At 43.5% G+C, this 144,179-nt stretch overlaps 1 protein-coding gene and 1 pseudogene across 3 annotated transcripts; one reads left to right on the forward strand and one right to left on the reverse strand.

Moving 5' to 3' along the window:
- Positions 1 to 9,998: 9,998 nt before the first annotated feature.
- NPC1L1 (NPC1 like intracellular cholesterol transporter 1) lies at positions 9,999 to 104,050 on the forward strand. Of its 3 annotated transcripts, none has more exons than XM_033950311.1 (19): positions 9,999 to 10,223; positions 19,775 to 21,315; positions 30,050 to 30,150; positions 45,726 to 45,898; positions 47,608 to 47,736; positions 49,734 to 49,916; positions 52,547 to 52,661; positions 57,260 to 57,387; positions 59,228 to 59,365; positions 63,600 to 63,689; positions 70,945 to 71,135; positions 74,158 to 74,285; positions 76,427 to 76,553; positions 79,425 to 79,480; positions 82,733 to 82,883; positions 84,017 to 84,248; positions 90,787 to 90,900; positions 92,509 to 92,671; positions 102,205 to 104,050. In XM_033950311.1, the coding sequence occupies exons 1-19, from the start codon at positions 10,155 to 10,157 to the stop codon at positions 102,327 to 102,329; spliced, it is 3,954 nt and encodes a 1,317-aa protein (XP_033806202.1). In that variant the 5' UTR covers positions 9,999 to 10,154; the 3' UTR covers positions 102,330 to 104,050. The 3 variants fall into 3 exon arrangements, 2 of the variants coding, with proteins under 2 accessions (XP_033806202.1, XP_033806203.1); XM_033950312.1 differs by lacking the exon at positions 9,999 to 10,223 and adding an exon at positions 19,057 to 19,150 and having other exon boundaries at positions 102,205 to 104,049; XR_004539968.1 differs by lacking the exons at positions 59,228 to 59,365; positions 63,600 to 63,689; positions 70,945 to 71,135; ... (6 more) ...; positions 92,509 to 92,671; positions 102,205 to 104,050 and having other exon boundaries at positions 52,528 to 52,661; positions 57,260 to 57,293.
- Positions 104,051 to 109,434: 5,384 nt separating this feature from the next.
- On the reverse strand, positions 109,435 to 109,548 carry LOC117363226 (annotated as a pseudogene).
- Positions 109,549 to 144,179: the final 34,631 nt, after the last annotated feature.

Consider the following 144,179-nt stretch of genomic DNA (forward strand, 5'->3'; position numbering starts at 1 on the left):
TTCACTCTCTGAGTCCCGCCTATTTTGTTTCAACTTCCTGTTTCCGAACAGGCGAGGAGAGGAAGGCCCCGACGTCGGCAGCCTATCTTAATCGCCTGAGGCTGGGAGGAACATTAATGAGCAGGAACCGCAGTTGGCAGGAAATTTAACTGCCGACTTGATCTCGCCGGCCCTGCGCGGACCGGCAGAAATTTTCTGCGGACCGACACCGGTCCCCGGACCGGCGGTTGAAGAACTGTGTTGTATAGCATCTGAATGGAATTCCTGCTCATATAGAAAAATGATGACAGATAAAGGCCAAATGACCCCATCCAGTCTGCCCATCCACAGCATTCACTATCTCCACCTCTCCCTAAGAGATCCCACGTGCCTGTACCACACTTTCTTGAATTCAGTTACAGTCTTTGTCTCCATCACCTCTACCAGGAGAGTACTTCACACATCTACTACCCTTTTTTTAAAGAAGTATTTCCTTAGATTACTCCTGAGCCTATCACCTCTTAACTTCATCCTCTGCCCTTTCCTTCATTTGAAAAAGACTCATCTCCCATACATTAATGCCATGGAGATATTTAAATGTCTCTATCAAATCCCCTTTCTCCTGTCTTTCTTCCAGAAACATATTCAGGTCTCTAAGTCTGTCTCCATATACTTTAAGACAAAGATCACTAACCAATTTTGTAGCAGTCCTCTGGACCAACTCCATCCTGTTTATATCTTTTTGAAGGTTTGGTCTCCAAAATTACACACAATATTCCAAATGGGGCCTCACCAGACTTATACAACAGCACTATTACCTCCCTTTTCCTTCTTGCCATTCCTCTCCCTATGTATCTGAGCATCCTCCTGACTTTGATTTGTCACTTTTCTACCTGTTTTGCCACCTTGAGATCATTAGACACTATCACCCCCGAGTCCTGCTCTTCTTTTGTGCACAGTAGTACTTCTCTTCCTATACTACCCTGTTCTGGATTTTTGCAGTCCAAGTGTATAACCCTGCATTTTTTAGCATTAAATCTTAGTTGCAAATTGCCAGACCATTCTTCAAGCTTTGCTAGATCCTACCTCATGTTATCCACACCCTCCAGGGTTTCTACCCTATTACAGAGCTTGGTATCATCTGCAAAAAGACAAACATTGCCAGAAAGTCCTTCCACAATATCACTCACAAAGGTGCTAAAAAGAGCTGGCCAAGGACAGATCCCTGCAACACTCCACTAACAACATTCTTTTCCTCTGAGCAAACTCCATTTACCACTACCCTTTGTTTCCTTCCGCTTAATTAGCTTTTAATCCAGTCCGTCACTTTAGGATCCATACCAAAGACACTCAGGGCTCATTTTATGAAGGAGGCGGTAGTGGCTAACGCGCTCAGGAATTTAATGCACGCTATTGCGTGCGTTAAGGCCCTAGCGCACCTTTGTAAAAGGAGCCCTCAGTTTATTTATCAACCGCCTATGCAGCACCATGTCAAAGGCATTGCCAAAGTCTAAGTACACCATATCTAGCACCCCTCCCGTGTCCAACTTTTTGATCACTCAGTCAAAGAAATCAATCAGATTTGGCTGACAAGACCTAACACTTTTAAAACCATGCTGCCTTTGGTCCTGCAGTCCAGTCTAGAAATTTCACTATCCTCTGCTTAAAAGAAGCATTTCCATTAGTTTACTCACTACTGAGGTCAGACTAACAGGACTGTAGTTCTCAACCTCCTCCTTACTTCTTTCTTTTGTGCAGAGGAATCACATACACCCTTCTCCAGTCCTTCAGGACTACTCCAGACTCTAAAGAAGCATTGAAAAAAATGAGCAATGGAGCTACCAAAGCCTCTTTAGTCCCTTGAGTACCCTTGGATGTATCCCATCAGGCCCCATTGTCTTGTCTATTTTTAATTTAGCTAGCTCCTCAGAAACACAGTCTTCTAAGAATCTATCCTAGTCTACCACACATCCATTCCCATTTGCATTCATTTTCTGTGGTCCTATCCTTAGTCTTTTATCCATGAACACAGAGCAGAAATAATTGTTAAGCAGTTGAACCTTATGCTTATCATATTTGTCCCCTTCACCATTGAACCTCACTATGCCATTTTGACACTTCTTCCTATCACATATCTACAAAAAGCACTTTTTCACCCAATTTTACCCTATTGACTATCTTTTCTTCCATTTGCATCGTTGCCTTTCTGACAGCTTTTCCACGTTCTTGTAGCTTTTCCACATATATTTGCCTGTCTTCCTCTTTCTGCAATGTCTTTAATTTATGAAGGCTATCCTTTTTTCTCTTACCCTTTTAGCTACTACATTTGAGAATCAAAGCAGCCTTGTTTTCCTTTTACCTTTATGCACTTTTCTAACATAAAGGTTTGATCACCTTTAAAATAGCTCCATTCAGTTTTACCCATTGCTGTTCTACTTTGTTCAGCTGTTTCCATCCAACTAGCTCCTCCTTGAGGTATTCTCCAATCATGACAAAGTTAGTTCTTTTGAAGTCTAGAACCTTCAAACTTGAGTAAGTCCTCTTCTTCCGCATATTTCAGTGATCATTAGATGCCAAATGATCACCCACCGTAACATCAGAAACACTTCCCCATTTGTAAACAATAAGTCCAGAATAATTCTATCCTGCATGGGTTCCGTTACTAATTGGTGGAACAATTTTTCCTGTAGCTAATCCAAGATCTCCTTGCTTCTAGATGACCCTGCAGCAGGAGTGGCCCAATCGAGGTCCAGCATATTAAAATAACCTGTCAGTAGTACTTCCCTTTCCTAGCTATCTTGTGAACATCTTCAATTAAATCTTTGTCTACTTCTGATTGTGAAGGAGGCCTGTATAGCACAACAATGTCAATACGTGGATTTTGGTAATAAAGCAGCCAAGATAGAAAGACAGCTATGTGAAGTTTTTCAGAAGGAGTTCAACAAGGTTCTACAAGAATGACTATTTGGAAAATTGTAAGCCATGGAATAGAGGGTGAAATACTCAAGTGGATTAAAAACTGGCTGGCGAATAGGAAACAGAAAGTGGGGGTAAATGGACAATATTTGGACTGGAAGAACGTCACCAGCGGGGTGCCGCAGGGCTCGGTGCTTGGACCCGTGCTCTTCAACATATTCATAAATGATCTGGAAATGGGTATAACGAGTGAGGTGATTAAATTTGCAGACAATACGAAGTTATTCAGAGTAGTGAAGACGCAGGGGGATTGTGAAGATCTGCAACGCGATATAACCATGCTTGAGAAATGGGCAGCAACATGGCAAATGAGGTTCAACGTGGATGTGTAAGATGATGCAGGTTGGTAACAAAAATCTCACACATGAATACAAGATGTCCGGGGTGGTACTTGGAGAGACCCCCCCAAGAAAGAGACTTGGGAGTACTAGTCGACAAGTCAATGAAGTCATCTGCACAATGTGTGGTGGTGGCGAAAAGGGTGAACAGAATGCTAGTAATGATTAAGAAGGGGATCACGAACAGATCAGAGAAGGTTATCATGCCACTGTACCGGGCCATGGTACACCTTCACCTGGAATACTGCATCCAGCACTGGTCGCCGTACATGAAGAAAGACACAGTACTACTCAAAAGGGTCCAGAGAAGAGCGACTAAAATGGTTAAGGGGCCGTACAATGAGAGATTAGAGAAACTGGGCCTCTTCTCCCTTGAAAAGAGGAGATTGAGAGGGGACATGATCGAGACATTCAAGATAATGAACGGAATAGACTCGGTAGATAAGGACAGGTTGTTCACCCTCTTCAAGGTGGGGAGAACGAAAGGGCACTCTCTAAAGTTAAAAGGGGATAGATTCCGTACAAACGTAAGGAAGTTCTTCTTCTCCCAGAGAGTGGTGGAGAACTGGAATGCTCTTCCAGAGTCTGTTACAGGGGAAAACACCCTCCAGAGATTCAAGACAAGGCTAGACAAGTTTCTGCTGAACTGGAATGTACGCAGGTGAGGTTGGTCTCGGTTAGGGCATTGGTCTTTGACCTGGGGGCTGCCATGTGAGCAGACTGTTGAGCGCAATGGACCACTGGTCTGACCAGCAGCGGCAATTCTTATGTTCTAAGGATTGCTCATCAATTTGTCAACAAATGGTGTGATTTGTAATGGTATATATTGTGCAATCTGCGTAGTTTGGCTTATTGTTATTCTATTGATATAAGCATTTGATCCTAGAAAGCTCTGCTGTCAGGTGTCTGCTTTCTCCGAGCAACTACCAAAACCCATATCCATTACTGCAACTCGATACTGTCAGGTCTTCCATGCAGTCATCTTTCTCCCCTTCAATCTGTCCAGAATTCAACTGCACGACTCTTATTCCATGAGAGTCGCTATACTCACATTAACTCTCTCCTAAAGTCACTTCATTGGCTTCCTATCCATTTCTGAATACAATTCAAACTCCTTACTAATCTACAAATGCATTCACATGGCTGCCCTTCACAACCCCTCTTCTCTTATCGCCCCCCTATGTCCCCCCCCCTCTCAACTGGTAAGTCCCTCCTATCTGTGCCCTTCTCCTCGACTGCCAACTCCAGACTCTGTCCCTTCTATTTTGCTGTGCCTTATGCCTGGAACACACTGCCCAAATCCCTATGGTGGGCTCTATCTCTGGCAGTGTTCAAGTCCAAGTTAAAAGCCCACTTCTTTGAGACTGCTTTTAACTCTTAACTCCTCTCGCCTTGGATTCTGTATCCCCAACCCTATATGTCATGTCTGCCCAAGTTAGCTTGTAAACTTGTCCGAGCAGGGACTGTCTATTAAATGGCAAAATGTACAGCACTGTTTATGCCTTTCAGCACTATAGAAGTGATAAATAGTAGTAGTAGGTGGTGGTGGTTTGTACATCACCTTGTTCAGTTGTTCCATAAAAACAATGTATAGATTTTTATAAAAGCAAATTAAAATTAAATGTTCTTAACCTTACCGATCAAGTGCTCTACTAAGCAAAGAATTTGTTTCCAGCTGAAGTCTGAATTCCAGGAATTTCACCAGCAGCTGTCTTTGACATTGCACTTATCCCTCAAGGTTTACTGCCCAGACCTTGGGGAAGGCATTTAGCCCCTGATAAGAGATGCAGCCTCTGATTGTCTTGCAATGCAGCACCTGCAAATAGAATGTGGCAGCTCTAAGAATGATAAGAGGCTCCTTACTGAAGTGCCTTCTTTGCTGTGTCAGGGACTTTGATATCTTGAAGTGACAACTGCGGCCTTCAACTCTGCCTCTCTAAATGGAACAGAGATCATAAAAATGATAGCATCAGTAATAATTGCTTAGATGACTGTGGCATTGATGACATGGACAGCTGTGTTCTTTTTATTCACATTTGAGATAGCTACTGATAATTTGTCTTTTCATGTGGAATTGTAGGGAGGACCCCTATGATGATCCTTTTTATGCTTGATATTTTTATGTTGTTTATGCTTTTGATGTTTATTTTTTAATCATGTTTTTGGTATCTATGATAAGTTTTATATTGATAATTTATGCTAAAGAAAGCTTCTTTCAAGAGTTCACAGGGTGTAATATATACAGGCAACATATCAAAGTATGCTTGGAAGTACTTTTTAATAAGACTGGGACTTTTCTGTAGCTTTCTGATTTCATTGCTTGGTTCTTGGCTATCTCTTTACCGTTTACAGAGAGAATAGATAAACAGTTCTGTGAAGCTGGATCTATACACTTCCTCTAATGACAATGGACTCTAATGCCTCACATGTTTGAGCCCTTCCTTCTAAGGGACATGATGCTGGACAGACTATCTGATGATAACATAAACAGGTAGAGCTTTCTTTGTTACTGACATCATACTGAGCAAACTGCTGGCAACTGTCTGAATGACATCAAAAAGTAGCAACACAACTTCACATGTTTCACTCAGTCAAAGAGGAAATAAGCAAGGCCAACTTTCAATGCTTTCTCATTCTGTGCCAAGTAAGACTGAATTAGTAGAAGATGTCAACAGAAAAGAACTGCATGGTCCTCATATCCCACCTGAAGTCCATCCTTTGTAACTGCCTATTGTGCTGTTACAGGGCTTACTCAATCTGTGGATTTTCTCTCTTTTGTCACTTTTGTTGGATGGCCACTAACTTATCCCCAGAACGTACAAATATTGCAATATTTCCAAAAGTGACCATTCAAGGAATGGATAGATTTTTTTCTGTCTCTTACAATATCATTTGAAGATTGGATGGTGCACAATATAACATTATAACGTCAACTTTAAAAAAGGTTTCTAAAGGTGATCTGGCTCATTATAGACCAGCAAGCCTGACATTGATGCCAGGCAAAATGGTAGAGACTTCTCCTTTCCCTTTCCTTTATAAAGAACAAAATTACAGAGTATATATATATATATATATATATATATAGGCATGGATTCATGAGAAAAAAACCAAGGATTTAGTCAAGGGAAATCTTGCTTCGCCAATCTACTACATTTTTATGAAGGGGTAAATAAGCATGAGGAAAACATAGTAACATAGTAGATGACGGCAGATAAAGACCTGAATGATCCATCCATCTGCCCAACCTGATTCAATTTAGTTTTTTCTTCTTCTTCTTCTTAGCTAAAAGAATCCAAAGCTCTGCTTGGCACTGTGCTTAGGTTCCAACTACTGAAGTCTCCATCAAAGCTCACTCCAGCCCATCCCCAACCAAGTGGCCATATACAGACACAGACCGTGCAAGCCTGCCCAGTTCTTCAATATTTACTATTATTTTCTAATTCTAGATCCTCTGTGTTCATCCCACACTTTTTTGAACTCTGTCACCATTTTCCTCTCCACCACCTCTCTCGGAAACACATTCAAGGCATCCACCACCCTCTCCGAAAAGAAGAATTTCCTTACATTGTCAGTTGATGCTTTGTTTCTGGATTTTCAAAAGGCATTTGACAAAGTACCTCATGAAAGACTCCTGAGGAAATTAGAAAATCATGGAATAGGAGATTTAAAAAAGGTTTGGATAATTTCCTAATAGAGAAGTCCATAGGCCATTATTGATAAAAGGTTTGTATGTCATACTACTAAGTGTTTCTAACTTTGAGGTGAATTTGTACACATTGCAAAAACAAAAGGCTTATATCTTGTAGAGTAAATTTTTTTCTTTCAGACAGTGTTGCTTATAGGGGTCCTTTTACAAAGGCGTGGTAGCGGTTTAATGTGCGGAATACCTCGCGTTAAACCACCTACCGAGCTAGTACCTAACGCCTCCATTGACGAGGCGTTAGGATTTTAGGCTGCCACGAGAGTTAGCGTGTGATGAAATGTCTGATGCGCTAACCCACGTAGCGCCTTGATAAAAGGAGGCCATAGGCAGACTCTTTCTTTTATAATTGGTCCTGAAAATTGACAAATTTCAGCCCTTGTGTCAAAGATGCCAAATTTGAGAGGATAATCTATGATAAAAAAAAATCAGAAGTCTACACTTGCTGTGGTCAAAATCGGTTGCCACAAACTGTGACAAAATTTGGGCCCACTTTGAGCAGACTTTTCAGGGGGGCTTTTGAATTCATAATGCTCATACTAGCATTGTTGCAACTAGCACAAAAAGTTATGCTGGACTGCCACAAATTAGCGCTCTTGCCCAATTGCTCTCAATTTTACAAGCAGCTAAAAATGACACTTTATTCATGACTGTGCACAATGCTGCCAACACCCAGCCAGACAAGTGGGTCTAGCCCAGTGACTATTGCAGTTAGGAATCTAAAATCTTAGGAAAATTCTTTTAGCACTTTGCCTGTTCTAGGTGCAAATTTTGAACAAAATCTGAAACATAATGGTGAGCACCATTAGCCCACTTGACATGGAATGACCCTATGACATCTTTGTTTTAAAGAAGCAGCTTTGTTGTTTAGATAGTCACCTGCCATTCATAGTCCCCTTTTTTGTTCTAATTTTGATTTGTTATTGTTAATGTTTAGAGTTTTGAAGTCTCCTCTGTGAAGTAGATTGTGCTATGCTGGTCCTCGTCAGATTTTACAACCTTGGTTGTATCACTTAAGACTCCACTTGGCAAAATCAAAGCCCTCCAACGACAGGGAAATACCTACTATACCTGAATATAACTTACCTAGTGAAAAAAGGCATCAGCTAAATCCAAAATGTCTTCCCTCTGCCCCCACCACTCCTCCCATGCAGGCATTGTAGTGACACTCATATAGCAGGAAAACAACACAGACTTAAGGACTTTTCTGGCAACAAGAAGTATGGCACACCTTTTATTAATAAAAAAGAATGGACAAAACAGCAGAAGATCTTTGTTGACACTGTTTGAAGTCACAAGACACGCTCTCTCATATGCTCTTCTCATGCCCCTGATTCAACCTTTCTGGTTGCAGAGATGGGCTTCATATGCTCCATTTCCAATTGTACTGCAGACTTATCATTTGATATTATTATAATGTGTTCTTTACACCCGCTTTAACCCAGGGATAGGGAACTCTGGTCCTCGAGAGCTGTATTCCAGTTGGGATTTCAGGATTTCCCCAATGAATATGCATTGAAACCAGTGCATGCACATAGATCTCATGCATATTCATTGGGGAAATCCTGAAAACCCGACTGGAATACGGCTCTCGAGGACCGGAGTTCTCTACCCCTGCTTAACCCTTGCTCATGTGAGCCAAAATTGATTGATATCATGATATCCATTGGCATTAAACAAATTCTCCAACATTGGAAATCAGCATCTTTATTGAACTTTACCTTTTGGTGGAATTCTCTATGTCTATATAAGCCAGGGGTCTCAAAGTCCCTCCTCGAGGGCCGCAATCCAGTCGGGTTTTCAAGATTTCCCCAATGAATATGCATGAGATCTATGTGCATGCACTGCTTTCAATGCATATTCATTGGGGAAATCCTGAAAACCCGACTGGATTCCGGCCCTCGAGGACCGGAGTTGCCCACCCCTGGATTACAACATCAACAGATTCATAATCAACATCATAATATTTGGAATCCCAGTAACATTTATTTACACTCCAGAGTCCTCTTTAAATGTGCCTGTTTAGCTTTCAAGATCCTACATGGCATCCTCCCTCCCGTTATCCCACTCATCTGGAACTCCTCTAACCCTAATTCCACTAGATCCTCCCAAAAACTGAAACTATCATTCCCCTCTGCAAAAGGTATATCCCGCGTAGGAAATCTAGGAACATCCCTCCCCTTTAGAACCACAGAAACTCTGGAACTAACCTCACATCCCCGCTCAGAATTTCAAGCTCCCTCCAATCCTTCCGCAAACACCTGAAAACTTGGCTCTTTTCAAAATCTAACACCTCCCGCTCTTTGGTACCCGGTCCCTCTTTATCTTCCTAGCTCCTTTCCTATAACCCTTCATTGTAGCTCCTTTTCAACCTAACCCTGTAAACCGTGCCGAGCTCTACGCTTGTGGAGATGGTGCGGTATACAAACCTAAGGTTTAGTTTAGTTTAGTTTCTGTCTAAGCAATTGTATATAAGTTGAACTACACAACAATTTCCCTGATATGTGTATATCCTAATACTGACTTTTGTGAACTGTAAAAGTTGCATGATGTTAACTTTTTTGTTATTCTTCAATAAAAAGATAGAACTAAAAAAAAAAAAGAATGACAAAACAGAAGCTACTACATTAGGACACCAAAGAAGACCTAGTAATAGGACCCAAAAGAAAGCAACAGAGCTAAGAAACAGGCAAATTACTTGAGAAATCTCATAGTTATATTAAAAAAATTCCCACCACAAGAAGGGAAGATTTGAAATCCAGTAGGAATTATCTGAGTTCCTATGGAGAGAACTGGGATGAACCGCTGTCACTACTAAACTCTTATCAGTATCAGGAACTGAAAATATATCCTAGCAGTTAATGATAAAACAGTGTTTGCAGTCTTCCCTGGCCTCCATTGGTTATCGACCCCCCCCCCCTCTTCGTCATGGAAGCGGGGAAAGGAGAGAATGAAATGAAGCTCGAGCACCTCCCAGTTATTATCTGAGCAGTGCCAGAATTCAGCGCACAGTTCGATCCCCTGGTGACTGGGCACCAGGAGAAACACCGCACCCACCTGCCTGCTGCCCTGCAATTCTTTTCAGGCTGGAAGCTTACATGTCATTCATGGGGCTTGCTTACTAAACCACAAAGGAAGGTTCTGCTGTCACTGCTTTCCTCATGAAAGCCAGAAGAATGGCACAAACACCACTCCAGCTTCTGCTGTTGGTAGGGACTCTTCTTCAGCTGGTAAGTTTTCTGAGAATAAGGACAGAATATCCGGAGAGAAATCTGATGGTTGCTCACAGTGCTGAGGTCTCAAGGTGGTTTCTCACTCGCAGGCCAGATCTCACAAGCCAGGCTGGTTACTCACAGATAAGGTCAATTGTTTAGGAATGTAAGAAATGCCGTGCTGGATCAGACCAAAGGTTCATCAGGGCCAGTATCCTGGTTAATCCATGGCGCTAGGATGCATCTTGCAGATCCCAAAGAATAGATTTGATCATGTCTCTCCACTTTTGCAAAAACTTCATTGGCTTTCAATTCTTTCCAGGGTTTATTTTAAATGCGCCTGCTTAACATTTAAGATCTTGCATGGCATCTCCCCTCCTTTCCCCTGTCTTGGAATTCTGCAAGATCTGACATTACCAGATCCACTCAGAAATTCAAATTGTCTTTTCCTATGTCGAAAGGCATTATCTATATTGGCAAATTAGGGAGGTCTCTACTTTTCAAAATGACTGAGTTTTGGACTAATCTTCCTGTTCAACTGCGCAATCTGGTCTCTTTCCAACTATTTCGAAAACATCTGAAAACTTGGCTATTTTCAAAGTTGTAAATTCCGCTTCTCCCCTTACTATTCCAAAATCATATTGTATCTGTTCTCTTTACTAATTATGAGCTCTATTGCTTATAGAGAAGATGTGGTATATAAGCCTAAGGTTTAGTTTAGTTAGTTTAATAGATCGATTTCTTGCATTTCCCACCCAGGGATGGAAGGTACCTTTTGAAGGTCTACTTGACTAATAATTATTTATGGACTTACCATCTAGGAATTAGTCCAAACCCAGCTCTGGCAACAAATTCCACAGCTTGACTGTTTGGAGAAAGTATTTTTTCAGTCATTTGTCACATCGCTAATCAATTGTCTTTTCTCCAAGCTGAAGAGTCCTAACCTGTTTAGTCTTTATTTATAGGGAATTGTTCCATCCCCTTTATCTTTTTTTGTCACCCTTTCAACCTTTCCTAATTCCGCAATATCTTTTTTGAGATGTGACAGAATTGTGCTCTATATTTAAGATGCAATTACACCAGGGAGCGATATAAAGATATTATAACATCCTCTGCTTTATTCTCCATTCCTTTCTGAAGAGTTCCTAATATTCTATTTGCTTTTTTTTGACTACCATCATCCACTGAGCTGACTCCATGATCCTAATGCTGAACCTAGCAATGAATGTGTACAGTTAAGATTGGTTTTCCCTATGTGCATTGCTTTGCACTTGTCCACATTAAATTTCTTCTGCCATTTTGATGCCCAGCTCTTCAGTCTGATAAGGTCATTCTGCAGTTCCTCATAGACTGCTTTGTTGCTGTTCTAGTTGTTAATAACTTTGAATGTTTGTGTCGTCTGCATATTCGACAGATTCACTAGTTACTACACAAAACTATTCAAAGTTGTGAAAACACACGAGGGCTGTGAAAATTTCAGGAAAACTTTAGGAAATTGGAAGACTGGACATCAAAACGACAGATGAAATTTAATGTGGACAAATGCAAATTTATGCACATTGGGAAGAATAATCCAAATCATACACTAGGTTTTACTAAACCATGGAAGACCTTCTTACACGGGCCAACGAAGTAAATGCTCCAACACACAAGAACATAAAAGTAACCTTATTGGGTCAGACCAATGGTCCGTCAAGCCCAGTAGTTCCCTCTCACAGTGGCCAATCCAGGCCACTAGTAACTGGTCAAAACCCAAAGAGTAGCAACATTCCATGCTACCGATCCAGGGCAAGCAGAGGCTTTCCCCATGTCTTAATAACAGACTATGGACTTTTCCTCCAGGAATTTCTCCAAACCTTTCTTAAAACCAGCTACACTATCTGCTTATACCACAACTGCTGGCAACGCGTTCCAGAGCTTAACTATTCTCTGAGTGAAAAAATATTTCCTCCTATTAGTTTTAAAAGTATTTTCCTGCAGTTTCATCAAGTGTCCCCCCTACTTTGTAATTTTTGACGGAGTGAAAAATCAGTCCATTTGTACTCATTCTACTCCACTCAATCATATCTCCCCTCAGCCTTCTCTTTTCCAAGCTGAAGAGCCCTAACCTTTTTAGTCTTTCCCCATATAAGAGGAGTTCCATCCCCTTTATCATCTTGGTTGTTCTTCTTTTAACCTTTTCTAATGCTGCTATATCTTTCTTGAGATAAGGAGACCAGAACTGAATGCAATGATGACCCGATGTGGCCACATTTTGAAACCACATCTGGATTTCGATAAAACCAATTTGTTTGGAGTATCTGCGGCATCAGCATCCTTCTTGTTCTCATCACGGTATTGGCTAGTCTGTTAGGGCAATGGTCTTTGACCTAAGGGCTGCTGTGGGAGCAGACTGCTGGGTACGATGGACCACTGGTCCGACCCAGCAGCTGCAATTCTTATGTTTATTCTGATTTTCTGTTAAGACATTTCCCTTTCTGTTTGTTCCTAAGAACATAAGGCCATAGTAGATCAGACTAAAGCAGTGGCATATCTGGTGTGACGGGATCTCCACCCCTCCACTGAGCAATGGGAGGGTGTGTGGAGTGGCCACGGGGCTGCAGCCTGACTACACACACACACGGCCATTAGCTCTGCCAGACCCCACGCCAGAATAGGAAATTGATGTCAGAGGGGCAGGGGCTGGTGGAGCCAACAGTTGTTAACTAGCAGTCCCATGACCACTCCCATCACTCCCCAACTTCCTGCATCTGACCCACCCTGCCCTTGGTACCCTACTATATTGAAGAAACATCTAACCCAGTATCCTGCTTCTGACAGTAGCCAATACAGGTCAAAAATATCCGACAGAATCTAAAAAAGTAGCGAGTCCATGCTACCAATCCCAAGGACAAGTAATGTATTTCCCCATGTCTACCTTAATAACAGTTTATGGACTTTTCCTCCAGAAACTTGTCTAAACCTTTTTTAAAACCCAGATATTAACTGCTTTTATCACATTCTCTGGCAACAAGTTCCAGAGTTTAACAATTCATTAAGGGAAATAATATTTTCTCTTATTTGTTTTAAAGGTATTGCCATGTAACTTCATGGAGTGTTCCCCAGTCTTTGTACTTTTTGAAAGAGTAAACAATTTATTCACATTTACGCATTCTACTCTACTCAGGATTTTGTACATCTCCCCCTTAGCTGTCTGTTTTCCAAGCTAAAAAGCCCTAATCTCTTAAACCTTTCCTCATATGAGAGGAGCTCCATCCCCTTAATCATTCTGGTCACTCTTCTTTGAACCTTTTCTAATTCCACTATGTATTTTTTGAGATATTAATTGTACACATTAACCAAGGTGAGGTTGCACCATTAGTGATACAGGGGCATAATATTCTTTGTCTTATTTTCTTAACATTGGTTACTACTATATTTGGCCACTGCTGCACAATGAGCAGAATATTTCAATGTATGGTCCCCAATGATACTTAGATATTTTTCTTGGTTGCTAACTCCAAATGTGGAACCTAGCATCAAGTAACTATGATTTGCATTATTCTTCCACAATGATGTGTCTACTATCTTACCTGGCACTGATGTCAGGCTCACTGGTCTCTAGTTATGTGGATCACTCCTGTAGTTGATATCATTGCAAACCAACACCGGCAAAGTGGAGTTGATGAGCTGGAAACTCCCAGGTTTATTAATCACATTAGATGATAAAAAAATAATAAAAGTCTATAAAAACAGTTGCAACTGGCAAAGGTGCAATAAAAGCAACAAATAGTCCATCTGCATGTTCTGTTTTCCATGCGCTGTAGGGCACCGGTTGGAGTGCGCATGCGTGTGAATCTCTCTCTCTGACCGGCAGAGAATCTGTACACGGGACTCCCTGCTCTTCAGCTCCTCCAGGCAGCGGCAGACCAAACAGGACCCGATCGCGGAACCCAAGGTAATGTTCTGACCGAAGTTAGTTTTAAGTTCTAAGCCGCCGCCGCGGCTCTTCTCACAAGCGCACCTGCATCGGAGAAGGCTTCTGACGCAGGCAGGGATTGTGAGAGAAGCCGCTGCTGCGACTTACAACTTAAAAACTAACTTCGGTCAGAACTAAAGGTCGTTGGCGTTGTCTTCGCTCCTCTCCTCGGCACACCCGAACCCCCGTTCAGCCTCCCATCTGACCCTACCTTCGGCTCCCTTAGTCCCTTGCCGCCACTCCTCTTCTCTTCCCGCCCCACGGTCCCGACAAACGTCCTTACTCCAGCAGGGGCCGCAGCACTCTAAACACGCTACTTCGCGGCCTGCTACTGCCCTGATTTGCTCTGCCTGACACGGCAAGGGACTAAGGGAGCGGGGGAGGGGGCGGCAAGGGACTAAGGGAGCCTGCCACACCAAGGAATGGGAGAGAAAGGGGGCTGCTTTGGGGGAGGGGTGTGCTGCAAGGCAGACAGCTTTGCTTGGGGGGGGCGGGAAGACAGAAGGGGGGCCAAGGAGACACAGTCAGGGAGGAACTGGAGGGGGAGGGGGAGAGGGAAAGGGGGCTGAGGGGACAGGGAAAGGGGGCTGCTTTGGGGGATGGGTGTACTGGGAGGCAGACAGCTTTGATTGGTGGGGGAAGACAGAAGGGAGGACACGGAGAGACAGTCAGGGAGGAACTGGAGGGGGAGAGGGAAAGGGGGCTGCTTTGGGGGAGGGGTGTGCTGGGAGGCAGACAGCTTTGCTTGGGGGGAAGACAGAAGGGGGGGCCACAGAGAGACAGTCAGGGAGGAACTGGAGGCCGAGAGGGAAAGGAGGCTGCTTTGGGGGGAGGGATGTGTTGGGAGGCAGACAGCTTTGCTTGGGGGAGGGGAGACAGAAGGGGGCCACAGAGAGACAGTCAGGGAGGAAATGGAGGGGGAGAGGGAAAGGGGGCTGCTTTGGGGGAGGGGTGTGCTGGGAGGCAGACAGCTTTGCTTGGGGGGAAGACAGAAGGGGGGGCCACAGAGAGACAGTCAGGGAGGAACTGGAGGCCGAGAGGGAAAGGAGGCTGCTTTGGGGGGAGGGATGTGTTGGGAGGCAGACAGCTTTGCTTGGGGGAGGGGAGACAGAAGGGGGCCACAGAGAGACAGTCAGGGAGGAAATGGAGGGGGAGAGGGAAAGGGGGCTGCTTTCTAGCACCCGTTAATGTAACGGGCTTTAACACTAGTATTCTTAATAAAGGAGTAAACCAGCTATAATACAATGTAATCCTGAATAATTTACCCCTTCTATATTTTCTCTGCACTATCCCGATCTGATAACTTCTTGTAAACCAAGATGGCTGCGACGTTTTTTTGTTCTGTATTATATCCTCCCACTTCCCTGACATCATACTGTTCACCATTTTTGTCCTACTTTACCCCATATTTACCATACTCTGTTTGCCATGCTACAATCTCTCATGTTGGTCACACAATGTTTGCCGCTGCATGTCTTCTACGCTATGTTGCGTCATGCCCAATTGCCTTACCATTTTTGCCAAATTGTATCATTCTATGCTAACCATGCTTTGTAATACTATGTTTGCCGTGCTATGTTTTGCCGTACTATGCTCCCCATGCAATGTTTCACCGTACCATGTTTTGTCGTATTACGTTTTACCATGTTGTGTTAACTATGTTTTGCCATCTCTGTCAGACAATATTTGCCATGCTATCTTCTACCATACTATGTCAGCGTTTAGCGCTACAGCCTCAGCACCCTGTGGTTTGGGGTTCAAACCACACTGGGCATGTCACTTGGTCCCCCATTGCCCCAGGTATATTAGAAAGATTGTGAGCCTGCTGGGTCATACAGGGAAAAATGCTTGAGTACCTGAATAAATCCATTTAAACCGTTCTGAGCTCCCCTGGGAGAACAGTATAGAAAATTGAATTTAAAAATATAATAATTCCACAATTACAAGCCTAATTTTAGGCACAAGCATTTACACTAGCATTTATGCCTAACTGTAGGCAGTTAGGCCTGTAACTGCAAGTATTCTATAAGATGTGTGCAGTTGGGTGACCCGTCAAAAGTGTGAGGGACATTGCCGCGCCGACAATCCCGCCCCGACATTTGTTTGCAGGACAAATGTGCGCTGCCTTATTTCCTCCCCTATTGCCTTTCCGTTTGCGCTCTGAGGGGACTTGAGGGGGAACCCTTTAATACACTCCCACTCTCATTGAAGGGGGGTGGGGGGGACCCCCCACTACACTTAGAACTCGTGCAAACTCCAAACTTTCCGTTTTCTGATCTGAGGGGGGACATGGGGGGGAACCCCCCAATGCAATCAGGGGGATGCCGGCGCGAAACATTGCTGCAAACAACCCCCCCAATCCACTTACCATTTCACCCTGAACGGAAAGAAATAGGGCGGCACGCATTTGTTCTGGGTGCAAATGTTAGAGCGCCAATGTCCCTCACGCTTTTGACGGCATACCATGCAGATGTGCCAGGCATGCCCCATAGTCTAGGCATGCCCCTCCCAGGTCCGCATTCCCTTACAGTTGTGTGCTATGGAAATTGCACACAATTTTGTACAATACTGACTAAAGGCAGTTATGCATGTAACTGCTAATTAGTACCAAATTAATACCAAATATTATAAGCATAAGAACATAAGCATTGCCTCTGCCGGGTCAGACTACGGGTCCATCAGTCTGCTCCCGCGGCGGCCCCCCAGGTCCATGACCTGTAAGTGATTCTTTACCTAAACCTTTTATTCCCTAATCATTTAATATTCTGTATAGTAACCCTATATCTATACCCTTCAATCTCCTTCTCCTTCAGGAAATCATCCAAACCCTTTTTGAAATCCAATATCATACTCTGCCCTATTGGTTGTTAATATCAATTAGCCTTTAATTCAAAGGTGCTCACACTTTTTGGGCTTGCGAGCTACTTTTAAAATGACCAAGTCAAAATGATCTACCAACAATAATTTTTTAAAAAAACACAAAGCACACTGTACACAGAGAAAATGTTAATTATCATTTATATTCCGGGTTTTTTTTCAAAGAGGTCAAGGCAGATGACTTTAAAATATGCAATGTCACCTCAGTAACAACTATACAAAAATAGACAAATATACCCCCTCCCTTTTTACTAAACCGCGATAGCAGTTTTTAGCGCAGGGAGCTGCGCTGAATGCCCCGCGCTGCTCTCGACGCTCATAGGCTCCCTGCGCTAAAAAAACGCTATTGTGGAGTGGTATAATATAATATAGTATAATATTGTGCAAAATATAGACAGTAGATATAAATTCTCAAAACTGACAATTTGATCACTAAATTGAAAATAAAATCATTTTTCCTAACTTTGATGTCTGTTGATTTCATGAGTCTCTGGTTGCACTTTCTTCTTCTGACTGTAAATTCAATATTTCTTCCCTTCTTTCAGCCTCCTGTATGCTTCCTCTCCTCCATACCTCATTCCCTCCCCCAACTTTTTCTTCCTTTCTCCCTGCCCCCCTCCTCTCTCTTTCTTTCTCCCTGCCCCCTTCTTTTATTCTGTCTGTCTTTCTGTCTCCCTGCCCCCCTTTCTTTCTTTCTTTTTATCTTTTTCTCTCCATGCTCCCTTTCTTTCTTTCTTTCTCCCTGCCCTCCCCAAGCCACTGCTGCTGCCATCAGGGAACAGGCCTCCAAGCCACCGCCGCCCCAAACTCTCCATGCTTCCTGACGCAGAAGCACTGGGCCAATCAGCCTTCCTCTCCCCAACATCAATTCTGACATTGGAGAGGAAGTTCCAGGCCAACCAGGCAGTGATTGGCTGGCCCAGAACTTCTTCTCCAACATCAGAATTGACATTGGAGAGAGGAAGGCTGGTCGGCCAGGAGCTTCTGCATCCTGTTTACGGCATCGGGATGCAGGTAGAATGTAAAGACAACACAAACTGGTGGCCACAGCTCAAGGGCATCCGGAAGTGCGTGGACGTCGATGTGATGATGTCATGCACATACATGATGTAATCATGTAGATGTTTGCGCACTTTCAAAGGGCCTCCAGATGGGGCCCAGTGGGGGGTGCTGGAATGAGGCACAGAGAGGTGCCGTCAGAGCCCAGATTTTGCAGCATATCCCATGCTCTTGGTTTCATGTTGATTCTCAACATCCACATTTACGTTTTTTAAATCCAATTACACATATTAGGACCCCTGAGGAAGACATGCTCATCAAAACACCAACCATGTTGGGTCCTTCTCAACATATACATATATGGATTGTTTCTGAATTTGCAAAAATAGACTGAATAAAAGCCTGCATCAAGAACATCTCTACCACAGTTTCTTTTTTTTAATGTTATGGCTAAATCATTATAGCAGGGCTACCATATGGCTCCCATCATCAGGGACAGTCTGATCTGGTTGTGATTTTATACCCCATTAAACGATGGATATGTAGTTCTAATTTTTTTTAAAAAACCATAAGCAGAAACTACAGGTCTACAATGGGGTGAAACCAGACTTGGCTCAGCCTCTGCCAAAAGGACCTGGGGGTCATCTGACCATCTTATTTGAAGTACCGGTGGGAGTCTGCAGCTTCTGCTAGTGAAGATGGAACTGGACTCATGGTGGCACATCTTGAAGTGTCGCAGATAACAGGGGAAACAAAATCCACAAAAGTACAAAGTAGCAAAACTGGGTGGAATTGTCCAATCAGAAAGGTGCACAAATAAAAGTGTCTTTCAACTCATCTGATTGATCTTTATTCATCCAAAGTAACTCGAGTTACTTTGGATGAATAAAGATCAATCAGATGAGTTGAAAGACACTTTTATTTGTGCACCTTTCTGATTGGACAATTCCACCCAGTTTTGCTACATCTTGAAGTGTCAGCAGGAGTCCCTAGCTTACACTAATGAAGAATGACCTAAACCTGTGGTGATGTAACTTAGAATGGTGTTGGGAGTCTTCAATCCCTATTGACAAAACCTGACCTAGATTGAGAGAAGTGGGGATGGGAAGAGGTAAGGAGTGAACAGAGGGGGTGTGAAGCAGAAGGGAAGGGGGTGTGAAGAGCAAAGAGAGGAAAATGAGAGAACCAAATAAGAGGTAAAGAAAAGGAAGGGACTGAAAAAAAAAAAGAGGAAGGATATAGCCAATTTACACTCACAGTCTCTCTCTCTCTGCACATGTTTATATCCCTTGAATCTACATCTTTCTGCACCTATAAGCATATCCCCTACATGCACAAGCACCACCTATAGGCACACCACATACTCTCATGTACTCACAGCCATACTCTCTTGCATTCACACACAAAACCCTACCCCCCCTTCCCCACATTCATACACAAGCCATAGTCCCTGTCATCACACCCACATCCCCCACACTTACAGCTGTCACACACACACACTTGGATTTTTCTTCTGTAGTTTGGTGGCTCCGAGATTTGCCAACTGAAAATGATGGCCAAATTTATCTAAGTGGTCACCACTAACCACTGAATGTCTGCCATAATGGCTGTAATGATTATGGGTCAGTTTGATTTTGTACCATAAAAATGGAATCCCAGATGATTTTGTTTGAAATATGATTCTGTGAGGAGAACTGACTTTTTAATTTTCATTTTTTACTGTGTCTTGTCAAAGGTTTCAGCCACCCAGATCCACCAGAAAGGCTACTGTGCCTTCTATGATGAATGTGGCCTCAACCCTGAAGTCTCAGGAAGTCTGATTCCAGCCATTGTGCCCTGTGTCTCCAATGCCCCTGCGAGAAAACTGAGTGGAGTCCACCTGGCTGCTTTGAAGACTATCTGTCCCATGTTGTACAATGGAGACAATGATACGTATAGCTGCTGCTCTTCCAAACAACTGGATAGCCTCAAGAAAAGCATGAGCCTCTCTAGGGCCATCCTCAGCCGCTGCCCGTCATGTGCTGAAAACTTTGCCAATAGCTACTGCCAAAATATCTGCAGCCCAGACCAAAGTGAATTCATCAATGTCACCAGGACATTCCGTACCAACATTACAGGACAAAGTGTAGATGGTGTGCTGCATTACCAGTGCTACTACAACAAGAAATTTGCAGATGATACCTTTAACTCATGCCAAAATGTCCGTATGCCAGCTACAGGAGGGTACGCCATTGAAGCCATGTGCGGGAAGTATGGAGCACACCTCTGTAACACCCAGCGGTGGCTGGACTACCAAGGGGACAGCGGTAATGGGGTGGCGCCACTTGATATCACTTTTAAATTGATAGACAATGGTACCACCTTTGAGGATGGTATTGTGCCATTGTCTAGCAAGGTGTGGAAGTGCAGTGAAGCCCTTGGCTCAGATGGTGAACCTTGTTCATGCCTTGACTGCTCCGAAAGCTGCCCTAAAATTCCAACCCCATCGCCAGAACCTTCACCTTTTAAAATCGGCACACTGGATGGAAGCCTGGTGATCTGCATTTTGCTCTTCTTCATCCTAGCTCTCGCATTCCTAGGATTCCTAATCTCACGTTTCTGCACCAGCTCTAAAAATAAGGTTAAGTTGGATGAGAAACAGCATGTAGTTGGCAAGAAGGGTATCACATGCTCAGAGAAACTTAGCCTGAGCACTCAGAACTTCCTAAGCAAGACATTTAAGAGGTGGGGGTTTTTTGTAGCTTCTTACCCTATCAGTACCATCTCTATATCCCTCATCATTGTGGCTGTGCTCTCAGTTGGGAATGTCTTCATTCAGCTGACCACAGACCCTGTAGAGCTTTGGTCATCACCCAAAAGCCAGGCCCGTCGAGAGAAGGACTTTTATGATGCCAACTTTGGCCCTTTCTTAAGGACTAATCAGGTTATCATTACTGTGGCCAATCAGACCAGCTACATGTACAACTCACTCTTCTTTGGGCCACAGAATTTCAGCGGGATCCTGTATGATGACATCCTGCTGGAGCTGCTGGAGCTCCAGACACGACTCCAAAACATCAAGGTCTGGTCAAATGAACATAAAATGAACATTACACTGAAGGATGTATGCTATGCCCCGCTCAATCCTACCAATGCATCAAGTGATGACTGCTGTGTGAACAGTCTCATGCAATATTTCCAGAACAACAGAACCAGGTTTGAGCTCCAGGTGTCACAAACGGTCTCAGGACAACAAGGGAATGTCACCTGGAGAGACCACTTCCTTTACTGTGTTAAGTAAGTTCATATTTTACAATTATAGGGTTTTTCTATAGAAATTAGATTGATTTAATTGTTCATTAAGAAGACAGTGAACTACCTAATTGGGTACAGAATGGTCGGAAGTTATGACAGAAGTTCTGCTTTTATAGTACTGAGAATTCCCACTACCATCATAAGAACATGAGAATAGCCTTACTGGGTCAGACCAATGGTCCATCAAGCCCAGTAACTCGTTCTCACAGTAGCCAATCCAGGTCACTAGTACCTGGCCAAAACCCAAGGAGTAGCAACATTCCATGCTACTAATCCAGGGCAAGCAGAGGCTTCCCCAAAGTCTTAATAACAGACTATGGACTTTTCCTCCAGGAATTTGTCCAAACCTTTCTTAAAACCAGCTACGCTATCCGCTTTTACCACAACCTCTGGCAATGCGTTCCAGATCTTAACTATTCTCTGAGTGAAAAATACTTCCTCCTATTGGTTTTAAAAGTATTTCCCAGGCATTTCATCGAGTGTCCCCTAGTCTTTGTAATCTTTGATGGACTGAAAAATCATGCACAACTTTGTCAACGCACCTCAGTCCTGCAGTGCAGCACACCCTGCTGTTCCAGTACTGAGACCCAAATGCAACACTGCCAATGAACATAACAGCTCTATACTGCAAGACCGTAAAGTTACATGCAATTCACAAAAGAGGGAATAATAATCAAAATAAGAATTAATTACCTAGGAATTCGGCATATAAATAGTGTTTAAATGTTTCCTAAATTGCTGATATGTATTAGCGGTCAACAATAACAATTTTAGGTCCTTGTCCTAGGAAGATGCTTGATAAGATAGAAAGATGATGGGGATTTTTTAAAATCTACATCCTTTGGCAGATGAAAAATAGAAAATTGTATCTAAGTGCCTAGCACATTTTACATTAACAAATGTGAAAGCATTCACTAAATAACCAAGTGCAAATCCAGACAATACCTTAAAGCAAAAACAACCAAACTTGAATTTCACACTTGTCTCTATCGGCAACCATTGTAGTTCGCACAAAAAAAGGAGTAAAACAGTTGTACTTTTTCAGATCAATCAGATTGCTGCCCCATGCTGTTCAGTACAGAGAACTCCACATAGCAGTGTAAATGACCCTCAGTTCTGACTGGGATTGATAGCAGAGAAAAAATGAATCTGTGACAGTTGTAATCACACTAACTTAAACTAATTATAGCAGAGAGAAAATAAATCCGTGCAATATAATAAATTAAAAATCAATCAGATGTAAAGAGCAGTCCAGTACATCAACAAATTTTATCCCAGTGTTTTCAGTTCTGAGTGAAAAAAATTATTAATAAATAAATCTTTTAGAGAATATCATAAAAAATGGAAATAATATTGAAAAATTTGATATAAATGTTAGCAGAAGTTTAGGTGGGAACATGCTGGAAAAAGGTTTCTAACTTTTCACAGATTAAGATAATCTGTCATTTTTCCCCCTTTTCCTTCCTCCCTTTCTTTCTTTTTGGTGGACTAGTTATGGAAATGATACATTTCACTTTCCCTTGTCTGCTTTTTTCTCTTTTTAGACTATGTACTGTATATATTTTCATTAGTTTGCAGAATCAAGTGACATCATGGTTCTTATTGTAAAGTATCTTAAGATAATTAAAAAACAAACAAACAAACAAGCAAACCCCAATAAATGTTGGTAGAAGCCAAGGCAGTACTACCTCCTTTTGCTCACCTTTCCAGATCCAAAGAGTGACCAGTCTGGTAATTCAGTACTGGTGATTCTCAGGTCCTCCTCTCCTCTGGAGGAAGGAAAATCCCTGTTATTATGCAACGGTGACATCTAGTGTTAGAATAACTCCCAAGAATGGTCAGTTCTGGGGAAAAAAATACCCCTCCATATCTGAAGTGTGACCAGGCCAGTAATTCTGTCCTGGTGATTCTCAGGTTAAGTTTTCCACTTCCCCAGGGAGGGAACATCCCTGTTATTGTACAACAGTGACATCTAGTGTTGTCTTTGGTGCCAGGAATGGCCAGGTCCTTAAAGGCCCCTCCAGATCCGAAGTGTGACCATTAATTCTATAATGGAGATCCCCGTATTATGTCTTCTGCTTCCCAGGGGAGGGAAAATCCCTGTTATTGTGAAACACTGGTTTCTGTTGGTTGGATGTAGTGCCAGGAATGATTAGATTCTGGAAGAAGTCTTATGCATGGCCCACACTGAGGATCACCACTGCAGTGAGTGGGCTACATGAGTTGGGAGAGGACGTAAAATGAGTGATCAAAAACAGGCAGCATTGCCTTGACTTCTACCAACATATATTATTCTCTTTAGCGTATTTGATAATGATAACCAAGGAACTACTCAACTATGCAAATGAATGAAAACAAGAAAGAAAAAAAAAAAACCCCAGCAAAAAAGGAAAATGGGGTATATCCTGGTTAAGTGGGGAGGAAGCTAAAAGAAAATTCAGACAGATTAATTGCACGCCTTTCCCAAGTCAAACCCACACGGTATTGCACAGCACTGCTACTGGGTCAATGAGCCAGTCAGAAAAGAATATTTTTCAAGAATACCCTATCCCCTTGCAGGGCTATGGATAAATGTACTGGGGCCCAGGGCAGAAACCAGTAGCCCAATATTTAGTCATCACAGTTGGTGTTTGTTTTATGTTCAGATTTCTTTGTTAAATTTTCCAGATGTAACAGAGAAGTCAATTCAACATAGAAAATTACAGAACATTCCTCGTCTCCTTCCCTCCTCCCATCTCCTTCCTAATGTCTATAACATTTATTTAGATAGCCGATATACAGAGTGTAATCAGAATGAAAGAACCTATAATGTTCCACTTGGTTTATCACACTCCAGAGAGTTTAAAAGTATACTGTGCCTGAAAGGTTGCAATGAGTCCAAAAATGGAATCCAAATGTTGACAAATCTACTAATTTTCTTTTCTCCCTTTGAACTGACATTCTTTTCATTCATATTTGAGCGCGTCGGATGTCTCCATAAAGTTAATGTAGGTGGATCTTTTCTCCTCTAGCAGGGTCCATAGGAATAAAACAGCTCCTGTGACAAATAACCTGGTAATCGTAGTAAAAATCCCCTACAACTCTAGGTACCTGGGTTTTTGGTTGTTTTTTTTTAAATACTGGACCCTATGACCCTTATTGTAGAAGCACTATTAGCAAATTATATAATGTAAATGCTGGCATTTACAGGTATAGATCACTTACACATGTAGAAACTGATTTTAAGAAGTGTAACATACTGGGGGGGGGGGCAGTTCTGTAAGTGGACAGTTCTATTTAGATGCCTATTCTGTTGTAACAGCTGGACATACAGATGGCATCATAAAATTCTAGTGTAACTAAGTCATTTACATGTCTAGAGTTACCCCAGTCATACAGCTGTGAGGCCCCTAAACGCAGCAACAGCGCAAGTAACTTGCACTGTTCTGTAAGAGGTGCCCCATCTATGTCCCTTCTACTCTGTCCATGTGAGCGTCCCCTTGAATTTATGGGCTGTGCCACTTATGTGCACCATTACAGACTAGCGCTCTTTCACATTGCTGCCACTTGTGCACGTAAGTGCCATTTTTCTGTACATTTGCATATGCATGGGGTGTGTGATGTAAGCACCTAGTGACAGAATTGCCCTTCACGTGTAGATTGCAAGGGGGCAGGGCTTGGGGTGGAGCCAATATCTACATTTCAAAAAGAGAATGAATGTACATGGCCTAGTGTTCCCTCTAAGCTGTGTGCATGTGCACCTGGGTCAGAAAGGGAGCCCGCACAGCTAGCAACTGTGTGCACAAAATTTTCGCTGGCTTCCTTTATTGGGAACATAGACCAGTGTCTCGCAAACGTTGCGAAGGCACGGCATGCTAAATGTTGTGGCTGCGGCTCGAGGGCATCTGTAAGCGCATGGACTTCGACACAATGACATCATGCGCACGCGTGACATCATCACGCTGATGTCTACGCATGCACGAAGGCCCTCCGGTTGGGGCCCTGAGCCGCCAGTGTATGTGTGTGTGTAGAGGGGGGGGGGGTGCTGGGAGGGAAGATGCACAGAGAGAAGGAGAGACACTGGCGCCGGCTGACTGCCTACAAAATGTGCTTCTCGCCACGAGAGGCATGTCCTGTAGGCAGTCAGTCGGCGCCGGCACTTCTTCTCCTCCTCAGTGTCTTGCGGCATACCTGGAATCTCAGGCGGCACACTAGTGTGCCAGGGCACATAGTTTGCGATACACCGACATAGGCTGTACTGTGCACAAACCCCCTAGTTCTAGAAAAAGCACCATAAATTGTCATACGCATTGCTACTTGATACTGCGCGTACAACAAACTTTTAATAAACTTGAAATTTGAAACATGCAATTTAATTAAATAATCTATCACCAATAATTGGCATTTTAGCAAGCAATTATTGGTGCTAATTAGAATCAATGCTGTTACTATTTGGTTTTTTTGCCAGGTACTTGGCCACCGTGAAGACAGGTTACTAGGCTAATGGACAATTGGTCTGACCCAATAAGGCTATGCTTATTCTTATTCAATCATAAGTTTGAGTCAAAAGAGGGGCGTGTGGAAATGGGTGGTGATAGGCGGATTAGGCGTGTTACTTTAAGATGCATGCATAATTATACAATAAGGGCAACCACAGCTAAATTTAGGCTCAGACATTTGTGCCATGTTTTCATTGATGGCCATACCTAACTTTAATCAATCAAGTCGTATGCACAAACTATAACTTCAATTAAAGAGGGGTACGCTCTTTATCACATACACCTATAAATTCTGAATCTTCATGTGCCATAGCGTCAATCAATCAAGGACATAGTGGTCACAGCTACTGGTGATAAATGAGTTAGGGGTTAAGCCTTGAAAAAGCCACTAGGCGAAACATGTTGGCGTTTGTAATCCCTAGCCAGAGACCACGACATTTAAGCTAAGTATAACTGAATTAAAAAAAGCTAACTGAATCAAAAAGTTGAATATTTAGTAAACATAAGCACCGGTAAAAATTAAAACTAAATAAGAAAAATAAAAAATATGAATGTGGATCCAATGACGATTAGACACGCCAAGCTTAGAGCAATGAGACATTTTGAGCTTCGGTTAAGTTGATACTATACGAGGGTGTTGACAAGTGGTTACTAGTATAATAGCTACTTGGTTGCATGTCATACCTAACTTTAAGCATGGCTTATAGAATAGGGCTTTGTTCAGGGCCAGTTTTTTGGGCACAATATATAGAATTCAGTCCAAAATGTTTTTCATATGCACGTGGGCCAGGAAAAAGGGGCGAGAACATCAGTCCCATTATACAGGGGGTCCCCTGTATCCACAGATTGTGTATCTGTGACTTCACTTATCCGCAGTTTACTAGGGACCCTCCTATACTCTACCCCACCATCCCCATAGCCCCCCCCCCCCCCACAATGTATATCCTCAAATCTTCACTAGCAGTGAGCGGCATCTCCTGCCTGCTGCTCACGCCAGCCTGAGCTCCCTCCTTCTGAGGTCACATCCGACTCGTGACCTGTGGATACAGAGGGGCCCTCTGTACCAGCGTCAGGGTCCACCTCTGCTCCCTTGCACATATAGGTTTGTAAACGGTGCTTGCTTAGACCAGCCCTTTCCAGGAGGGAATAAGGAAGTTCTCCCCTTAATCCTCCATTGCTTATTTCCCCTCCAAAATGAAAATTAATAAGGATTGCAGCCTCCGTTGTCAATTAGCAGAACATGTATGTGTAGGTTTGCAAAGGCGAACATACATTTCTTTGGATTTATTTATCACCTTTTGAAGGAATTCACTCAAGGCAGTGTATAGCAAGCATAAGTCAATCATAGACAATAGACAATTACAGCAGTAAAAATATTCTAATAACAATATAAAACATGGTAAAGTATGCTACTTACAATGTACTATTTCTATAGTGCTACCCATAGCGCTACCAGAAGCACGCAGCACTGTACATTAAACACACAAGAGACGGTCCCTGTTCGAAAGAGCTTACAATCTAATTATGACAGCTAAACAGGACAAAAGGGTGAATCTATATTTGCTGCTCAGGTAGGGAATTACAAAGGGAATGATGAGATAGATAGGGTAGGGGACAATGGAGGGAATGACAAACATATATGGGTGCTTTACAAGTGGGTTGGGGGTTAGGACTTAAATGCAGCTTCCAAAAAGTGGGCTTTCACCATGGATTTGAATATGGCTAGAGACAGAGCCTGACAAACTGAGTCAGACAGTGTATTTCAGGCAAACGATGCAGCAAAGTAGAAGGGATGGAGTTGAGAGCAGGCAGTAGAGGAGAAGGGTGGAGATAAGAGAGACTTACCCAATGAACAGAGTTCCTGGGGCGGAGTATAGGAAGAGATGAGAGGTACTGAGGAGTTGCAGAATGAATGCACTTGTAGGTCAATAAGAGGAGTTTGAACTGTATGTGGAAATGGACAGGGAGCCAGTGGAGTGATTTGAGGAGAGGGGTAATGTGAACTCCACTGTGAATGTTTGCTTGTAGGCCGTTCTGAGCTACTGGGAGGACGGGATATAAATCTAAATAGGAAGCGCCTAAAAACATACCTGTTCCTGAAATATCTAAACAACTGACCCGCTGTCCCCTCTCTCTCCCCAATAATGGTCCCCCTACCTCCTACCCATCCCCTCTCCCCCCTCCTTAGTCCACTTGAATTTCACGGTACTGTGATACATATAAATTGTTATCTTTATCATATCACAATTTTTTGCTGTATTTCCTGAAACATGCGGCTTATTCCAAACAGGTCTTCTCGGACATTACCTACCAAACTGTATATATTATACTCTTACTCAGCAAATTGTATTTCTACATTCTTGTTTTCTTGAAGTCTCTGTTCTCTGTATTTTCTCTGAATATCTGCACACTGTAATTCGCTGAATGTCCAGCTGTCTTGATTGTAAACCGCCTAGAAGTCACAAGATTGTGGCGGTATAGAAGAATAAAGTTATTATTATTATTATAAATAAATAAATAAATAAACATAACGACACTAGAGGAATATGAGGCATACAGCAGTATTCCGAACAGTGTCAACACAATACCCAACAAAACATCGTAATAGCTAAGCAAAGATGGAACATGTAGATAGATTAGATCAGGGGTCTCAAAGTCCCTCCTTGAGGGCTGCAATCCAGTTGGGTTTTCAGGATTTCCCCAATGAATATGCATGAGATCTATGTGCATGCACTGCTTTCAATGCATATTCATTGGGGAAATCCTGAAAACCCGGCTGGATTGCGGCCCTCAAGGAGGGACTTTGAGATCCCTGGATTAGATAGTGTAACTGAGTAAGAAAATAAGGAGACTAAAGAAAGTTACACTTGAGGTCTGAAAGTTGCTTGAATATTGTGTTAGCTAGGGTTGGGGGGGTTTGTGTGTAAACTTAAATTTGCTAATTAGGAAGCAATCAACCTGCCTGGGTAACTTGCGAGTGTTAAGTTACAAATGCAGGGAAGCATTGTACAACATTCTTGATTACATTACATTTGTATGTTGGTGTTTCCCAAGTTATATGTGTAAGTTGCTGAGTTCCTCTATCCAGTTTTTGTAACGTGTCTCTGTAAAAGGGGTGCTCCTAATACACATGTGCACCTACTGCGTAGACATTAAAAAGAGCTCTATGTCGACAGATCCTTTTCTAAAATAGTAACAGAACCATAAAGATACCAGACAGAATATTGTCTCTAAAATGAGGCTGCACATGTTTAGTGGTAGAATTCAATAACTAGGTATGTAAGCCACATGTTTAAGTGCCGATACATAAACAGGGTATAACTTTATGTGAGGAAGGGGATTCTTGTGTTCCCTGAATGTAAGTGCAGAGATTCAGCAGGCAGGCCTCTGATGTCATGGCAACAGTGACGCTATCATGCACACTGAGTGGACTCCTCCCACTGCCAGGGCAAAGAGCTACTATTGGCTCTTTTGAAAGAGTCAGAGGTGTTTTTTTTCTGCCTAATAAACAGTGTAGAGAAATGCACAGAAAGGCAGTTTGAATCTGAAGTGGAAAGGAGTAGGGCAAAACAGTTTGTCTCTCTCTGTTTAAAAACTTTGAGGGAGCTGGCAGAGCAGCTGGCTACTTCTGTGCATATAGCTCAGGGGATCAGTGTCCCAGAACCTTGAATATACTGGTCAAAGGGGAATTTCTATTTGTCCTTTTTACTCTCCTTTACCTGATAGTGTTCTCCTAGCTTGCCTCCTATGCACCTAACCAGCCACAAGGTAGGAGGCCAGGGGCTACACAAATGGCACCCGGACTACAGGGACCTCTCCCAAAGAGCTTACCTTAATTATGGTGTATTTGCTGCACTCCACTCTAGCCACTTTGGAGCACATTGGCTGCTGGGTCAGAGTGGCAGGGATTTGAAAATAAAATAAACACAAGAAAAGGTCTGAAATAGAAACTGGTTCTTTGTTGCTTTCCATGCTGTCTAAACCTGGATCATTTCTCTGGGCCTTCAGCAGGTCAAATTTACTTAAAGAAGATAAATCATTTCCACTTAGGCTGATCATATTAATATAAGCCACAAGTCAAACAGCTCCAGTACCAAACCACGTGAACTTTCACCAGTGACTTTTACGTTTTGCTACTGGAAATATTTATCACTTTCAATGAATTTTTCATGTGTTTACAGCTACAGTCACTGAACCTGACCCCTTGGATTAATTTCTTTTTCAATACCCTCCTTCAGCTCTCCCCTATCCTTCAAAGACATCACAGACCTGAAGTTGAGCTGTATGGCAGATTACGGAGCCCCTGTCTTCCCCTTTCTTGCTGTGGGAGGCTACGAAGGTAAGAGACACCCTAAACAGCACCACACTCCTATGGCCTACAGTATGTGGTGGGAGGTGGGTAATGAGGCAGGATCTACAAAAAAATGTTAAATGGGCAGGGATTTAAAAAAAAAATTGTGGTTATTCTGAAAACAGGTTTTTCATACAATAACAGAATAGAGCGGTCCCCATTTTAACAGTAACAGAGAGCTGTGTGGTGTACTCAGAGCCAAGTAGGGCTCCTAATTTATTGAAAGAGAAAAATTTGCCAATGGCCTCCCTGCCTTTGTCTCTCCCTCACCCTGCACTCTGCATTAGAAACATAGAAACATGATGGCAGATAAAGGCCAAATGGCCCATCTAGTCTGCTCATCCGCAGTAACCATTATCTTTTCCTCTTCCTATTGGCTAAGGCTCTTTACACCTGCATTGTGATATCATAGAACTTTAGTAAGATTGAAACATAGAAACATGATGGTAGATAAAGGCCAAATGGCCTATCTAGTCTGCTCATCCGCAGTAACCATTATCTCTTCCTCTTCTTATTGGCTAAGGCTCTTTACACTTGCATTGTGATGTCATAGAACTTTAGTAAGATTGAAACATAGAAACATGATGGCAGATAAAGGCCAAATGGCCCATCTAGTCTGCTCATCCGCAGTAACCATTATCTCTTCCTCTTCTTATTGGCTAAGGTTCTTTACACTTGCATTGTGATGTCATAGAACTTTAGTAAGATTGAAACATAGAAACATGATGGCAGATAAAGGCCAAATGGCCCATCTAGTCTGCCCATCCGGAGTAACCATTATCTCTTTCTCCGAGAGATCCCACGTGCCTGCATTGACGACATTATGGATACTATTATACCTGCACACAGGATGGACTATAATGAAAGCCATGATTTCTGCTGCTATTTTACTGGTGAAAAGGGTGAAAAGAGTTCCAGTTATTGCCCTCGACATGTTTATTCTACAAACACAAATAAGGTTATATGTCACTATTTTCAGTTAACTATTTCACAGCTCCCCCTCCCCCCCAATTTAGCCCAATTCCAGACCTTCCCAGATAAATGAGGCATCCTCCAGATCCCTTCCTTCATACATATTTCGATTATTCAATTTATGAAAACCTATCCAATATGAATACACAAATTATGTAAAAACAAACAAAATACCTCCAAATGCAACACTTATGAATACAAACTATAGAATACTAATGGAAATCTGCGTTTAGATGCCCAGCTTCAGGCGCAAACACATATGTCAGCTCACTGATTGGCGAAAATGGCCGTGCCTAATTGTAGGCAGTTAGGCACGTAAATGCTAGTATTTGACAGTATAACCTGCACATCTAAGTGCTAGGCATGTCCCTGACTCACCCATGCCCCTCCCAGGTCCATGCCCATTTGCAGTTGCACCTGATGGATTTCACGCTTGCAACTTATAGAATAACTAGTATTTTAGCCTGTGCTAGAAGTCTGTCCAGCTCCCTTAGTCCCTTCCTGCAGTCCCGACAAACCTGCCGACTCTAGTAGCGTCTGCAGCACTCTACACACGCTGCTTCGTGGCCTTCTACTGTCCTGATTTACTCTGGCATGTTCCTGATGACATCATCAGAGACGCGGCAGAGCAAATCAGGGCAATAGAAGGCCCCAAAGCAGCGTGTGTAGAGTGCTGCAGACAGGTTTGGAGTCTAGACCGCGGGAAGGGAAGGGGGGGGCAGTCAGACGTCGGGAAGGGATGGGAGGGTCAGACCGCAAAAAACTTAGTTTTTTTGCCGCGAGAGAGCAGGAAGTCCAGCGCTGGTGTCCAGTCCTGCCACAAGTGTAGTTAGGTGCTGTAAGGCTGGAGACTCGCGCATGCGCACTCCTGCCGCCACAGACTTACATCTCATGGATCAGGGAAAACGGAACACGCAGGTAGGAGTGCGCATGCGTGGCTAGGGTTTTATTATATAGGATGACTCATGATTCTACTCTACTCCTAAGTCTGTCTGAGTCCACCAGAACATACTTAGGCTGTCTGCATTTGCTTGTGAGGCTTACATTAATTCTCCTTGCAAAATAGATGATGCACAGGTCGCTTAAGAATGCACAAAGAGTAAGTTATTCAGACACCAATCCTAATTACAGTATCTGGAAAACTGAGCTTCACTCGAGAAAGTGTGTGAATGGTTACGATGGGGTTGTTGTTTGGGTTATCTTGAATAGGTATTGGGGTGCACATGCCCACCCAGTGATTCCTGTCCTAAATTTGAAAATGAAAATATTCTCACTTCCCATCTACCTTGTTTTCCTGATCCCTTGGTATTTCTTCAAGCGGATTCTTTATTCTGAGAACCCTCTATCAGCCCCTTACTGTTTGAATACTTTAGGGATGGCTCACCAATGGGCTGCAGGGGAGGGGGATGTGGGAGCAATAGCTACAGAGACAGTGCCTTAGCAACCTTGTGTGTTGGGGTTTTCCTGCAGCCTATTGTTTCAAATTTCAGCTGTGTTCTCCTTTTTTACATTCCATATCTCTTCCCTCCAGTGGCGTACCAAGGGGGGGGGGGCAGGGGGCAGTCCACCCCAGGTGCTCGCCTTGGAGGGAGGTGCACAGCTGGTCAGGTCCGGGTCCTCCTACCCTTCCTTTCCCCCGGCCTGCGCCGCTGCAATCTTACCTCCCCCTGCCGATAAGAAGTCTTTCTGACGTCAGAGAGGACGTTCCGGGCCAGTCAGGCAGTGATTGGCTGGCCCGGAATGTCCTCTCCAATGTCAGAATTGACGTTGGAAAGACTTCTTGTCAGCTGGGGGAGGTAAGATTGCAGCGGCGCGGACCGGGGGAAAGGAAGGGGAGAGGCGCTTTTTTTTTCTTTCTGCGGCAGGGAGGGAAGGATGTAGGCAGGCAAGCTGGCTGGCTTTAGTGCAGCAGAGAGGGAGGGAGATAGGTAGGCAGGCAGGCAGACTGGCTTTGGGGGTGGATAAAATCTGGAAGGTAGTGGGGGGACATAAGGAGGCACTGGGGGCACTAAGGATACGGGAAGGGGGCACTGGGGGCATTATGGACACAGGAAGGAGGCACTGGGGGCACTATGGACACGGGAAGGAGGCACTAGGGGCACTAAGGACACAGGACGAGGGCACTGGGGGCACTAAGGACACAGGACGGGGGTACTGGGATACAAGATGGAGGCACTGGGGGCACTATGGACACAGGACGGAGGCACTAAGGACATGAGAAGGAGGCACTGGGGGCACTAAGGACACGGGAAGGAGGCACTAGGGGCACTAAGGACATTGGAAGGAAGGAGGGAGGGAATAGAAAGGGACAATTGTTGGGCCTGAGTGCAGAAAGAAAGAAATGAAAGAAAGGATACACAGTCAATTAATAGATATCCCCTTTTGATGAAAAAAATAAATGGTCACATTACCTCTGACTTACTTTCTCTGCAGCAGAGTCAGCAGTCGCGCTGAGGTGCAGGAAGGTCCCGCGATGACTCGTCTGCCGTCTCTGCTCTGGAAGAAGTAAGTTACGTCGGAGGGGGTGGACCTGGCAGACGCAGTCATTGCGAGACTTTGCCACAACTCCTTGCGTCTGCCGGGTCCACCCCCTCCGACGTAACTTACTTCTTCCGGAGCAGAGCCAGCAGACGAGTCATCGTGGGACCTTGCAGCATGCGGCTGCTGAGTCCGCTCCAGAACAAGTACGTCGGAGTGGGGTGGACTGGCAGCCGGCACCTACAGTCATTGTGGGACCTTGCTGCATGAAGGGAGAGAAAGGAACAGGATTGCTGGAATGGAAGAGTGGTGGAGGGAAAGAAAGGGAGCAGGGTGGTATGGAAGGATGGTGCTGATAGAATTGATGTACAAAGGGGAGAAACATAAGGGGGAAGGATATTAGAGGGAAAGAAAGGGGGCAGATGCTGATTGAAGAGGGGTGGATGGCGTGAGAAAGGGCAACCATTGGATGGTAGTGGGGAGCCTATGCTGGATGGAAGTGCAGATGGGAGAGATAAGGGAGCAAATGCAGGAAGAAAATGGGAGGAGAGAAAGAGGGGAGCAGACGCTGGATGGAAGTGGACAGAGAGAGGAGAAGGTAATAGATGGAAGGGTTGAAAAAAGAGGGTACATGATGGAAGGAGGGGATAAATAAAAGGAGGGCACATGATGGGGAGAAAAGGATTGAGTTAGGGAAACACTGGAAGGGTGAGGGAAAGAGGTGGCAAGCTTTAGGTAGACAGTAAAAAAGGACATTGATGAGAGGGTAGTAAGAACGTAATCTAGACAGATTAAGAAAATAAATTGAAAAGGAAAATGAGGGAAAAAAGGGAAAGGGATTGCAGAGGAAAGGTGTGGGAGAGGGAAGGAGAGGAGAGAGATGCCAGACCAATGGGGGTGAAAGGAGAGATGGAAGGGGGAGGCATACAGTTTCTGGAAGGGGCATAGAAGGAGAGAAGATGCCATGTAGGGCAAGAGAGACGGCAGACAGTGGATGGAAGGAAGAGAGTTACAAGAAGATGAGGAAAGCAGAAACCAGAGAAGACAAAGGTAGAACAAAAATTTTCTATTTATTTATTGCTTTAGGGGACATGTGTCACTGTTTCTGTGGTGTTGCATTGTATGCAGAGTCCAGCTTCGTGCTGGTTCAATTTAACCTTTGTCTATGTATTTCTATTTTATCCCCCCTTTTACAAAACTGTGGAGCGTTTTTTTAGCGCCAGCCGTGGTGGTAGCTGCCCTGATGCGCATAATTCTATGAGCATAAGAACATAAGCAAGGCCTCCGCTGGGTCAGACCTGAGGTCCATCGTGCCCAGCAGCCCGCTCACGCGGCGGCCCAACAGGTTCAGGACCTGTACAGTAATCTTCTAGCTATACCCTTCTATCCCCTTTTCCAGCAGGAAATTGTCCAATCCTTTCTTGAACCCCAGTACCGTACTCTGCCCTATTACGTCCTTTGGAAGCGCATTCCAGGTGTCCACCACACGTTGGGTAAAGAAGAACTTCCTAGCATTTGTTTTGAATCTGTCCCCTTTCAGCTTTTCCAAATGCCCTCTTGTTCTTTTATTATTTGAAAGTTTGAAGAATCTGTCCCTCTCCACTCTCTCTATGCCCTTCATGATCTTGTAAGTCTCTCTCATATCCCCTCTAAGTCTCCTCTTCTCCAGGGAAAAGAGTCCCAGTTTCTCCAATCTCTCAGCGTATGAAAGGTTTTCCATCCCTTTTATCAGAAGTGTCGCTCTCCTCTGAACCCTCTCAAGTAACGCCATGTCTTTCTTGAGGTACGGAGACCAATATTGAACGCAGTACTCCAGATGCGGTCGCACCATTGCCCGATACAATGGCAGGATAACTTCTTTCGTTCTGGTAGTAATACCCTTCTTGATTATACCTAGCATTCTATTCATCAGAGCTGTTGCCACCATGGCTAAAATCCACACTACAGTTTTGTAAAAGAGGGAGGGGTTAGTTTGTAATGACATATTCCATACTAGGCGAAGGTGTTTTCTGTGTTCTGTGTGTTCGAAAGACGTGGTTTTTTTGTTAGGATTGATTTGTACTAGTCTGGCTTGTTTAGTTTTACAATGGGTGTATTGATGTACTGCTAACTGCAGTATGTAAGATGCTGCCTTTTCTTAGGTACTCATGTGTGACATGTGGCTTGTTACTAAAAATCATGTTTTTTGTACAGATGGGGGGGGGGGTGTCAAAAAATGATGGGCCCCGGGTGTCACATATGCTAGGTACGCCACTGCTTCCCTCAGCCCCTATTTCCCTTAGAACCCTTTAGCTACAGAGAGAGTGCCTTAGCAACTTGCTTTAGCAATCTTCTGTTCTGGTTTTCCTGCAGCCTATTTGTTGCCCAAACTTCTACAGTATATCTCTTTCCTCAGTTTAAATTTCAGCTGCTTTACCTGTTCCCTTAGTCTCTCCCTCATAATCCCATGATTGGCTAAGCTTCTGTAGCAACGTATGACCAAGGGACAAGGGGAGGTGGGGGCATTACCTACAGACACAGTGCCTTAGCAACCTTCTTAGAAACCTTCAGTCCTGTTTTCCCCTGGAATATATTGACTGGCTAAGCTTCCTTAGGAATGTCTGACCAATGACCTTCAGGGGGGGGCATGGTAACATTGTAAAAATCCCCCTTTTGACCCCCTAAATGAATTTTGTCAAACTCCAGACCTGGCTAATTTGCTTTTTTTGCACCGAAAACCATAGATTTGACCCAGTTTCATAAAAATCCTTAGAGCCTTTTTCCAGACCACAGTCACAGCTTCCTCATTGTATAATGTAGGATACTTTATGTATACATTGTATTGTTTGAAGTACAATGGAAAATGCTTTCCAGGAAATAGCTGAATGGAGAGCCTCAGGCATACACTGATACTGTACTAGAAATACAAACTTGTTCAGGGTGAGTTTCTTTAATGACAAACTAATTGGCTGAAAGCCCCCCCCACCCTCCCATGCACATTTGTACTCTCCAATTCATAAAGCATGGTGGCACAACCTGTTTTTGATTTGTAAGCTAAATGTATTAGGAAATACAATCGTATATGATCAAAATGTATGTGAAACGTATTGTAAATGGTATTTAGTAGCAGGGAATCATTCATACCACATTTACAAAAATTCTTGACATCACACCATCGATATGGAAAATTATAGAACAACGGAGAAAAATAAACCTCAATTGTGAGGGGCCGGGACTACACAAGTACCCTAGCCAACTCACATCATCACTGATTTATGAAAAAACTCTGTGTACATTTAAATAAATAGTTTCCATTCATACAAGGTTAATGTTTTTCTAAGATTTTTTCAGTGTGAGCAATGTAAGCAAAGTCCAATATACTGGAACATATCAAAAGGATGAACAGAATCCCAAACTGACTAAAATATTAGCGAGGGCTACAGCTCAACTTTACTGATATAAGCGGTTGTTAAGGCGTGAGGTCTAGAACAATAATAAGAGAGAAAACATCCACTCATCTGAAGGTGTGAAGTGACTCAAAAAATTCTCAATTCCTTGTCCCGACAGAAAAGTCTTTCTGTTTCGCCTAGAAGGCTACTTCAGGGGATAAATCCAATGTCCAAATATCACCCCGCTTCTTCCAACACGATAGTAGTAAAGCTGGCTCCTCTCAAAATGGTTCTGAACCTGACCAGAACCACTTTGATTTGTAAGCATCAGTAGTAAAGCATTGCATATTTCCATAGTTTAAGGATCTTTCAGAGACCCCCATCTCTCGCTCTCACATAAGGACTGATACCTGAAGTAGCTGCAAGGATTAAAGTAAAGACCCCTCCTTCTGTGTAATACATTTAACTGGGACAGCAATTAGATGATAGCAAACCAATTGGAAAATCTTGACCTCCTTCCCCCAGTAGACTGCTGAAGGAAGATAGAAGCAATTCATTACTGATTACAAAAGCAAGCCCAGTTCAAATCCCACTGAGAGGAAGATTCTCAAAACTTACTGTGCCCTTAACGATGATCGCTAAACCTGTTCCAGCTGTTTTAGTGTGCATGTATTTTAGCAGCCGATTATCAAAATGGCTCACTGTGGTATTATCCGAGCTTTCTAGAAGTCTCCAACTCTGCCATGCAAATGTAGTACAACGAGGTCATTAATATTAAAATGGTAGTAAAATGGGCCCATCAATATTTGGCCTTTACCTGCTGTCATTTTTCTATTTAATTCAAGAGGGCCTGGGATAGGCACGTGGGATCTCTCAGAGAGAGAAAGAGATAATGGTTACTGCGGATGGGCAGACTAGTTGAGCCATTTGGCCTTTATCTGCCATCATATTTCTATGTTTCACTCCGGCTGATTCTCTATCATCATTGTGTGATTCCCCAAGCATGGGTGCCAGTTTTTGGCGACTAAAAATCATGGACTGCTCCGGAGATGCTAGTACTATGAAAATCATATCTCAGGCATGTGTTTCTGGCTGTGGCTCATGATAAAATTTGACATTAAAACAAAAATATTACAAGATTCACATGAATTATAGTTGTTGTTTTTTTTTTTGAGCGTGTGAATTATAGGCGTGTCTCATGTGTTTCTGGCTGTAGCTCATGATAAAATTTGACACAAAAAAATTGCAATAATCAAAAGCCCGTGAATTATAGGCGTTTTTGAGCCGCACGTGTTTTGTGCTATAGTAGCGGATGGTGGTTCTTATCCTCGCACTTTTCATGTTGTCCTGATGAGAAGATATGCGATGAGACCTGAAGATGAAGATGACGGTATTGCTTTTCTTGGCACATGCACACATTTAAGCCTCTTTTCGTGGTGTATTCTGCGCATGTGCCGATCGCTATCACCAGCGACTCATCACACGTAAATTAAGCGATCCTTCGCAAAACTCCGCAAACCTCATTTGCATGTGTGTTCTTTTGAGAATGACTCATCTTTTTGAAAAAAAGGTAGTGGGATGGGACAAAGGACCTTCCATCAATCAAGCAAGCAAAGCCAGCAGGATGCTATAAAAACTGTTTATTAATGTTCAAGTCGAACAGTCAGAACCCAACAAAGTGCTGTGTTTTGGCGTGGAAAACACACCTGCATCTGGGGTACTGCATAATGGAGTCTCCTAAGAGCAAGACCCTGGGCCAAGCGATCATCCTTCCACCTCCGTTCACACACCACACCAGGTGACTTCTTGTGGAGCAGTCTGCTAGTCTATTTAAAAGCTGCACATGTGTGGAATATAAGAACATAAGAATTTGCCGCTGCTGGGTCAGACCAGTGGTCCATTGTGCCCAGCAGTCTGCTCACACGGCGGCCCCCAGGTCAAAGACCAGTGCTCTAAATCAGTGTTCTTCAACCTTTTTACACCCGTGGACCGGCAGAAAAAAAAGAATTATTTTGTGGACCGGCAAACTACTAGGACTAAAATTTAAAAACCCCGTTTCCGCCCCATCTCCGCGAGTCGGTCCCCACAAATCATCTGATCCCATCCACACAAGCCTCAGTTATGATTTTATATTGAATGTATTTTATTAAAGTATAAAAAGAAGCAATATTCTGTACAATTGTCATTTTACAAATACAAATAATTCAGAGCAGGATCAACAAAACCCCTGTCTCCCCTCCCCTTCACATATATCCCCTCTACTATCAAGAAAACTGAACAAGCCAAATTATTACAGAATGCTACACAGAAATATCATGCTAATAGAATACTGCAGTCACACATGACAGGAATAGTTTTAGGGGAGTGCAACTAGGGCAACTGCCCCCTGGTCAGAGAGCGCCATAAGCCAGCTGGAAGCTAAAGAAGCACTGCCTGGGCTTTGCAGTCCCCAGTTATGTCTAACACCAGCTCTAGCAGGATATATATTTCAAATCTGATATATTCTAATCACAAAATAGAAATAAAATTATTTTTTTCTACCTTTTGTCATCTCTAGTTTCTGCTTTCAATCTTCTTTTCACTCTCTTCCTTCCAGCGTCTGCCCTCTCTGTCTCTTTCTTATGTCCCCCCCACTGTCTTCCAGATTTTGCCCACCCCCAAAGCCAGCCAGCTCTGCCACCTCTCCATTTTTTTCTCTGTCACCACCCCATCCCCTATGCTCTGGCATCTCTCTCTTCTCCTTTCTTTCCTTTGCACCCCATAGTCTGGTATCTTCCCTTCCCTGATTCTCTGGCCTTTCCTTTTCTTCCATCTTTCGCTCCCCCTCCATGCTCTCACATCTCCCCCTTCCTTTTCCCTTAGTCTGGCATACCTTCCTCCTTCCCTCCAAGCCCTGGCATCTCCTTTCATTCCCTCCCTCATCTTCCTTCTCCCTCCAGCTGGGTACCGCAACACTCTCCCCTGCAGCTCTGGACTTCCCCACACCTGCTCTCCCAAAATTGCCATGCTTCGGTTCCTCTTTTTCCTTCCTCCCTCCCCCCGCGGGACCCTGCGGCACCATCAGCTCTTACTCCCTCTAACGCCGGCCCTGCAGCTCCGGACTCCCCCCCCCCTTCCGGATCGCTATTATTTTAAATGTTATAGCGGCGGCGCTGTATCCATCAGTGGAGACGTCTAACCTCGGCCTGCCCCGGAACTCTTACTGCAGCAGCCGCCCGTCTAGGCAGGAACAGGAAGTCACTGTTGCAGTAAGAGTTCCGGGGCAGGCCGAGGTTAGACGTCGCGCCGCCGCTATAACATTTAAAATAATAGCGATCCGAAGGGGGGGCAGGTGTGGGGAAGTCCGGAGCTGCAGGGCCGGCGTTACACCAATGAGAACAAGGGGCGGACCGCCCCCCACTTAATACGCCACTGATTACGGGGATCATGAAAGGAGCCGCCGCTGCTGCATCTTAGGCGATCAGGGCAGACCGCCACCGCCGCTGCTTCCTCTCACCTCCGCTCGAGTGAGCGACACCAGAAGAAGCATGAGCGACGCCACTGAAAATAGTGAGCGATCGCTCATGCGCTCACCTTAGAGGGAACACTTTTCTCCCCTCCCAGCAGCTCTTCTTACTTCCCAGTGCAGCGATTCACGAAGGCAGCCTCGGATCCTTTGTTGGGTCGCGCCGCCTCTGAGGAAAGAGGAAGTTGCATCATCAGAGGCAGCCGCGACTCAGCAAAAGCCCCGAGGCTGCCATCGTGAATCGCTGCGCTGGGAAGTAAAGGAGAGCTGCAGAGAGGGGAGAAAGCCACTGTCGGAGGCTCCCCAAGATCTCTCCGGCCCAGCGCACGCTTCACATGTTGATCTTGCCGGCCCTGCGCGGACCGGCAGGAAGTTGAAGTGAGTCAATCTTGCCGGCCCTGCGCGGACCGGCAAAAATTTCCTGCGGACCGACACCGGTCCGCGGACCGGCGGTTGAAGAACTGTGCTCTAAATGAGTCCACCCTCACCTGTTACTATGTTAATGTTTTGTATGCGCGTTTGTTCTGCACATAACAGCTGAGTCTAAAATAATTAGTTAGCAGTCCGCTGGTCAAATTTTTATTTCCATTGTTTAATTTTATGACTATTGTTTTCCCTACCTTTTGTTTTACTCCCTGATTGTCTTACTTTTCTTTAATGATTTTGTATTTCATTCTCCTTTTCCCACGTGTCCATGGTTTGTAATGTCTATCTTTTAGTCCGCTCGGATGTAAAATATTGTAAAGTGTTGTATTGTCCCCCAAATATTGTAATTTTAAAAATGTTCATCGCTTAGAAATATGATTAAGCGATTAATCAAAAATTTTATTAAACTTGAAACTTGTATGCGCGTTTGTCCTGCACATAACAGCTGAGTCTAAAATCACCGTGGAACTCCACCCCCCTCAAAAAAACAAACCTTCCAAACTGCTGCCATAGCAAGAGGCTTCAGCTGCAGTTCTGATGGAGGGGTGGGGGGGGGTGTTTGTGTTGTTGCTGCTGCTTCTGCCTTGTTGGAGCTCTGGTGATCACAGTTGTACACTCTACTGGGCCTGCGTACAAGAGCTGCACCTACAGCTCACCTGAGGTTACCAGATTTTAGTTAAATAAATTCCGGACCCAAAGCCCCGCCCCAAGGTCCACCCCCTCAACCTGTTCTTGTCGGTCGGGCCCAAAGAAGAAGCTTTTCAAAAAGAGGACATGTCCGAGAATATCACTTCTTGTGTGCAGGTGCCAGGCACAATCTTCCCTCTTTTACCGCTGATGCTCCACATGCTCAATACAACGTGCATGTAATTTGCATGCTCTCAGTGTTGAGCATTGCCCAGTTCTTATTGCAATGCCAAAGCTCAGTGCATCTGGCCCTCGGCCATCTCTTTTCTAAGCTGAGAGCCTTAACCTAATTAGCCTTCTATCATTTTTGCTGCCCTTCCCTGTTCCTTGATTAATTCTGCACTATCTTTTTGACTGCCTACAATAACAATCTGATAAGAACCAGCTGAGAGAGAAGAGGGGAGAAACAGCCTAAGGGCCGCCGTGTGAGCGGCCAGCTGATCACAATGGACCACTGGTCTGACCCAGCAGCGGCAATTCTTATGACCCATTTTGTATAGGACCTCAAGGCAGGAATTGAGACATCCAGGTGAGGATAGGATGTACACAATTCCCCCTGTATTTTAGAAAAAAACTTCTCTGAATGTAGAGTCCTATGTAAAACCGTAAGATTTGCAGGAATGCATAGTCATTTCCTAGCACTTCTATTGTAAAATGTAAATATCACTGTGTCCTGCTACCTGAAAATATACATTGCTGAAGCATGGAACAATGTGGGATCCTAGATGTGGCAATGAGATAACAGGCCCCAAGAAAAGATTCCCAGAACAATACAACAACCTACTGGCCACCAGAGCAGCAAAGCTGGACAGACAACTCACAAATCTGCTAGCTTCGACCACAAACTACAAAACCTTCAAAAAAGAAACAAAAACCCTACTCTTCAAAAAAATACACTAAACCTTTATAACAGAACCAGACCTGCCCCAAGCTTCACCCACAACACTATCTACTACTTGGCAAATCAAAAATGTTCAAACCACTCATTAGGCATTTCCTAATATTATGACAATTCTCATGTAATCCACCTAATGTATTTCGTAGCATCATGAGAATTCTTGTGTAATCCGCCTTGAACCGTATGGTAACGACGAAATATAAATCACTAATGTAATGTAATGTAATTATGATGGTAGGGACCATATGTCCTCCCTCACCTGCCAACAAAACTATTGTCCCCCTTTAACTCTATCACACCCCCAACACAAGTTAGCCCCAGAGTTCCATCCTTACCCCAATACAAATCAAGCAACCTCTAGCACCATCTGCAAATAACCCCTGACTCCCCTTTCTCCCCTCAATGCCCCAGCGATTTATTTGGTGATCCAGAAGTGTCGGCACCTCTCAACCACTAGGAGTAGCCCTTATTTGGCAGCTTGACCCCTTGCGGTAGTACTGCAAGACTACCATTAGGAGTTGTGAATCGCCATTTTCAACTTGGACCGTAGACAGAATAAGAACATCTGGGTTTTGCTCCTACTCTTCACTGGATTATAAGGGAAATCCTCAGTAAGATCTGAGGGGGGTCATTGGCACTGCTCCCTCTAAGCTGTGGAGTCCTCTACCTACAACTCTGCCAGTGGGGGGTGCTGACTCACTGTCACATTTTCAATAGTGAGGTATAGACAAGCTCTGTAGGACTCCAGGTAACCTGTCTGTCTCTAGTGATTGAAAACACAACACTGAAGCACCCCTCCCCCCCCCCACACACACACTGGTAGCAATGCAGTTAGAGGACTCACGCACGGCTTATAGGGAACAGTGGTCATTAGGATTATAGGGTCCAAGCACTGGCATAGTAAGGGGGATGCACCGGCACCTCTCCTCCTCTTTGCCCCCGGCTCCTTCCCACTCCTCCCCCGCTGCATGTGCACCTTCATTTCCCCACCACTGTACCTCTAGCTCTTGCTGGCACAAGCAGCATCTCCAACCTGCTGTTTGCACCGGCCTCAGCACTCCCCTCTGATGCTACTTCTGGGTCCCGCAACTAGGAAATGACATCAGAGGAAGAGCTAATGCTGGTAAAGGCAGCAAGTTAGAGATGCTGCTCGCACCAGGGAACTAACAGGTACTGGGGAAGAGAAGGGGGACTATGCACAGCAGGAGGGGGGGGAAAGAAGTGGAGGGGGCACCTCCGTCCCGGGCGCTTCGCATCCTCGCTGCGCCACTGGGTCTAGGGGCTATTTTATTTCTATCAGGGGGTGGAGGAGGGTTGTTGATGCTTTTTGGGGAGGTTTGGGGAGGAGAAATGGTTGATGCTGCTGTTAGAGAGGTTCAGGGAGAGAGGATGATTGCTGACATTGTGAGAAGGGGGTTCTGTGGCCTGTGTGTCTGCCCCGTCAAGCTGGCACTTAAGTGAAACATAGAAACATGACAGCAGATAAAGGCCAAATGGCCCATCTAGTCTGCCCATCCATAGTAACCATTATCTCTTGATGTCTTGATGCAGGTGTAAAGCCTGGTGTGGAGACATTTTAGTCTCCACCTTTATTTCCATTGGAAATAAACATGTAGATTATCAACCCATCCAAACCTTGCCTTATACATGCCTACACCATGACCTCTTAAAATCTGTTAACATTTATATCCCACGTTATCTAAAAAAAAAAATGTGTTTGGTTCATTGTGGCTCACCATACATTTACTATGCAATAAGATAAAATCCACATTAAAAAAAACATAATCTTATGAACAATATAGTATCTTTCGAAATTCACTATTTGGATGTGTGGTCGATTTACCTATGTAAAAGCCGCTACTGGCATGAAGATGCTTTTAAAAAAACCCTGGAGCTTCACATGATGCTCTATGAGTCTGGTGTATAAATTTACAGAGAAAATCGAAAAAAACAAACTTTCTGCTGAGCTTGGTAGGAAAGGTTAGCACCTGGCTATTGGTCATTGAGGGCTTTCACACTGCTGTTTGTCAAATGACTTTTCTCAGGAGTCCCACATGTGTTGTAAACACACACAAAAAGATTTTAAAGTGCATCACTGAGCTCAGGAGCAATAAGAATTTGGACACTATCCAATATTAAATTATCAGAGATATACTGGTCTTCATAACAGTTGACTAATTATTTTATTGTATCTCCCAGGCTTCCAGTGCAATCAAAACTTGTCCCTACCAGGGCTATGTTATCACGAGCCTTCTTTGGCAGCTACTTAGGACTGAACCCCTTTTATAACTCCCTTGCCATATTACCCAGCTGTCACACATTGATAGTCTATGGAATCCAGTACTTGTAAATGGCCGCTTTGTGTCACCATTGTAAAATGCTGAAAACTCCTGCCCTTCCCTTTAGACCTGTGAATGATCCCCTTAACAGGTAGCAGGCCTTCCTTGCGGCCTGTTATCTCATTGCTATATCCAGGTTCCCACACTGTTCCTGGCTTCAGCAATGCATACTTTCAGGCATTGGGACACAATGATATTTATGTTTAGAAAAACCACTGCTTCCAATGGATGTGCTACTTCCATGAGTTCTGTAGGTATTTTATAAAGGCTCTACATTCAACAGAGCTTTGTGTAAAATAAAGAAGGAACTGTGCATGTCTTGAACTGGATGTCTCAATTCCTCCCTTGAGAACAGGCTATTACACAATTTGTCACCATCCTTGTCCCTGCGGATCACCAGAGGAAACCATCCCTATTTCATTCTTTAAGAAGAGAGGGAAGAATCAGAGTATGAATGGGCACAGCCACTGACCCTCAAGCCTTGCATTAAAAAAAACTGGTGTAGAAGGACTGAGGTTGAGAGAGACACTAAAGAATGACAGTCTCTGGTATCCAGAGCAGATATTGTGATATCATAATGTCTCATTCCACCAATGCCTAGGAGCGAACCTCATCAGTGATGTCACAATGGGTTCATTATCCTATACTTGGCTCACATATGAATCAAGAATATGAATGGGTCCAGCCACTGACCCTCAAGCCATGCACTGAAGAATGCTGCTATAGAAGGACTGAGGTAACTTGAGATAGACACTAAAGAATGACACAGGATGGTTTCCCATGGTTATCAGTGACAAATTCTGTCATAATGTCATTCTCTAAGTATGCACACTCAAAAAAGCATCCTCAGCTCCACCCAGTTTGGTCTCATTGTTGTTTTCCCCCTACAGATTTAAAGTACTCCGAAGCCAATGCTCTCATCCTTACTTTCTCCCTGAACAACTATCCCCGCTCTGACCCACGCTTTGAGTATGTCTTGCTTTGGGAGGAGAAATTCATTGAAATCTTGAAAGAATACCAGCACAATCCATCCAGCAACTTAACCTATGCCTTCATGTCTGAGGTACTAGGGAGGGGCATGGGGTGCAGGGAAAGGGGTATCTAAACCATAAAAGGGGGGGGGGCAGGAAAAGGGGCACAGAAAGGAGCAGTTTGATACAAAGGTGTGGGGGAGGGGAAGAGAGAACAAAAGATTCCCAGAACAATAGATTGTGAGAAACCCTGAAGAGCTTGAAATGGAGAAATAGAAAGACTGAGAAAAAAATGGAGAACAGTGAGAAAAATAGGGAACTGGGCAGAGAGAGAAGAGGGAAGGGAAAGAAAATTTGCATGAAGCTGTAGATGTGTTGTACAGTTTTCTGGTTGTTCTGTTAGTGCACTTGGATAAGTGAAAATATAGGTGAACAAACAAGTTGTAGTTGAGAAGTTCTTATTGGCTTGATTCATAGTAAAGTGATTACCATATGCTGAATGCTAAGATGCCCCTAGGAAATAACGGGCATCGTAGCATTTAGCGTATGCTAATCATTAGCATGTGCTAAATCAGTTAGCACATCTTAATAAGAGGACCCCTTAGTGTCCCCTTAGTAACCTTATTACTGGAATAAGTTACCAGTAGAACTGAAGAAAATGCCATCCTTAACTTCTAACAGGAAGAGTTAAAAAATATTTTCTTCCAAAACTTGTACGATAAAGTAGATTATATTAGACTCATATTGTGTCACCAGAAACAGGCTGACCCAGTTTGGATCTTATCCCATTGCATCTATGATCTTGTAGTTACCGCCTTTCTCAGAGAAACAAGAACTGCAGTTTCATCGATGCCGTGAACATATTGGAAACATTATTTGAGCTAAAACAATTTCTAGATATACCACCTGGTTCTAAGGTTAAGCCATGACCACCCAACCCCCCAAAATGCTTGTCGTTTCCTGCTTCCCACCAAAATGTTGCAATGCCTCTGTATCATTTCTAATATTATGTAAGCCGCAATGATTCCTAGCTGACATTTGTGGGATACAAGAATCAATATGGTATGGTATTGAAATTAAAGAAAGTTAAAAGATAATCCATTTTGAACTGCTGTGTGCCATGCAGTATAGTATCTGAGACTGCTCAATATTTTCTATGTACAAATAATTTTGAAAAACTTTGACCCCTCCCTCCCCAATGCAATTTGCCTGTAGCATTTAGGGATCTTTTTACTAAGCTGCAGTATACAGTGGCCTTAATATGCCAGGTTTTTCGCACGTGCTAAGGCCATTTTTACAGCAATCCATAAAAATGTATTTTTTGTATTAATAGCCATGCGTTAATGTTGCCATTAGCATGCAGACATTTTGAAAAATTACTATGTGAGCACGTACGAGTACTACCACCCATTTTGTAAATGGTAAGGGCTCACACGCTATCCATGTGCTATCCAGTTAGTGTGCCATAATGTACTGTAACTTTGATTAATGCAGGAATGCCCACACTCCGCCCGATCACACCCCTCAAAAAAAATGATTTTTTTAGCACACGGTTCGCATGTATAGATAGGATGCCAGAGTGCGTCCTGCGGTATGCTTAATGCCGTTTATTAAAAGAGCCCCTTCATTTTCACCCTAACATTTGAACCATACTTTTGAAAAATGAAAATCTCTAGGTGTGGTATGTTTTGCTGTGAGGAAATTGTTCTGGGCAGGTGCAGTGAGAGGGCTGCCCCAGACACTTGTCAGGCAGTGGTAGAGTTATCTAACCTTGTACCCTTCCTCCCTCTTTCCTCCTCAGAGGTCATTAGAAGATGAAATTAATCGTACAACTTTGGAAGATATTCCCATCTTTATGATCAGCTATCTTCTTACCTTCCTCTACATTGCGCTGGCTCTAGGGGATTATTCTAGCTGGAAGCGAGTGCTGGTAAGGAGTGTTTCTTCACCATTTGGATGGGATGGACTGGGAGGAAATCTATTTTTTGCCTGGCTTCTAGCACCACTGGGCACTGCCCCAACTAGGGCTACTGTGTCAAGAGCTTTCATTCATATTCACTGAAGGATTTTGCCCACTAGTAACCCTCATCCTTTTGTAATTCATTGCAGTGTGAGTGCTCAGTATACATAGGGTTACCAATGTCCGAATTTCCCCGGATATGTCTTTCTTTTGAGGACATTTCCGGGGGTCTGGATGGCTTTTCAAAACTCAGCACTTTGTCCGGGTTTTGAAAAGCTTTCCTTCGTGCGAGAGGGCAGCCGCGCATGCACGGATATGTTGCCCGATGAGAACAGACAGCGGGAGCCGGGGGGGGGGGGGGGCGGGTGGCGTGATGGGGCAGAACCGGGGCATGATGGGGCTGGCCTGGGAGCAGGTATAGGGGGTCTGGATTTTCCAGATGGAAAATCTGGTAACCCTAAGTATAGGTGCACATATGGTACCCCCTCCAGACACCAGTATGCATACAACCTTTCAACCCCTTCTGTAGGGTTTTGTGGCTGTGTAATGCCAGAGATTTTCTCCCCCAGGGGGTTGTAAACACTACATAGAAACATAGAAGATGACGGCACATGCCTGGTGTCCCAAGCCTTTGCTGCCAGAAAGGGCCCCTGTATCTCAAGCATGGCAGCAGGCACTGAAATTAAGCTGCGGCCTTAGGATTTCTTCCTAGGGGTTGGGAATTGTGTTTGACAGCATGCAACAGCAAACATATTAAAGCTAGTCAGGTGTAGGCTAATTGAGCTTATTGTAAAATCCAAAGTAGCACAGATTGGTAAAGAATGGGGGTGTTGACAAATGTTTTCAGAATGCAAAGCTAAAAGTATAATTTAGGAGTTAAAACCGCCAGGTCCATTACTCATCTCTCATGCACTATATGCTCTCAAGAAAGTCTTGAACTAAATCCAAGGCTACAAAAGCTCCTTTAACAGGGCCAGTGCAAGGCTATTAGCAATCCTAGCTGAAATTTCAGTCATGTGCCGTTCCCCCCCTCCCGCCCCCACCAATGAGCTTTTAGCCCCCAAGCACCCCTTCAGAGATTCCAACAGTTGGGATCACCTCAACACCATCCTTTCCAGAACAAACTAATAGCAAGGCATCATGGATCATCATACTTCTATACATTAAATTTTGCCGTGTATATGTATTAATTTCACTATCATAGGCATTTTAGATTAATGAAAACGTATTTATTTAGTAAATTTGGAAAATGATTTTGTATGGTTTTAATCGATTGTAAATTCAACAGTTAATGTGCTGATTTTATCTTTTGTAAATCACATAGAACTGTGAGATATCTGCGATTCATAAATAAAGTTTTATGTAATGCTATGCTATATGCTTTGGTTTCAAGCAGTGTTCTCCTTACGACTCTCCACATATTAGTTTTTCCACATATCTCCACCAAAGGACTTTCATGGACCCCTGAAGAAGACTATTGTGTCGAAATGCGGACTGTGTTGGGTCCTATGCTTTCAGCGGACTAGGTCCTTTAGGTTTTTATGTGGATGATTTTATTTTCATGTGGATTGTTTTATTGTATTTTTGGAACTTTTATATTTTTAATAAAGTCCATTTCAGGAACATCATCACTCCACTGTGGGGTTTTTTATTTTTGTTTTTGGGGGGTTTGTTTTGTTTTCCATGTTATATGCAAAACAATTTCCTAAAGCCATTTACATGGGTAAATGAACTGTTTGAAAATTGCCTGTGGGTGACATTACATACTGTTGGTTCTTTTGAGTTTGTGTATCTGATAAGGTCTATTGCTTTGCTTTGACCTCCTGATCTTGCCTTTTGGTTAAGCCAGTTCTGTCCTTGAAGCAGCTGGACTAATAACCCTGTGAGTTATCTTGTATATACTGATGCTGTGGTAAAAAAAAAAAAAAAGAATATATACAGAATAACTTCTCATTTTCATACTCTAGTTGGACTCCAAGATTACACTGGGCCTCGGAGGAATTCTGGTAGTCTTAGGATCGGTGTTATCCTCCATGGGCTTCTACTCCTACCTTGGCATTCCTTCTTCGCTTATTATTTTGGAGGTGATCCCATTCCTGGTGCTGGCTGTGGGTGCAGATAACATTTTCATATTTGTCCTGGAGTACCAGGTGAGTGACTGGGCCCCCTCTGATATGCAACACTGGGTAGACGGTATGAGAGCGAGGCATCAATCAGTGACTCGTGCATTATGAGGCATCAGATGTATTGAACTCATGTCCTCTGATTACTAATAGATGTACTTATCCCCTGAGGTTTCTTGAAGGCTGTGATGCCTTTTCTTGAACCAACAGAGGAACTGTCCAGAAATAAAGATGTACAGCAGCCACTGAGACTACAAATGGATATCCAAAACAGAGACCTCTCTGTACCGTGTCAGGGCCATGATTCTTCTGTTGATCTCATAAAAATTATCACTTTGCAAAGAATTCAACTTTTTCTGTTTCTGTCTTTACTGTAGAAGACGCTGGGTAACAAAGTAATTTTAGACCTTTTTACCAAAGAAAAACAAAAGAATGCCTTATGGGAAGTCAGTCTATCCATCCATCTGTCTCTGACCTAATATCAGTGTACAAACAAGCACATGGATTTATATTAAATTGGAGGCATAAACGTTAAGCAGAAATAAGAGTGAAAAATTGTACTTTGTGAATATGATTTTCAGTTCTGAGTTTGGTATAAGTCTTGGTTTTCCAATATGCTCTATATCTGGTTCCCAGTTTCTCCACTAGCTTAGTGTGTACAATGTAGCCATGTTACTGGCAGGCAGAGAGAGAGTGGAGAGGCAACTATGAACATTTTATTGCCAGAGAAGCGAATAAATGTAGTAAGAAAAGTATTTGCCTTGATCTCCTGTGTTAGCAAGGAGTGCTTTTGGAATTTTTGTGCTAGGCTGACCCCGAGGCCTAGTCTATTATTTATTATTTGGTTTTGACTCACACCTTCTCTAGTAGTAGTTCAAGGCAAGTTACATTCAGGTACAGTAGGCATTTTCCTATTCCTGGAGGTGTTAACAGTCTCAGGGGTCCTTTTTCTAAGCTGTGGTAACAAATGACCTTAGCATGTCCATTTGTGGGTCATTCCCATCCTCTGTGGCCACTTTTACCATGGTCATAAAAAAACTCTGATTTCCTATTTATTTCATTCATGGCCATATGCTAATATTGCCATTAGCGCACAACCAATTAAAAAAATTTACCAGAAGAGCAGTTGGTGCCACTTATTTTGTAGGCAGCAAGGGCGCTCACGTTATCCACGTGCTAACCAGTTCACATGCAGTAATGAACATATGCTAATTGGTTACTGCAGGAATGCCCACTCACTGTCCCTAACACACCCTCTCAATAAATATACTGTAATTATTTTTTATTTTAAAAATTTCTATACTGTTTATGGTCTAAATGGTTTACATAATCTTATATACATAAGTTTTAAGACAGTATAAAAAACAAATAAACATAAATAGTGAGATCCTCAGAAATTCAGCAATCAGGAGAAATCAATGCCTAAAAAAGGCTTTAACATATGGATCTGGAATGGCCAAGTTGTCGCCCCTCACACCCCTCGTCACAAATCCCTTTGCTATACTTGCTTACCCGAGTTCATATAATCAGAGCAATAATGTGGCCAATAAATAAACAACAGACACTTTATTGATGGTAAAAACAGGATGCAGCTTTGTTTATTGGGGGACAACCGATAAGCAATCAACAATTGCTTCATCTCCCGAGCTACAAAACATTGCAATTTGATAAGCACTCAAAATTATATACCCCTGACTCCGCCATATCAGCAAGAGCCTAGGGGGTGGCATGGACCTCCATACCCCATTCCGTGCCATCAAATTGTATACCCCTGACTCCGCCACCTCAGCAAGAGCCTAGGAGGTGGCCTGGACCTCCATGCTCTATTCAATGCCATCTGCATCCATGCAGATTCACTCACCTGAGCTCATTTTCCCTTAACTGCTCATCCCCTGATGAGTCTAGGGGGTAGGCATGGACTTCCATGCCCCCCTTTTCATGGTCACCTGACCCTCATCATCGCCACTCGACTGAGCTGACTACCAAATACCCGCTCATCTTTCGATGAGCCAAACCTTGTAGCTCGGGATTACCGCCGTTGCGACAACCCTAAAACTCCTAATCTCCCCAGCAAACCCGATAAACACAAGGGGAGGGTGGAAGGGAAAGTTGCCTCCGAGGAACCGGGAAGCACACTGTTCCTCGGAGGCATGAAGACTATATCCACCACCCATCATGCCCTGCTTCCCTTCTTGCAGCCAATTACCTCCTGCCATCCGGCGGGAAATCCTCTTCCTCCTCCCTACCTCCTCTCCCCCACTTTTTCCCTATTACCTCCCTCCAAGCCTTTTAGCAATCTCACCACGGGTGACCAACTTGGGGCTATCCAGCCCACTGTTATAGTCGCCTGTCGAGACTAGCTCTCGGGCTCTTTTTTTACAAACAATTGCGTACATTCCAAAACTAATATACAACACAGTACATCCCGCATTGGTTTTTTTTCCCCTGCATTAGGTGGGCATTAGCGCCTAACACAGCTTAGTAAAAGGACTCCCTTCCTAGTTCTCAGCCTGCTGCTCTAATCATTAGGCTCCTCCTTCACTCCTGTGGGTATCATGAGGCTGCTGGGTTGAGTGGGGTTTTGTAGCTACTGGTATGGACAATGGAGAAAGAGCTAAAACTGGGAGCTGTCTAACAGGTCTTTATCTGGACTCCAGAGAAGTGAGAGGAAAGCTGGGGAGCGGAGAGAAGAGCATATTGGTCGAATCCTGGGGAATGTGGCTCCAAGCATGCTTCTCTGCAGTACCTCTGAGTCCATCTGCTTCTTTTTGGGTAAGTCCCTTTCTTTGAGTTTTCTTCTGTAAAAGGATGTGTGTATAAACGCTTCTTAGTAAGATCATAGCGTATCAGGCAGCATTACCCATAAACAATTTACACTTCTCCCTCCGTATTCGCGGTTTCGTCAATCGCAGTTTCAATTATTCGTGATTTTTTGTATACTGGCTCCTCCCCCCCATTACTTCACTGAACTCACCGATTCACAACTTTTACAAAGAAAATCGCTGATTCCAAATTGCACAGAGAATATCACTGATTACCAACGATTATACAATACAGAGAAAATTGTTGATTCCCAGTAATGCACAGAGAAAATCGCAGATCCCTAGCATTTAAAGATAAAATCGCTGATTCCAAGCACTGCACAGAGCAATCTCTGTTTCCCAGCACTGCACAGAGAAATCGCTGATTCCCAGCAATGCACAGAGAAAATCGTTGATTCCCAGCAATGCACAGAGAAAATCGCTGATTCCCAGCAATGCACAGAGAAAATCGTTGATTCCCAGCAATGCACAGAGAAAATCGCTGATGTCAAGTTTCACAGAGAAATTCACTGATCCCCAGCATTTAAAGATAAAATCACTGATCCCCAGCAGTTGCAATAAATGTTTTCAACTTAAATCGCAAATCTCGTATTTTTTGTTATTCGCGATTTCTCCTTATTCCCTATGGTTTATAATAAAAAAACACGAATAACATATGAAAAGTTATTCACGGTTTTTCGGTATTTGCGCTCTTGATATTCCCCTATCACCGCGAATACGGAGGGAGAAGTGTAGTATGTATTTTTCTTTCCCTACTTCTTACCTGGCATTTAGAAAATCTATGAAGACTGTTTTCTTCGGGAAACATTTTGATTAATTAACTGTGTTTATACAGACATAGAAAAACACACACCCCATTCACACACCCCTCGATCAAAGAAGTAAAACGAAAAAAACTATACGATGGCCTCCTGGCCACTCAAGCAGCTAAACTAGATAACCAAATCTCCAATCTACTGATAACGACACCAGACTACAAGACGTTCAGAAAAGAAATAAAAACTACACCCCTCAAGAAATTCCTGAAACAGCCCTAACTTCAAACTTACCGTCCTTCCTCCCCCCCCCTCTTCCCGCCACACAGAAATTACATAACCTACTCTTTACCTCTCTAGAAAGAACAAATGTTCTTCCATTGTAACCCAACATTTTTCATCTCTTTTGTAATCCACCTTGAACCGCAAAGTAATGGCGGAATAGAAATCTCTAATGGAATGGAATGTAATACCATGTACACCTGCATTTTAACTTTTGTTAACCACACAGAACCACATGGTAGCTGCGATATATAAGAAATTTTGTTGTTATGTTATGTTGTTATCATAACTCATCATGGGAACAAAAATTTAAATTACCACAACTATTCCAGAGAGCTTCAAAGGGAACCATGTTCTTTTTTTTTTTTTTAACCGAGCAGGGCTGAAAACAGCAGCCAAACACAGGCATCCTTTAAATATTTCAGATTTCAACCAAAGGGCAGACCCCATAGGCTCTCTAAAAGCCACTGTTCCAGCTGTGAAGCTAAGAGCAGGCAGCTGAGGCACCTCTAAAAGATTGGGGAGGTGGGGAGGGACCTGGCTACCTGAATGTAATGTAATTTATTTCTTATATACCGCTACATCCGTTAGGTTCTAAGCGGTTTACAGAAAATATACATTAAAATTATAAGTAAGAAAGGTACTTAGAAATTCCCTTACTGTCCCGAAGGCTCACAATCTAACTAAAGTACCTAGAGAGTAATAAAGAAGTGAAAAGTAGAGATAGAGGAAAAAATAAGAAAATAAACATTCTAACAAGACTGTATTAAATGTAGCACTCCCAAAGCTAAAAGAGACCTCTGCAGGCCCTTGCCTCCTTCCAGACAAAACACAAAATTAGTCAGTGACAGAAGTCAATTCTCTAATCTCTACATATGGTAATCTTTTTCTCAAACAGGCTAACATAGACTGGGACTGAACAGACTTACCACCTCCATCTGCTGGAGACTGAGAAGAGACTGACTTTATGGGGACTGCACAGCCCACTAATACTTGTCACTGAAGTAATTTGTTCTCAGTCTCTACCTGCTGGAAGAGCATACACCCATTAGTCTGTGCAGTTTTGAGGAGCACTATAGAAGTTCTGATTCTCAGAGTGTACCAGAATTCACAGTCTTCCCTTTCTAAGCTACAGTGTTAAGAGAACTTATTAGGGCAAAAGGTTAAAAATCAGTTCCAGCAACAAATGCTTTTCATCATCCTGGATTTATCAGAGTGCCTCAATGTTGTCATTCTTCTGACACTGATTCCAAATCGACGGTTGTAGTGGGGTTCTAAGGAATCCAACTCCACTTGTTATAATAAGCCTATTGGAGACTCTAGTGTTATTTCTATACTGATTTATTGTTCTTTTCCAATAAAACCAGACTTGACATAACACATAGCGTGAGTTTTAGTGCCGGCAGTGGCGTTAACTGCTCCAACGCTCATAGAATTCCTATGAGCGTCGGAGCAGTAACCGTTCATAAAAGAGGGGGAAAATGTCTTTTTATTAATGTATCATCACTAAGGGCTCCTTTTATGAAAACTACCACCTGCTCAAGAGGAGGCGGTAGTGGCTAGCGCGTGGCATTTTAGCACGCACTATTCCACACATTAAGGCCCTAACGCGCCTTTGCAAAAGGAGCCCTAAGTGTGAAAACATAAAAGAAATTTGCTCCATTAAGCAAAAATTAATAGCAAATTTTAAAAATTATTTTCTGATCAAGCACAATAAAATTCGTAGGAAAAACTTCAGTTCACAGTTTTTCCAACTTTAGGTTTTTCTGACAACCCTATTGGGACAGGTATCTTTCATCAACATTATCTTTCCTGCCTGGTTAAATCGCTTGGAATATTGACCTCTAAGAGGTGTTTTTCTTTCAGCTCCTAAATTGTCCCTTCTTAACATTCAATTTAATGAAATCTGCCACATAAACATCTAGGTGCTGCATTTCCATATGCAGCACCCTGAGTGGGGATGCTTCCTTTATTTGGGACATGTTTCTTTGTAAGATAGCTGCTCGTGCTAGGTGTGTCGCCAAATATACATGTATTTCCCACACCTTTGTAGTTATTTTATCCAAATCTCCAAATTCCGCAAACCTTTTCTAAATGTAAATGTCTTGACTTGGCCATCCCTTTTTTTCTACTTACATGTCCTGTGTACAATCAGGTTTCACATGTGCTAAAATGAAAACATATTATAAAAAAAAAAAATATATATATATATATATATATATAATAAAACCCTAAGCCGCGCATGCGCACTTCCACTTGTGTGTTCCGTATAACCGTGGCCTGAATAAGTGCGCATGCGCAACTACAGCTGCCCCACACTCACGGCCCTGTGGGGCAGTGGCAGCAACTGAGTGGTGGAGAGCAGCCCCGCTCCACCCGTTGACCCTCCACAAACCTCCCGGCTCCAGCGGCGTAGGCAGCACTATAAACACGCTGCTTCGTGCCCTTCTACTGCCGATTTCCTCTGCCGTGTCTCTGATGACATCATTGGAGACAGACGCGGGAGAGGAAATCGGCAGTAGAAGGCCACGAAGCAGCGTGTTTAAAGTGCTACCTACGCGGCTGGAGCCCGGAGGTTTGTCGGCGGTGGGAGGGTCAGGAGCAGGCCAGATCAGCAGAACAACGGCAGTAAAAGAAGGGGGAAGGGCCAAACGGAGCAGACCAGATCGCGGTAAGAGAAGAGAAAGGGGGGTGGGGAAAAATGCTGCTACTGCTATACAGGGACTTGGAGGGGAAGGGAAATACCGCTGCTGCTTCTGCACAGGAAAGGGGGGGGGGATAGGAGGGAAATGCTGTTGCTGCTGCATAGGGAAGTGGGATGGAAATGCTGCTGCACAGGGAAATGCGGAAAAATGACAGACAGACAGCGGGAGGGAGGGAGACAGAAAGAAAGAAAGACACAGGGGCAGGGAGAGGGACAGAAAAACAGACAGAGAAAGGGGGCCAGGGAGAGAGAGAGAATCAGTGGGAGGAAGACAGACAGATATATATTCTAGCACTCGTTAATGTAGCGGGCTTAATGATAATAAAACCCTAAGCGGCGCATGCGCACTCCTACCTGCATGTTCCGTATGTCCATGGCCGGAAGGAGTGCGCTTGCGCGCCTACAACTGCCCCACACTCGCAAAGGGAGAAGATACAGAAACAAAGAAAGACTGACAGACAGCCAGGGAGAGAGACAGTAGGACAGATGGCCAGGAAAGAGACAGAGACACACAGGGGGACAGAGACAGAAAGAAAGGGGGGCAGGGAGAGAGATAAAAAAACATAAAGTAAGAAAGAAAGAAACGCCTCAGCGACCCATTGTGCTAAAAGTCTACACATCTATTCTAGCACCCGTTAATGTAACGGGCTTAAATACTAGTATATATATATATATATATATATATATATATATATATAAAACATGAAATAAAATAAAACACCTTGTGTATGGTGTAGTGACTGTCACCTTCCGCCTCAGCCTTCCATCAGTGACTAAAGTTCCTTATGTTCCTCTCTAATCCTGCAGGAGCTCTTTCACAGATGCCAGCAGTCAGGACCTTTGCCCTGACCGCTGCCCTGGCTGTGCTACTGGATTTTCTACTGCAGATGTCCTTGTTCATTGCCCTGGTTTCCTTGGATGCACGCAGGCAAGAGGTAGGAGACCAGCACTTTCAGTTGCCTTCCTCTTTTCAGGTGGGCACAGGTCTTCCCCAGACTCAAACGTGATTCAGATACCCAGATATTAGAACTGAATTGACTATGGGATAAAGACCCTTAGCTGTAAGAAGTGAGAGTGAAACTGGACGTCAAGAAAGTTCTGTGGTATAACAATAGAAGTCAAAAATACACAGATGACACCAGCCTTGCACTGTAATCTTTTCCAGCTGCTGTCATGTTTGGGGGGGTCAGGGGGGTCTTTGCTGCTCTCCTTACCAGCCAATCAGGTGAGCTAGCAGGGGATGCCCCAAAGTTGCCGTCAGCTTTGGGGAGTCCTATAGCTCAGTTGTTTGGGGCAGTGAGAGCAACATGAGCCTGACAGGAAGAAGGACTTGGGCCTAGCAATTACTATTCTGAGCAAGCACCAGGCACAGTTCCTCCCCCCCACCCCCCCACTGACACACTTTTACCAGCAATTCTCCACACGAATAGCATACACATAATTTGCATACTATTGTGCTGAGCATCACCAGTAAAAAAATAATAATAATTGCTTCCACAATGGTATTTTTTTTACTATGGTGTCAGAGCTTTGTGTATCCTGCCCTTACACAGAAATATATTGGGGTGCTAAGGGACCCACAGAGCTAGTGCCCATGCTTATGCTATTTTCTGTATTCATTATACACTCATACTCTACCTTAAGCACTGGGAAAACTTATTAATCTGAAAAATAATAAAAACTGAGAGTTTCATATTTTACATTGCCAACACTAATGTTGGCATAAAATTACTGTACAATAGCATGCTGTGGTGTGCTACAGAGTATTTCTCCCCCCCCCAAAAAAAAAAAAAATCCAACTCTAACACAACTAAGTTGCCATACAACAGATTACAAATAATTGGAAAAATTGGGGTAGACTGAATTATAGTTTCTGGTGGAACTCTTTATGTCACCTATGTAAAATGGAATAGCCACACAGCAGGGGAATTTAAAAAATTTCAGGATATTTGGGAGCCATTAACAAATTAATGAATGAATATTATTTTTCCCCGTAATTATGCATGTCCAAGGTGGGGGGAGGAGGGGTAGATTTTGCTCTTTGTATAAATGTAAGGAATGTGGGGATGGGGATTATTATATGTTTTTGGTGTTTAAAGATTGTTATTGATTAGAGAGGAGGGGGAAGATAAATTCTGAACTGGATTTTTACAGAATATTAATAATAATAATAATAATAATAATAACTTTATTCTTCTATACCGCCACAATCCTGCGACTTCTAGGCGGTTTACAATCAAGAGTGCTGGACATTCAGCGAAATATAATAAGTAGATATTCAGAGGAAATACAGAAATCAGAGACCTCAGGAGGCAATAGTATAGAAATACAATTTGCTGAGCGAAAATGTAATATGTACATTTTAGTAGGTAATGTCCGACAGGACCTGTTGGGGATAAATAGCAACGTAAAGTTACGATAAGATGAAGATAGCAGATTATATTTATAACAGTTCTGTAAGTTCAGGTGGAATAGGGAGGGGGGGAGGGAGAGGGAGAGCGGGTCAATTGTTTAGGTATTAAGTGTTGTATCTGAGTTTAAAATGTTTTTATATGCTTATACACTTATTGTAAGTTTCTAAAAATGAATAAAGAATTAAAAAACCCCAAACAAACACAACTAATCCGCCCCATTACTCTAAATCTAGGAAATGCCACATTATAGCATCTACCGAAAAACATAATACTCTGGTGTCAGTCACCAGTTTAAAATATCTTAAAAAACAAGGAAAGAATCTAAACTAGTGGCTGCTGTTGCTCCTTGTTCTTGCCGTAGGATTCTCGGCTTGATATCTGCTGCTGTGTCCAGCTGAAGAAAAAGAAAGTGAAGAAAGCATCGCAAGGCCTTCTGCTTCCATTCATGGAGAAGTTCTATGCCCCTTTGCTCTTAAACAGCTATATGAGGGTATCAGTGGTGGGTACAGACTTCAGTTTGTTTCTTATCTCTATGCCCATTTGTTTCATCATTTGAGCCAGGGAGAACATTTTAGACTTACAGTAGATTCTGTAGGACCTTCGAAGTTAAAGAGAATTGGACTTGGTCAATACTTGGTTGGGAGACCTCCAAGGCAGGGCCGCCCATGACTTATGATTTCAAATGGATGATCCTTCCAGTCATCTCTCCACTGCTGACTGAGATTGGCTGGAGCTTAGCTGGGTAGATGAGAGTGATTATCTCCTGGAGTTCTTGCTGGCTTACATCTGGAAAAGTTGGTGCTACTGCAGGGCCAACCCACATAATGCATATAAGGCATTCAAATGGAGTTATCCCTGTGAAGAGCATGAAGCCATAACAGGAGGGGGAGTGATAGGGAGGAGATGTAAGGGTTGGCTTGAGGTACAGTGGGAGGAGTATAGAGTATTAGTACTGAGGAACACAATTGCCAAGGTTTAGGGTTACCAGCAGTGGTGTAGCGAGGGAAGAAGGTGCCCAGGATGGTGGCACTCCACCCCTACTCCTTCCCTGTCCCCAACACCACACTCGTGCCCTCCCTCCCCCCTCCTCCCAGCTTCACTGGGCTGCTACTCAGGTCGGTGTTGACTTTCCCTTTGATGTCACTTCCTGGTCCCGCAACCAGGAAGTAATTTCAGAGGGGAGCCAGGCCGACACGAGCTGCAGGCCAGAGAAGCTGCTTGCGCTGGTGAAGATTTAAAAAGGTACGAGGGAATGAGGGTGACAAGGGGTGGCAGAGAGAGACCGGCACTACCACCATGACGGCACTCTTGGTGGTCTGTCCCCCCTGCCTCCCCTTACTATACCACTGGTTACCAGACATCCAAGAAAACCTGGACATGTCCTCTTTTTAGAGGACTGTCTGGGTGCCCGGAGAGATTTCCAAAACCAGGCAGTTTGTCTGGCTTTGGAAGTCCCAAGCTTGGGGGCCACAACTGGATGCCCTCTGCACATGTGCAAACATTGACACAATGATGTCATAGCACACGTGCATGCGCATAATATCATTGTATCGATGTCTGCGCATGCACAGAACCCCTCCAGACGCAGTCCTGAGCTCGGGGAAGGAGATTGGAGGTTCGTGTGGGGGCAAGGCTAGAGGCAGAATGGGATGGAGCTAAAGGCAGAACAGGGCGGGGCTGGGTGTCCTTTTTTTTTTTTTAAAGAGGAAATCTGGCAAACCTACCAAGAGTTAGGAGGAGACAGAGGTAAATGGAGATGAAAAAGAAAAAAGAAGGTTTTACTTTTGGTTAGTGGCCAGTTGTAAAGTTGACTAAGTTAAGTGCGCAGAGCTAGCATTAGATAAGCAGGGGCCCAGGTCACAAACTGGGAAGGGGGTCCCAGAGGTCACCTGCAAGCTATGGCTCCTTCAGCTTCAGACTGGCTTGGAACACCCTGTGGCATTGGGACCCAGAGCAATTGCTGTTTGCTACCCCCTAATGCTGGCCCTGAGTGGGGCCCCTAGGAGTGCAGGGCCTGTGCGGCCATCCCTGCTGCCTCTGTTTAAGCCCTGCTCCAAGGAACACCAAGTACAGAAGGTGGCACTTTGCTTTACAACCTGAAATCCCAGCATGATGTTGAAAGCACATTTCTCTCTGAGCCAGTACTGACCCGAAACTGTATACCATTCTAATAGAAGACAACATAATATTGAAGGTGCCCTCATGTGGATTAAACATTAAAGCATAATATTATAAAGCTGTGAAAAACAGAGTTTATAAAACTATATGGTATCTATCATGCATGCATATACAGGCCAGTCTTAGACATAGTCAAACTAGGCATGTGCCTAACGCCCAGATATTTAGGAGGCACATGTAATTCATTGGCTCTCGGGAAGCTGTAGTGGTGTAGTAAGAGTGGGCAGACTGCCCTGGGCACTGTGTCAGTGGGGGCACCGGCACCTCTCCGCCCTGCCCCACCACATCATGCCACACTCGCGCCATCCATCCCCCCCACCCCATACCGCTGTAGATCTTCGCTAGCGTGATAACTTCTCCTGCCTATTGCTCATGCCAGCCTGGTTCCCCTCTGAATCACTTCCAGGTCATAGGGCCAGGAAGTGACATCAGAAGGAAATCAACACTGGCGCAAGGAGCAGGCTGGAGAAGCCACTAGCGCTGGCAAAGATTTAGAGGTATGGGGGCGGGGGGGGGAGGGAGAGTATAAGTGTGGAGTTGGGGACATGGAAGGAGCAGAGGAATGCCACTGGGATGGTGTTTGGTAAATCAGCTGCTCAGAAAGAAGGAGGGGACTGGACTGTAGTCAGTGCTGACCGCAGAGGCCTACCCATTCTGCCCCTTCCTCTGAGCAATGTCCTCCAGTTGACAGGAGGGACCGGTGAACAGTGCTTCTTAATTTGCTACTGCTTCCTCTGCTGTCCTCTGCATTCAGAACCATGCAGGGAGATTTAAAATATGTTACAATGGACAGCCTAATGCACTTGTTTGTCTAGGCCTCCCAACGAGTTAATCCTGTTTTGTGCATATAAAGTAGGTAAATTAAGAGATTACACTGATGCTTATGCATTCTGTACGGAGGGGTCCAGGGAGTACTTTAAGTGGAGCAGGAGCAGCAGAATTGCAATCTACATGTGTATTTTGTAAAATTCATATATTCTAATCCAAGCTAAAAGACCACTTTTTTAAAACTGCTTTCAACTCTTAACTCCCACTCACCAAGTTTATTTATCATTTGATATACCGTCTATCATAGCTAAATGGTTTACAAAGAAAATTGTTTAAAATTCAGCTAAAAATATTAAAGTAATAAAGGCAAAAATGGGCTACAAAAAAAAAGAAAGAAAGAAAAATATTCCCATTCTGAACGTTCCCTAATAGACCCTCCTCCTACCCTACAACTCATCAAGGAGTTCCCTGGTAATCTAGTGGAATGGGATGAGAGTGGTCCCTCTCCTACCCCTTAACCCAGAACTTACTACACAAGTAGGTCTCTAGCAGAACTGTGCACTTGACTTGGCATTGATTCTAGACTCAGACTCACTGCTGTCAGATACCTTTACCCATTGTATCATTTCCTCTACCAGAATCTCCCCAGCCCTGAGGTGTCCTGTCTGTTTGTCCAAATTAGATTGTAAGCTCTTCTGAGCAGGGACTGTCTATTGTATGTTAAATGTACAGTGCTGCGTACGCCTTTCAGCGTACGTCTATAGAAATTATAAATAATAGTGACAGCACTGTATATACGCCTAGAGTACATGCAGCTGTAAATTTGTGGGTGAAAATTTGTGAACTACTAGGGGTTATCGTAGAAGCCTATTTTATAAAGGCACTTTTGTTGACATTTTTTAGGCACCACGGAAGTAATTTTCTAACTACCCACATTTGTGAAAAGTACTTTTCATTCGATAGAGCCAAATTTTTCAAACATGTACATTTGCCTTTAAACTTGCCCTGGGAAAATTTTGTCCACACATTGCTGTCAATTGCTTCCTGTTTGAGGCGCGTAGTATTGTTCCCTGAAAATGGCATGCACATGTTTTGAATTTTCAAAAGTATGCATTGAACTGCAAATGCCTCCCCTACCCTGTGCCCAGGCAAGCGTCTGCTAGTAAATGTTACATGAACCCTGGGTTCAGGAACATTCCTTTTATTCGCATATTGAGTGGGCTGTGGTATAAAAGATCATTCTACAGATAAAGCATTGCTTCGCCCACAAACATGGTTTTGGACTTTGCTCTCTGGTCCTAGTTGTGGACCCATACCAGCCCTGTGATGCTTATTTTTTTTTAACATTAGGGAGATGTTTCTTAACCTCATCCTGGAGGCAAACTTCTTGACCAGTCTGATTTTCAGGATAACCACAATGACCATGCATGAAATAGACCTGTGCACACCGCCGGGCTTCTAGTGTATTTAATTATATGTCACACATATTCATTGCAGAAATCTTGAAAACTTGATTGGTGAGGCATGCCTTCAGGACTAGATTGAGAAATACTGGTCAAGGGACCAGGGACATTAAAAATGTGCTATCTTTTTTTGTGTCCTATAGGATAAGTGCTTAATGCATGTCACCCTGGGATATGAATTCTGGGGCCAAAGTTAGATTCAAAGCTGCCCACAGGTCCCAACTTCTGAAATTCCTCATTTTGGCACAAAGCATGTTTGTATTCCACAGTAAGAGGTACTGTAGATATGTAGTGAAAACCGTCTCCTTTTTCTTTTTAACTCAGATGCTGGTATTCATTTTCATGTTCTGTGCTGGGATATTCCTCACACTGCACATCCGAGTAGGTTTGGATCAGGAGCTGGCAATGCCCGAGGTATGTTCCTATGAGACCACATGTATATTATGTTATGTGCTGACTTTATTGTTGTTAGGTGCCATTGACTCATGCTCGAGTCCTAGCGATTTGATGAATTCCAGATCTAAAAAAAACCCCGTTTTGTGCTTGTCCGGCAAGGTCCTCCAGCATCATCCCCACGGTTGTTTTCAACGTGTCCAGCCATCTGATTGCAGGTCGCCCTCTTTGTCTGATTCCTTTGATCTTCCCAAACATGATGTACTTCTCCATTGATCTCTTTCTTCTGATGGTGTGACCAAAATAAGACAGTTGTAACTTCATCATTTGGCCTTCGAGTGACATAGCTGGTTTGATCTCTTCCAGAATTAATTTGACAGTTCTTCTGGAGGTCCATGGCACGCCTAAAATCCTTCTCCAGCACCAAAGCTCAAATGAGTCAATCTTCTTTCTGTCTTGTTTCTGTAGTGTCCAGCTTTTGCATCTGTAGCTGACCACTGAGAAAATGAGTGCATGGACAAGTCTAATCTTTGTTTGGAGTGTTACCTCCTTGCCTTTGAATACTTTGTCGAGAGCCTTCATTGAAGAATGACCAAGTGCTATTCTACAGAGTATTTCCTCCCTGCTAGTTGCTTCTTTGTTTACAAAAGAGCCCAGGAGATTGAAATCCTGTACAACTTCTATTCTATCACCCTCAAGCTCAAAATGTTCATAATTTTCCATGTTCATGATCTTCGTCTTATGTTCAGTTCTAATCCCATGTTATGACTTTCGGCTTTGACTTTTCTCAGTAGATACAGCATGTCTTCTTTGCTGCTAGTGATGAGCATTGTATCATCTGCATAGACATAGGCAGCAGAACGCTTTTTTGTTTTGGGGGGCCCGCAAGCTCTGCCCCAGACCCCGCCTAATCTCTACCCCTATACAAATACAGGACCACAAACTAAAAGTACTAATATATATAAATAAAACCCTAAGATGCAAGATTGTGCATAGAGTACAACCCGTAGAGAAATAGAAACAAATGCATATCTTCCTGAACAGTGCTAAATATAGACAGCAGATGTAATTTCTCAAATCTGACACAATTCAATCACTAAATTGAAAATAAAATAATTTCCCCTACCTTTGTTGCCTGGTGATTTTGGTTTTCAAACCATCTTTCCCAGTCTCTGGCTGCATGTCCTTCTGTCTGTGCTCTTAACTGTGTATTCAGGGCCACCTTATCCATTTATTGTTTTTCTCTCCTTCACTGTCTGCCATACATCCATATTTAGCATTAACTTTTAACATTCAACTTTCTTCCATTTTCTGCTTTCTCCTTAAAATCTACTTTTCCATACCTTCCCTTCCCTTCTATCCATGTGTACCATCTCCTCCCTCTTTATTCTCCCCCTTATTCTCATTTATCCATAAGAAGCATTTCATCTTATCTCTTCCCTACTGCACCCATTGCTGTGCACCATCTCCTCCCTCTGTCTCCCCTTCCCCTCCATCCCTATGCACCATCTTATCCCTCTCCCATGGTCAGACATCTCTGTCTTCCCCCTTCCTCCCTCATATGTTCTGGCATCTTTCTCCTCCCATTGCCTGGAATCTCTCTCCTCTCCTTCCCTTCCTCTTCCTGAGGTCTAACATCTTTCTTCTCTCCTTTCTGCGCTATGGCATCTCTCTCTCTCCTCCTTCCCTTCCATTCTGTGGTCTGGCATCTCTCTCTCTCCTTCCCATTCCAGTGGTCTGACATCTCTCCCTTCTTTGGGTCATCTCTCCTCCCTCCCAGTGTAACATTTCTCCCTCCCTCCTCTCCACCACTATCACATCCAATAATTCTCTCTCTTTCTCCCTTTCCACATATACATTATCTCTTTCCCTCTCACACCACACACCTATGTCCAACAATTCTCCATTCCTTTTCCCTCCCCCACCGGCAGCATTTCTTTCTCTCTCTTCCCACTACTCCACCTATGCAGCATCTCTCTTTTCCTACCCTCCTAGCCCCTGCATTTGTCCTTCCCAACCCTCTCCTAGTATGTGCAGTATCTGCCTTCTCAGCCCCCTGAGCATCTGTCCACACTGCCTTCCCAACTCCCTGTCCCCTGCACTCAGCCTCTTCCTGTCAGGATCTGCACCCAGCCTCCTTCCCTCCCCCTTCAGGCTCTGCACCCAGCCCTTCCCTCCCCTCCCCCCTGATAGTCACTGCACTCAGCCCCCTTCCCTCCCCCCATCAGGTACTGCACCCAGCCCTTTTTCATCCCTCTCTCACCTATCAGGTTCTTCACCCATGGAATCAGGTTTTTCAACAAGCACTGCCCCAGCCCCCTTCCCTCCCAATCCCTGTCAGGCTTTGTCTTCAGTCTCGGAAAAGCATTTCTTCTGCCGCTGAGCTGCAAAGAGCAGAGCGTGCGCCTGCTCAGTGCTGAGCAGCTTCCTGATTGGCTCCCGTGAATTCTCATGAGAATTCACGGGAGCCAATCAGGAAGCCACTCAGCGCCGAGCAGGAGCACCAAAGTGCATGCCTGCTCTTTGCAGCTCAGCGGCAGAAGAAACGCTTTTCCCGCGAATGAAGACAGAGCCTGAGAGGGGCTGGGAGGGAAGGGGGCTGGGGCAGTGCTTGTTGAAAAACCCAATTCCGTGGATGAACAGACTGACAGGGGAGGGAGGGAGGGAGGAAAGGAAGGGGGCTGGGTCAGTGCTAATTTTGGGGAAGGGCATGGCCCCTGTGGCCTCCCCTATTCCAATGCCTATGTGCATAGCGCAGGTTGTTTATATTTCAGCCACCAACTTTGAAACCGACACTCTCTTCTTCCAAATTTGGTTTTCTGAAGATGGTTTTACTGTACAGGTTAAACAGATAAGGTGACAAAATGCATCCTTTCCTGATGCCAAGTTTTATTGGAAACCAATCATAGTTGCCATATTCAATTCTCACTGCAGCTTCTTGATTTTCATATAGGCTCTCTATCAGCTGAGTTATGTGTTTGGGTATTCCCATTTGCACTAAAGTTCTCTATAGTTTATTGTGATTCACACAGTCAAAAGCTTTGCTGTAGTCTGAGCAGCTAGCCTTGCTCTTAGGTGTGTAAAATGTACAGGAATGATGGCAAATGAGGCAAAATGTATTTAAAAAATTTATTGCACTTATTTATTTCCATAACAACTATCAAAAGATTATTTGCGTCATCGAGGGGGTCTTTACAGACACCAAAAGCTGGCATTTCTAGCAAAGAATCCCGACCTATACTTCGTTGTTCACCAATACATCTCTTCTATCCAGTATGACATCATTACTTGTTAATCAATCAGCCAACAGAGGCTGTCCTTAAGTTTGAACAAAGAAATTCCTTTTGACATAGAGAAAAAGTTTCACAAATCATATTTTTGTTTACATTAATTTCTAAATATGCATAAAACATTATAACACCCAATATAATGTTTGTCATTCTCAAAAAGCTTAAATCAGACAGCTTGTCTGTGTTAAAGCCAGCCTGCATTTCTGTTTTCAGCATCTGCTGATAAGTTTGTGTCCCTGTCAGCACAGAAGAAGGAGGAGGGGCTATTCCCCCCACAGAGTAGAGAGAGTTGCTTAGCTTAAAGGTCAGAGAGGTTAAATTACAGATGTGATACTTTTCAAAATTTCCTCAGGTTTAAAATATGTTTTTCAAAACCAATTCTCATGTTTAATATACATTCACACACATAATCACTCATGGGATCCCATTCACTAATACCAACACACATATTTCATTCATATTTAATACAAGAAAGCTTTCCTTTTATACCCCACATTGGGATATGAAATTAAATATGCTCCAAATATGCTCCAAACAATTAAAATGATGATATTGCCTGTGGTTTGCTACCAAATGAGTATGATACCAATATTTTTTCAGGGGTCATTTTATAAAAAATTAAACAATCTTCTTACAAAATTTGTTTGGTTTGGGAAAAGACCCAGAATTGCTTTAGTATCATTACAAAGACCAATTGTGGAGGGAGGGGTAAATTTTCCAAATTTTTATAGGTACCATCAAGCCTATATTCTAAGACAGGGTATGTATTGGATCCTCCCAGATCTCATGGAGAATGTACCAGATTGGTTATATTTAGAATGGCGGCTCCTGTTCCCATTACATTTAGAACATTTAATTAGTATAGCAATGCCTAGAAGATACAAAGATAACAGAATTTTATTAGATACTTGGAAAACATTAAGATATATCAGTAATCTATCACCAGAACCAATAGCTAAATCACTAAATCAATCTATTTGGGTAAACTCCAGGATCAAGATTGGCGGATTTAAGATCGTCTGGAAACAATGGATAATTGCAGGTATACGGACATTGAATGATGTCATTTCAGAAGGATCAATGCTTAGTTTTTCACAATTGCAAAATAAATTTGGTTTAAATAAAACACAATATTTTAAATGGATGCAATTGAAGCAGGCCATTCAGGCAGGGTTCCCTGATTGGAAAGATCTTAATACTCAATATAGTCTGCAGGTTTTATGTTTCCAGGCGGACTACTTGGGTCACCAAGCCGCAAAATGGTATAAATTGTTATATGGATTTTTAAATAAAAAAAAGAAAACTGGACTTAGGGATATTTGGAGTATTGAGATTGGACAGACAATTTCTGCTTCTCAATGGCCACGATTTTGGTCCTGGAGATTAAGGTCTACAAGGTCAGCATCTATGAATCAAACATGGATGTTCTTGTTACATAGAGTATTATGGACCCCTACGCGCCTGCAAAAGATAGATAGTACTAGATCCAATAGATGCTGGCATTGTACAATAGAAGTAGGGATGTTAGATCATTTAATTTTTTTCTGTCCCTGTGTAAATGCCTTTTGGAATTTAATTTGGCCCCAAATTAATAAGTTATTAGAAAATCATGTAGGTCTCTCATATGACACCATACTATTTGGCACTGCAATGAGAACTCAGAGTCCGATCTCAGCAAATAATAATAAGCTGTTATTAATATTGACAGGAGTCGCCATGTAACAAATAACTCAAAATTGGAAGGACTATACCAAATTAAATTATACATTCTGGTGGAACTCTGTATGTCATATATACAAAATGGAAAAAGTATTAGCGTTACTACAAGGGAATCTTCATAATTTTAAGAAAATATGGCAACCATTGACTAATTATTCTACTGATCAGATTTCTTAGCACATTGGTAATAGATATATAGGATTGGGGAGGGTTTTGTATAATTTTTGGAAATAAGAATTGAAAAAAGGGGAGGGATTTATTATTTATGATATGATGTATTGATTGTAATTACAAATGTTATGTAATAATTAATTATATTATATGTGAATTAATTGCTGTAAGAATGGAAAATTAATAAATTAAAAAAAATAAAATAAAATTTGGTATCTATCATCCTGAATAAATTTGCAATAAGCCTAAACTCACACTGGTCACCTCATCTAAAAAAATATTGCTGCCACCCAGCAATTCTTGTCGCAATACATGTAGATGTCATTTTGTTTGAAACATAAACATTTACCATGGTCAGGAGGATCTGATCCTTATTAAAAATTAGTATCTCTAACATTGGCTGTCAGGGCTCGCAGTCACCTGTTGAATCCTTGATACTGTAGACACTGTACTCTGGAGCACTGTTGTTGCTGTTTTATGCACCTGGGTGGGAGGTGGTTGGGTGGGATGGTTGACTTTTGTCCTTGTTAGCTGGTTGCTACTATTTTGTACAAGAGATGTGTGAGGTTCTGTTACTTTTTTGAAAATCTTAATAAACATTAAAAAAAAAAAATTAGTATCTGGAGAAAGGTTATGGTTCTTATAGACTGGTGCAAAAGTTTCCAGAAAACGGAGGGAAGAGGGGTAAGTGAAGAATATGGTTTGAAGAAATTGCAAAATATGAGCTCAGCTGATCACAAATCAGGAAGTGGCAGGGCCTGATAAGTTTGCACTGAAGAAAACATTATGACAGTTGTGGAATCTGGTGTCATTTAGGTCAGTGTTTTTCAACCTTTTTACACCTATGGACCGGCAGAAATAAAAGAATTATTCTGTGGACCGGCATCAGTCCGTGGACCGGCAGTTGAAGAACATGGGGCTAAGTAGTGGGCCAGACCCCGCTCATCTCTACCCAATCTCCACCCCAGACCTCGCCCCCATAATAGTATTAATTGCACCTTGCATGTCCCGTGCCTCATCTGGAAGCCTTCCCTCTGATGTTGCAACGTCAGAGAGAAGGCTTCCGGTTCAGGCGCAGGATGCCCGTGGCTTTGTGCACTGAAGCAGTTAGGAAGAGGGAGCTGGCTCGAAGATAACACCGCATTGATCGCACCATGGACCGGCAGTTGAAAAACACTGTTTTGGGCCTGATGCACATGCTGGTCCTGTGGACTGGCAGGAAATTTCTGTGGACCAGCACTGGTCCATGGACCGGTGGTTGAAGAACACTGATTTAGGTGACTGTAGGTTTATTGCAAGTTTATTCAGGTGATATATGCAAAGTTTTATTGAAATTTATCAAGTTTTGAAAGAGTTATGCAGAAAACAAGCTTTATATAGTTTTGTTTTTTTTATTATATGAAACACAGTGGGTTTGTATTCATACACCACAGACACACATATACTGCTCCACTGCAAGTATAGTGGAGGCAGCAATAGTTCTAGGTTTTCCCTTCCCCGTATTTATTGATATAGATAAGTAGATACATGACTTCCATTACTACTGTGCTCTACTGTTCTGATACATGTTCTGTTGGGGAGGTGGATGATGGGGAAGAAAGAGACTTGGTCACCAATATAATATGCAGGAGTAAGATAGAAACATCAATATCCACCACTTGTATCCCCCTTCTTTTATATTTAATGTTTATAATCTGTAAATCAGCTCAACTTATGACAAGCTTTAAACCTCACTGAAACTGCTTCAAAACTTGTCCAATTGTTATTAAAGGAGGAAAAGCCTCAGATCCCCGTATGCTTCAAGTACTAGACTGAACAAGCATGCTAGAGAGGGAAACCACCTCATCAGCTGTGAAACCTCCTGCTCAAGCAGCAATTGGATAAGTTTTGACGCACTTTCAGTGAGGTTTAAAGCTCGTCATAAGTTGAGCTGATTTACAGATTATAAGCCTTAAATATGAAAGAAGGGGGGTACAAGTGGTGAAAAAAGAGTCTTGCCCTGCACTTGAGCTTGATCTGTAGGTACATAGAAAACATCTGTACCTCATTACTAGTCCTGCTTATGAAACTATTGCATGTGTTGTTTTCTCTCATAGGATTCCTACATGTTGAATTACTTTAAATACTTAAACAAGTACTTTGAGGTTGGGGTTCCTACCTACTTTGTGACCACAAGCGGTTATGACTTCTCAAACCAGGACGGGATGAACGGTGTCTGTTCCAGCGTGGGCTGCAATAATAATTCCCTAACACAGAAGATCCAGTATGCTGTTGAGTTTCCAAAGCAGTAAGTCAGGAGAGGAAATACCATTACAGTATTAAGCTGTACTAGTGCTCATGCTTGCTACCTAGCTCTCACATCTGGATGCTGTCACAAAGATCTAATCTGGGATTTATGAGCCGCAGTATGCCTAAAAAGGTTCAAGGCGACTTACAGTACAATTTAAAGAGATACAATTTAATACAGTATAAGGATGATACATTACAATACAGAATGAGCGATGGTACAATCAGGGCAGGATTAACCAATAGGCCAAGTAAGCATGTGCCTAGGGCCCAAAATGGTCAGGGGGGCCCGATGAAGGAGGGCATCAACATTGTTTTTTCCAAACGGCGATGGGCCCCTCCATCATCGATCACCAACGCGTGCTCCCCCCCCTCCCTCCGATCAATGGAAAGTAAGACAAGCAAGCAATGCGGGTAAGAAAGGCAACGGAAACTGTAATTGTGCAAGCAGTGCTGCTTGCCCAAAGCTTCCCTCTGATGCAGCTTCCTGTTTCCGCCTGGGCGCATGGTGGAGTGGGGTGGGGCAAGGGGCCCAGTATACTTGGGCGCCTAGGGGCCCTCGACGAATTAATCCTGCCCTGGGTACAATACAAGAAAAATGGTACTGCAAGGTAGAAGGTGGAGGTAATTTAGTCCAAAGTCACGTGGATGACATTGTGCATAGTATCATTGAGGTTGCAAGGTGTTTATAGGCTCAAGGGTCATTTTTCTGTGTTGAGTATGGTGTCGAAGAGATAAGTCTTTAGTTTCTTTCAGAGCGTGAGGTAGTTTGGTTCAGATCTGATGATTGTTTGAAGGTTGTTCCATGTCTTTGTGCCGATATACGTAAACATAGTGTTCAAAATACATTTGTATCTGAGGTCTTTCGTTGTGGGGTAGCCCATCAGAAGATTACTAAGATTTCTGGTCGAGGAGGACTATGAGGCAGTGAATAAGTTTATGAATGGCAGGTTGGAATTTCCATGAAGAATATGGAAGATTATACAGGAGATTATGAAGTTTATTCGCGAAGTGACTGGTAGCCAGTGTAACTGTTTCAGATATGTGGAGACTAGGTCATATTTTTTAGCTTAAAAATAAATCTAATTGCTGTGTTTAGTTGTATTTTGCAGGGCAGTGTTGTATTGATGCCTGCGTAGAAGGAAGTTGCAGTAATCAGGCTGGGATAAAATTAGCATTTGTACTAATATGGTAAAGTGTCGTTCTCACTTTTAGCTTCTGATGCCTTCAGCTTCACAGTGCTAGAATAGCAGATGGTTGTGCAGGGCAGGACTGAGGTGAAATGTCAAACTGTGTGCATATAGGGTGTCTCTCTTGCTTCCTTTCAGTCAACCTTCCCCTATCTTACTAACTACTACAATTATTTCCATGAAATCATCCACATCTTTCTGTGATCCAATTTCAACACATCTTGCCAAAAAGTCTATATTAGTGCTTAATCCTTTCCTCCTCTCTGTGACCTCTGCTACCCTGACTTCAGGACACATTCCCGCCACATTGAAATCTGCTACCATTTGCCCTAATGCCAGTCCTGAACTTAATGTGCTGGCTAGGAAGACTCCTAGTACCTTGGAGGATTGTTCGATGTTGAAACTGGTTCGATCTGATAATTTGATATTGGCTGGAATCATACAATTGTGTTGGCCGAACCATAGTAATTAGTTTTTTTGTTCTGTGTTTTTAGGTGGTGTTTTATAGACCATTCATGTATTTTGGTTAGTGTTTTGTACAGTTTAGTTGATAAATCTGTTAGGTTCAAGTTTGAAGGAATTAAGATAAAGATGTCATCAGCATATGAGAACAACCATTCTCCAGGATTCAGGTCTATTGAATGTAGATATCTCGTATATAGTTGTGGTGAGATGGGAGATCCTTGAAATATACCACATGATGGACTCCACAACATCTGTGCCCGTTAAAAAAAAAAAAGGTTTCCTGCCCCAAACAGCTGAGTGGCAGGAGGCTTTCTCTTGCCTCTCTCCTGTTCGGGCTTCCCCTGCCAGCTCTGCGCATGTGTGAGAGTTACTCTCACGGCGATGAATCGGACGGGAGAGTCAGGGATTATGATGAACTTCCGCATGAATCATTTGCATGCAAACCTTTTAGTACATGAATAGCTCTTTTTGAATTGGCCAAAAATCAGATAGGAGCAGACCCACACGATCTTACTGATCCTCTTTAGTGAATCTATAAGCTGGGTGCCATAACCGATCAGCAATAAACCAAACAATTGTAATATACCCAACCACCAAAGAAGCTATTAATGAAAATAAACCAGAAATATAGAGAAACCCAGGATTGACATCACAAGATGACAAACGGGGCAATTGCTCTGAGCCCCTATACCAGGGGTCCCCAAAGTCCCTCCTTGAGGGCCGAATCCAGTCAGGTTTTCAGGATTTCCCCAATGAATATGCATTGAAAGCAGTGCATGAACATAGATCTCATGCAAATTCATTGGGGAAATCCTGAAAACCCAACTGGATTGCGGCCCTCAAGGAGGGACTTTGAGATCCCTGTACTAACATCAGTTGAAATAGTGCAGGGATCTCAAAGTCCCTCCTTGAGGGCCGCAATCCAGTCGAGTTTTCAGGATTTCCCCAATGAATATGCATGAGATCTATGTGCATGCAGTGCTTTCAGTGCATATTCATTGGGGAAATCCTGAAAACCCAACTGGATTGTGGCACTCAAGGAGGGACTTTGGGGAACCCTGCCCTATACCATAGGGGGCCCTATGCCTGCCTCAAGCTGAAGGAAGCATAAGCCAAAGGCCAGCTTTCAGTTTCTGCCCTGAGCCCCTGAATGTCTAGCACCAGCCCTGGAGGAAGCAGAAACACTAAGCAAATTCTAGCCATAGTAAAGCAGTTAGATATGCAGAAATAAACCAGTGAAAAAAGCTTAGCTCGGGAGCCCTTTCTATAATATAAATCAAAGTCCAGCATGCATGTCTGCTAGCTACCAAGCAGTAGGACAGGGAAGGCAGTGAGGTTTAACTGAGCTCTGTCATTCTCCTCCTGCAGGTCATACCTGAGCATCCCAGCCTCCTCTTGGGTGGATGATTTCATAGACTGGTTGAATCCCATGTCAGACTGCTGCCGTTTATACTTAATTGGCCCTAACAAAGACCAGTTCTGCCCATCCACTGTCAGTAAGTAACATCCATAGGTGGCGTAAATGTTTTATGGCTGTGATCTAGAATGCTTAGAGTAGAGGGGAGAGAGATGAATCTGATGTTCTGCTTAACTGATCACCAATATTTTATTGATCTCTGTATTTGTATTGCCCTACGGATAAGGTGATTTCATCCTTTAGAAACCTGTCCTGGGGAACCCCAGCCAGTCAGGTTTTCAAGATATCCCTAATGAATATGCATGAGAGAGATTTGCATACCTGTCACTTTCATTATATGCAAATCTCTCTCATGCATATTCATTAGGGATATCTTGAAAACCTGACTGGCTGGGGGTCCTCCAGGACAGGATTGGGAACCACTGCTTTAGAGTTAAGGCAGGCTCCTACTATGATTCAGTTCAGGAAAGGTATGAAAACAGTCTTATTTGCACGTTGATTTATGAGGTTATAAATTTGCTTGAAGTGGGTTTAATTTAATACCTTTTTTAGTTGTATGATCTTTTTTTTTTTTTTTTTTAATTATCCAGTTTTTATGATGTTTTAAATTTGTTGTTTTTGTGTGTGTGTCTTTTTTTTTAGCTTTTGTTATATAGGTTTTGCACTTTTTGTGATTTGTCTTGTTTTGTTTTTTGATTATGTATGTACTTTTGGAACCCGCTTAACATTGTTGGATTTGCGAGATATAAATATTTTAAATAAATAAATAAATTCATCTCATCAGTTCTGAAATGCAATCACCCCTGGGAGAAAAGAGGCAATGGTTGCCCCTTTACAGATTTTATAAGATACTAGCTGATGGCCCGGCGTTGCACGGGTATTTAATTATAGCAATAACACTGTAAATGGATTCAAATAAAGATACTTTATAGTGGTGAATGAAAATATTTTTTTACAGCTTTATAAAAAGTACAATATTCAAATTATAATGTGAAATATTTGACAAAATGAATACAATACAACTAACACAAAACTTGATTATAAACAACATTTTTAGTTTCACCGCCAGGAGCAAGAACATATACATTATTGGGTGAACCCACCCTTCCCACGTATGCAGGTGGGCCGCGAGACCCCCAGAACATATCACCCCAGGTAGTGAGGGATCTGCATACCAAGTTTCGTTCAAATCGGTCCCACAGCTTTTTACATTTTTTCCATTGACTTGAATGGGTGAAATCTGATTTTCTGTTTGTAGCTCCGCCCATGTGTGCAGGTGGGCTGCGAGACCCCCAGAACATATCACCCCAGGTAGTGAGGGATCTGCATACCAATTTATGTTCAAAGCGGTCCCACAGCTTTTTACATTTTTTCCATTGACTTGAATGGGTGAAATCTGATTTTCTGTTTGTAGCTCCGCCCACATGTGCAGGTGGGCCACGAGACCCCCAGAACATATCACCCCAGATAGTGAGGGATCTGCATACCAAGTTTCGTTCAAATCGGTCCCACAGCTTTTTACATTTTTTCCATTGACTTGAATGGGTGAAATCTGATTTTCTGTTTGTAGCTCCGCCCACGTGTGCAGGTGGGCCACGAGACCCCCAGAACATATCACCCCAGATAGTGAGGGATCTGCATACCAAGTTTCGTTCAAATCGGTCCCACAGCTTTTTATATTTTTTCCATTGACTTGAATGGGTGAAATCTGATTTTCTGTTTGTAGCTCTGCCCACGTGTGCAGGTGGGCCGCGAGATCCCCAGAACATATCACCCCCGGTAGTGAGGGATCTGCATACCAATTTTCGTTCAAATTGGTCCCACAGCTTTTTACATTTTTTCCATTGACTTGAATGGGTGAAATCAGATTTTCTGTTTGTAGCTCCGCCCACGTGTACAGGTGGGCCGCGAGACCCCCAGAACATATCATCCCAGGTAGTGAGGGATCTGCATACCAAGTTTCGTTCAAATCGGTCAAGCCGTTTTTGCGTGATCGCGACACATACACACATACATACACACATACCTCCGATTTTATATATATAGATATTAGTAAACTGCCAAAGCACCATTCTTTAATAAAACATCTAGAACCATCTGCTCCATTAAGGAATGATGTCTGTTTCAGGGCTTCTTATTAATGAATATCTTTTTTTCATGTAACTGTTATTTCAATGCAGCAAGTTGACTCCTGCTCATTAATCCTCTGTTTCCTTGCAGCATCTCTGAACTGCATTAAGAAGTGCCTGAAGCTACCCGATAGCATCGTGCGACCCAACATAGATGAGTTTAACAAATACTTACCCTTGTTCCTTAAAGATCTGCCTAACCTGAAGTGTCCCAAGGGGTAGGTCAATGATGGAGGCCTGATCAGACTGTAGGAAGCCCACGCTTAAAGGAGAACCATGTTGGCTTTCAGTTTAATGCAGATTATATACATAGGTGGGGTAAAACCAGGAGCAGATCACCCTGTCTGTATAACATGGAACTAGTTGGCAACCATTTCATCAGCAGCAGGGAGCCATCTTTAAAGAAAGCTAGCTCAGGACCTGCCTAAATAAAAGTGTATATCTATTAGATTTAGCTCCCACCTTTTTCAGTGTATCTCAAGGCAAGTTACATTCAAGTATAGGATGAATCTAAGCTTTTCATTTATCCAGATGAGCAATTTTCACCTGATAGGACCATAAGTCTCTTAGGGCTAGATGAACAAAACACGGTCACTAAGACTGTGTGGGTCACTGTGAGCCAATTTTTTAGCCAATTCTGAAACAGCAATCGATGTTCCACAAGATTACATGCAAATGATTTGCATGAAGGTTCACTATAATCCCATTCGATTGGTCACTGTGAGAGAGACTTTGACACATGTGCAGAGCCGGATTGGGGAAGCCCGAACAGCTAAATAGCAGGGGAAGCCTTAAAGCAGCCTCCTGCCACTCAGCTGTTCGGGGGTTTTTCTTCTTCTTTTAATGGCACAGATGTTGTGTATGCCAAGCTAATCAGGGCCTTAGGCTCTTCCCTCTGAATCCCGGGATACAGAGAGTGGAGTCTAAGGCTCCTCCCTGTTCATCCCAAGATGCACCAGGAAGGGGAAGGCCCACCATTTTGGAGTGGTGGGCCTGCGAGCAGGAGAGGCTGGGTATTCCTCCTGCTGCCATCCTGATTTGAGGTATGGGGAGGGCCAGGGACATCCGGTGGCATGAGGGAGTGGGCATCCCTCCTGCCAATTTTTGTTACAGTGGAGAAGGGGAGGAGAGGGGTCAATTTGGGGAGGGGTCCCAGTAGAGGTGGGGGTTCATGGTGGCAGGAGGGAGTGGGCATCCCTCCTGTCAATTTTTATTGAAATTGGGGGTGGGGCGGTTTTGCAGCTGCAGAAGGGAGTGGGCACCCCTTCTGCCTCTATTTTGGTTTGGGGAGGTCATCAAGAGGCCACCATTATGGGGAGGGGGGAGGAGAGACACGGCAAAGCATTTTTTTATAGGCCCGATACTGTGTGTGTGTTACACACATCTTGCCCATAGAAAAAAAAATGAAAAAACAGGCAGACCTCTTGGTATGGTAAAACAGTTACCAACAGTTCTAGTAGACCTGTTGGTATTTTCAGGTCAATAGTACCGATCTGATTCTGGCATGTAATGTTAGGCCATCGACTTGATGGCTGGTTTTAATATTAATGACCTCATTTGCATGCCAGAATTGGAAAATGTACAACTGCACGTTTTGAGCACAGTAAGCTGTTTTGGGCATCGGGTTGGCAAATTTGATCAGTCGCTAAACAAGTCAAACTCATTTAGTGACAATTAGAGACTATAGTGTATCTAGTCCTTAGACTCTAAGCCAGGGGGCAACCTCAAAAAACTAAAACTAATTAATTATAACTTAGTTTTATAGACCAAGTCATCAACCAAGAGGAGTTCAACTCAGTTTACAATAATGTAAAACATAATACATAAATTTGACAAGAAAAAGTAGACTGAAATAGTTAATTTCCAAAATGTTTAGCAAACAAAAAAGTTTTCAGAACTTTCTGGAATAAAGCAAAAGAACCTAAACTTCTTAATGTAAGCGGTAAAGCATTCCAGAATTCGGTTAATTTAAAAGCAAAAGAATAACTAAATCTCTTAAAGGTTCTGTTTTTACCACTGAGAAAGGAAAATGTAAGTTTTAATTTTTGAGAACTTCTGGCAAGATGAGATCTATGAACATTCCAATCTAAAGGAATCAAAGTGGCAAAAATGCCAAATAGGATCCTAAATGCAAAACCAATGCACTTAAATTGAATTCTGAGATACCCTGGAAGCCAATGTAATTCCTTGAGCAGAGGGGTTACGTGAATTTTCTCTTACAAAAGATAAGTTTAGCTGTAGTGTTCTGTATTAATTGAAGTCTCTGCAGACCTTTGAAAGACCCAAATACACTGAATTGCAGTAATCCAGCCTTGACAAAATGATTGACTGAACTAATACAGAGAAGTGTTGTTGGTGAAAAAGTGTTCTCACTCTTCTCAGAGCACAGAGGCTGAAAACACACTTTATAATAAGCGAATTTAGTTGGTCCTTAAATGTAAGTGAAGAATCGATAACAATACCTATTAGTAACGAGGAAACCTCAGTCCTCAAATGCTGCAACTCAGTTGGGTTACCAGGACTTCCCCAATGAATATGCATGAGATCTATTTGCATACCTTGCAGAAGCTCTTTGTAACTCTGTTTGGTAACATCTCTACAGAAGCTCATGTAAACCGCTCTGAACTGACTCCCCAGTCATTAGTAGTGGTACAGAAGCTCTCAATAAACATAAACATATAAAGGAGACAATGCATGCAAATAGATCTCATTCATATTCACTGGAAAAACTCAACTGAGTTGCAGTCCTCAAGGACTGAGGTTGTCCACCCCTTCTCTAAGCTCTCCCTCTTAATTTGAAATTTTAGCCTTGTTCTTGAATTACATTTTTGTGACTATATTGCAGTTTTTTTACATTTGTTGTTTACCGTTTGAATTGGCCCTGGGTAAGCAGTATATACATTTTTAAATTGGCTATATCAGTAGTGTACAGAGGGGCGTTACATCCTTCATTTGGGTTTTTGGGGAAATATGATCCTAGCACCTTTCAAATGTTTCACTTGTGTGTGCTTTTTCTTTTGAAAAACGCTGTTGCCATCAAGCGGCTGGGTATGACGTCATGCATCTGACTTGTGTCTTTGGCTTTGTAGGGGACTGGGAGCCTATGATGGATCTGTCAAGATAGGTGACAATGGAGAAATTATAGGTAAAATTTTAAAAAAATATTATCTTACCTCCTATTTGGTTCACTCAGAAATAGTTTCAGCTATTGGTGCTCCATAAAAGGAATTTGCAAAATTAAAAGTATAGGTTCTGCTCATTCAGAGGTTCTTTTACTAAGCTGCAGTAAAAAGTGGCTCTAGCATACCATTATGCAAGTCTTCTCTGCGATCTAAGGCTATTTTTATCACGGCTGTAATAACCCCAATTTTTTATTTTTGTGTATTAATAGCCATGTGTTAATGTTTTCAGATACACTGTTGAAATGAGATATTACCAGAGCGAGCTAGTGCCAATCTTCACTGTAAAAAATGTACAAAAAGCCTCAGAAGAAAGTGTTAGTAATGAAGATATCAAATGCAATGCTACTGTACACACAGTCATAGGCATAAAAAATTCCAACCTACTACAACATTTGAACTTGCAGTGAAGAAGGAACTCTCACTAGCTGTAGCAAAGGTGCACAAAAATATTGCTTATCTGGCGCGGCGCTGTTAATCGAGACTTCATAAAGACACATTTTTGCAAAAGCTGGACCACATCGATTCTTGCAAATTACCACCTTTCCTCCACATTTCTTCAATTTGACCTAATAAGAATTCTTGTTTCGCTGATCAAGTTGGATGTTTTGGGGGAAAATGTACCCCGTGAACAACTATCCTACGGCAACATCCTCTACCTACCATGCCCCGCAAGTATGACAAAACAACTGCAGACAGTACAAAACACAGCCCTCAGACTGATCTACTCACTAAGCAAATATGACCACATCATCACCGCATACCTAAACTCGCACTGGCTCCCCACACAAGCGCGAATATTCTTCTTCAAATTCTACTGCATATTATTCAAAGTAATGAACGGCACTGCCCCCTCCTACCTAACCGATCGCCTAAACCAAAACAAATCAACCAGACCTAGGAGAACTCAGACCCCATTTATTGACCCCCCCAATCAAAAGAACACAGCGCAAGAAGATGTACGACAGCCTACTTGCAACGCAAGCAGCAAAACTAGACCACCACCTCTCAAACATACTGACAACTACGTCTGACTACAAAATATTCCAAAGGGAAATTAAAACCCTGCTATTCAGAAAATTTATCAAGAAAAACTAAAACAGCTTATTGTTCCCAATCCTGTAATTTTCCAAATAATCTCTCAACCATGTGTTGTTCCCAATCCTGTAATTTTTCCAATTTCCTGTAACCTTTCCTGGAAATGTCCAGTTATCTTCTTCTGTAATCCGCCTAGAACTGCAAGGTATAAACAGAATAGAAGTCACTAATGTAATGCAATGTAATTATATCATCAATGGCATCGCCTTAAAAAAGGATGCCAAGGAAAAGGGCACTTCCAGTTTCCTCCAATAATTACACCAATCATAGTACTCCAATCAAAGCTCTATATTATTATTATTTTTTAAATGCATTCCACTCAATTTTTGCATTAAGGCCCATAGGCCAGACCATCGGAAAAGGAAAAATAAATCGCTGTCCATTTGCCATAATCTTCTCTTCAAATTACCCTGATGTGATGAACATCCAGTAGAGTCCAAAACAGTACATTTCAAGTTCTTGAACTTATGATGACTCTCCATGCAATGTATCGCAAGGAAATCTAGTGCCCTTCCATTCTCGATATTATATTTATGCTCTGATAATCGGGTTTTTAATGCACGAGACGTATGCTCAATATATAAAAGACTGTCTTGGACTCTAGAGGACGTTCATCAAATTGGGGTGCACCTTCGCTACAGCTAGTGAGAGTTCCTTCATCACTGCAAGTTCAAATGTTGTAGTAGGTTGCAGGTTTTTTTATGCCTATAACTGTGTATTTGAAAGCATTGACAACTGGATCCCTGGAAATTCCAGTTGAATCCCTGGGGATTCCAGTTGAATCCCTGGAAATTCTTGTGTTAATGTTGCCATTGGCATGGAGCCATGTTTTCAAATAACTATGTGAGCACTTTCCACCACCCTATTTGTAGGCGGTAAGGGCTCATATGGTATTCCTGTGCTAACCAGTGTTTTCACATTTGGAAGTTACCGCAGGACTCCTAAAGCTGCATTAGATGTGCATTAGCGTCTAACTCAGCTTAATAAAGGGGTCCCTTAGATACATTAGGAATATCATACACAATTTTACGATTGTGCTGATATTGAATCCAAATTGCTAACTTTTGTTTTTCTAAATTATTCTGTGCTCTTGTAAAGTCCATGTGCATGAGAGCAGATCCAGCTATGGGTGAAGCAGATGCCCTTTTTAGCAAGGATTGCAATGTGTAACCTTTGAAAATTAGAAATGGATTTGTTCTACCTTTTCAAGCTGCTTGAGCAGCAGTGATATAGTCTGAGGATTTATAGACACAGATGAGTACTACATGTAGAAACAAAGCTGCTGTCTCACTAACGAATGTGACTTCTAATTTTCTGTGTTGTCAGTAATTCTTTTTTTTATTATTTATAAGTTTATTCATTATTACAACAAATAAAATGGTCAGTAATTCTGAAGGAAATATAATTCATTTACCACTATAGCGAGAGGTGGTCAGCAGGAGAATAAACAGAGAGTAGCAAAGAAAGAGAATTAGAGATTTATTTGGCGTCTAACCAGGAGTTCATGATGATAATCAGACACAGACCTGGGAAAAGCAACTTCTCTACTCTCTCCTGAAAACCATGGGCTAGTTCTGCCAGCCACTAGCACAAGTGTGAAGTGCCAGCTAGAGAATTTGCTTGGTCTCTGCCCTCAGCATTCCACTGAGAAGCATGGGCTAGGGGGAGGAGGAGGATACCTTCCCCGTTTTGCCCCAGCTGGATTAGTTGGTATATATTTAACCAGGTTTTCTGTACTTTTTGAGTGGGGGGGGGGGGATTTTATGACCTAGCAGTAGAGAATGACACAGGGACAAATTTGTCCCTGTCCCTGCAGGAACTCAATTTCCTCGTCCAGTCCCCGTGAGTTTTGTCACTGTCGCTGTCCCTGCCCCATTCTTGTAAGCTCTGCCTTAACCACACAAGCCTCGTACACTTATTATTTTAAGGCTTGTGCAGATGAGGACAGAGCTTGCAGGAATGGGGCAAGGGCAGGAACAGGAAAAGAACTCACCGGGATGGAAAAATGAGCTTCCGCGGGGACAGGGAAAAATGTGTCCCCGTGTCATTCTCTACCTAGCAGATCCATTGCTTTCCTGCTGTACTGTTTCCCACCACTTCCTCTCCATGTCTCTCTGCAGCTTCCAGATTCATGGCGTATCACACACCACTGTCAAACTCTCAGGAGTACACTGCAGCACTGAAAGCAGTTCGGGAACTGGCTGCCAGTATAACTAAAAGCATGAGGAAAGTCCCTGGGACAGACCCCAACTTTACCGTCTTCCCCTACTCGTAGGTAGCATGGCAGCAACACTTCCTACCTTTGCACGTCTCTGTTAAGTCTGTTTATTTTTCCCAGTATCTGATCCTACATCTTTTCAGACTTCTCCTTTCTTCCTGCTATATGCTTGCAAGAAGGAGAAGGTAAATCAGAACCTTGGAGAGGGAATCAATATTACCATCTGGACTATCAAAATTATTAATAAAAATGTATTAATAAAAAACACTGCACTTCTTAGAAATGGGGTCAGTCAAATAGATCACAGGTTGTGCTGTGCATGTCCATGCCAAGGACTACATCAGCTCTTATACATCTTCACCATTGCTCAATAGCAACATCTACTGGTTGGATTAAAATTGCACAAATGCTAAGACCTAGTGTGAGCCATTATCTATAACCCCTGGCCATTGCTGTACTGGCTGGGTCAGATGAAAAGGGTTGTAAAATTCCCAGCTGATAGTGAAAGAAAGTTTGTAGAACAACAGCCCGATTCAACTGGATGCTTGAAGGAGATGGAGAAAACTGCTGAGCCAAAAAAATAATTAAAAAAAGGATTCCCCATGGAGGCAGTGCCCATAGAGCTGTGCTTGAATTTAGCATTGGCCATGTGCCTGTTAACTTCCTCCTCCTCCATAGGGACATGATGTTGCTGCGGATTCTAGAGCCCTGCTCTCTCCCACTGTGCCTCATTGATTGTGTGTTTCCTTTGTATTACCATTTCTATCCAATTTTAAATTGCAGTTCTTTTCCCATATTTGAAATCATAGACTGTACACAACTTTGCTCTATCATAATAGTTAAAACTGGTATAGTAAGTACAAAATAAATAAATAAATTCCTTAGTTTGTGCTGCAGTAAATCTGTGGTGTAAGACTATCTAAATTGTTATGCTAGAGATAAATCTACTACCTGTGTGAGTATCTACAACAGCACAGTGTCATAATCTATAGTAATTTCCTCTGAGGAAGCTGTAGCCCCTAAGAATGCCTTCCATTGCCACTCATTGACTTTCTAGAAGTTGCATCATGACAGCAATACTTGGATCAACCATAGCTTTAGCATCAAATCAAATGCCTTCTCCACAACACAAAAGTGATGGAGCATAAAGCGTCATTGAGACAGGTTGTTTTCTTGTACCCTGCAGGATAACCTACGTGTACTATGAGCAGTACTTGACCATTGTGAATGAGGGACTCTTTAACCTCTCGCTCTGCCTCATCCCCACCTTTGTGGTCTGCTGCATCCTCCTGGGCATGGACCTACGCTCTGGCCTCATCAACCTCATCACTATCATCATGATTATTGTGGACACTGTGGGGATCATGACACTGTGGGGCATTGACTACAATGCGGTATCTCTCATCAATCTAGTCACGGTAACTCTTCACCAGCATTCTGAAAGAATACACTAGAGAGGAACTCTGTGCTATGTCTGTGGCCAAGCTTGAGTGATGAGATGGAAGTGAGTAAACCAAACAAAGAGTAGATGGGGGTTCTTCTTCTTTCAGCTTTTGGACCTATTCTTTTACTGCCCCACAGACCCAGAAATCTGGATTTGAGATTTACCCCCTCCCCTGCCTTTTACAAAACTGTAGCACTGTTTTTAGTGCCGGACACGGCAGTAACAGCTCCAGTGCTCATAGGAATTCTATGAAGAATTCTATGAGCATCAGAGCTGTTACCTCTGTGGCTGATGCTAAAACTCGCACTATGGTTTTGTAAAAAAAAAGGGGGGGGGGTAGTTACTTGCCTTTTCCAAACTGGAGCTCAAGAGGAGCTATGAGCAGGGACATAAGTTATTTCCCTGTCCAGATGGACAGATAATGGAGGGAGAAGTGACTTAGAAACCAGACTGTTTTATTAAAGAATAGTCAATTGAAACCTGCCCAAAGTGACCACATTTTGCCTAGAATTGCAGTAGGCTACAGCAGGGGGGTAACAGCTATAACCCCCCCCCTAAATATCATTTAAAAACATTGTAATGCCATTGGGTTAATTAAAACCAAATCAAATTAAATATTTATCTAAAACATTAGATAAAATTTAGCTACCATTTAAAAAGTACTGGCAGTCCCTGGGTTAAGAATGAATTCCATTTTTAAAACCGTTCTGAAATTGAATTTGTATATAACTTGGATCTTTAGTATCTTCACAGAGCCATGGGCAGTGTTTCCTACATGCTGCTTGCAACTGACCAGGAAGTCTTCCCTCTGAGCATAAAGTAAACTTTCTTTTTCTCTCCCAAAGTCTGATCCTAGTATTCTTCCCACCTTCTCCCCTCCTCAAGGACCCACTTGCATCCTTTTCCATCCATCCCACTGTTCCCTCTTCACCACCACATTGAACATTTCTTCCTCTCATCTCTCTCTTCCCCATGCAATCCCCATGCATTCTCCCACCACCACGTCCAATAATTCTCTCTCCCTCCCCATGTACAACAATTCTCCTCTTTCTTCATTTCCCATCTCTCTTTCCCTCTCACTCAGACACCCGTGCTCAACAATTCTCCCTTTCTATTCCCTCCCTCACCTTAGCATCTCTTTCCCTCACTCCCTCCATTTTCCATCCTATATTCAAAGTTTATGCTCCCCTCCCTCCCTCCATTCTATGTCTATAGTTCATGCCCTCTCCTTCCTTCCATCCTTTGTATGAAGTTTGTGCTCCCTTCCTTCCTTTTGTGTCCCTACACGCCTTCTCTCTCTCATGTCCTAAAGTGCCTCTCTCCCTCCCTCTCTTCATTCTGTGTCCTATGTTCGTGCCTCTCTCCTGTGGATGTTTACCTGTTCTTGCCAGCTCCCTCCTCCTTCCTTCCAGCTGTACTTGTTTCTCTGCACAAAGCCGCGGGCCGTGGTTCCTACACATGGCCCGCAGCTGACTCTGAAGCTTTCACTCTGAAGTCAGAGGAAAGGCTTCTGCATCAGCCATGGGCAGTGTGTAGGAGCCGCTGCCTGTGGTTTTGTGCAGAGAAACAAGTGCGGCTAGAAGGAAGAAGGAGGGAGCTGGCCAGAACAGATAAACATCTGCGAGAGGGAGGCACAAATTAGGGACACAGAATGGAGGGAGGGAAGGAGGAAGAGGGGCACGGTGGGACACAGAAGGGAGGACACGAAAGGAGAAACAGAACCCCTGTTCATAACTACAAATCTGACATAAGTCAAACATTCATAATCCATGCACTGCCTTTGTTAGATAAAGTAGATAGGTAGAGCAAGAACAAAGGTGTGGATGGGAGACTGTGGCCAACCTTGGATCTTGAGAGCCTGCTGGGGAAGATCTTTTTTTAATAGTGTAAATAATTTTATATGAGGCATCTCAATATTCAATGTATCTACTACTATCATGGGATTGCGAAGCACTATGTTTGACCATGAGATGATAGCAGCTCCCGATTGGCACCATGATGCACATTTATGCATCTGCAAAAACAGCAGGGAATTTTAATGTTGATACCAATGCAGGTTTCTGGTGCAATGTGTTTAGGAGTCCTGACTATATGTAATATCCCCTGCTCGCAAGTTGTGTTTCAGAAGGATGAAATATACATTCTTCAACTCCGCCTTCTTCTCCAATGGCTATAGTGCCACCTTCAGTTTTTCCTTCTGCAAACTAGTTGATCTGCTCCAATCATTTTTTTCTTATTTTGGGGTTTTTTTTTGTCTGAATTTAGAGGGTTTTTTTTGTTGTTGCTCAAGAGGTTCCCAGTGCCCCTTTGACAGCTCTGCCTGGGAAAAGAGGTCTGCAGCTAGCAAGGAAACCCTCAGGGACCTGTCTGGCCAGCCTGCAATTGCACTTGTGATGCTCAGTTATAGGAAATTTTGCCCACCCCCAGATTGTTCACCCCTGGGATGTTTTGCCCCCTCGGGAACACCCCCCCACACACATCTTTTATGCCTGGGTGCTTTAGTTTTACCTCCTAGACTTTGCCCCCCCCCCACACACACACACACATTGTGACCCTGGGTATTTTTCACCCCCCAGAATTTTTGACCCATTTAAAGTAAAGCCACAGATTGAAATTTTAATTTTCATATAAAAGTCCAAAAATCACAATTAAAAACAAAATAATCAAATAAAAAGTCAAAACAACAAGACAAGCACAAAAATCACAATGAGCTGCAATTAGAAGTCCAAAATTGTAGGCAATACCTCTGAGATAGTCAACCAAATTTCAATTGTCCAAATCTTGCACAATGCATTTGATCCTTGTTGAAATTGCAGCATATTTTTGTTCCTGGCATTGGCGGAATTTCTAGTTATGATTTGAGTGATTTCAAAATTGTGAAGTCTTTACTGACATTTCAGGCAGTTGATGAACTGGTAAATGTTTAGAAAAGAGTTCCACATGTTTTTTGAAGGCTGTGGTGCCATCCTTCAATGTTATTGTTCGTTCAACGTTGATCATTCAAAGTTCATTGATACACATTCCAAAACTGAACTGGAAACAGCGGTGTTTGATATCCTCTGTGATTCATTTGGCCACTATAGGTGCCTTCAAAGTAATGTGCAATGGGTAGTGCTTCTTAAGAAAAGTCAGGATTTTCCAGTAGCTCTTCGAATGATTGCACAACATTCTCTGGTGGAAGAAAGGCAAGGGCTGGAATCATGCGGATCCAATGGGCAAATTTGTGGTCATCTTGGTATTACACCTTCAGTTCCTCATTCTGAACTTTCTGCCAAACTGACTGCAATAGGTGGAAGAAGCAACCTGTCTTCTTGATGTTGGGGAATTTGTTATCAAATGCCTGGATTGCAGCGTGTTCAAAATTAGTCAGTTTTTGTGGTTATAGTCCAGGCTGCATGTTCTTCAGCTCTTGTACCAGCCTCTGGTATGTTACACAGGTCTTGTTTGGCAGCAAGGCATACACCACTGGAACAATAAGGTCACTGTGGACTGCATGGATTATGTAAAGTTGCTCGAACAAGCCTGGTAAAGTGGAAAACATTCCGCTGGCAAACCACTCTTTGCTTTGTGCTAGAAGATGGAGATTGTCTCTTGTAGCAAAAATCAAAATACAGTTGCCTTCATTTCCTGAATAAAAATGAAAATAAGAATACAAAAATAATGTTGAATTTTTTAAAATTTGTGAAAAATACAATAATTATGCATTATTAAATTGTTTAAAATTTAGGCAAGAACCTACCTGAGCCATACAGAAGGAACCGCTGCTGGACATCATTGATATTAATCTGCTAGAACTTCTGGGGGATAATAGGTTGATCTTGGAATGTCTCCAAGTTGTCTTGCTGATCGAATCATTCTTTTCAGTGAATCTTTCCTTGGGAGAAGTGCTTCAATATTAGCATGGGCCCCTGAAATGACTTCTGTGAAGATCTGTTGTGGCATCTCCTGTGTTGTCCTTACCCTGGCAGTTACTTCATTGAATAGTCGGGCTGCTTTGGGTCTTGCTGCTTGTGCTGTATGGTTGTAGGAATTGACAACATTCACAACTTCATCATTGATTCCTCTGGTCCAAACACGTCCCTTGAAAGTTGACCTTTTTTCATACATCCAGATGACATGGAGGTTATCAGCCATTTGTTTCCAAAAACAGGTAAATGTGATTCTTATGGACCAACTTCTTCTTCCTACGTTTCGAGATAACTGAATTCATAGTTAAAATTAAGCTAATTTTTGTGGATGTTTACTGATTTGCTGTGATGCTGAACCTCTATGTATAGGTTTTTAGACAATGGCATATATTCCTTCCTGTAACTGGAGCAACCTTCCCTTTGGCTGGAGCCTACCCCAATGTGAACGGGTCCTTCCTCTGCTTGCTCCTCTGATCCTCCATCTGGCCATGATCTCACAGGTTTCTCCTTATGAACGGATCCATCCTCTGCTCTCTCTTCCCATCCTCTGTCCAACCATGATCTGGCAGGTTCCTTCTCTTCCTTCACACAGGTTTTCCAGGGGTTAGGCTGAAGCCAGCATCTCTCCCCCTGAGGGTCACCTGTGAGAGTCTGTCTCTAAGAAGAAAAAACCTCAGAGATCAATAACGCTATCCTCCTAGGGCTTTCCTCTTGTTTTCCATCTGACCATGATCTGGCAGGTTCCTCCTTCTTCATGCAGGTTTACCAGGGATTAGGCTGAAGCCAGTGTTCCTCCCCCCGAGGGTCACCTGTGAGAGTCTGTCTCCTAAGAAGAAAAATTCTCAGAGACCAATAACTTTATCCTAGGGCTCCCCAGCCAAGGAATGCTTATTGCTGTCCCCCTGTACCATCAAGGTAAAGCTCTTGAGCATATGGCACGAGCGCACAAAGGCTATTTGGATGAAGTTGTGTCCACCCTTCTAAGATGTAGAAAGAAAGCAACTCTAGTGGTGTATTCAAAAGCCTGGAAATGTTTCCAAGCTTGGTGTGCTCAGAGGAGTGAGGACCTGAACTTGGCACTGATATCTGTAGTACTTGCCTTCTTGCAGGAAGGAGTAGAAAAAGACCTAGTGGTTGGCTTCCTGAAAGTTCAGATTGCAGGGCTCTCATGTTTGTGCCTAAGGTTAATAAGAGCAATGTAGCTGCACATCCAGATGTGGCCAGGTTTTTGAAGGGCGTTTTGTGCCTCCGTCTTCCAGTGTGACAGCCTGTTCCAGCATGGAGTCTTAATCTGGTCCTACAGGTGCTAGCTAGAGCACCTTATGAATCTCTAGAGCAAACTTCTCTATTAGATCTTATAATCAAAACGGTGTTTTTGATAGCGATTACTTCATCCCGCTGAGTGTCAGAATTGCAGGCATTGTCATACAGCGATCCCTTCCTCAGAATTTTGGATTCAGGCATGGTCTTGCACACAGTCTCATTCTTCTTACTGAAAGTGGTTTCCAGCTTTCAAATCGATCAAGAAGTACGATTGCCTGCTTTCAAGCTCTCAAGGATTGAAGAGGAATGATAAGGTGCTGAAGTTGTTGGATGTGCACAGAGTATTACTGCAGTATCTGGAGGCTATGAACAATTTTTGACTGTCGGATTATCATTTCATACTGGTGGGGACTGCCCGTAAAGGCTAACCAGCCTAGAAACTGACCATTTCAAGATGGATCCATATGGCCATTTCTTCGGCCTATATTGGAAGCAGAAAGCATTGCCCATATCCATAAAGGCACACTCCACTAAAAGTGTGGCATCCTCATGAGTCGAATCTTCAGCAGTGTCTCCGAAAGAAATCTGTAGAGCGGCCACATGGTCCTCTCTCTATATGTTCACGAAGTTTTACAGGGTGGATGTTGCGGCCAAAATGGACTCTGCATTCGGATCATCCATACTGTCAGCAGGCTCATCTGCCCTGCCTTAGACTCTGGGGACTACTTTGATACATCCCAAAAGTTCAGGAATAAAGTGTCTGTCACACTAGAAGGAAAGATTAGGTTCTTACCTTAGTAAACTTCTTTCTAGTAGACAGACACTTTATTCCTGAAGCCCGCCCTGTCAAATATTCATTTGCCTACTTACTGCCTTGAGTGTGCTGGGGAATCTGGACATTTTGTTTCTTTCCTTTATCCAGCTTTAACAGGGGTAGAGGACATGATTGCCATGTTGAAGAATCTAGGGGAGATTTATAGATCTCCCTTAGTGCAGGTTGTTTGTTTTCACCTTGTTATATATTGCAAATAGTTAAGTTTTTGATTTACCTGTTATACATTAATGATATGAGCAAAACAGACATGTTTCTTGACGATTGTCCCCCATACCCCTCCCTATTCTATTTTCTCTCCAGGGCTGACCATTTGTTTTGGTATAAACTGAGGAATTGGAGGACTTTCCAGAGGGATGGAAGGTGAAGCAAAAAAAATGCTAATTAGGCTCTCTACAAGAATTTTCATGAGAGGGGATTGACTACTCGAAGGTTCAGGAATAAAGTGTCTGTCGACTAGAAAGAAAATTACTGAGGTAAAACCTAATCTTTCCTTTTGTTTGTTTTAGGCTGTGGGAATTTCTGTGGAGTTTGTTTCTCATCTCACCCGTTCCTTTGCAATGAGCACAAAGCCATCAAAAGTTAAGCGGGCTAAGGAGGCAACCGTGTACATGGGCAGTGCAGTAAGTACAAGATAGAGTCAAGTTGCCGGCAGTGCCCTTGGTAGGGTCATCAGCTGAAACAATGCATCTGGCTACAGTTGAACCTATCCTGCTTTTACTTCATTGCAGCAATGGAACTTTTAGTCTTGGTATTTTTAGAGAACTTGAACGAGATCCATAGATGTAATGGGACAAGACCAGGACCAGATCTGCCTGTGTTACTGAAATGGATTCACAGTTCATCTTAGCCACAACAGCTTAGAATAGTGTTTCCCAAGTTGGTCCTGGAGTACCTTCTTACCAGTCAGGATGTCAGGCTATCCACAATGACTATGCAAGAAAGAGATTTGCATATAATAGAAGCAGTATATTCAAATCAAGTTTATGCATATTCATTATGGATATCCTGAAAACCTGGCAAGGGGACTCAAGGATGAACATAGGAAACACTGGCTTAGAGCAATCATTTTCAACTCGGTCTTCAGGATATCCACAATGAATAGACATGAGATAGAGTTATATGCACTGTCTTCTTGGTATGCAAACCTGACTGGCCAGGTTTGCATACCAGGAACATAGGCCAGATGGTCCTTGAGGACTGGTTAGGTTTGGATACCAAGAAGACTGGCCAGGTGGTCCCTGAGGACTGGGTTGAAAATTTAGAACATTACTAAGTACCTACTGAAGAACAGAAAATTGTATCGCAGTAGATTCAGAACAGTTTGTAGATCATGCATATTAGGGGTCATCAAATCTAGTCATTGAAGACCAGAAACTGGTTTGGTTTTCAGGGTTTCACTAATGAATATGTATGAGAAGTCTGCATGCATTGGAGATTCAGTCTATGCAGATTTATCCCATGCTTTTCCTCATGGATATGATGAAAGCTTGACTGTCTATGGGCTCTCTGGCACAGATTTTTATAACATCTATTCTAGGCTGACTGAAAAATAAAATGATAACAAAGGGTTTATAGCAGCGCAATACTTCTGGAACAGCTCTAGACTACCCTGACTACAGCATTTTGGATCTCTTGTAGCCCACATGTCAGCCACCCAGAGGTGTTCTCCAGTCTCCAACACTACAACAGTATTAATTTCTTTTAAAAAGACTTTAAATCTAAATGGGTAGATAAGTGCATACTTATTCAGTAGAGTGACTAAATGGCATATTTACCCTTTCTCTATTTTCAAAGTTATTGGTGTAAAAAGACATGATAAAGTTATGCTGTGATCCTCCTTAGAGAAACCCTACCCAATAGCTAGGTTAAGTTACATAGTGAGTAGTTTTATGATCATATTAAAAGATTACTTCAGTATCTTCACAGACTTTCCATATAACTAAGATCTTTGTTGCACTCTCTAGTTTAGAATTGTGAGTAAGCTCAGACTATCCATGTGACCCATCTTAAATTTACATTTCTGGACCCTTATCTGGAGGTCAATAAAATGCTTTGGTCAACTTATCACCTGTTATCCTCTGTTGGCCACTGTTGTACCTAGTTTGTCTTTAGAATTGGTTTCTAAACAAGCTCTGCCTTGTTCCCCAAGCTATGGCTATTTTGCATTTTTTTCTTAGAATCAAGCTGTGGTTATTTCTAATCCCGGGTGATAATATCTCCCTCTGCAGGTGTTTGCTGGTGTTGCCATGACAAACCTACCAGGTATTGTTGTGTTGGCCTTTGCAAAGGCCCAACTGATTCAGATCTTCTTCTTCCGTCTGAACCTTACCATCACTCTCTTAGGAATGGCCCATGGGCTCATATTCCTGCCTGTTGTCCTCAGCTATTTTGGTGAGTTATTTATTTCCTTCTTCACGCAATTATGGTCTTTTTCATTCATGTTCTTTGTTTGATGTTTATAAATATATTTCTTTATGTAACAAGTATGAATATTCATCTATTCTTTGTTGTCTGGGGCATCTTTGCAGTCCACAAAGCAACCTACAACTTCAGACCTTCCAAGCTAAGCGTTATCAGTTATTGTGTCTTGCTTCAGTCACCATCCCTGTCAGTAGCTCCTTTCCTCTCGTGCTCTTCAGCAAACAATTAAAACTCTTTATCCCAGGACAAGCAGGCAGCATATTCTTGACTGATGGGTGACGGCACCGACGGAGCCCCGGTACGGACAATTTTAGAGTGATTGCACTCTAAGAACTTGGAAAGTTCTAGCAGGCCGCACCGCGCACACGCGAGTGCCTTCCCGCCCGACAGAGGCGCGCGGTCCCCAGTTTCTTAGTTTCCGCGGAGCTAAGAAGACGCACTTTCAACAGCTGTTGAAATTTTTTCTCAAACGCCTTCCCGCTCGCGTAAACCTTTTCGGTATTTTATTCCTTTTTTTCTTATTTCTTTTTTAAAAAAAAAAAACAAAAACAAAAAAGAGAAGGATTTTCCTTTCTTTTTTTCTCATTTTTTCGGGTTCGCCCCGACGGGGCCTGCTGCCACCATCGAGGCCTCGGCCTTTAATTTGGCAGAAGCCGTTTTTACGTTCATGCCCCCCCAACCCGGTTTTAAGAAGTGCCAGCGGTGCGCGAGGCCCATTTCTCTTACCGACCCGCACAACTGGTGCTTACAGTGCCTCGGTCCTGACCATCGGGCGTCCACCTGCACCCGCTGTGCCACTCTGAAAAAGAGAACTCTAAAAAACCGCCAGATTCAACAGCGGTTGTTGTTTGGTACCGAGATGTCGGATTCGGCGGCACCGACCCCGACTTCGGCCCCGACGCAGTCGGCACCTACCTCTTCAACACCGCGTGATACCGCGCCGGCGTCGCATCCCTCAGGTAAGCCGGCTAAGAAGCCTTCTCCGCTGGAGCACCCTCCGGTCTCAGTGGCAGCGAGCCCAATCCTGTCGACCTCGAGGCGCCCGCGGAAGCGCTCCACTCCGATTGAGGTTAGCCCTTCGACCTCGGGTTCCTCTTCGGAGTGTAGAGCGGCACCAAAGGTACCGCAAAAGAAAAAAGCGGTACCGGTGCCTTCGCTGGACGAGCGAATTGCCGCCGTCCTGCAAGTACAGCTCAAAGAGCAACTGCAGCAGCTCCTGCCTGCTCTTCTGACACCGAGCCTTCCAGTCCCGGTCCGGTCTGAGCTACCGGTACCGGCAGTGGAGCAGCCTCTTTTATCGGTATCCACTTTGTCGGTACCGGTACATACAGCTTCCTCGGTGTCCATGCCAATTTTAGCGCCGGAACCGAGGTCTTTACACCAGGCGGTGCAAACTTCGGCACCGGCACACCCGATAACATCTCCCGGTACCGTTTCTCAGAGGTCTGGTAAGTCGACTCACAAAACTCGACACCTAGAACCCTCCACACCGGAGTCACGGGACCGTAGCTTTCAAGTGAGGGACCCTGATCTGTGGGGTGATTCAGAGGAGCCTTTCCTCTCTGAGGGAGAGTGTTCGTCAGGGGACAAGGATCCTTCTGGTTTAGATCCGTCCTCCAAACCTGATGCAACTTCTTTCACCTCTTTTCTTAAAGAGATGTGTGACTCTCTCTCTATTCCCTTGGAGGCTGAATCCAAAAAATCCAAGGCATTTCTCGATGCACTGGACTTTGACCAGCCTCCAAGGGAATTCTTAAAATTGCCTCTCCATGATATTTTGCGAGAGACTTTCTATAAGAATCTAGAGACACCTTTGACCATTCCAGGAGCTCCTCACAAACTGGACTCCTTATATAAGGTCATACCTATTCCTGGCTTTGACAAACCGCAACTCCCCCAAGAGTCTTTACTAGTGGAATCTACTTTAAAGAAATCCACGGGGGCTAGTGTGTACGCCTCTGTCCCTCCTGGCAGAGAAGGTAAGGCCATGGATAAGTTTGGCAAGCGGTTGTATCAGAATGCGATGCTAGCTAATAGATCTGGGAACTATGCTTTCCATTTTTCGTTCTACCTTAAGCATCTCATTCAAACTTTGTCAACTTTTGAGAAATACCTTCCTGACCATAAAAGATCTACCTTTCGCCAAACTTCTTCATCGCTCTTACAAGTTCATGGTCAGATCAATCTATGATACCTTTGAGCTGACCTCTAGGGCCACGGCTATGTCAGTGGCCATGTGGCGACTGGCCTGGCTTAGAGTTTCAGAACTCGATGTCAATCACCAAGATCGTCTGGCCAATGCACCTTGCTTGGGGGATGAGCTGTTTGGAGAATCCATGGACTCCACTACCCAAAAGCTCTCAGTTCATGAGACTCGGTGGGACACTCTCCTTAAAACGAAAAAGAAAACCCCACCTACCAGGCCTTTTCGCCAGCAGTCGGCCTACCAGCGTAGATTTGTGGCTCGTCCTTTACCACAGGCCCCGCAACAACCCAGGCGTCAGAGGCAACAACAGAGGCAAGCTGCTAGACCAGCACAGCAGCAACAACAGGTGAAGCCTCCCCCTTCACAAAAATCCACTCAACCCTTTTGACTTGGTTCTCCAGGACATAGCCAGTCTCCATCCTGCTGTCCACCTTCCGCAGCCCATAGGAGGACGCCTTACTCTTTTCATAAGCCGTTGGGAAACCATCACCTCGGATCAGTGGGTCCTCAACATCATCCGCCACGGCTACTCTCAACTTTCAGACACTTCCTGCCCAAAGTCTGCCAAGAGAGTCTGCTTTGAACACTCCTCAGGTTTCACTCCTTCTTCAGGAGGTTCAATCCCTCCTCCTTCTGAACGCCATAGAGGAAGTTCCTCTAGATCAAAAGGGGCAGGGATTCTACTCCCGTTATTTTCTAGTTCCCAAAAAAACAGGAGATCTCAGACCCATCCTAGATCTTCGCGATCTCAACAAATGCTTGGTCAAAGAGAAATTCAGAATGCTCTCTTTAGCCACTCTTTACCCTCTTCTCAATCAAGGCGACTGGCTATGTTCCCTCGATCTCAAAGAAGCATACACTCACATACCGATCAATCTGGCCTCCAGACAGTACCTACGCTTCATGATCAATCGTTGTCATTACCAGTACAAGGTGCTACCCTTCGGTCTTGCCTCCTCTCCAAGAGTGTTTACCAAATGTCTGATTGTGGTGGCTGCTTTTCTACGTTCCCACCACCTTCAGGTGTTTCCTTACCTGGACGATTGGTTGATAAAGGCCAATTCATCTCAGACAGTACTCCAGGCCACCAACCAGACCATCCTATTTCTACGTTTGCTGGGGTTCGAGATCAATCTACCCAAATATCATCTCATCCCCACTCAGAGACTTCAATTCATTGGAGCAATCTTGGACACAGTCCTCATGAGAGCGTTCCTGCCGTCCAACCGTCTTCAAACGCTTCAATCTCTATGTCAGCAGGTGCTTCCACAATGTTCCATCTCTGCCAAGCAAATGATGATACTCTTGGGTCACATGGCCTCCACAGTTCATGTCACACCACTTGCACGTCTTCACCTGCGCACTCCTCAATGGACCCTAGCTACCCAGTGGTCCCAAGCGATGGATCCTTGCTCACGTCACATATCTGTAACATCATCTCTTCGTCAATGGTGGTTGATATCCTCAAATCTCTCCAGAGGTCTTCCGTTCCATCTACCTCCTCATCAACTTGTCATCACCACCGACGCCTCCCCTTATGCCTGGGGAGCTCACTTGAACGAATTCCAAACTCAAGGACTTTGGACAGCTCAGGAAATGAAGCATCACATCAATTTCCTGGAACTCAGAGCAATGTTTTATGCCCTCAAGGCCTTCCAGCATCTTCTCTTTCCTCAAGTCCTCCTGCTGTGCACAGACAATCAAGTTGCGATATACTACATCAACAAGCAGGGTGGGACAGGCTCTCGCCTCTTGTGCCAAGAAGCCCAGAAGATTTGGGCTTGGGTCACAGATCACCATCTATTCCTGAAAGCTATCTACATTCAGGGAGAACAGAATTCCTTGGCGGACAAGCTCAGCAGAATTCTCCAGCCTCACGAGTGGACACTCGATCCTTTAACTCTGCAGTCCATCTTCACTCAGTGGGGCACTCCTCAGATAGACCTCTTTGCAGCTCCTCACAATCACCAGCTGCCCCTATTCTGCTCCAGACTCTACTCTCCTCACCGTCTGGCAGCGGATGCATTTCTCCTCGATTGGTCAAATCTGTTCCTGTACGCTTTCCCTCCTCTGCCTCTCATGTTAAGAACCTTGTTCAAGCTCAAGAGGGAACGAGCCACCATGATTCTGATTGCTCCACGGTGGCCCAGGCAACATTGGTTCTCCCTTCTACTTCAACTCAGTTTCAGGGAACCCTTTCTTCTTCCACTGTTTCCTTTGCTGCTTATACAACATCAGGAGACCCTTCTACATCCCAACCTCCAGTCTCTGCACCTGACAGCTTGGTATCTCTCGGGCTGACTTCGACTGATACTCTTTTGTCTCAGTCCGTTCGCTCCATTCTGGACGCATCCAGGAAACCGGCCACTCTGCAATGTTACCTTCAGAAGTGGACTCGATTTTCTTCCTGGTGTCTTCTTCATCATTTTGATCCCACTTCCCTCGCAGTGGAGACGTTGTTGGATTATCTTCTTTCTTTGTCTGACTCTGGCCTCAAGTCTACTTCCATCAGAGTCCACCTCAGTGCTATTGCTGCTTTTCATGAGCCAGTCCATGGGAACCTCCTCTCAGCTCATCCCTTGGTGTCCAGATTCATGCGGGGTCTTTTCAATGTGAAACCACCACTTAAAGCCCCTCCTGTTATCTGGGATCTCAATGTAGTTCTTTCCGCCTTAATGAAGCCTCCATTTGAACCTTTGGCTACCGCTTATTTCAAGTTTCTCACTTGGAAGGTACTTTTCCTTATTGCTCTTACCTCTGCCAGGAGGGTCAGTGAGCTACATGCACTAGTTGCGGATCCACCTTTTACAGTCTTCCATCATGACAAGGTGATTCTGCGTACACATCCAAAGTTTCTTCCTAAGGTTGTCTCTGAATTCCATCTCAACCAATCTATTGTTCTGCCTGTCTTCTTTCCGAAACCTCACTCGCATTCTGGAGAACAGGCTCTGCATACTTTGGACTGTAAGCGGGCTCTAGCTTACTATTTAGAGCGTACTAAGCCCCACAGATCATCTCCCCAACTCTTTCTGTCCTTTGATCCGAATAAATTAGGACATCCTGTTACTAAACGTAAGTTGTCAAATTGGCTTGCAGCGTGCATTTCATTTTGTTATGCTCAGTCCGGACTGACACTGGAAGGTTCTGTCACGGCCCATAGAGTTAGAGCTATGGCAGCATCTGTGGCTTTCCTCCGTTCCACGCCTATTGAGGAAATCTGCAAGGCTGCTACTTGGTCCTCAGTTCACACTTTTACATCTCACTATTGTCTGGATGCATTCTCCAGACGGGATGGACACTTCGGCCAATCTGTTTTGCAAAATTTGTTTTCCTAATGGCCAACCTTCCCTCCATCCTTCTTTTTGTTAGCTTGGAGGTCACCCATCAGTCAAGAATATGCTGCCTGCTTGTCCTGCGATAAAGCACAGTTACTTACCGTAACAGGTGTTATCCAGGGACAGCAGGCAGATATTCTTGCGTCCCACCCACCTCCCCGGGTTGGCTTCTTAGCTGGCTTATCCTAACTGGGGACCGCGCGCCTCTGTCGGGCGGGAAGGCACTCGCGCGTGCGCGGTGCGGCCTGCTAGAACTTTCCAAGTTCTTAGAGTGCAATCACTCTAAAATTGTCCGTACCGGGGCTCCGTCGGTGCCGTCACCCATCAGTCAAGAATATCTGCCTGCTGTCCCTGGATAACACCTGTAACGGTAAGTAACTGTGCTTTCTTGTCTGGGTCTAGCTTGATGATGCAGGTGACAAGAGCTGTGCACTGCCAAGCAAAAGAGCCTCAGTTTGAGCCCTAAGGCAGATCTTCCATTCCCTAAGTTGACTGGGGTGCTTTGGAGGCAGTGTTCGCAACTGCTAGGCAAAGAGGAGTCAAGGCCATTGCTTCAGGGCAACACTGAAAGCACAATTCTTTAGATGCTCACATTTATACGTGGATTTACATTTAAATAGCACCTTAACGTAGAGCATATTTGCAAGGAGGCGTACAAGGGGCACAACTCTTTATTCCTCTATCTCCATCACAGTCTAGGCAGGATATTTTCCTCTAACTTTAAATTGCTGTTTGTAGGATTTTAAACTAAACTAAACTGTAAATTTATAGACTGGGTCATCTTCAAAAAGCTCAACTCGGTTAACAATCATAAGGTGAACCAGTAATAATAAAACAAAAAATATAAAACAGAAAAAAATCAGATAAACCTAAATATACATGTAAAAAAAGAATTTAAACAGGGCGAATTGCTAAATGCTTAGAAAATAAAAAGGGTTTTAGTGCTTTATGAAATAGTTGAAGGGAGTTCAGGTCTCTTATCATAGATGGGATTGAATTCCAAACATCTGTTAATTTAAACATGTAAGAATTCATCAGTTTTCCTTTAGATCTAATTTCCTTAAAAGAAGGGAAAAAGAGTTTTAATCTTTGTGTATTTTGCAAGAGACAAGATCTTTGAGCATTCCAGATTAACGGAATCAAAGGAGTGAAAATAACAAACAAGGGTTTAAAAACGTTACAGGGGTCAATGCAGTCCTGTCAAAGAGAAGTTGGAAGAGGAAAGGTGTTTTAAAGAACTTTTAGTTGTACCATTGCTAATAAACTTGTCAGTTGTGTCAGTGCCATCCTCTATAATAAAATCCTAAGCGCGCATGCGCACTTAGGACGGCGTGCTTCCTGACAGTGTGCTGTATCCCTCCATGTCGAATTCCATTTTTGAACACGGAGGCAGGAAACACGCCGGTGACTCCCCCCTCCCACCCTCACTCACCACCAGAGAAACCTCCATAGGCATCGGAACGGGGGGGGGGGGCACAGGCGCCCCTGCCAGCATCTCTTCTCCCCCTCGCCTGCTCACCCGCCCGCCGTATTTAACTTCAAAGAAAAGTGCTGCGCCGTGCTGCCACTGGCCTCGCCGTCTTCGCTCCATTGTGGCCCGCCCTCTGACAACTTCCTGTTTATGCTAGGTCTGGTCATAGTGGACAGAAGACGCTGAGGCCAGCAATAGCACGGTGCAGCGCTTTTCTTTGAAGTTAAACACTGGGTAGGGTAGGTGGAACAGTTTTGAACTGGTTTTGCTCCTTCCTGATGAAAAGATGGGAGAAGGGGCCTGAGGGGAGGGGGTAAAAATGGGTTTGGAGCTGGGGCTGAAAATAGGGGACATGCGAGGGAAGGAGGCTTTACTAGCACCCTTTAATTTAACGGGCTTAAACATTAGTTGCTAATAAACATGCAAAGATTGTGGAAAGCAGCATCGGATAAGACTTTGAGTCCCATCAAACCATCTGCCTCCTGCATTGACCTTTTGGCTCACTCTTAAGCCAGTTGCTTTCACTCTCTGACCTTAGGTGAATGGTGGTTACCAGGGGCCAAGGAACTTTATCTGGTGGGTAGCAGACAGAGGGATCTCCAGTGGTGTGACTTTTGCTGCAGGTTTGATGCCTTTCTCAAAGCAGCATATATCACTGGCATTGTTTGAAGGGAACAAAAGCAATAACGGAAGAGAGTTTTCTTTTAGCAAGAAATAAATTAGAGAGAACAGAAGGAATTAAAGAAGAGGAGGATCCAACCGTCTGGTAGAGCAGATAGATCATTCAGACAGGTGAAAATCGATGGGTATGATAGTGATAGGTGGCTAGCACATGCTTAGAATAGCCTTCCAGGCTTTCAGAAGAGCTAATCCATTCATGGTGAGCTACCTTCACTTTTACCCTTCTCCTGCCACAGTGCCAGCTCACAGTAGAAGCTACATGATCCATTAATCTCGTGACTCCTTTGGCCCCATATACAGGATATTAGGACTGGGTTAATGGGCAGCTAGTGTGGGGGGACTGGGGAGAGGGAAGGGATGATGAGGATGTAGGCTATTTCCTGCAGCTGCTTCATCTCCACTGGACAGTTCAGCTGTTTAACACTGCTTCCCCCTCACCAGAGCAAGGCTCTTGCATTGGGAGAGAGTTTCTCTTGGATTTTGAGATCATGTTCTCAAACTTTGTTAGAAATTCCTTCAAGATGTGACACTGGAAGAATACTGTAATGCCGTTTAGGGTGATGGGTTCATTTTTGTGGAATTGTTTACCAGTGCCTTTAAGAGCAGCTCAGAGTATATCTATTTTTAAGAAAGGACTCAAGATTTAAACTTCTTTCAACAAGCATATGATACAGAATGAGAGAACTGTGATGGTAAAGTTTGGTAATAGGTTTGGTTTTATGTCTGTATTTTTATATATTTTATGTATGAGCTAATTGTGTATGCTATTTTTGTAAGCTGTCAAGAACTCTTGGAATAGTAAGTGCTGTAAATAAATCTGGTATGGAAGAGCAGGAGATCTGACAGGTCTGAATTCACAGCCTCTGGCCCAGCATTTTCACTACAATGACCAAAGTTGATGGAATATAAAACTGGATTGAAGACTCATGCCACTAGCTCCCAGTTTCAATTAGCTAGAACTACAAAACTATCCAGCTGAAAAAAAATTGCAAAAATCATATCCTTTGATCCTGTCCTCTCTCAAAGCTGATCAATGTATAGCTGTGGCTCCCAAGCCTTTTTCTATTGACAGGCAGTAGGGATCTGCATCCAAATTTGTGCAACCTATTTAGAATCCAGGGGATAGCCCAGTGGTCGGCAATCTTTCTAAAGCAAAGAGCCAATTTATCCTAAAAGTTTGACCCAAGATTTACAAAGAGCCAGAATGGGTAGAGAAGGGAGTTTGAGATATTCCAGGTGTCTAACTCTATTTTCTCTCCCTTCTTTCTTCCCTCCAACCCCTCATAGGTCTCTGCACCCCTCTTCCCTTCTTCCCTCCCCTGCCCATCCCTCTCCCCCTCTCCGGGCCCCAAACCGTTAATCTCCCTCCCAACTCCACAGTCATTCCTGGCCTACTGAGGTACCTGGTTGTCCAGTAGGGTCTTTGTGTCAGGAGCACGGTCCTTTCACTCCTGGCTCCACATGGCTGCCCTCTAAAATGGATGCTTTGACTTTTTGTGCTGCTCGCAACATTTCCTGTAGTCCTGCAAGCTGCCAAGGTAGCCATTTTAGAATGCAGCCATGAGGAGGCAGGAGCGAGAGGGCCATGCTCCTGCCATGAAGATCTCCCGCTGGACCATCAGGTGCCTCAGTAGGACCGGGGGAGGGGGGGAATCGTGGTGTTGGGGGGAGATTAAAGGGTCAGGGCTTGACGAGCTGCATGTGGCTCATGAGCCACAGGTTGCCGACCCCTGGGGTAGCCTCTAATGCAGCTGGAGGGGCTGACACCCTGAGCTCTGCACTAATTTTTATGCCTCTCTTGTTTGTTTAGGCCCAGAAATCAACCACGCCATGCTCCTGGAGATCCAGCAGAAAGAGGCAATGGAGTCCCAGGAAGCTGTCTACAACATATACTTTGAGGAAGAAAACAAACCATCTGGGAACAGCATTCACTGACTCCAAACCAGTCACTGGCCACATCCTGCATCTGTCAAAATTACACCAGGGAGCAGAAGAGGCTTATTGCACTGAACTATGTCCCATGCAGACTACAGGACAAGGGCTGGACTCAAAAATCTGCCACTTCAAAGATATCATTTTCAAGTCCTTTGACTTGTTGGACACTCAAATTTAATGTTTCTAGAATGTATGGTATGCTTTACCCAGTAAAACCTCATGCATCTCACTGACTGTAAATGTAAAGGATTAACGAACAAGAAGTCTGAACTGAGTTTACAACACCAGCTCCAAAACTGTGCAAGTGAAATATGACTTAAACCCTTATTTTCAAAAATTTACACTGGGTTTTATCATCCAATCCGTCAATGTCATTTAATAGCAAAAGACTCTCCGCTAGCATAATTGAATAGTCACTGAGCCATTTGCCTTCCACAAGGCACAGCATTACAGACCATGTAGAAAGCAGCTCTGCTTTAAAAGGAAGCTCATGGTATTCATTAAACTCCACAGTGATAGCACAGTCCGAACTTGGATCTTTAAGTATTCAGAACTGATCAGGGAGTACTTCCTCTGGGTAAACACTCCAATGGGGAAAAGGGATGGGATGGGAAGGAGCAAGCAGGCAGATTTTCAAAGACAACTTCCTTACTGGCATGCTGCTTGCTCACCAAATGATGTATCTAGGACTCCCTATCCCCACCACATCGAGAGTGGAAAACTTTGTGGCATTTCACATTCCAACAGCTGCTTCCACCTCCAGGTCGGATCAGAGAGAAGAAAGGGTGGCTTTCAGCTTGGTGGCACAGAATTGGCATTCAAGATGAAAATAATTGTAAGAGAGATATATGTGGGAAAAGAGCAGAAGCGAGAACAAAAACTAATGTTGCTTTTCTTGTTTGTTGTTATTATTTTTAATGAACCAGAGTTTTCCTGAAGTTAATTTATTTCAAACTTGAATGCTGATATAAACTGTACTTTTGCAAAAACTGTTGCACTGGCCTCTGAAAAGAACCCCCCGAGCCCCTCCAACCCCACACATACTGGCTCTTTTCATCCCATGTACACCTTTGACAGAGAAATGTGGTTACTGGTGTATCAGGGATTCCTGACTCAGAGGACAATTCTATTAGCCAGAGGTTTGAAGACATCCTTAAACAGGCCAAATTTTCACAGTGGTTTGGGGATTTACTTTGAATACAGGTATGCAGTGCCCTGTTAATCCAGCTGGATTCATGAAAATAAAAGCCAGCAAGCTGAGAATGAGACATTGAGATTAGCTTTTAAGAGCTCTGCTTTATTAGATGTGGTCACACACATCCTAACAGCTACAAAGTTGCCATTAAAATTCGCGTACGTGCATAGCCACAGCTGAACTTACCGAATGTGGAACAGCAATTGGTGCTCAAAGGAAATCATATGCAAATGAGACATACAAGAAGTTTACTTGCAACGCAGTAGAGAATGTGCCTAGCACATGCGAAGAATGAGCTCACAGTAAGCATTTGTTTATGTGCAAAAAAAAATAAAAAATGCAGAATGACGACAACTGCATCACAGATGTCTATTGTAAAATCATGCTGTAAGGTACTGACATGTAGCAAAGTGTCACAAGTCCCACAACCTTTGCAGTAGTCTCCTGCCATTAAGCAAAACTTTTTGTATGCACTTGCCGCACGACCAATGCATGCATTGACTGACATATGCATGGAAGGTACAGTTTAGGAGGTGAAGAACGTTTGTGCACAAAAGAGGAGTGGGAATTGGGTGTGATAGTATGTGATGATCTTAAGGTGGTCAAACAGGTTGAAAAAGCAACAGCGAAAACTAGAAGGATGCTTGGGTGCATAGGGAAGGAAAATGGAGGTATTGATGGAGGTATAAGACTCTGGTGAGACCTCATTTAGAATATTGTATACAATTCTGGAGACTGCACCTTCAAAAAGATATAAACAGAATGGCGTCAGTTCAGAGGAAGGCTATTAAAATGGTTGGTAGTCTTCATCATAGTAACATAGTAAATAACAGCAAATAAAGACCTGAATGATCCATCCAGTCTGCTCTATAATTACAAGCTTTACAATTTCATGATTAAATTAAAATGTCTTTTTTCTTTATTCCTAGACCATAGACCTTAGAAGTCCATCCGGTACTGTCCTTAGGTTCAAACTATTGGAGTTGCCGATGAAGCTCACTCCCACCTATACAAACCATGTGCGGGATGCAGACTGTGAAAGTCTGCCCATTCATATTCTAATTAGAGATTCTCTGTGTTCATCTTATGTTTTTATTAATTCTGTCTCTTTTTTCTCTGCACCACCTCCCTTGGGAGGGCATTCCAGGCATCCTCCACCCTCTCCATGAAAAAGAATTTCCTAACATTACTCTTAAGTCTACCATCCCTCAACCTCAATTCATGTCAGTGGCGTACCTAGGGTATGTGGCACCCGGGGCGCATCATTTTTTGACACCCCCCCCATCTATGTGAAAAATATGATTTTTAGTAACAATCCACATATCGCACAAGAGTGTACCTAGGAAAAGGCAGCATCTTAAACACTGCAGTGAGCACTAGAACACCAACACATACATTGTAAAACTAAACAAGCCAGATCTCTGTAGTCAATGCCAACTGAAAACTATGTTCTTTTCATACACATAGAACAGAGATACACCTCACCCAATATGGAATAATCACAAACTAAAAATAGAAATATGTAGACAAAAGTTAAACTGAACCGCCAAGAAACCAGACCCTGGATACAATGCAACACCACAAAAACAGTAACACATGTCCTCTAATACAGTGCAAAATATAAAGACAGTAGATGTAAATTTGAAAAAACTGATACATAACAATCACCACTTTACAAATTAACAAATAAAAATAAAACAAATAATGAGAAATTAAAAAATACCATTTTATTGGACTAAGCTCGGTCCCCATCCCCACAAACTACCTGATTCCATCCACACAAGCCTTGAATTGTTTATATTAAAGTATAAAAAGAACCTGTACAATTGAATTCTGTACAATTGTCAATTTATAAATCAGCGTCTTCTCCCCACTCTCTCTTCCCCATTTCCCTTCAGCATCCTCAGCCCACTCTCTCTCCACTTTCCTTCAGCGCACGCACATAAAAACAAGCAAGTAATTTTATATCATTTTCATTCTATTCATTCATAGAAATTAAAGTCTAAATAATGCCAGTCACATAACAAAACATGATTTTACAAAAATAATTCCCTGCAGTCAAGCCTGCAAGGATTACTAGATGTCTTTCAGCAGCTCTCCTCCCTCCCTCCCCGTTACTTTCGTGGCCAAGTCAAAATGATCTACCAACAATAAAATTTTAAAAACATAAAGTACATTGTACGCAGAGAAAATGTTAATTATCATTTATATTCCGTGGGTTTTCAAAGAGGTCAAGGCAGATGACTTTATGCAATGTCACCTCAGTAACAACTATACAAAAATAGACAAATATACCCCCTCCCTTTGTATTAAACTGCGATAGCGTTTTTTAGCGCAGGGAGCTGTGCTGAATGCTCCATGCTGCTCTCGACGCTCCCTGTGCTAAAAACTGCTATTGCAGTTTAGTAAAAGGGGCCCATAGTGCAAAATATATACAGCATATATAAATTCTCAAAACGGACACATTTTGATCACTAAATTGAAAATAAAATTTTTCCTACCTTTGTTTGGTAATTTCATCAGTCTCTGGTTGCACTTTATTCTTTTGACTGTGCATCCAATATTTCTTCCCTTCTTTCAGCCTCCTGTATGCTTCCTCTCCTCCAGACCTCATTCCCTCCCCCAACTTTTTCTTTGTTTCATCCTGTCCCCTTCTTTCTTTCTCTCTCCATGCCCCCTTTCTTTCTGTATGTCTGTCTTTCTCTCTCTTTCCCCTTGCTCCATTTTTTTCTTTCTTTCAGGATCCCTGTCCCCCCCTCCCTTGCTTTCTTTCTGGCTCCCTGGCTCCCCCCCTTTCTTTCTCCCTTCCCTCCCCCATGCCACCGTTGCTACCACCACCGCCGGGGAAAGGCTGCCACTGGCCATCGGAAACAGGCCGGCGCCGAATTTGCTCTCCTTCTTTTCCCGCGGGCCAACTAACTCTGGCTGCCCGACGTCAATTCTGACGTCGGAGAGGACGTTCCGGGCCAGCCAGGCAGCAATTGGCTGGCCCAGAACGTCCTCTCCGACGTCAGAATTGACGTCGGACGGCTAGAGTTGCTCGGCTCGGGGAAGAGAAGCAGGGAGGGAGAATTCTGCGCCGGCTTCTTTCTGATGACTGCAATAGCAGCCTTTCCCCGGTGGCAGCCTATTCCCCGGTAAGTGGCCAGCTGTACACCCCCTCGGGCCTTGCACCTGGGGCGGACCTCCCCCCCCCCCCTTGGTACGCCACTGATTCATGTCCTCTAGTTTTATTAATTTTTCCTTCTCTGGAAAGATTTGGTTCTTACCCCCACCTCCTTGAATCTGTTCTGCCCCTTTACTACCTTCTTCTCACTGTAAGTCGCCTTAATCCTGCTTAGGTAAGTGATGCACTTTCCTCTGGACCGCTTTAAGTCTTCTTATATTCTTGACCAGATAAAGGCCTCCAAAACAGAACACAATACTCCAAGTAGAGCCTCACTAGCGGCCTGTACACGGGCATCAACACCTCCTTTCTTCTGCTGGTTACACCTCTCTCTATACTACCTAGCATCCTTCTAGTTATAGCCACTGCCTTATCACACAGTTTCATCACCTTCAGATCCTCAGACACTATCACCCCAAGGTCCATCTCTCCATCTGTGCATATCAGCATCTCACCTCCCAGCACATACATTTCCCCAAATGCATCACTCTGCACTTCTATGCGTTGAATTTTAGCTGCCAGACATTAGACCATTCTTCCAACTTTTCTGATCCTTTTTCATGTTTTCTACTCCCTCTGGGGTGTCCATTCGGTTACAAATCATAAGGCTAATTGGGACAGACTTAAAGATCTCAATATGTATACTTTGGAGGAAGGGCGGAAGAGGAGAGATATGACAGTGACGTAAATACCTATGTGATATAAATGAACATGAAACAAGTCTCTTTCATTTAAAAGGAAGCTCCAGAATGAGAGAGCATAGGATGAAGTTAAGAGGTGATGCGCTCAGGAGTAAACTAAGAAAATACTTTTTTATAGAAAGGGTGGTAGATGCATGGAATAGTCTCCTGTTAGAGGTGGTGGAGACAGACTATGAATTCAAGAACGTGTGGGACAGCACGTGGGAGGAAGAAGAGGAGATAGTGGATGCTGCAGATGGACAGACTGGGCCACTTGGCATTTATCTGCCATCAGGTTTCTATTGTTCCACTACTTTTTTTTTTTTTTTTTTACACTGTTACAGAAGGAACACATACCTATAATAATCACATAATATGGCGCATTTCCCACACACATGTGGATGCTGCAGCTTTGTGGTTACTTTCATTGAGCCAACCATCTGCCACCATGCAGGAGCATCTGCACAATAAATCTCAATCAACAAATTATATTTTAGGGTAAGAGCTTTTTACCTGCATCTAACAGGCATTGTTAACAAGTAGGTGCTGTTGCACAAAATGGGAGCTGTGGCGAAAGGACTAGTTAACAGCATTAGTGCACATTAGTAACTCTGGGCCTGATGCTCAAAGCAAACTGGGCCTGCAACATCTCATTTAGACTGGTGACAGCCAGTTTCGCACACATGTTGTTGGCACTGCTTTTACCGTGTGCAGAAGCAGCAACTGAAAATGTTATGTAAATGTATGAAAGTAAGTAGAGAATGACAAGGGGACAAATGTTCCCCATCCCCGTAGGAACTCGTTTTCCCCATGAGTTGTGCCGCTGTCCCTGACCCATTTCTGTAAGCTCAGCCTTAAAGCACAAACCTTGAACACTTATGATTTTAAAGTGTTTTGAGGCTTGTGCAGATGACAGAGCTTGCAGGAACGGGGCAGGGAGAGGAAAAGAACTCGCCGGGACGGGAAAATGAGTTCCCGCTGGGAAGGGGACAAATTTGTCCCTCTGTCATTCTCTAAAAGCAAGCTCTTTGGTATTAAAATGAGCATGCCATGTGATGCACTAACGTTTCTGAGCAATGCACAGAAAGGAGCACCTACCTGCAACTGTCAAAATTTTCTAGCAGGTCTACAACTGTCATTACATGTGAGAGACTTCATGGTGGAGCAGTCTGCCCTCACCTGCCCCTCCCCCTCCCATAGACAAGGTTCTATCCCCTCTCCAGGCCCCAACCCTTTAATCTTCCTCCCAACCCCACAATCTCCCCTGGGCCTACTGAGGTACCTGGTGGTCAAGCGGTGTCTTCGTGGCAGGAGCACAACCCTCCCACTCCTGCCTCCAGGTGGGTGACTTCTAAAATGGATGCTGTGACCTTCTGCGGTGGCTCGTGGCTTTTCCTATACTACCGCGAGCTGCCACGGCAGCCATTTTAGAAGGCAGACACAAGAAGTCAGGTGTGAGAGGGTCATATTCCTACCATGAAGACCCCCGGCTGGCTCACCAGGTACCTCAGTACAGAGGAGGACAGGTGCCAGTGACCCAACCAAGACAGCAGCCAGGGTTTACTGATCCCCCTTACTATGCCACTGGATTTTGATTTATTTTGGAAACAGAAGAATGCTCATACAAGCCTGTAAGTGCCAGTGCTGGGAAACAAATATGCATGAGTCCATGCAAACCCAAAAGTGAAAGTATATATTGGTGCCTGTCTTCTGTGTTTAAATGTAGACTTCCAAATTAAAAACAAAAAAATAAAACCTTATATTTAAAGGTATAGAAGAGTGTCAGGTTTGTCTGGTATAGATGTATAACTGCGTTTACTGCAAAATTCTGCGCATGCATACACCAAGCATGTTCTGCTCCCTTTTGCTTTTACAACACACAAAATATTTGAATATCATTTCCTTTGAGCACTGGAGAGCTATTTTTCTGCGCTTTGTTGGCATGGGATCTGCACCATTGGCCTTAAGGTGGGAGTTACATTACATTACACTAGTGATTTCTATTCTGCCATTACCTCACGGTTCAAGGCGGATTACATTATTTCATTATTACAGTTTACAGGTATAGGGTCGATTGGAGATACATAAGAAGTAGTCTAGAGCTTTATGTTCAAATATATTTATTAAACTGATAAGAACAGATACTACACTTGATCTTAGCCAAAAGGCCAGAAGGATCAGGGAGTGTTACAGGTGGTGCTTGGGTCAAATCTGGTTATGTTAGTTTAGTTTAATGTATTTTTGAATAGTAGGGTTTTTGTTTCTTTTTTTGAAGGTTTTGAAGTTCTGAGAATCAGCCTGCAAGAATTTTATTAACCAAATTGAATTCCTTCACTCTTCAATGATTAAAACTCAGGGTTTAGTAACTCCTGGGACTACTATAACCATTGTATAATTTATGCAAACTGCAAACAAATCATCTCAACCTGCATTCTGACTCCTTTCTTTAGTGCAGCCAGTGCTCACACTGCTGCCATCTTATGGGCCCACAAAGTATTGCAGTTCCAGATTTAAAGTTTGTTTCTTGAGAGTTTTTATATTGCTACTAATGACTGAGGAATTGAATTCAGAGCAGTTTACATGAGCTTCTGAAGAGATGTTACCATACAGAATTACAAAAAGCTTCTGCAAGGTATGCAACTTGTAGTCTAGTTTCTTGGTGTTTCCTCTAGGGAGAATCCTGGTCACAAAATAGTGCTTAGCTCTAGCATCACCATATGCTTTGTGATGGACAACTACTAGTCACAAGTGCCCTTAATGACAGGGTCATCTGCTGTCATGCTGCTCCTTATGGAGTTACACTGGCTCCCAATAGAAAAACAAGTTTCATTCAAATTATGCTGTATAGCATTTAAGACCCTATGGAGATACTCCTGATAGCTTCCCCAGATTCACTAAACTATTAGCTAGATCTTTAGGACACCACAACTCTGACTGACTCTTATCATTTCCATCTCTGAAAGGTATAAAATACAAAAAAAAAAACCACTGCAAATCTTCAGATCGTAGGAGTTTGAAATTCACTTTCTACAGAGATCTGTGTTAACAAATTGTACTTGAAGAAAGAAGGATAGACCTACCTCAAGAACACACAATTGTGATTGAAGAATAACATGAAACGGAGCACAGCCAATGATACAATTCTGTGCTCTAGTATAGCATAGTTTGCTTAGACAGCTAAGGCTTGTTGAGTTGATGAGGCTGCTTTGAGTAATTCTTTAGTGTATAGGTGGCTCCTATAGCAGAGACGGGTACTGGTATTAAATTAATATTGCTTTCTCACTAATCCCTCCCCCCTTTTTTTACAAAGCTGCGCTAGAGATTTTAGCACCGGCCACCCTGGTAACAGTTCCGACACTCATAGAATTTCTATGAGCGTGCAACTGTTACCACCTTAGCCAGCACTAAAAAGCTAGCGTGGCTTTGTAAAGGAGGGAGTATATTTGTTAATTGATTTTAAATCTAAACATACCATTACTATAATGCTATACTCATATCAAAAAACACTTTTACGAAGGCCTTAACGCACAGAATAGTGTGCACTAAAATGCCGCACGCACTAGCTGCTACCGCCTCCTCTTGCCGCTACCGCTCCTAATCAGGTGCATGCGCTAAAACCACTAGCACACCTTCGTAAAAGGAGACCTGTGTGCCATAATAGAAATCGTGAATAAACAAACTAATTTGTAGAACTAATAACATGTGTGCCACAATGGAAACCATGAAGAGGCTATCTAAGAGCATGTAATACAAAAGCCATATTTATAGGCAAGGACTAAAAATGCAAATGCTTTGGTCTAGTTTAGAACAAGCATATCTCAGATAGCTTTCAATGAAAATGGCTTATAAGTAAGCTAGAAGAGGTAGTGCAAGAATGGTGAAACAACAGGGAGATCCTACCATTATGAATCTTCTCAAAGGCATGAGATTGACAAAGAGTAGGCAGCAATCCTCAAACTGAAGAAAAAGGAACAATATAAGTTCCACTACAAAGTGTACACTACATTCCTCAAATATCTGAAAACAGGGCGTGTCAAAAATCTCTTTGAAGGAGCAAATGTGATCTAGATTTCTCACCAACTATTCAATGCATGGTAATGCTATCAGCAACCCACTGCCTCTGAAAATGCTGTTTCTAAATCGATGTTCAGAAATTTTTATTAAGGTTGTAATCAGATTTTTATATGTATGTACATAAGTTCTATGTAATGTTTATGATATTTTTAATCCACTTTGTGAGGATTTGGTGGGATATAAGGCTACATAACACAACATAACATTTGCTCCTTGATGAACCAACTCATCTCTCATGTCACAGTGTTCCATATTTCCCTTCCTGGGCTCTTAGATCAGCACATCAAAATCATCTCAATGTACCAAGCTACAGGGAGGTCATTCATGAACATGAACCCTACCTCAGCACTTGCAACAGCAATCATCTGTAGCTCAATTTACGGCTGCTCTTAAAACTTTCTTGTTCTGAGACACTTAGGCCCGAATTCTGTATAGGACGCCCGTCCCAGGCGTCTTATACAGAATCGGGCCTACACTTGCCCAAAGTTAACCCGATTCTGTAACCGACGTCCATGTTGCAGACACCGGTTACAGAATCGGGTTTAAAATGCCCCAACCCCTCCCCGGACCCCCCCCTACGGCCCCCCCTAAGATCGCTGGCAGGAGGGTACCCAACTCCTCCTGCTGGACCCCCCAACGGGCCCCCTCCGAAGATTGCCAACAGGAGGGTGCCCAACTCATCCTGCCAGACCCCCCCCAACAGCCCCCCCCCTAAGATCGCTGGGAGGGTACCCAACCCCTCCTGCTGGACCCACCCCAACAAAACCCCCCACCCCAGAACCCTTCCTTGGGCTTACCTCCAATTTGGCCAGACGGCAACTCACACCATCCAGCCAGTAGGCCCCACCAAAAGAGTAGACACAAGGCCATACTTGCCCCTAGAATGATAGAATTTAGGGGGACAGTGTGACAGGAGTGCATCTTCTAAGTTCCACTCCTACCCTATGCCCATCATGTGTTCCCTGCCACTATCATTACTGCTTTTTTCCAGCCTCAAAGTACTGCAGGGCCTTTCAGCAGAAGCCCATGCTCAAGAACTGCTCTCTTCTACTTTCTTCCACAAGTCCATCAGGTGGAGGGCAACACTTGAGCAGAGTCCACTTGTAAGGCATTGTACTATCATGCAATATTTTCAATGATGCCAGTAAAAGATTCAATAGCAGTGGCAGCACCAGCAGCAGAGGGAGCATGCTGGACCTGGGACCAGGGTAAGGAAGGAAAGAGGAGAAACTTGACGCCAGGGAAAGGAGGGTAAGAGATGTTAGATTTGAGAGGCAGAGAGTGAGAGGCAGTTCTGATTATTGGAGTATAACATGAGAGGATGAATATTATATTACAATTAGATGTTAATTTGGGTATGAAACTACCTACATATAACTTGGCTGTGTAATATTTAAGAACAGATACTTGGAGCATTTAATATTACCAGAGCAAAGTTTATTTACAAGATTATACAGGCAATGCAAATTATTTTAGTTACAATTTAGAGATCTTTTAAACAAAGGAAATGTGTCACAAGATAAAATATTGTTAGAGAAGTGGAATGATTAATTTAAGATGGATTAAAAGTAACTCACTATGATAAAGGCCCAGGAGGTCTGTTTGCAGTGGGTGGCTGGAGAAGATGATGTCATTGCTGGAAGAAAAGTTCTTCAGTTGCGGATTAGTGGAGCATGGATATTTAAATATAGAGAAGATTCCAGCAAGGTGTGTTACAGTTGTCCAGTGGTGATCCAAAGAGGAAGAGCTTAGGTGGATCTCCCTTTTTTATGGACCATAGGAGCTTAACGTTAGGTCCAATTATGACTCAGTAGTGTCTAATCACAAGTCAGGAATTCAGTTCAAACTGGTTTCTGTTCTGGGTGGGTGATGTCGTATGATTTGCTTCCTAGCTGGGCACAGACTTGATTGGATTTTAATTGGGTCATTATCTGGGGACTTTCAGATAGGTGGTTAACATTTCGGTCTCATCATAGTTTTGAATGGCTTAGACAATTTAACACTTTTGCTCCACACCTTTTTCTTTTGTTCTACTCTAGCCTCGGTTTGCTGTTCATGGCTTGGAGAATAGTTATGTTTAACACTGCTGCAACTTCTGTTATTGTGCATATCTAGCAAAGCAAAATTCTGTTTGACACTGATGCCAAAACCATTAATATTAGAACAAAGGACATTGTACCTTGGGAAATGTCACTTACCAGGAATCATGAAAACTAATAATCATTTACTTATTTTAGGTATTTAAATACCACCTATCAAGGTTATCTAAGTGGTTTACAAGCAGTTACTCAAGCATTTTCTCTACCTATCCTGGTGGGCTCATAATCTATCTAATATACCTGGGGCAATGTAGAATTGTGCCCAGGGTCACAAGGAGCAGTGTGGGATTTGAACACACAACTTCAGGGTGATGAGGCTGCAGCTCTAACCACTAGGTCACTCCTTATTATGTTTGTGCTCCTACTCATGGCTTACATTGAGGTTGCTGGACGTTCACCATTGATCACTGTAGTCCCTCTTAAAATCTATAGCAGTAACAGCAGTTTAACTGGGCACTTATCCTTAGTTCCCCATTTCAGTGTTGGAGGCTGTATGTTCCCAGTCCAGTCTTTCTCAGCCTGCTCCCTACAGTCCCAGAACCCAGTATTCCCATTTTCAGTCATAAGAACATAAGAAATGCCTTCACCGAATCAGACCCTTGGTCCATCTAGTCCGGCGACCCGCACACGCGGAGGCTTAACTAGGTGCTTCCTGATGAAGACCTAGGTGTTCCCTGATGAGACCTTGTTTACCTGTACCCCTCAATGTGATTTGCAAGGAGGTGTGCATCCAACTTGCCCTTGAAACCCATAATGGAGGTCTCCATCACAACCTCCTCTGGGAGAGCGTTCCAAGCATCCACCACTCGCTGTGTGAAACAGAACTTCCTGACATTTGTCTTGGGCCTGTCGCCTCTCAATTTCAGTCCATGACCTCTCGTCTGAGTCACATTTGACAACGTGAATAACGATGCTTCTTGCTCTATTTTGTCAAATCCTTTTAGTATTTTAAATGTCTCTATCATATCCCCACGCAGTCTTCTCTTTTCAAGGGTGAACAAGCTCAGTGTGCAATTTTAGTTAAATTCCTTTCTGCCTTTTTTTTCTCAGGTTGCAGCCTCCTCTGTTTTCTCTCTCACTCCAACTGCAGCTTTGTTTCCCTTCCCACCTTCCCTTTCTGGTCTGAGTCACTCTTTCTTCCTCTAACATCCCCCCACCCCAACTTGTAGGCCCAGTATCTCTTCCCACCCTCTCTCATGCTTGAGATGTTTTCTATGACTGGTAGCTACATAATCATACATAGTAGCAAAATGAAACTTAGGGAAGTTCTGGCAGCTCCGTGGTTATAGGAGCCAGCTCCATAGAAGCTGATCATTCCCAATGTAGAGAAAGCTCCTTCACTGTATCAGAGGAGCAATTTGTGTTGTTTTGACACCCCTAACCATTTTAAAATGGTGGCACATACAGATATGGTCCTTGTTCATAAAAGTAGAAGTAAGGAGGAAGTTGGAAACTACAGGTCAGTCTGACTTCGATGTTGAGCAAATTAACGGAAATGCTTTTAAGGTAGATGACACCATATATTCTTTAATATAAACTGTGTTTCTACTTAATGTCACTATTTAGCCACCATCCTATACACTAGAGCAGGGGTAGGGAACTCCAGTCCTCGAGAGCCGTATTCCAGTCGGGTTTTCAGGATTTCCCCAATGAATGTGCATTGAAAGCAGTGTGTTATGCCCATGACCAGGGGGTAATTGAAATTCAAAATACTATGTAATATGTCTCCTCAAGTCTGCTTATCTGATCTGGGTGTTGCCAAGACAACATCAAAGGTTTCCACAACAAGTATTTGCTATCTTACTGTAACACCTCCTTGATAACATCAAAGTCTGCTTCTCTGACATCCTGACTTCCTTTTGCCTGCGTATCTCTCAATTAACATCAAAAGGACAATAAAGCCAGAAGGGCCGGTCTCTGCAACACCTCCTTGACCTAGGTGTTGTCAAAACAAGGAACAAAAGAGCAGGACCAGCTGTTTTACTAATCGTAATAGCAGGACCAGCTGTTTATGCTTTTACTATGAACTCCGCAGTTTGCATCCTATATAAGACCGGAATTCTGACCCTAACATCAGAATCCAAGACGTCTCCAGGAACAGAATCCAAAGATGTCTAAAGGGGCAGTCTCCCGTGTCTACTCGCCTATCTATTGAGGGATTCCCAATTGTGAAGGAAGAGTGTTTGCCTGAGATACGGTGATGCTATTTATTCTTATATTCATCTATATATATAAGTATAATAAAGTGTTATTGTTTATGCTTTATATTGTCTGTGTGCTTTTCTGAGTGTCACTGATCATCCCATTTGACAGAAATAAGTGGCGGAACAAATTGGTACCAGAAGTGGGGTGATCAATGTGGTCAGAAAAGCTACCTAGAAAACAAGGGGTTGAGGAGCAGGCTCCCAATCCCTCCATTCCAAATGGGAATGACAGTATATGTAAATTAATGGCCATTGAGTGGTCTGTAGAAGCAGGATTATGTGAATCCTGTACTTTTGGAAGTGGGGATCCACATGAATTATGTGCCTCCTTACAAAAGGTGAAAATCTCAAAAGGAGAAGAGCAAGAAGTAATTTCTAGACAAGGAAGGATGATTTTGTCAGACTGGAGGAATTTGCATGAAGCTAAACATGAATTACAATTGAAATTAGGAGAGCTGGAAAAGAAAAGGTGTAATCAACAGCATGCCATTAAAATGCTACAATGTCAGAATAAGTTGTTAATGGATAAGGTAGACACCTATCAAAATGTAACAGGAAAGGCAGCTGTGCAATGTACACAATATAAATATAAGAAAAGGAGGCGGAAAGTGAGTTACAGAAAAGTTAAAATCTTAATTTATCATCTGCCGGATGATTGGAATCCAAACAAACGGGATGGGGATATTGGGATTCAAATTCTAATAACAGTGAGGAGGATATATGTGTTGAAGGAGAACAGGCAGAAAGTTTAGAAGCAGAGCCTGTGAGGAGACAAAGATTACAGGGAAGTCTGCAAACAGGAGAAAATCTAACTAGAAATAATGTTATGGAGGATGTTACTCCACATGAAATCATGAATACGATGGTACGCTTTACACAGCAGCCTGGGGAACCACTAATACAATGGGTAATTCGGGTGCAGGAGCTGGGCGCAGCAGGGATTATGTTGGATGCCACAGATGCCCCTAAATTTGTTCAAATTAGTCAAGAAGTAGCAGTGCAAAATGCGTTGCGGGAGGATCCTTATCCTGCAAAATATGCCCAATGGTCTTTATTAGAGCTAATTAGTAGGGGTGTCATGAGGCAATATCCACTTGAATCTGATTGGCCCTCAAATGATAAAATTTGGTATACATTAAAAGATGCTCAAATTAGAATTAAGGAGGAGGCTATGAAGGCAGCCTTAGTAATAGGTCACGCTGACACATATATGTCATTACCTTTTACTGTGTCCATGAGAAATAAAATTATTAAGTATGCTGCACCGGCATACAAACAGGTAATGATAACTTTGTTGATCAATCAAATAGACAGGACTATTTTGGAAGCCTTAGAAGCGGTCCGACAGTTAGGAGATCGGGGGGACTGGGGACCTCAAAATACTTTTGACAAAAAGAGAAAAGGACAATCCAATTCAAACAGGGCTAATCGGGTGTCTCGGAGGAATATGTTTTTGAAATTAATAAAAGATGGTGTAAAGGGGGAAGAAATAGATGGGAAAAATACAAGGACATTATGGGAAATGTACAAAAGTAGAGGACTGGGAAAGAAATCTATGTCTCAAGCACAAATGAACAAAGGAGAGAGGGAGGATATTTTGGTGCCAACGGCTCCCCCTGAAGAAACTGCTTCCATTCTTTATCCTGATTTAAAAGGGTGGAAGTGTTGGGAGAATCAATAATGTGAATGCCGAGCCTCAGTGTTTGCCTGGACCAAATTAGTACAGCGTCCGCAGGTAGAGATAAATATTTAGTAGAAATCTGGGGAGCAAAAGGTACAAGCTGTAGTGGACACTGGGGAGGAGGAATATAAATATCAGGATTGGGGGGAAAATTATACAAGCAGGAAGAAAAAAAAAATTTACAAATTTTAAAATTGGACAATTACCAATTTGGGAATATACTGTATTAATCTATGGGATTCCTTAAAATATAATAGGGCTAGATATCCTAAAAGGGTTAACATTACAGCTTTCTGATGGAATCTATAGTTTTGGTAAATTGCCAGACATTCCTATGAGATCAGTAGTGGTGGGGAAATTATCTAAACCAATAGTAGTACCGATCTCCACTAAAATTGTAAACATGAACCAATGCATTTTTTACTATTCCTATAGTGGAACAATGTCCAGAACAATTTGCATTCACTTGGCAAGGGAGGCAATATATATCTACCAGACTACCACAAAAATACTTACATAGTCCCACTTTCTATCACAAGATTATAGCAGAAAGTGGGCAAAAGGATGCCGAGAGGTGATAGAGAAAGTTAAAATATTGCTAAGTGATAATGTATAATGTTTGGTTAGATAGTATAAGGAAGTTGCACTCCAAGTGATTTTGCAAATGTGTCTTTTACCTCAAACACTAACATTGTGAACCACTGTACCTGCACGTAAACCTCTCTTGTATGTTTTATAGATGAAAACTTCCCTGCTTGCATTCTCTTATAATTGTGTGACAGAGCTTTGAAATGGAAGAAGAAAGAAAGGAGACCAGCAATTAACTTAAGTTTCTATCTCTCTTTCTTTTAGAAGCTTAGTATCCAGACATGGTCAGGAGAATCAATTTCACTGTGCCATATTTAAAATACTTTCAGCACTGTGACCTGATAGTGGGAATCCAATGGATACCAAATTTGTTTATGACTCTTTTGATTAATAGTGTGCTTATTTACAGATTAAATTCAACCCTGAATCATTGCCGATGGAAGAAAGCATGCAGGAGCTCTGTGTTTGTCTGTTTCTGTTATGTGTTGTCTGTTTTAGCTTATGGGGTACCCCAATAAACATCGCACATTGGCCATTTCCAGAGTTTATTCCACCCCTTCTATTAGTCCAAATGGTACCATATCCCTTTCCAAAAAAGATTCCCCCACTTACAAGAAAGTATCTTATGAAAACCATGCTCACAATGATTTTATGCTATGGCTCATACAGCCCAATTATTTTATGCTATGGCTCATACAGCCCAATTATATTTTAGTTAGGGGTTATATTATAAGAGGATATCTGAAGAGAAAAAATTAGAAAGCTTTATACCTGGTAAAATGGTGCTCATTAGTATTTGATATTTGCTAAATAAAATAAAAAATGGTCTCTCTTTATTTAACTTACCAGGTATAAACAGTGCAGTGCACATCTCTGACATAAGTTATTTTGGTATTACCATCAGTACGTGTTTATGGTCTCTTTTAAGTGACATAATAATTAGGTCCAGAACATAAAAAGGTGTATTTTCTGAATGTCCTACAGAATACCTTTAAGTGCATTAGTGTTGTTTCTCTTATCTCAAACAAATACTACCTTACACACCAGTATTGTGTCACATGTTATCACATTCTGTACATAAAGTGGTTTTTCTTCTTCTTTTTTTTTTTTTATCTTCTCGTATACCACTAGGGGTGCTTATTGTAACTAAAGCATTGAAGCTAAACAGTCATGATGAAATATTTTCCTTGGAAAATCACGTACTGGGAAATGTTATTCCATATAGACTTTCATCCCTTTGTGATAGAATTGGTCAGCTCTGCTCTCTTATTCTTATGATTTGGCTAACATGCTGGGTTAAGAGAAAATTTCACCAGATCAAGAAGATGATGACCCGAAACCAGACATACAGTGCCGTGATGTGGCACCGACTTAGGAATAGAAGTGAGCCTATATCCTGCCACTTCACATTAGGGCTGGTCTCCGGGGGTGGTGCACTTGACTCTTACATGAGTGAAGGCATGTGAGTGGCATAGCAAGCCTATTGAAACTGAAGCATAGCCAGACCCTAACCAAAGCTGCTAAGAAAAACAGGATACCAGATAACTGCAGTGAGCGATGGTGAATATGAAGCTACCCTAAAAGTATGTAAGCCATGAGTAAGAGCACAAATATAATATTAATAAGATTATTAATTTCCATGATTCCCTATACGTGATACTTTCAAGTAAAATGCCTAATTAGCAAGAAATATTAGGGAATGCAAGAATACCAGGTTTAGAACATAAGGAAATAATTTACCTTTACCTAAATGTAGAACCTGAGGTATAGTAAATACTATTGTTTCTGAAATACTGGCTGGCAAACAAGCATATTTTGGCTCCAGAGTAGCAGATGTATTTTGATGGGAAGGTGAATGTGTGCCAAATACTGTACATAATCATGAACTAACACTACGATATGATCAGTTAATGTTACATGTCGTCAATGATATCACAAAGAATTAACTTTATCTCATTGATTTAAAACCACATCACATTCTGTACCCTTAGATAGAAAATGGTGTAAGTTTGAAATGAACCTTTATACAAGAAATATCACATAAAAATGTTTTTGTTGCTAGCAGTACTGTTAATTGTGGGTTTACCTATTGTGTATACAAACGGACACGCTCTCCCTTTATGCGGATGATTTCTTATTGGGAGGTGCAGACTTGAGGATCCAGGGGTGGACTGTTATGCCCATGACCAGGGGGTAATTGAAATTCAAAATACTACGTAATATGTCTCCTCAAGTCTGCTTATCTGATCTGGGTGTTGCCAAGACAACATCAAAGGTTTACACAACAAGTATTTGCTATCTTGCTGTAACACCTTCTTGATAACATCAAAGTCTGCTTCTCTGACATCCTGACTTCCTTTTGCCTGCGTGTCTCTCAAATCACATCAGTAAAGCCAGATGGGAAACCGGGCTCTGTAACACCTCCTTGATAATATCAAAGTCTGCTTCTCTGACATCCTGACTTCCTTTTGCCTGTGTATCTCTCAATTAACATCAAAAGGACAATAAAGCCAGATGGGCCGGTCTCTGCAACACCTCCTTGACCTAGGTGTTGTCAAAACAAGGAACAAAAGAGCAGGACCAGCTGTTTTACTAATCGTAATAGCAGGACCAGCTGTCTATGCTTTTACTATGAACTCCGCAGTTTGCATCCTATATAAGACCGGAATTCTGACCCTAACATCAGAATCCAAGATGTCTCCAGGAACAGAATCCAAAGATGTCTAAAGGGGCAGTCTCCCGTGTCTACTCGCCTATCTATTGAGGGATTCCCAATTGTGAAGGAAGAGTGTTTGCCTGAGATACGGTGATGCTATTTTATTCTTATATTCATCTATATATATATAAGTATAATAAAGTGTTATTGTTTATGCTTTATATTGTCTGTGTGCTTTTCTGAGTGTCACTGATCATCCCATTTGACAGAAATAAGTGGCGGAACACAGTGCATGCAAATAGACCTCATGCATATTCATTGGGGAAATCCTGAAAACCCAACTGGAATATGGCTCTCGAGGACCGGAGTTCCCTACCCCTGCACTAGAGTCTCTCCCAGAAAGAGTCTAGGGTGCTTGGGATGAAAGCTTCCGATTAGGTTATACCATCGCCATAATCTCCAGGCACCAAATATGAAAGTTCCCCATCTTTCTTTTAGGGAAAAAATGTTAACTTGAATATAAACTGAAGGTTTATATTCCAGCATGCCTCCCCCACGGTGTCTGGCGTTCCCCCCCCTTCTCCTCTGATTTCCATCATCCTCTGCTACTATTGCTACAAACCTCCCCCCCAATAAAAAACAAACAACAATCCAACAACCCCCAGCTGAACTCCCCAGGGTGGTACATGTTTGTCTGTCGGGGGGGAGGGGGAGGGAGTATTATTAGTAAATGAAGCTCTGCCTGTTCCAAAGGGAGGGGCTGAGCAATGGCAGCAACAAGGGGGAATACCATGGTAGGGAGGGATGCCAGTGGTGGGAGGTAGATAGGTTGGTTTTGAATATAAATTGATTTTCAATTTTTGATGCCCTTTCCCCCCACCCACCCAAAAAAAAAAAAAAATCTCAGTTTTCAGAGTGGAGTAGCCTAATGGTTAGTGCAGTGGCCTGAGCACCAGGAGAACCGGGTTCAATTATGCAGCATAAGAAATGAAATACCAGCGGACATGATCTGGAGTTCCTTCCACAAATTTAGAATGGAATAACTACATCAATTTATATAACAAATGCTCTAAATCATACTGTGTCCTGGACTCATGTCCCCCAGAGATTATGAAAGCAGCTCCATTAGACTTTAAACTATCTCTATTGAATTATCTAACCAATAACCTAAACAATGGAAAATTCCTCACTAATAATGGTCATATTATAATCCCAATCCCAAAAAATTGTAAAGAATCATCAATATCAGTAACCAACTATAGACCAGTACATTTATGGTAAAAATCATGGAAGGATTGGTACACACCCAACTAATGGAATATTTCGACCAATTCTCTCTTCTGCACGAAACTCAATCTGGTTTCAGGCCTCTGTTTAGCACTGAGACAGTAATTGCGGCTATCCTGGACAATTTGCGTTACTTGTTCAGTAAGGGCCTCAATGCCCTAATCATGCAATTTGACAAGAGCTCTGCCTTTGACTTGGTGGATCATGGAAAACTGTTACAATGCCTAGACACAATTGGAATCAGAAGAGAGGTACTGAACTGGTTTCGAGGTTTCCTTATATCATGCACCTACCAAGTCCGTTTTAATCACGATCTCTCTGACACATGGAGCAATCCATCTGGCGTGCCACAGGGATCAGCACTATCCCCTTTGCTCTTCAATGTTTACATGTCCTCATTGGGTGCACAACTGTCTCAGCTTGGGATAAAACTATTTAGCTATGCTGAAGACTTCACGATAATTATCCCATTCACTAACTCCATCTCAGAAGTCACCCCCAAAGCAACAGAAGTACTAAATCGTATGGAGCAATGGATGACTGAATTCAGACTAAAACTAAACTCAGAGAAAACAAAATTTTTCATAGCATCGCTAAACCCACTTGACACTAAAGCATCAATGTGCATCAATAACCTTAGTTATCCCAGTCAACCCACCATGAAGATATTGGGAGTAACACTGGACCAGAGCCTGACCATGAAAGACCAGGTAGACTCCTTGATTAGAAAAATCTTTCTCATCCTCTGGAAGCTTCGGTCCATCAGAGCTTACTTTGATGTCTCATCATTTCAAATTCTGGTATATTCCCTTATACTGAGTCAACTTGATTATTGTAACATCGCCTACTTGGCACTCCCCCAGAAGAATATGCGGCGATTGCAACTGGTACAAAATGCAGCGGTTAGACTATTTTGTGAACTGAAGAAGTTTGATCACGTAACACCTTCCTATCAACTTCTACACTGGCTGCCGATCGAGGCACGTGTGAAATTCAAGTTTGGTTGTTTTTACTTCAAGGTACTTTATGGCTTAGCCCCTAAATATATAACAGACCTTTTCTCTTTCACAAGCAACAAACACAAGCGAAGCTCACGCCCGAACTTTGTTTCTCCACCAGTTAGAGGTTGTAAATTTAAAAGTCATCACCAACATCTTTTCTCACATCAAGCAGCACTATGGGGTAAAGACCTAGAACAATTACTTGTGCCTACTACCTATAGGGAATTCAGGAAACGCCTAAAAAAAATCTATTCCTGAAATACTTAGGAAACCAACCTATACAATCTTAGTCCTCAACAAACGATCTCTAGAACTGTCAATCACTAAGTCTGTACTTTGTTTATTCCACTCAATCTGTAACATCTTTAATCATTGTAAACCGCATGGAACTTCACGGTCCTGCGGTATATAAATTGTTATTATTATTATTATTATAAGCATGCCATGTAGCTCCTTCTGTCTCTGGGCAAGTCAATTAACCCTCCATTGCCCGAAGTACAAAATAAGTATCTGTATATAATATGTGAACCGCTTTGATGGTAACCACAGAAAGACAGTGTATCAAAACCCATCCCCTATTCAAATATATATGATAGTTAGTGTTTCTAGAATCCAGTGGATTACAGGACGTGAAGCAGCATGATTTTATTAGAGGTAGTTCTTTCTTTGACTAAATGGCTAGATGTGCAGAACTTAAAGGCTTTCCTAAAATCTAACACTGTTCCACATAGGGAACTTATACATTTATTTTAAAAATGTCTATCCCACTTATATACTAAGCGGGTTACAGAATCCACATATATAAATAATAAAAACAAATTCATAACATTTACAATTCAGCAAATCGAGCAGAACAAACTAGATATTAAAATACATCAAACTGCTATTTCAAATTCAGTCTTCATAGGAAAAGGATATTAACATCTCTTCATTTATAAAAAATGCTCTTACAAATAGATGGGTCTTTAAAGATTTTTTTTAAGGATTTAAAGTCTGCACATAATCTTAATGAACCATGCTTTACATTCCACAGCCTTGCACCTACCACAGAAATTGCAGCCATCCATGTTTTTCTACAGTGTACATCATGAGTACTTTTTCCAGGGTCAGTCTCATTGCCATTTGTGATTGTAAAAAACGGATTGGCATATATTTTCTCAAAGCTTGATATGGGCCCTAAACTGACTGAGTGGCCTAGAATTGGTAGCATGGAAGATGACAGACGGTAGCAGCGGTACATGGAATTCACTCTGAGGAAAGAGATGTTACCAGTGGTCTGCAATAGGTAGACACCCCTGATGATGTGGATAACATGAGTGGGGGGGGGGAGGGGAATCTAAGTAGAGAAGCTTAAAGAATGGCATAATTTGGCAGCCAAACATTAATGCTACAAAAAGGTAGTCATGCAATTGGGCTACAAAAATCCAAAGGAGTGGTACAGTTTAGGGGAAGGAGTACTCATGTGCATGAAAGAGCAGGACTTGGGTGTGACTGTATATGATGATCTTAAGGTGGCTAAACAGGTAGAAAAGGCGACAACAAAAGCTAGAAGGATATTTGGGTGCACACAGAGAGGAATAGCCAGTAGGAAAAAGGAGGTGGTAATAGCTCTGTACACCTCATTTAGGGCTAGATTCACTAAGCTTACTTATCGTGTCCTGACCTCTTTGCGACCCCTTCCTCTCGATCCGAACCTGATCCGATCTGCACATGGAGGAGTGTGTGGCGCGGTGGTTGAAGCTACAGCCTTATCACCCTGGGGTTGTGGGTTCAAACCCCACGCTGCTCCTTGTGACCCTGGGCAAGTCACTCAGTCCTCCATAGCCCCAGGTACGTTAGATAGATTGTGAGCCCACTGGGACAGAGAGGGAAAATGCTTGAGTACCTGATTGTAAAACCGCTTAGATAACCTTGATAGGCGGTATATAAAAACCTGATAAACTTGAAAACATGCAAATAAGGGGACATGGCATGCAAAGTAGGAAGGCAGCGATTCACTAAAGAGAATTTTATTTTATTTTATTTTTATTTTTCCTCTAACTCTACTTTTCACTTCTCTATTACCCTCCAGGTACTTTAGTTAGATTGTGAGCCTTCGGGACAGTAAGGGAATTTTCAAAGTACCTTTCTTATTTCTAATCTTAATGTATATTTTCTGTAAACCGCTTAGAACCTAACGGATGTAGAGGTATATAAGAAATAAATTACATTACATTACATTACATTAAAGAAGGAATGGTTCATAGACAACAACGCGGAAGACAAAGGCGCGCACCGAAGAAAATTACTGTTTTTAGGGGCTCCGACGGGGGGTTTTGTTGGGGAGCACCCCCAGTTTACTTAATACAAATTGCGCCGGCGTTGTAACCCACCACATTTTACTGTAAACTTAACTTTTTCCCTAAAAACAGGGAAAAAGTGAAGTTTTCAGTAAAATGTGGGGGGTTACAACCCCCCAAACCCCCCACAATGCCCCCACAACGCGGCGCGATCTGTATTAAATAAAGTGGGGGGTTCCCCCCCACACACCCCCATCGGAGCCCTAAAAACAGTAATTTTCTTCGGCACGCGCCTCCTTGTCTGCTCGCGCCTTTGTCCTGGCGCGCTTTTGACCTGACACCGAAGGAATACCGACTGGGCTGGCTGATCAAAAAATAAGCGACTGCTGAGGACCAGTCGCTCACGTCTTTTCCAATTGTCCTGCTCTCTGCTGCCGTTCCCTGCAGTGCGAGCCCGTGGTTTTAACCCGCAGGTTTAAAGCAGGGTTGCACTACGGAACAGAACATGCCATAGTGCAGCCCCGCTTTAAACCCGTGGGTTAAAACCACGGGCTTGCGCGTAACCGGCAACCAGGTTACATTTCCCTCCCACCCCGACCTTCAGCCCTGTTGTGTGCATGACAAACATCAAACTCCTCTTCCCACCCCAGGGAAATTCTGACCAGTGAGCACCGGATGAGGCTGAAGATCCTCCTCTTTCTCCTCGATCCGTGCTAGAGGCGGACCCTCCCACTCTTCCCGCCTCACAGACCATTCTGATCAATGAGCTGAGTATGAGCCTGAAGCTCCTCCTCTTTCTCCCTTATCCCTACTAGTGGAACCCTTCTACTCCCCTTCCCGCCCCAGGGACCCTTCCGACCAATCAGCACTAAAAGGGGTAGAGCCACAAGAAAAGACTCTCTTTCTCTCAGCAGGCTCAGCCTTCGGTGTGAAGTTCCACCCTCTCCCTTATGACGGCACAGCTTTCAAAGGATATCCTTATGAGATTTAACAAACAATTTTAAGGATGCCCTCAAATTTATATGATTTAAAGTATTTTGAGGGAGATTTTGTGGGACGATGATGAAGTGAAAGTTGGCCATGGGTTGTCAGTAGTAAAACTTTTACTGACAACAGCCACTTCTGACTGTCCTGAAGTTTAAATGATTTACTATGGGGCTGTTTGAAAGTATATGTTGGATGTCCCCCACCCCGACTTTCAGCCCTTCCTTCCTTTCTAAACCCAATTACAGGGATTGTTTTCGGCTAGATTGTTTCCTTTTTGTACTCACAGGGCAGAAGCGTGTTCTGTTCCACAGCCCCCCCTTCCCTTCCTTCCTCGCTTGTGCAGAGAGCAAGCGCATGCGCAGACCATCTACAGGCAAAGAAGATGATCTGCGCATGTGTCTGGATTGCTCTGCAGCGATCCGTGCAGTCGCTGTGGGGTGTGACTCCGATAGCATTAATTTGCATGAGGAGGCGTAGTGAATCGGTCACCCAAGAAGACTCGGCCACAGATCGGATAGGTGAGTTAGTGAATCTAGCCCTTAGTACTGTGTACAATTCTGGAGACCGCACCTTCGACAAAATATAAACAAGATGAAGTCAGTCCAGATGACAGCTGCTAAAATGGTCAGTGGTTATCATAAACCATATGGGGACAGATTTAAAGATCTCAAAATATACACTTTGGAAAAAGGTGGGAAGAATAGACACAAGAGATCAGTCTCAGCTGAAAAGCAGCTCTGGAATGATGAAGGTGAAAAGTAAGACTCAGGAGAAATCTAAGGAGATGTTTCTTCATGGAAAGGGTTGTGAATGAGTAGAACAGTCTCCTAGTGGAGGTGATAGAGATGAAGGCTATATCTGAACTCAAGAAGCCTTGAGATAAGGAAAAAGAAGGGCTAGCGGATGGTATGGTTGTGCAATCTGGATAGGAGATATATACATATACATACTAGTCTTTAAGCCCGTTACATTAATGGGTGCTAGAATAGATGTGTGTGTCTGTTTTTCTTTCTCTCTCTCCTTGGCTGCTTTCTGTCTCTCTCTCCTTGGCCGCTGTTTGTCTTTCTTTCTTTCTCTCTCTCTCTCTGTCCTCGGGTGTCCACCACCGCTCCTTGCCTGCTCCCGCTGTCCAGCAGTAGCCATTCTCCCTTCCTTTTACCTCCCCCCTGTCCAGCAGCACCCCTTCCCTTCTCCCCCTGTCCAGCAGCACCTCTTCCCTGATCCTCTTGTCCAGCAGCAGCTCATCTCCCTTCATTTTACTTCCCCCCTGTTGAGCAGCACCCCTTCCCTGCTCCCTCTGTCCAGCATCACCTCTTCCCTGATCCTCTTGTCCAGCAGCAGCTCATCTCCCTTCATTTTACTTCCCCCCTGTTGAGCAGCACCCCTTCCCTGCTCCCTCTGTCCAGCATCACCTCTTCCCTGATCCTCTTGTCCAGCAGCAGCTCATCTCCCTTCATTTTACTTCCCCCCTGTCCAGGAGCACCTCTTCCCTGCTCCCCCCATCCAGCAGTAGGCCTTCTCCCTTCCTTTTACCTCCCCCCTGTCCAGCATGCACTTCTTACCTGATCCCCCTGTCCAGCAGTAGGCCTTCTCCTTTCCCTGCTCCCCCTGTCCAGCAATTGCTAGCCCAGGCAGCCTCAGGGCTTTTGCTAGGCCGCCCCATCTCGCATTATCGAAGAGGGCCGGCCTAGCAAATGCCCCGCGGCTGCTGCGTTTGCTGGTCCGGGGGTGAGAAAAGGCGTTCCGGCAGCGGCAGCGCAGGAGTCAAACCACCACCACTGCTGAAATCGCTGCACGTGCTGCAAGCCACGAATTCAGCATGGAGGCACACAGCACGGTGGTAGGGATCACAAAACCCTAAGCACACATTATAGAGGATGGATATATATATATACATTTATATATATAAATAAATAAAACAACTGCAGATAAACCATATCTATATACACACACACACATGGCTCATAGCTATCAATGCATCTTCACTTTTGCTTTGTTGGGCAGGCCTAAACGATCCATCCAGTTTATCTGCTGTCATCTACTGTGTTATATTCACACTAAAAGAATGGGCAGTATGTGCACCCTTAATCCAAGCATAACACATGGTAAAGTCTTCTGGATGGATTACAAAACCAGCTGTAAAAGTACTGTATTAAGAATGTCCATGAAATTACCTCCCTGGGCACAGTGAAGGAGTTTGCTCAATACTGTTGTTTCTCAGCACCCAGTGTATGCACAGAGCTGGCACTAATGCAGAGCCGGTTTCGGATCCAGCAATTTACATACCAATAAGGAACACTTTGAAAAAAGATACACAGGATTTAGATTCCTCTAATTCTCTCGTTCACCGTAAAGGAAGAAGCTACAGCGTTCAGACATCACATCCATCCACCCCCTTCCCCCGCACTTAAAGATGCAAGGTAGGAATGGCAGGAAGTAGGGGAGGTGGCGGCACTGACAGTCAGACCCTGCAGTAGAAAAGGTTAAAAATAACCCAAGCAAGACAATAAGAGTTAGGATTAGCAAAAAAAAAAAAACCAAACAAACACCACATCAAATAAAAACCCACACAGGCAGACTGGAAACACAAAATTAAGCTTGTCAAAGGAAGGAAATGTGGCTGAAAGGGGATCCTTTCCTCTCCCACTGAAATGCACTGAAGGAAAGGGAAACAGAAAGAATACAATCAGTGACATGGAACTTTTTAGGTCAAAACTGAGGACGGCAGGTAGTTTTATCTCGACAGTACCTCAGCAGGACTGTACAAATGATACAGTTAAGAACATAAGAATAGCCTTACTGGGTCCATCAAGCCCAGTAGCCCGTTCTCACGGTGGCCAATCCAGGTCACTAGTACCTGGCCAAAACCCAAGGTGTAGCAACATTCCATGCTACCGATCCAGGGCAAGCAGTGGCTTCCCCCTTGTCTTCTCAATAACAGACTATGGACTTTTCCTCCAGGAACTTGTCCAAACCTTTCTTAAAAGCAGCTGCACTATCCGCTCTTACCACAACCTCTGGCAACTCGTTCCAGAGCTTAACTATTCTCCGAGTGAAAAAAAAAAATTCCTACTATTGGTTTTAAAAGTATCTCCCTGTAACTTCATCGAGTCTTTGTAATTTTTGACGGAGCAAAAAAAAAAAAAAAAAAATTGACCCACTTGTACTTGTTCTATTCCACTCAGGATTTTGTAGACTTCAATCATATCTCCCCTCAGCCGTCTCATTTCCAAGCTGAAGAGCCCTAACCGTTTTAGTCTTTCCTTATACGAGAGGAGTTCCGTCCCCTTTACCATCTTGGTCACTCTTCTTTGAACCTTTCCTAGAACCACTATATCTTTCTTGAGATAAGGGTGCAAAAACCCCCAAAGAAATCATTCCCTGTCCAGTTTCTCCTGTGGTGGCCATGGAGCAGTAGGCAGGGAGGGATGTTAGGGGGCACAATTCCAGTTTGGGGTGCTCCTGTTTGACACCTCCTTAAACTGAGAGGGAAATTTCTCCAGACCATCAACAGGTTCGGTTTTCATGGTAAACAAACCACATGCAAGTTTAAGCTGGTTGTTAAGACCACAGGGATGAAAATCTAATCAGGACTCTTCACTGTGGCTATCCTGCCAGTTGAACAGTAGCTATGGGGATGCTGGAACTCAAGAGTATGAACAGCATTACCAGGTCAGTCATAACCCACTATAGGTGAAGTACAGTGAGGGGCATCATTTTCTATCCACCCTCTGCCTGGCAGGGTTGAGGCTCTGTGCTAATAAAAAAAAAAAACCACCCCAAACCAGCAATGGAATTCAAAGGCACATGGATAAATAGGGAATCCATTGTGGCCAGAGAGTGAAAATGAAGCACATTTGGGCAATCTGCACAGAGCCAGTTAAAACCCTGAACAGCATAAATATGATTGCATTAGTCAGTGCTCCAAAACACAAGGGAAGGGGCCAAGTGATAGACTTGGTCATATTTAGGGCATATTATACAGTATGAGAAGAGGGCTAAGAGGTCATGAGGAAAACATGGACATAGGAGAGTTTGTGTCCACACCGAGTAAACTATGTGGGCAGAGTGCATGGGCCATTTTGATCTATCTGCTGTCATTTGATACTGCCTCCCCTCCTCACAAACATTCCTGCTCAGGATCATCAATTCCTCCTCAATTTTCACAGCCTCCTCCTCTGACTCTCCCCACCTATAAAGATCGTTAATGATTTAACAGGCCCCAAATGAACTTACCTCTTTCTGACCTATGCAGCTGATCATATCACACCAGTCTAGTTTTAGCCTGCGTTTCAGCTTAATGCCCCTCTGCAGCCACCATCCTACATATTAGATCTCTTCCAGAAAAACATGTCTGGTGTGCATGGTGATGAAAGCACCTGATCAGGTGATACCATCGCCATAATCCCCAGGCCCCAAATACAAGCAAAGCTCTGAATCTACAATGTTTACTGCCAGTGATGGCTGATAACATATGAAGGTAAAATCGCAGTTATGCTTTCATCACACAGGTTTGCTCTTCCATACACAAGACATGCAGCACAAAAAAAAGATGGAACATAATATATTTTCGAGCTCTTATGAGCTGGATCACTCTTTAACAGGGTGACAGACTCAATTGTGCAAACATTTCCCTTTTTCTTCTTTTCTTGTTTCTTTATTTTTCAAGCACAAGTCAAACTCTGGCAAAAAGATGCCCTTGCAGAACTGCTTTTACCACCTGTGAGGAGGTGTCATTCTATAATGCTCTTTTATAGAACAAGACAAAGTTTAGTCAATTCTTTTTAGCAGCAATGTATGTCACTTTCCACTTAGGGAAGTTTCAAAGGTTCATCTCATAGGCACCTTTCTCACATATCTTAAAGTGCTTTTAACCTCACTTTACAGAGATCCCCTATATGCATCCTTTTTCCCCCTCCCAAACCCCCCACCACCACCACTTTCTTCACATATTTGCTAGGAATGAATAACCATTAAGCCAGCTGAGGATTTTTGAGAGGTCTTTAGATCTGAAAGTTTGTACCTTTGTTCAGCTGGAAACACTCTCCCTGGAATTCTCTTCCAGTACCCATAAACCATTCAAGTCCTGCTAAGGAAGCCCCCCTATGGTGGCTCTCCCCCCCCCCGTCAAAGCAACATTCTCAATTGTCCAAAACTCAAGGTTAGCCACTTCTAATCAAGTCACATCTGAAAAATGCGGTACTTGCTGTTATCTGTGATGACAAACAGGAATACGGAGAGGTGAGATACACATATCGCACGCACAAAAAGAAAGAAGCTGTTAAATATGTTGTTGCCAAGGTCCTGAATAAAAAATTCAGGCTTGTATCCCATTCTTGAAGACCACATCCTCTTCCCTGGGTTGGGAAACACAAACTGCTCTCTGCTTCCGGCTGATCCCTGGGAGGCTGGAAGCTGTGTAGCCTGAGACTACTGTATGTATTACCAGGAGTCAGTAGAGATCCCAGCCCAGTAGCGGGCTTAAGGGAATGCAAAATGCAAGGGGCCTCACAGGTAGATTTCATCCTACGATATCGGACAGAGGGTATGTTGCACTAATCCTCTTTCAATTGCTGGGACACATCAAGATGATAACAGGTCTCTAAACTAGTCATGGGGCTAGATTAACATATAGTCTTGTCTGGGAGCAGTCTGTCTGATGGTGGCCTCGTAGTGCGGCGTTTCATGTGCCTATAATGGTAAGAGAGAAAACATACCACATCATAAAATCAACCGTAACAAACAAAAACATCTCACCCCCCAAACAAAAAGTTACCCCAAATCTAAAATTTCCCATCAAGTACTTCATCTCTGGGGTTCAGTAAAAGCAGGGGATGGGGGAGGAACAGATCTCCCATTTCTCTCTTAAGAGTCTTCCTCTAGGTTGCAACTTGTTAATACCCATCCATGATCAACATAAGCTCATGACACAACAATACAAAGAATATCAATAGAAATACCATATTTTCTATGAAAGAAGCTAAAATGTTAAGCATCAGCCCTGCCTGTTCTACTGGTTTCTGGCGTATAATTATGGGAGCTGAAGGGTTTCCTGTTACAACCATTCACCCAAAACATGATCAGTGCTTCAGTTACAAGGACCACACCAACCCCATTTATTAATATTATTTTTATTTATTTATTTATAAACCACCTGTCAAGGTTTCTAAGTGGTTTACATTCAGGTACTCAAGCATTTGTCCCTATCTGTCTTGGTATGTTCACAGTCCATCTATCTAGGCTGCTTTGAAAAATCTTGGGAGGTGGGGAAGGCCTAGACAAGTGCCGTCCTGTGATAGAGGCACACATGTGGACCAAGTAGGCTTCATTCCCTCTCCAAGCCTACAGAATGAAAACACATAGACTAAGTGCACCCCTTAATCCCTCCCCAAAACACATAACATTCAGATTTGTTTATGAGACAGCTCATTCCTCTCAAATGATTTAACATCCCTATCAAACCATAACAGTTTCTATTAAAAAAATGTGTTTCACTAAGAGAGTCTACAAGAGTTCACAATTTGAGCAAAGTATCTATATAATAAAACCGTAGGCGGCGCATGCGCAGTCTTATCGGCGTGCTTCCGTGATCCGTATGTCCGTGGCCGCCAAGACTGCAGCATGCCCCGCGCTTACTACGGCCCCACGTGCAGCTCAGTTCGGCACGGCGGTTTCCCCAGATAGGGGAAGCCGAAAAACTCAATCCCGCCTCATGGTCCTGCCGCCGCTCACGAATTCCCCCCCCCAATCCTCCTGCAACAGCCGCTACCGCTCCTGTTCAAAGCGGCCTGCTGAGGTTCGCGGCCGCTGTAACGAACCTCGCAGGCCGCTCTCCACATGGTAGCACGTTCCCTCTGACGCAATCGCGTCAGAGGGAACATGCTACCGAGTTGGAGAGCGGCCTGCGAGGTTCGTTACAGCGGCCGCGAACCTCAGCAGGCCGCTTTGAACAGGAGCGGTTGCGGGAGGGGGGGGGGGGAGTTTTAACAGGAGGAGTCGCCGAAAAAAAACCTTCAGCCGCAGCAGGCCAGCACACGGGAAGGGAAGGGGGAGGGGCCGAACGGAGCAGGGCAGCTCAAGGTAAGAAGGGAATGGGGGGTGGGGGAAAATGTTTCTACTACTCAGCAGGGACCTGGAGGGGAAGGGAAAACCGCTGCTGCTTCTGCAAAGGAAAGTGGTGGTAGGGGAGAGAAGGGAATGGGGGGTGGGTGGGGGAAAATGCTGCTACTACTTCTCAGAGATCTGGAGGGGAAGGGAAATATCACAGCTGCTTCTGCAAAATAAAGTGGGGGGGGAGAGAAGGGAATGGGGGGTGGGGGAAAATGCTGCTACTGCTTCAGCAAGGACCTGGAGGGAAAGAGAAATACCGCTGCTGCTTCTGCAAAGGAAAGTGGGGGGGGGAGAAGGGAATGGGGGGGTGGGTGGGGGGAAATGCTGCTACTACTTCACAGGGATCTGGAGGGGAAGGGAAATAGCACTGCTGCTTCTGCAAAGGAAAGTGGGGGGGGGGGGAGACACAGAAAGAAATACAGACAGACAAAGGAGGCTAGGGAGAGAGACAGACAGAAATAAAGACAGACAGGGGACCAGAGAGACACAGAAATAAAGACAGACAGGCAAAGGGTGCCAGGGAGAGAGAGAAAAAAATTGCAGGAGGGAGAAAGACAGAAAGAAAGGAAGAAAGAAACAGGAGCAGGGAGAGAGACATAAAGAAAGAAAGACAGACAGCCATATATTCTAGCACCCGTTAATGTAACGGGCTTAAACACTAGTACAATAAATAATGTAATATTGAAAAGGAAACATTCCATCAGGCTATCATGAGATCTTGCACGCCATATGTGGCAGGTTCCCTTTACCAACTCTCCTCCCTTTTTCAGTCCCTGAAGCTCCCTCCTCCATCTTGTATTTTTTGCTGCTTCCCCCCTACACACATTAAAGCCAAATAAGAGACTTTTTTACTTTACCAAATTAGTTAGTATCTGAAGCCATAGCAATACACTCCCAAGTAGTGCTGCCCGATTTGAATCGGTTCACCGATTCACTTCAGGTGAATCAATTTAAATTTTAAAAAATCGGCTTCCCGATTAGGACCCTCTCCCCTCGCTCCCTAAAGCAGGAGCGGCAGCACTGCTCTTGCTGGCTGACCGCTGCTGCACCTGTTTTAGAGGGCGAGGAGGGAGGGTCAGTCGGGAAGTGATGCGTCCGGCTTCCCTCCTGGCCTCTCCGAAGGACTGCCCCACCCCCCCCGAAAGACTGTGCACCCCCTGGGAAGGCCTCCATGTTCCCCTTGGCTTCCTCGAACCGTTTACCTTACAGCTTCAGCCTGCAGCCGAAGATTGCGGTTACAGCGTCTTTGCACTGCAATGCTTTGAGCTGTATCCTCCGCCGTTATCCTGCCTCTGATGTCAGAGGAGGGGCGGGACCGTAGCAGAGAAAACAGATCAAAGCGCTGCAGTGCAAAGACCCTGTAACCGCGACCCTGTAACCGCGATCTTCAGCTGCAGGCTGAAGCTGTAAGGTAAACAGTTCGGGGAGGCCAGGGGGAACATGGAGGCCTTCCCGGGGGGAGGGGAGGGGTTGCACAGTCTTTTGTGGGGGAGGCAGTCCTTCAGGGGGGTGGGACAGGCCTTGGGAGGTGCAGACCTTCAAGGGGGGAACAGGCCTTTAAGGGGGAGGGGATGGGACAGGCCAGGGATGGTGGCATAGGCCTTCACGGGGGACAGGCAGGCCTTTGAGGGGGAGGGGCAGTCTTTCAGGGGGTGAGACAGGCCTTAGGGGGGGTGCAAGCCTTTAAGGGGGGTGCACTGTGCAGACCTTTAAAGGGGGGAACAGGCCTTCAAAGAGGGTACAGGCCAGGGATGGTGGCATAGGCCTTCAGGGAGGACAGGCAGGCCTTCAAGGTGGGGACAGGCCTTCAGGGATGGGGGTACAGGCCTTCAGGGGGGAAGTGCAGGCCTTCAGGGGGGACAGACCTTCAGGGGAGGGGGGCCCTGGTGTAGAAGTACACGGAGGGAAGGGGGGTTAAAAGAGATGTGCATATGCCGGACTTTGGGGGGGAAGAAATAATGGGTTTAAAAATAGAGGAGAGGGAGAGAGATGATGGACAATGGGATTTAGGGAGGGAAGGAACAGAAAGGGAGAGAAGTTGGGGATAGAGATACTGGATAGGAGGGTAGTTGGGAAAAGAAAGGGAGAGATGATGAACCCTGGGGAGGTGGGGAAGGAGGGAGAGTTGCTGGATGAAAGGGTAGTTAAGAAAAGGTGGATCTGTGGATGGAGACGAAAAAAAAAGAAACTAAACTAAACTAAACCTTAGGTTTTTATACCGCACCATCTCCATGGTTGTGGAGCTCGGCACGGTTTACAGGGATTGTAATAAGAAAGGAACTCCAGGGAAAGGGTTAGGTGAAGGTCGGAGGGGAGAAGAATGTCTGAGAGAAGGGATGACAGAGAGGGGAGAAGTTAGATTTTGGAGAAAAGCTAGGTTTTCAGATGTTTGCGGAAGGGTTGGAGAGCATCCAGGTTCCGAAGGGGGGAGGTGAGGTTATTCCAGAGCTCGGTGAATCTAAGAAAGATGCCAGACCTCTGGAGGAGGGAAGGGAAACAGAAGGGGAGGACAGAAATGGCAGATGGATGGTTAGAACGGAGAAAGAAGGAAGAAGGAGACCCTGGCAAGCCAGTTATCAGAAGACAACCAGAGCCTGGGACCAACAAGATTTGAATAATGACCAGACAACAAAAGGTAGAAAAACTAATTTTATTTTCCATTTTGTAATTACAATATGTCAGATTTGAAACGTATTTCCTGCTAGAGCTGGTGTTAGACCACAAACGTGGGCTAGGATTTAAGAGAGAGAGGAAAAGTCTTTTTTGTTTGTTTATTTTGTTTATAGCTCAGCGCCAGTGTGGTTAGGAGAAGGCAAAGGGGGTGAAGAGGCTATAAAATAAACCCACCAGGATGTTTGAAAAAAACAAAACAAAACACCCAATTGGGCAGGAAAATCGAATCGAATCGAAAAACCAATTCAGTATCGAATCGAATCGAAATTTTTTTTCCTGAATCGGGCAGCACTACTCCCGAGTCTCAGTTTGTATAAGAGACTGGTATGAGGACTTGGTATGTGCTAGCGTCTAAGGCTCTCTTCCCCACAAAATACAAGAAACCCCAGCCATAGGCAGAAAGCAGTACATGTCAGCAGCCCTCAGATATTCTGCAGCCCCTGAGGATGGAGGGCTGCCTGTTTTTCCTGCATAATAAGGGTGATTCTTTAAACATTCCTCTTTAATTATAAATGATTTTGATGCTACATCATCATAGAAGCAGTGGATAATTTAAGGTCACCATCACAATATCCCTTCCCACTGGCATGTAACACATACATTTTTATAGTGAATGAACACAAGATATAGAGAGAAGTCCTAGTGAAAATACCTACTGTGTCTTAATATTAAACTCATCTTGAGCTTCTACTGAAAATAAATGGTTTTAAATCAGTGTTTCATCTTACCTTTTAGGTGTGACTATCATACATTTCCACAAAATTGCATATAAGCATAGCAAGAACATAATGAATATGGAGGCAGCAATGATACCTAGAATTCAAGACAAAGAAAAAAAATTAAGTGGCAGTGGTAGAAACAGAAAAAAAAAGCAACATTTAAAACTTGTGTCATCGTGACTCCTGCACTGTCTAATGTCCACATCTGGTGCCTCCAGGGTCGGTGGAATGACTAGAGGCCTACAGGACTCACGGAAACTGTTGCAGTGCTATAGAGCTTCACACCTAGGACAATGGTTGAAATTTAGCTCAGGTCACAGTATGAACTTTTCTATTAAATAAAGGTGCTGTTTTCTATCCAGTACAAGGGAGTGCTCACATTGCATCGAGTTTAGAGTTATGCTGCACACTTACACCGATTTGGCTACAAACATTAGCTAGTAAATCTCTGAGCCCGAGATCAAGAAATCGGCAATTAAAACTAAAACAATGCAAATGTGGGCAAGATCTCAGACCAACTGGGGTCTATAGTGTGTTGCAACTAACATATTTGATTGTGGCAGGGAAATTTCCAATCAGCTGAGCTGCAAAGGACTTTTTGGGGTTTATTTTAATGGGCTTAGCTGTTGTGTGTATGTTGTGTGCTGCTGGAGGGTTGGGGGGGGGGGTTGCATTGCCTTTTGTGCATTACTAGGAGAGCTCATTTAAATACTAATGAGCTCCTAGCGATGCATTTACATAGGGCTCTCGGTGGCTGTAATGACGATTAGTAGCAGCCACGGATAAGCCTTTTCTGCATCAGGAGGACAGCTTTTCATGCTAGTAAGAGTGCTTTAACAACTTTTATTACCATGGAAAGCTTTTGTGCATTGGTGCCTTAGGGGCTAATTCTCAAAACTAAAATCTGCCTTTAATTTGCTTGCTAAACCAGTTCCAGCCAGTTTAGCATGCATATATTTCAATGACGGATTATCAAAACAGCTTGACGAGGTGTTTTCCGAGTTTTCTCCGATACTGCTATGCAAAAGTAGTACAACAAGGTCATTAATAGTAAAATGATCACTCCAAGCGATTCTCTGTAATTGCCGAGTGATTCTCTAACCTTGTTGTTCCACATTTGCGGCCATAATTTACTGACAGGTCTGAGCTGTTGTTGCCTTACTTTCTGATTAGTGCCCGAGCGCAGATGGGCTCAGGCACCGACAGGAAAGTAAGGTTTGACAGGTCATCCTTCCCCCCCTCGCAAATTAAAATAATAATTAAAAAAAAAAAAACCAAATTGAAGATCAGCAGGAGAGATGCCCACTCTCCTGCCGCGTCACAAAATCACCCAACACTGCTACCCCCCCCCCCCCCCCGTGAGAGAGATGCCCACTCCCTCCCACTGCCAAAGTCAAGCCCCCCCCCCCATGGCAAGAGATATGCCCACTCCCTCCCGCCACCAAGCAACGCCCATTCAACATCCCCTGTATCTCATATGACCCCACCACCACCTCCACTTACTTTATTTACAATGGCTGGCAGGAGGGATGTCTACTCATTGTGGCCAGCAGACCCACCTCTTCAAAATGACGGGCCTTCCAGTTCCCGGTGCATCCTGGGGCCCTTCACCATGTTCTGCCATTTTCCTCCGACTGCGTGGCTGTGAAGCTTTACCCAAAATGCACACTAAAGCATTCCAGGGTGTATTCTTTGCACAATATGTGCATAATGCCAGATGTGGGAAAACTATGGCCGATGGATCAAGCCTAGCCCATAGAGCCTTTTTCATCTGACCTACTTGTTTATAAGATCAGTGTTACCATTACACCATACCACGTGAAGATCTGGAATCTCCCCTGCATGCTGCTGAACTATCACACTTAGGGTTACCAGATGTCTGGGAAAACCCAGGCATGTCCTCTTTTTAGAGGACTCTCAAGGTGCTTGGACGTTTTTGTTTTATTTTTAATGAGAGTGTCTGGGTTTAGCTGGCTCTCCTGACTTCCCCAGGCCTAGCCACTGTAATTTAATCTTCAGGCAGCTGGCAGCAGTAACGAGGTGATCATAGGGTGAATCGATTCAAATTGATTCACTTAAAAAAAAAAAATCAGCCTCCCAATTCAGTGATTGACCCTCCCCCCTCGCCCTCTAAAGCAGGAGCAGCAGCGCTGCCTCTTGCGACCACTCCTGCTTTAGGGGGTGAGGGTCAGTCAGGAAGTGCTGCAGCATCTTTCCCCCTGGCCTCCCGCACTTACCTAAATTACTGGCAGCCTGCAGAGAGGATCACTGGTGCTTTTGCGATCCTTGCAGACTGCTATTGGCTTCCGCAGCTGTCCTTTCCTCTGACGCGATCCTGCCCCTGATGTCAGAGGAAGGGCAGGGCCTCGGCAGAATGGGGGAACAACCCTTCAGGGGGGGTGCAGGTCTTCAGGGGGGACAGCCCAGGCCTTCGGGGGCGGGGGGACAGGCTTTCAGGGGAGAATAGCCCAGGTGTTCAGGCCTGGTGTAGAATTACATGAAGGGAGGGAGTGAAAGGGGGGGGTTCAAAGAGACGTGCATATGCCGGACTGGGGGAGGGGAGAAATAATGGGTCTAAAAACAGAAGAGAGAGATAGAGATGGTAGACAATGGGATTTAGGGAGGGAAGGAACTGAAAGGGAGAGAAGTTGGACACAAGGGATGGTGTAGAGAGGGGGAGGATAGAGAAACTGGAGAGGGGGGTAGTTGGGAAGAGAATGGGAGAGATGAAGAATCCTGGGGCGGTGGGGAAAGAGGCAGAGATGTTGGATGAAAGGGTAGTTGAGAAAAGGAGAGATGGTAGATCTGGGGATGCTGCGGGGATGGAGAAAAAAAAAAAAGGAAAGATGCCAGTCCTCTGGGGAAGGGAAGGGAAACAGAAGGGGAGCAGAGATGGAAGATGGATGGTTAGCACAGAGAAAGAAGAAAGGAGACCCTGGCATCTGAGTTATCAGAAGACAACTAGAGCGTGGGACCAACATGATTTGAATAATGTCCTGACAACAAAAGGTAGAAAAACTAATTTTATTTTCCATTTTGTAATTACAATATGTCAGACCACAAACGTGGGCTAGGATTTAAGAGAGAGAGGAAAAGTCTTTTTTGTTTATTTTGTTTACACCACAGCACCAGTGTGGGTAGGAGAGGGCAAAGGAGGGTGAAGAGGCTATAAAAGGGGTGAAGAGGCTATAAAATAAACCCACCAGGATGTTTGAGAAAAAACATCCAATTGGGCAGGAAAATTGAATTAAAAAAAAAAAAAAAATAAAATAAAAAATCGATTCAATAGGCTGAATCGAATCGAAATGTTTTCCCTTGAATTGGGCAGCACTACTCTGCAGGACCCAACTACGTGTGATCAAGAAGTTGCTACAGAGAGGCAGCTTCCAGGGCAGGCCGACAGCAGCAGACTCACCCCTTGCTCCTGCTGGCTGCCTGAAAATTAAATTACAGCTGCGAGGTTCGGGAAGGAGGTAGGTGGGAGAGTGAGGAGCTAGGGAGGTCATGAAAGGAAGCAGCTTCGGAGGTCAGATGAGGGAGGAGTCAAGAAATAGCATGCAGGGAGGAATGGAGAAACAGCATGGAAGGAGGGAGGAAGGGCTGGGGAAATAGCATAGAGCATGGAGAAACATTATAAAAAACAGTGAGTGCTGGAGAAAAGAACATGGAGTAGGTTAATGCTGCATGGGAGGGGAGAGACAGAAATAACAGGAGAGGAGATTGGAAGGAGAGAGAAAGCACCCACAGGAGAGGGGGGTTAGAAAGAGAGAAACACCCGTGAGGAAGGAGGGCTGGAGGAAGGGAGAGAGAGAGAGAGAGAGAAACATTAGAAGGGTACAGAGGATGGGAAGAGGGATCAAAGAAATGGGTGGTGTGGGCGGGGCATGTCTTTTTTTTGTCTTCACAAATATAGTAACCCTAATCACACATCTTGTCCATCTGCTGCATGGAGATACACTGCTTCCAAGCTTAGCTACTTCCTTTCGGGGGGAGGGGAATCAGAAATCATCCCCCATCGCAAAAAAATCTCCAATTCTAAGACTGAAGTTTGTGAGAAGGGGCGGGTACAGATTCTCTCTACCTGGAACAATACCATTTTTCTGAGCCGGCTCTGCTGTGCTCACGTTGGTTCCTGGATCAGCATTTGGTGGGACCCATGTCCAGCCTAGGAGGGATAAGAGATTGTTAAGCAGGTGCTCTTTCTATTAAGGGCACTGTGATTACCATGAAGTGAATCCTCCCTCCTCAATCTGTCGCTAGAACTAAAATAAACCACCAGAGGAAGACGAGAACCCAGATTCGTGCTGTCTCGTGAACTTTACCCCACATTGTACAAGTATCAGGGTCGAGTGTGCAGATCTCGGTACTGTTACGCTGATCACATTTTAAAATTCAGGTTAGGACTTTATATCATATAAAGTGCCAGCTCACAAAATGTAGACTAAAAACCTCTCTTTCAGCCAATCTCCAACATGATATATAGAGGCAGAGGATGGGAGATACCATTCCAGCAGACCACTATTTTCTGTTTTCTAGCCGTTTCCACAAAGAATATTCTTGTTAAATCTTTTCACCCTAGTCATCAAGCAGCTTGCGGCGGTTTTGTATAAGCAGAGGTCACTTCTACTTTAAATAAGATCTTTGCAGTTGGAAACTCACCCCCCGGACCTTTCTATAACATTTCAACCAGCACCAGCAAAAGCCAGGGGGCTCTGTGTAATGTTCCAGACTCACCATATGGGGGCGCTGAGGTACTGGCAGACTTGGACAGCAGGTCTGTTAAGTTTGGTGGGACCATCTAAAGAAATTACAAGAAAAATAGAGAGAGACAGCCTTGACATTTCAAAACAGTTTGTAAATGAAGCATAAAAACCACAAGGCAATGACAAGAGGGGAAAAAAATAATCCATTCTCCCCTCCCACCTGAAAAAAAAGTGTTTATCCCTCATCTTTACATTTATTTTAATAATGGATTACACGTGGAGCCCAATTTTACAGAGACTCTGATGATCAGAACTAGAGCTGTACCGAATAGCATATTTTACTATTCAGCCAAAGACAAATAATGAAAAATATTATTTGGCTGAATATGAAAAATGAGCATTAAGCTTTAACATAACAAATAAAAAAAGCAGCAATAATGAAATCAGAGATCAAGTGTTCATTTCAGTAGATTTTAGCACAGTAGAGCACTGGATTATTCATATTCAAGTTTTCCAGTGCAGGAGGACATAAGTCCTGACAGATAGACCATATCCCTGAAACTGCGGGTTTCTTGCAGAACAAAGTCATCAACATCTTTCAGGTCTGCCTCCTTTCCCAGTAGGCCCCGTCTCCTCAGTATTCCCTTCTGCAAGCGGGTTGCAAAGGTGTCTTTCTGATCTGCTCTGCATATACTTTATTATTTGGGGGGGGGGTTGTCCTATTCATGAGGCTTTCAGTGCTGAGAGGACCCCCAGTAGCCCGGGGGCAGTTGTGCCTGTGAGAAGACAGCTAACAGGGCACTCCTTTAGCCAGTTTGCCCTTTCACATTTGGAGCTCAGGGACCATTCCCCTTGAAGCTACACTCACAGCCTCATTTATCAGGAGCTTGAGCGCAGGCTGTTTAGCCACATGATAGTCCAGTGGGGCTTTAGCAGATGTTGGCTACATTTATATCCCCCAGTGCATGGATTTGTGTTGTGGGGGTCTGATGTCTCAGTCTGACTGGCAGCCCAAAGTGTAGCATGATTATTTCTACAGAGGCAGTGGTCGTCTCCAGATCCAGTGTGAGCTGAGGCAGGCAAAGCAACAGTACAGCAATAATACATTACTGCAAGTACAGCCCATTATAGTCTACTCCAGAAACCCCTTTTTGCAAATTTTGTGGGTTTTGGCGTAGCTCCCACAGGGTATTTTTTTGCATCATAATGCTGCTACAGTGGCCATCTTTGATTTCCTGATTTTGTAATAAAAGCATCTTCCTACCTCAAAACACCTTGATTTGGGTTAGACTCCTCAAATTTTATACTCCGTAACATGCTGGGATTGTGCTGGATGGCAGGCTGAGGAATGTCTGTGCACCATGTGCTGCGGAGCATGTGATGGGGGTGGGAGCCATGGGCTTAGCCTCCCCCAGTACCTCTAGGGCTGGTGAAGCGCAGATGGCTTGATCTGTAGGGAGAAAATCCCTCACAAAGTCCTGGGATGGCGTTTTGGCAAAACATGGATGCATGGATGGCATAGAGCCTCAGAGGAAACATGGTGAATCCCTGAAAGGGTCTTCTGGGCTTCCTGCACAGGGCTTTATTCCAGATATTGTTAGTCTTATGTGAAGAGCTTATGGTAGTTGTCAGGGTCCTCCTGCATCGTCTGAGGGCATACTGGTGGCTGCGCAGGGGGATGTTTTTTCAAAAAGTGTACTCACCCCAGATAGGGTTTCCATTCAGGAGGCACATGTCCAGTCGAAAGAGGACTGGGCTGACTGGGGGTCAGCGTCCATGCCTTTTCTATCACAAAGCCAATCTTCTCTTATAGGGGATTTGGAGGTTCAGGCAGAGGTCTCCAGTCAAGAGGCAGTAGTAGCCCTAGACCAGGGGGAGGACCCGATGGTATGCCATCTTTTCAAGCCATCAGCCTTGCTGGATATTATAACCGATTCTCTGAGAAAATTAAACCTGGATACTCCACAAACTTCAGCACCACAGTGCAGTTATGAGCGGCACTAGGTCTCAGACTGTGTCCTCTCCCTCACATCCTGACATTACTACGCTAGTCAAGGAGCTTTGGGAGGCCCCAGAAGGCTTCTTGTAGGTTGCTAAGACTATGGCTAGACTGTGCAGGTAGTGAAGGAGGAGTAATTTTAAAAGATGTGCAGGATCACAGGGTGGATGTTGTTCTGAAGAGACAATTCGAGGCCTTGGATCTGGGGATCAGAGTGGCTACTGCGGCCTCCTTTGTGGTACATGCTTGCCACACCAGAGTACATCGGACTCCCGCAGTGGATGTTTACCCATAAATGGTAATGGTGACTATGTAGCACGCACTCTATGACACAATCAGAATGATGAGCAAGGTTTCTATTGTGGTCCATAAATCCCAAAAAATACATACTAAGTTTACCACATCATCGTGGTTCAGCAGAACAGGCAGATCTAGTTGTGTTTTTCTTAGAAGAAAAAATATCAAAGGAAAGTCAGAATTTTATTTATTCATTTAAGAAATTTATATACCACATATGACCTACACAGTTTAAGTAACATACATAAAATTTGACAATACAACATAATAACTCCATGTGTTAAATGGGGCAAACTGGAAATGACAAAACCAAAAATTGGGAAAAACTCCCTCCCCCCACCTACAATGCCAAAAAATATAGTGCCATATCTGTGAAGCAAGATGATATAAAAATAAAAATTCTAATTACCACAATAAATGGGGGAAAAAAGATCTCTGTGAAAAAAATGCTA

The sequence above is a fragment of the Geotrypetes seraphini genome, chromosome 6 (genome assembly GCF_902459505.1).
Source record: "Geotrypetes seraphini chromosome 6, aGeoSer1.1, whole genome shotgun sequence".
In the NCBI taxonomy this organism is placed as follows: Eukaryota; Metazoa; Chordata; class Amphibia; order Gymnophiona; family Dermophiidae; genus Geotrypetes; species Geotrypetes seraphini.

Excerpts from the sequence above, each read along its gene's own strand:
- NPC1L1 (XM_033950311.1), top strand. The coding sequence starts at position 10,155 with ATGAAAGCCAGAAGAATGGCACAAACACCACTCCAGCTTCTGCTGTTG. Across the intron at positions 71,136-74,157 it reads GCTGTTGAGTTTCCAAAGCA|GTCATACCTGAGCATCCCAG; the intron begins GTAAGTCAGGAG and ends CTCCTCCTGCAG. Across the intron at positions 74,286-76,426 it reads GTTCTGCCCATCCACTGTCA|CATCTCTGAACTGCATTAAG; the intron begins GTAAGTAACATC and ends GTTTCCTTGCAG.